The sequence below is a fragment of the Salvia splendens genome, chromosome 21, assembly GCF_004379255.2.
Source record: "Salvia splendens isolate huo1 chromosome 21, SspV2, whole genome shotgun sequence".
Lineage (NCBI taxonomy): Eukaryota > Viridiplantae > Streptophyta > Magnoliopsida > Lamiales > Lamiaceae > Salvia > Salvia splendens.
In genome coordinates this window covers 8,220,808-8,364,986 of record NC_056052.1, presented here as the reverse complement: position 1 = coordinate 8,364,986, position 144,179 = coordinate 8,220,808, and the positions used below count along the sequence as shown (strand labels likewise).

The following is a 144,179-nucleotide window of genomic DNA, read 5'->3' as shown; positions in this document are numbered from 1 at the left end:
TAGAGTCTAGGTTAGAATAGAGTCAGTCAGGGGTGTAACCAGGCTAGAATTTGACTTATTTCTTTATGTTTGTTCTTCACGCTTGAGGACAAGCATGTGGTAAGTGTGAGCAGTTTGATAAGTCGTATTCTAGGCCTTGGTTACTGGTCAGTATAACGTGCATAATTAGAATATATCTGCAAAATAGTTGATAAAGTGTGCAGGGAAAGTGTTCTAGTCAGTATGGAAATGCTTGGACAACTCAGGTGAAAAGGGCATCAGAATGTTGCTATACTGGCCAGTATGTATGCCAAAAAGGCTCGAGGTAAAGAAAAAGGATTGCTGGGAAGATCAGCCACAAGTAAGGGCAAAAGGGTAATTTCGCGAAGAGAGTCTACCCTAAAAATCAAGGGCAAGCCTCCCTATAAAAGGAAGCCACTTAGAGAGAGAAAGGATCATCAACTTTAGGAAAAACACTCTTAGTTAGAGTAGTTCTCTCTCGGCAGATCAGTCCTTCAGCCTAGTCTTTCATATTCTCGTTCCTCGCCACAACCATGGTCACCTGAAGTTCCAGAAGTCCGCCGGAGATTCGCCTTCCACCGTTCCAGCCAGTTTATTCCGTAGTCGTAGCAGTTTCATCGACCGGAGTGGCAAAACAATCTTTATTCGCTTTCTTAGTTAACCTTTACTTGTTTTCTTTCGTTGGATCTGCTGCATTTTCAGTACTTATCATCCTTTGAAGTGTTTTGTTGAGATCCAAACGTTTTATGCAATGAAATTATTTTTATGCATCTCTTTCTGTTCAAATCTGTTTCATTCTGCCTAGGTAGCTTAGATCTAGTTGTTGCAGTAATTTCTAAGTGTTGGAAGCATGATTTCATTTGGAGTTGTTCGATCTGTGATTTGTTAGGTGTTGTTAAAGCAAGGATGTATCCTACTGATCAGGTATGGAAGTCCCTGCTAATCCTGAACCTGGTATCAATAATCCTCAACCCACTTCTACTGGCTAGTATAGTGGACGTAAGGGTCGAATCCCACAGAGATGAATGCTCTTTGGGAATTGTGGTGATATTCTGGAAAGGTTTGGTTAGCTACCACACTTTGGGTTGAGACTTATCTAGGCTGGAATTTAAGGTGGTACTCTACTGACTAGGAGGTGGGAAAGGTGTTGGACAGGCGGCTGTGTACGTGGAAAGTGGGGAACATGGTTTTCAGGAAGTATATGGAAAGTACTAGTTTACTATAAAAGGTTAAACAGAATATCAGAGGAAAAAGAGGTAGTTAGGTGACTAGGCCTACAGGTCTGAAAAGTAATAGCTGAAAAGTAAGGAAAAGTAAAGGACAAAAGCAAAAAGTAACTAAAAAGTAAATGTGGTCCCAAATTTGGATGTGGACATTGTCTTCTCCAACAAGTCTGAACACAAATCAAACAACTCAGGTTCCATGAACGAGAAATGCAGATTAACAACTTCACAAAAACAGATCTACAATCTAAACTCCAAATCAAAAGATTAAACTAACGAAACTGAAATTACGCTTACTGGGTAACATGCAAGGTGGCAGAATAACGTAAACCTGGATTTCACACTAAGACACTTCTGGAAAATAAATCTAAACAGACACTGAACTAACAAATCACAGATCGAACAACTCCAAATGAAATCATGCTTCCAACACTTAGAAATTACTGCAACAACTAGATCTAAGCTACCTAGGCAGAATGAAACAGATTTGAACAGAAAGAGATGCATAAAAACAACTTCATTGCATAAAACGTTTGGATCTCAACAAAACACTTCAAAGGATGATAAGTACTGAAAATGCAGCAGATCCAACGAAAGAAAAAAAGTAAAGGTTAACTAAGAAAGCGAATAAAGATTGTTTTGCCACTCCGGTCGATGAAACTGCTACGACTACGGAATAAACTGGCTGGAACGGTGTAAGGCGAATCTCCGGCGGACTTCTGGAACTTCAGGTGACCATGGTTGTGGCGAGGAACGAGAATATGAAAGACTAGGCTGAAGGACTGATCTGCCGAGAGAGAAATACTCTAACTAAGAGTGTTTTTCCTAAAGTTGATGATCCTTTCTCTCTCTAAGTGGCTTCCTTTTATAGGGAGGCTTGTCCTTGATTTTTAGGGTAGACTCTCTTCGCGAAATAACCCTTTTGCCCTTACTTGTGGCTGATCTTCCCAGCAATCCTTCTTCTCCTTCTCAAGCCTTTTTGTCATGCATACTGGCCAGTATAGCAACATTTTGATGCCCTTTTCACCTGAGTTGTCCGAGCCTTTCCATACTGACTAGAACACTTTCCCTGCACACTTTAGCAACTGTTTTGCAGAAATATTCCAATTATGCACGTTATACTGACCAGAAACCAAGGCCTAGAATACGACTTATCAGCATGTTAAACTGAAGAAATCGGTGTAAAGGTTCATTCTTAATCACAGAAAATTGTACAGAGATTACATCCTTTATATAGGCTACATTCACACATATATGGTAAACCTAATTTACATTAATTGGTACCTCTATCTATGGAAACATATCTTGCATATCAATTATGTATCAATTATGCCTTATTCTCTTGGTTTCTTTCCTACACTCCCCCTCAAGTTAAGTAACGGGATTCCCGATACTCAACTTGCCTAGTACTTCTCGGAATGACTTTGAGTTTACCGTCTTTGTCAGAATATCAGCCAATTGGTCTTCGGACTTGACATATGGCATTTCCACCACCTTAGCTTCAATATTTTCCTTGATGAAGTGTTTATATACTTCCACATGTTTGGTTCGATCATGTTGAACCGGATTTTTGGATATACTGATTGTTGCCTTGTTATCACAGAACAACCTGCATGGTTGGGTAGGGCGAAGATCCAACTCTGTCATAAGCTTTCTTAACCATGGTATCTCTGTCAACCCACTCTTGATTCCTCGGAATTATGCCTCTGCACTCGATAGTGCTACCACTTTCTGTTTCTTACTTCTCCACGTCACAAGATTTCCTCCCACAAAAGTAAAATACCCGGCAGTCGACTTTCTATCATTTGGATTGTCGGCCCAATCCGCATCAGTGAAACCATGAACTTCCATGTGGCCATGTTTTTCAAACATAAGTCTGTGTTCAGCTGTCCATTTTAAGTATCGAACTATCCGCAACACTGCCTCCCAATGTTCTTCTTGAGGTGCATGCATGAACTGGCTTACTACTCCCACTGCATAGGCAATGTCCGGCCTTGTGTGGGACAGATAGATCAGTTTCCCTACTAACCTTCGATATCTCCCCCATATCGGTTTGTCTTCCTCCTTCCTTCAATTGTAGCCCATGACTTTGAATTATTGGGGTGCCTGCTGGCTTACAATCTATCATTCCAACTTCAGCCAATAGGTCTAGTATGTACTTCCTCTGATTTATAAATATCCCTTTCTTTGAGCATAGTACCTCTATTCCCAGAAAATACTTGAGAAGTCCCAATTCTTTCATCTCGAATTCTCTGAACAAGTTCTTTCTCAACTCGTTGATTTCCTCTTCATCATCTCCTGTAATGATCATGTCATCTACATATATAATAAGGCACGTGATCTTGCCATCTTTCTTCTTGAGAAACAAAGTGTGATCTGAGTTACTCTGCGTGTACCCATATTTTTTCATAACTTCTATGAACCTTCCGAACCACGCTCGTGGGGACTGTTTCAACCCGTAGAGTGTCTTCTTCAACTGACAGACTTCGCCATCTTGGAACTCTTCTGTGAATCCAGGGGAAGGCTCCATAAAGACAGGTTTTGGCAACTCTCCATGGAGGGAGGCATTAGTCACATCAAACTGATGGAGAGGCCAATCCTTGTTTGCGGTAATGGAAAACAGTACTCTTACCGTGTTAATCTTGGCTACTGGGGAGAAGGTTTTAGCATAATTCACGCCATACGTCTGAGTATATCCTTTTGCTACGAGTCGAGCCTTATATCTCTCTATTGAGCCATCTGGCCTTCTTTTGATCGTGAAGACCCATCTGCACCCCACAGTCTTTACTCCTTCAGGACGTTTGTTTTTCACCCACGTGTTATTCTTCATCAAAGCCTTCATTTCAGTCAACATAGCTTCCCTCCAGTGTTTATGCTTCATTGCCTCTTCGGCCGACTGTGGAGTCTCTTCCTCCTCATATAACGCAGCTGCAAATGCTCTTGCCATTTTTGTCAAATTTCCCTGTACGAAGTTTGCCACCCCATATCGACTTTTCTTTACTATCTTCTCTGGAGAGTACTAATTCGGCGGTATCCCCCTTGTACTCCGATGTGGAAGTATATATCGTCCAGTGTCTCCATCAATGCCATTTTCCTCCTCCACTGATTTTGTATCAACATGGTCATTGGAAATAGGAATAGAAGAGGTATCTGAGTCGGGAATTACCTCAGATATCATCGGAGGAGAACTTTGGGTTAGCGGTTGAGATGGCTCTTGTGGTCAGACTTGCTCGGCGGTAGTGACAACTGGTTCTGTTGGATCCTCAATCGAAGAGCTTGACAATGGCACAACCCAACTTAGATAGTCAATAGTACTACCTGGATCACTCCCCCCTGACTAGCAAGGTGGGTTTGGCAAAAGAACTCGGTTTCCAAAAAATTGCATTTCATGGTGGTGATAACTTTTTTGGTGTGGGGATCAAAACATCGACACCCTTTCTGGTTTCGCCCATACCCTACGAAGACACATTTAGTTGCGCACGGGGATAATTTGGTCTGTTCGTGTTTTGGGACATGGACGTAAACAGTACAACCGAAGGCTTTTGGTGAGAGGTTTAGGTAGTCGGGAATTTTGGCGGTTCTGGACAAGGTGTCAAGAGGGTTTTCCTGCGAAGGATCTTAGTAGGGAGATGGTTCATGAGGAAGATAGAAGTGGCAACTGCTTCTGGCCAAAAAGAGTTTGGGACTTTGGATTCAATCATCAAGGCTCGGGTCATTTCTAGGATCGTTCTATTTTTCCGTTCGGCTACCCCATTTTGTTCGGGTGTATATGGGCAAGAAGTCTGGTGGATGGCACCCTTTTCCTTGCAGAATTGGGTGACGGCATGGTTCACGAATTCCCTCCCATTATCAGATCTAAGGATTTTAATGGTGGTGTGGAACTGTGTTTGGATAAGTTTGAGGAAGGAGACAAATTTATCAAATACTTCAGATTTATGTTTCAAGAAATAAACTCATGTCATCCTAGTGCAATCATCAACAAAAATCACAAAATACCGAAAACCATTTCCCCCACAATTGGAGCCGGACCCCATACATCAGAATGTACTAAAAAAACATGGAATTCATTCGAGTATTTGTGGGTTTAAAAGATTGTCTGTGGCTCTTGGCCAAAACACAAGTTTCACAATAAAAATCAGCAGGAATAGAAAGGTTCGGATAAAGAAGTTTAAAATAACCAGGGGAAGGGTGCCCTAGTCTTCGGTGCCAAAGCCAAGTTTCTTGTTTCGTGGACCCGTGAGCCAGCATCGCACTACCATGTTGAGCTATCTCATCCACGTAATAGAGTCCTTGCTTCTCAGTGCCACGCCCAAGAATCCTCCTCGTCTGAATATCCTGCAAGATGCAAAAATCAGGGTGCATTAGTAGCGTGCAGTTCAATTCCTTGGTGACATGGCTAATAGACATCAGCCTTTGAGACAAGGTAGGAACATATAAGCAGTTTGTAAGACGAATAGTTGGAGATATCACAATAGTTCCAAATCCTACAACTGTAATCAGTTCCCCATTGGCAGTTCTAATATAGAATGAATCAATGTCACGACTTAGATCAATAAAATCATTTTTTTTGGAGTCATTGTATCTGTTGTCCCACAATAAAAAACCAATCCCTTTGTATGTGTATCAGCCATTTTTTCAACATGAAATGCAGCGAAAATATTCTATAAAGGTGAAAAGGGATTTTTTGACACATAGTCACATGTATTGGGGTGCATTCGAAATTTCTGGGAGTTTTTGGGGTTAGTTTTATATTTCAGTAAGTCTGGGGGGTGATATTTAAAGTGGTGGGGTTTATTTTCTAATATGGCAAACTTTTGGGGATTAAAGAATGATATTGAAGAGTTATTAGGGTTTGGTTTAAAACCAAACCCTTTACCTCCTTGATTCGCCGACACCGCCGCTCCACTCCCAGTTCGTTCGGCAAGGTTTCCGGCGCCTCGTACGCTGCCGCCACCGTATTGGCCCTTTTGGCGGTTCCCTGTGACACCACTGGTGGTTTCCCTCTGATTCCCGACATCCGTCTGTCGGTGTTGTCCCTCTCTGCTTACTCCAGCGGCAAATTTGGCCTGAGCCGGCGCTGCCCTCGCCTTTTGCCTTTCCTCCCACCACTCCGGATACCCCAATCGTTTGAAACAAGTTTCCCATGTGTGTTTTTGTTTTCCACAGTGGGAGCACCATAGTTTGGAGGTGTCGGGACGGTGGTTCCTCGGTCGGCCGGTGGCTGAGGTGGCTGCGGGGCGTTGTGGTGGCCCGCTTCAGTCTGTGCGGTGTGGTGGCCCGTTCCGATGCAGCGATCGGTTGCTCTGTGCAGCCAATCCATGGCCGATTTCCCCATATGATGATTCGGTTTTTTCGCCGTCGGCATCTATGGTGGGTGTGGCGGATGTTGGTGGCATGATTCGACGTCGAGCCGCCTCCGTCTTCACCCACCCGTAGGCTGCCTCTACTAATGGGTTCCTTCAGGATTTCTCGTCTTATTGAATCGTATTCCTGATTCAATCCAGTCAGGAACTTGATCAAACGTTTCTCGTTTGAATGTACCCTGTATTGGTCAATTCCTTTGTCGCAGCATGTTACGGGTTGCTTCTGGCAACGATCGATGTTGATCCACAATCCATGGATCCTCCGGTAATATGTTTCTAAGTCCAAGTTCCCATGTTTGATTGCAATTACCTTTTCTTCCAAATCATATATGAGATACTTATCTGCCTTGTTTTCGTATGTCACGGCGAGGCTATCCCACAACGCCTTTGATGTTTGGTGGTGCGCAAAATCGGAGTTGATGTCGTTTTCGATGTTATCCACGATCCAAGAGAACACTATAAGATCGTTTTCCTCCCATTCCTCAAAGCCTTTGCTCCTTGGGCTTGGAGGTTCGTTCTGGATGTAAGAGTAGGCTCCCCGGCCTCCTATCTTCACTTTGCTGTTTCTCAAGGTCTTTGCTTCATCGGTATTAGGTTTAACTTCTTCCTCTGTATCTGATGTATTTGACATATCATTGGTTGTAGGGTTCGATTTCTGGGTTTGATTTTGGCCGAAAAAAGGGTCGAGAATTGGTATTTGGCTGTGATGAAAACAATTCTGAGCCTAGGATCAAAAAATCTGCTCTGGTGCCATGAAGAAATAGGTGTAAAGGTTCATTCTTATTCACAGAAAAATGTACAGAGATTACATCCTTTATATAGGCTACATTCACACATATATGGTAAATCTAATTTATATTAATTGGTACCTCTATCTATGGAAACATATCTTGCATATCAATTATGTATCAATTACGCCTTATTCTCTTGATTTCTTTCCTACATAAACTATAAAAATAAAGATGATATTTCGTCACTAGAGACAACTGATCCAAAATATCAACAACACTAAATAAAATTTGCCCTAAAACTTCAATCTAAACCAAAAAACACTATTTCCCCTATTAAATGTCTCATACTCCTATTTCCTTATTTACCATTCTAATAAATATTTCATTTCACTTTTATTATTTTTAGTAAGACATCAATATATTCCACCTACTCATTTTACTCACAGGTATCCATTAAAAAAAATTAGTTTTACCATTTTAGGCTGTCTATCAAAATTAGAGTAATTCTAAATATGGAAAATTTTAAACAATATTTTAATCACACATCATTTTATAATATGGAGTCCACAATCCACTAACACTATTTTCACCACATATTTCCCATCTCTCACTCTTAATTACCAATCGCACATTAAAATTCATGTCATTTACAACTTTATCTATTTTTTTGGAAGCATGTAGCACTGTTCATGCTCCATTAACTTTTTCCATACACTTTTCTTTACAAAACAAACCATTTCTTAAAATCCGCACCAATCAAATACTACATCCGTCCCTTAAAGTTGGTTTCATTTTTCCATTTCCGTCCGTCCCCCAAAGTGTGTCTCATTTCACTTTTTACCATTTTTGGTAGTGGACCCCATATTCCACTAACTCATTCACACTCACATTTTATTATAAAACTAATATATAAAAGTAGGACCCACATGCCACCAACTTTTTCAACTCACTTTCTATTACATTTATTAAAACCCGTGCCAGGTCAAATGGTGATGAATTTTAGGGGACGGAGGGAGTATTAAAGTAATAAATAAAAGACTTAGTAATCATTCTCCATCAATATACATTGTAATCGATGGATTGGGTTTTAAACAAAATAAAAGAAATGGCACGAGACAAGAGTACATTTTTTGGCATCACATGAATATAGAATCTACATGTAAATTACAGTAAAAGTCGAGGTTGTTTTCTCCGAGACTAAAATTGTCTATAGCTGTCGTCTTTACTCGCAAAATCCTTCCAAATCCGAGTCACCAATATCAATTCATCATACCCCAAAAATTTTCATTTCAAGAAACTACCTCAAAAAAAAAATGTCAAGTTTTTAGCATTATAAATAGCATCAAATGATCCATTTCCAACCACCACCAATTTCAAAATGACATCTTCACACAAGTTTGTGATCCCGGTTCGTGGAGCAATCAAGCGACGAATCTTCACTATTATTCGTTTACAGCTATACTCACGTAAATATGTTATTCGTTTATGGTAGTTTCCGTTCTCTCTTTCTTTTTACCTAATGAATGTATAATGTTATTTGTTGTGATGAACTTTGTACGGACTACACCGAACCCTTCTAGGCATCTTTATGTATTGTAGTATCTGTTTTATTTGAAATATTAATGATACTATTCTAGTTACTAATTATCAATTGAATGTTTTCATAGCAATTAGAACTGACAAATACACGACCGATCACATGCCCCATTGCATAGACGAATGATCGAGACTAAATTATTTCAAGTTTTTATGGAGTTGAAACATTAAAGAATACGAGTGACTTCATCACCTACTTCTTTTATTTATAGAATTTAAATTTACACGAGGTGTATACATAAACAGTTTTAATTTCTGAATGGTGTTCTTTTTAAAGCTTCAGTGTATCACATTTAATTACACATACAATCACTCGCATCTATTTAACATAACACGTGTCCCAAATTATTATGGCTAATTAAACTTAAAAATATAAAGATCATATATTAGATTGGCTGAGAAATATAGAGGATGGCCCATCCAAAACGAACTATGTACTTTATAGCTAAATTATCAAAGGGAGTGAATTTCTAGAGAAACGCATATAGCTGACGCATCTCTCATAAAACAAAAATGTTAAGTTGCACAAGTAGTTAAAGGTTCACTTTAAGATCTTTTCGTGCATCATTTCGTGCGCCCATTCGGTGGTTGCACGAAAAGATCTTAAATTGTACATATAACCACTTGCACAGCTTAGCGTTTTTGTTTTTGTTTTTCCTATACAATTTCCCCCTATTTTGGGCCATGTAGTTTGGACAATTAAGTAAAGTCCCTAGGATTTAGGAGACGCCAAATATCAAAGAAAAAAAGATAAAATTGGCTCACCATCACGCGACACATTGCCGATCATGTGTGCTCAACAACTTCACTCAGCCTTATAAGTAGCAAGAGCATAACACAAAACACTATAATCCTATTAATTTCCTTTCATTCTTTACATGTACTCCCGCCGTTTCACAGTAGTAGAGTCATTTCATTTTCTACACTCGTTTTGAAAAAATGATACTCCCTCCGTCCCACAAATACAGATATCAAACACGACTTTCTACCACACGAGAAATAATTATAGACCGTCTACCTCATACTCAGCCTCATATACTATTAGGAAAAACATGGTTTTTTGGATTTTGATTACTTACTAAGATACAAATACATAAACAAATAATTAAAAACAAAGAAACAAATAAGTAATGAAAAGGTCAGATAAATAAGGGAAGCCTATGTTCATCAGACTCAAGCTTTACTAGAATTTATAGTCCTCAAGTTCAATATCAAGTTAATAACTTCATTTACTAATCTTGATAATTATTCCTATCTTGTATCGACACTCATGTCACAAATATTCTATTAAGTATTGACACATAATATATAAACCAATTAATGATGCACAAAAATCAAAGTAACAACAAATTAGTTAAATGTAAACTAAGAAATACTTATATTAAAACGAGTTATGAATATTAAATAATAAAAATAAGTATAGAGTCAATTACTTTAATTCTCTAAGATTTTATGAATTATCTATCCATAGACAGATCAACCAAACAAATAATAGCAAAATAAAACACATTCAGTTCAACAAAAACTAGATAAAACCCAAAAAAATTAACATTGCTCTACTTGATTTCCCTTAAATTCCTTGTCCATTGCCTCCTTCTCCAAAAGATGAAATAAAACCCTAATCTAAGTGTATCAAAACCTAGACAAAGAAGAAATTATTGTATAACTATTTCTAAGTTAATGTAGGCTTCTTTATAGTGTGGAGAAGACTTTATCAATATTTAAATGAAATTATTTATATTCTAATATTATAAGCTCAAATAATAAATATAAGTTCAAAATTATAAGTATATAAAATTGATACGTAACAAAAATTAAAATATTTTGAAAATAAATAAATTGTACTATGAAATAATACGATTAAATAAATTTATTTTGTTAGGAATATGTAGTGTCACAACCCAAAACTTTAGGGACTAATATGACAGTTCACTCCAAATATTATAAACCGTGACACAATAAAAATTCTACAAAATTGCTACGAAGTCATATTGTTATAAACAAAATCTCATATTAAGTGCATAAATGATAAAACAAATTTTCTTTTTTTTTTCAACTGAATTTACAAATATTTGTTGAATTATGCTACAATCAATTTGAACTTATATTAACTGCACTAATCCCAAATGATAATTATATATGAAAATTAATTTTTTTAATTTTAATCAATTTTAGTTATACTACTCCACTTCTTAATTCTAATAACATGATCTATCATAATTAAAGACATACATTAATAACGAAAATTTTAAGCAGCAACAATTAATTAATCTTCCCATAATTTGATAAATGAATTTTAGTTATTAACTAAAATTTTGATGTTAATGAATTCTTGATTTATATACATGTAATCATAATGTTTAAACATCTTATAAACGTTATTAATGAAAAATATAATTTTAATAGTTTTTTAAAGAAGTTTCAATATTAAAACTATCATGTCATATTTTGATATAATCAATTAATTATATATATTCAGATATAATATTATAATATAATTTTATATTTAAATATGCTATTTATTGATTTTTGTACTGTTCCATTATATAGTGGTGTATATGTATTGATTAGTGTATACATTGTAGTATTATGTCACTGTATACTTACTAATCAAGAAATAAATTCATAAAATGTTGATTTTTTAAAAATTATTTATTCATTTTATAGATAAAAATGGACAGATCGAATTTTGATTTTTAAACAACTTATACAATTAAAGAGCCCTTAATTTTTACCAATTCTATATTACTCTCACCCTAATTTTTTTTGATTGATCTTATTTCAAAATCAATTAATTCTCAATTCAATTATACAATTGTGATTTTCCATTGGGTTTTATAATTGGAGAATTAAGTTGAGTTTATATTTAATTTAATAATCATAAAATATTATATTTTAGAGCAAATTGCCTATAAAGTCATGAACTTTCAAAATAGTTAGGTTTTTCCTGTGAACTTAAAATATTGCATGAAAAGTCATGAACTTTACCGGACTGTGTAAATTTCCCATCCGACCCGATCCGATAGATTTCCGACACAAACTTATCCTATGTGGCACGCCAGAGGCGTGATTTGGCAAATCACAAATTTAGGGTTCAATTTGAATTGTTGAATTAATGCTACTTTTATGCTGAATTCGATTTGTATGTTTTCATTTGTGCTACTTGTATGTTTATGATAAGTCTAGGGTCAAAGATTGCAAAGATAGAAGAGAAACAATCAGAACTAGTTGAGTTTTGCCAAGTCACGCCTCCGGCGCGACACGCAGGATAAGTAATTGTGTCTGAAATTTATCGGGTCGGGTCGGGTCGGGTCGGGTCGGGTCGGATGGTAAATTTACACAGTCCTATAAGGCTCAGGACTTTTCATGCAACATTTAAAGTATACGCGAAAATCAAACTATTTTGAAAATTTATGACTTTACAGACAATTTGCCCTATATTTTATATATCATTGAATGATACTCCCTCTGTCCGCGAACATGAGTCTTGTGTTTTCATTTTAGTCCGTTCGCGAATAGGAGCCTGGGTTCATGTTTACTATAAATGGTAATAAGGTCTCACATTCCACTAACTTTGCATTCTACTCACATTTCATTTAAAACAAATATATACAATTGAGAATCATATTCCAATAACTTTTTCCACCCACTTTTCTTAATATTTCTTAAAACTCATGTCGCCAATAAATGAGACTCCTAATGGCGGATAGAAGGAGTATCATTCAATGTTAAATAATTGGATGTTTTAATTGATTTTATATTAAATTGATTATTTTAATTGACCTTAAATTCATTTGAAAAAGTAAAAACCTTAAATGTATTGTTAAATAACTTCTTTATTATGATATTAATATATTATGGAGTTTTGTAATAACTAAAATTTTAAAAAATACTCTCAAGATGATATAATATAATATAAATATAAATAAATTAGTAAAAGAATTGAGTAACAAATAACTCTAAAAAAGAATGGAATAAAATAATTAATGCTAATACTCTCTCCGTTACGAGGTAGATGTCACACTTAAGTGATGATACAAGATTTTAAAAGATGTTTATTTTGTGTTAAGTAGAGAGAAAATATAAGTTTATATATTAATATGAGAGATATTAACTTTTACTGAAAAAGAAAATATGACATCTTTTGTGAACCAAATAAAAAAAGAAAGTGTGACATATATTCTGGACAGACAGGAGCGGACACAGAAAATAATGTTGATAAGGGGCATGCTATCCAAATTTTGTTTATCAGTATACTTTTGGATGACTTAGAGGATTGGCAGGGGCTTTAAACCCGTACCGATCAAATATGAAATATATATTGGGGACTAGAGGAAGTACTATATTAATCAACATACTTTTCCTAATTAATTAAGTACGTGATTTGTTTAATATATATCCTATTATAGAACTAATCTTAATCTCACTAGAACTTTTTTGTAAGAGATATGTACAACATAGATCTATGATGCTACAAAATAGTTTCGATTAAGATGCATCTATAAATACGCATTATACACAAATATCATATCTTAGATCGAAACACACCAACTCATATTTCTTCTCCTTCTCCAACCTAAGCATTCACAATTAAATCTTCACAAATCTCATCTCCATCAAAGCTTTCCTTCTTAAAAAAAATGTCAAACAAAAACCTAAAGATAGCAATGTACCCATGGTTTGCAATGGGACATCTCACAACATTCCTTCACATCTCCAACAAACTCGCCCAAAAAGGCCACCAAATCTTCTTCATTCTCCCTCCCAAAACTCAATCCAATCTCATCCAATTCAATCTCCACCCTCACCTCATCACATTCATCCCCATCACCATTCCTCACGTCGAAGGCCTCCCTCCGGGGACCGAGACCACAGCCGACGTCATCTTCCCAATGCAATCTCTCCTCCGCCACGCCATGGACCTCACCGAGCCCGCCATCAAGGCCCTCCTCCTCCATATCCAGTCCGAAATCATCTTCTTCGACTACTCTCACTGGCTTCCGGCGCTGGCCCGGAGCTTGGGCATCAAGTCGGTGCACTACTGCACCATCAGCCCCGCCGCCGTGGCTTACCTCTTCCGGCAGGAGCCTAACGCCGAGGGTTTCACCCGGCCGCCGCCCGGGTTCCCTCCCTCATCCGCGATCCGGCTCCACCCGGCCGAGGCGCGCGCTGTGGATGCCATCAACAACATGGCGGAGTTTGGAAGCCCGATGAAGTACGTGGAGCGAGTGATCATGGCGTCGGAGGAGTGCGATGCCATGGGGTTCAAATCTTGTAGAGAAATGGACGAAATGTATCATGATTTTCTTGAGAAGAGATTTAAAAAACCGGTTCTTTTAGCCGGTCCGGTTTTGCCCGAACCGCCCAATTTGGGTTTGGAGGACCGGTGGGTCAAATGGTTGGACCGGTTTGGGCCGAAATCCGTGATTTATTGTGCTTTTGGGAGTGAGGCTAGGTTGAAACCGGAGTTATTTCAGGAGTTGTTACTGGGATTCGAACAGACAGGCCTTCCATTTTTGGCAGCCCTGAAGCCGCCGATGGGAGCCGAGACAGTGGAGGAGGTGCTTCCCGAGGATTTTACGACTAGGACGGAAAATAGAGGAGTTGTGGAGGGTGGTTGGGTTCAACAACAGTTGATCCTGTCTCATCCCGCAGTGGGGTGCTTCGTTACACACTGCGGGTGGGGGTCGATCTCCGAGGCTTTGGTGAATGATTGTCAACTAGTGCTAATGCCGAATGTCGGCGATCAATGGATCAATGCAAGGTTGATGGGAGGAGATTTGAGAGTTGGGGTGGAGGTGGAGAAGGGAGATGAAGATGGATTGTTTACTAAAGATGGTGTGGTGAAGGCAATCAAGTTGGTGATGGATGAGGAGAGTGAGATTGGAAGGGAAATAAGGGCAAATCATGGTAAGTGGAGAGAATTCATGCTAAGGAAAGGGCTTGAGGATTCTTACATTGATGAATTTGATCATAAATTGCACAACCTTTTTGAATAGTTACATACCAAGTCATGGTAAACATTTCTATAAGATCCGTGTGTATTTCCTCCAACCAATTGACTTGGTCCAACCAAAGAATGTGGCTAGGGAGAGAAGCATATATATGTAGGTTTATTGCCATGCTATGTATGTTTATCGTTTATCTATCTATATATCCAAGTTTGTAATCTATATTTCCTATTGTTAGGTCTATATTTTAAAAGTCAATTAAGTTGTTTTCATTTTTTAGTACTATTATGAGTCTTTATACCACTTCAATTAGTTGAGTTTTCGGCTATTGATTATATTTTCATCATTTTTATCATATGATTGGCATGCGTCTCTTCCTTATTTGTTTCTCTTATAATTAAATTATTGTTGAGCATGCATATATCCTTAGATGTTTATCATATAATTCTCTATCCAATAATAATCGTCTCATTTTTACCACTTTTATTCGTCCACCAATATAAGTCATATTTGTTTATTTAAAACTTTTGGTAATGAACTCCACATTCTCACAACTTTATTTCACTAATATGTTATTATAAAATTAATACTCCCTCCGTCCTGCTTAAGATGTCACGATTTCCTTTTTAGTTTGTCCCAACTAAGATGACACATTTAATTTGTTGGAAACTTTCTCTCTCCAATTAATACATTCAACCAATTTTTCTCACTCCTATTAAAATATTCATCTTTCTTTCTCTCTCTATTTTAATACTTACACCCACCATTCCTCTCTCTAATTAAACACTTTAACCAATAACTATTAAAATCCCGTGCCGGCTAAGAAATGTGTCATCTTTACCGGGATGGAGGGAGTATATAAAAGTAGACTCAGCTTCAACGATCTTTTTTCATTCACTTTCCGTTACATTTCTTAAATCCGTACATCGTCAAACTATGTTTAGTATTGCACTACTAAAAACACGCCATTTAGTGACAAAAATATCTATTACTAACCATCGAATTTCCGACATTAGACAGTGTTTGGTGACAAATTACCGTGAAAAAGAAGCCGTAATTAAAAGCTTGTCAGTAAAAAAATTTAGTAACTGATTTGTCCGCCACTAAAATTAACGACAATATCTCTAACAGAATATGTCATAACAAAACTTATCGGGTTCTACATTCGGATGTCTGAATTAGTGACAAACTCGGCCGCCACTAAAACTATGTTCCCTAGTTTCATATTAGTGACAGAATAGTCTGTCACTAATTAGTCGTAGACGCATCTCAATCACTAAATTTGCGTTGATGTTTACATATTAGTGACTCACTATCCATTACTAATACTCCCTCCGTCTCTCTGTAGTAGAGACGTTTCTTTTCGGTACGTAATTTAAGAATAATTGTTTTAACTCAGTTAAGTAAAAAGAGAATAAAGTAGAAAGGAAAAAGGTAGAGAGATGAAGAGAGAATATAGTAAGAGAGACTAAAGTACTTTTTGCCAAAAAAGGAAATGACTCAGTTAGGGTTCAATTACAGTGGGACAACCCAAAAAGAAATACGAACCAACTACAGAGGGACGGTGATACGGTGACAACCACAGCACCGCCTGCCGCACAGCCGGCAGACGAGGCAGAGCCGCAGCAGCCTGAAGATGAGCCAAGAACAGAGGAGACGACGGTGGATTTTGCGACAGCGAAGGAGGAGGAAATGCCAACGGAGGCACCTACGCTCAGCAGTCGGCCTCGGAGGCAGCCGAAGCCGGTGATCCGATACGGCGACTTCGTCTCACGTTGAAAAGGCGGAAGAGAAGTTGTTATTTTTGTTATTTTCTTTCCTTAGTTATTAGACTTGATTTTTGGTTATTTTAATTAGTTATGGATGGATTTAATTATTTTTTGAGTCGAGCCCAATAAGCTCCTTTCCGGGTTTTCTTGTTGATTCTTTCCCGGATCGCAAAAGAGAGTCGAATTATTTAGGGTCCTTAGAATATAAAAAGGAGTTGTGTTATGAATTGAAAATAAAGTAATAACATATTTTCCCAATTTTATCATCTTCTTTACTTTTCCGCAAAACCCTAGTTTGGAGCTGATCTCGGGGAAAGCCCGGGACGTCTGATTTTATCCCTCCGTCGTCGACCACTCGTCGTCGCCGGAATCTTGTTAAGGGAGTGCACCCTTAACAATTGGTGCTTCCATTGTTGAACTCATGTCAGATTGTCAATCGTTCGGAGGGCGTACGGAACCCATGTGTTCCTTGCCGGCGGTATCGGACTCGGTGCTTTCGCCGACCGTCGAGTCGCCCCCTGGACCCGATTAAGACCATGTTGGAACATCTGGTGGGCATCATGGCTCGGTTCGATGCGGCCGGAGCCGGAACCACCCTATACTCGCTCCGGTCAACGACCGATGGAGGTCGCCTTGCCCCATGTCCCTCCGTTCTCGGCGATCAGCGTCGCTACGCCGCCAATCACGTCATCGACGACAACGCCATTTTTAGGGCTTCATGAAGGGTTTCGTCAAAACCTTAATGGGCCGTCGGGCTCGATGAATGCAGGTACTGCTCACCGCCCGATGCTGCTGGAGCAGCGATCTTCGTGGGACTTGCCTCCCACGTCGACGGGACCGCCAGCGTGGGATACCTGGGGTTCTCGCTTCGGCAAGCAGATCGCGCATGGGGGGAGATCTCCGACCTTGCCGATCGCGGACAAACCACTGGGCCTGATGATGAAGCCTTCACGGTTCGACGGATCGAACGTGGTGAGTTGGATTTCGAGGGTTCAGTTTTACTTCGATCACTTTATGTTGCCCGAAGATCACCGCCTACACTATGCGGTCCTGTTATTTGATCCTCCGGTGGCGGAGTGGGTTTTTAACTATCGTGAAGGAAACCCGACGACGAGGTGTAGTGAATTTTTGGAGGATGTTCGCCGCCGCTTTGATCCCAAGTGCTTCGTTGATTATTTCGGGCTGATAGCCAATTTATGCCAAACTGGATCGTTGGCGGATTACAACTCCGAGTTCGAAAGCATGTTGAATAGAGTTCGAGGGGTTCCCGAAAGCAGGCTAGTGAATTTGTATGTCGAGGGTTTACTGCAACCGGTTCGCAATCAAGTCAAGTTTAAGTACCCCCCTTCGGTGGCAACCGCTATAGCTTTGGCGGTGGAGTTCGAGGCAGCGATTGAGAAGCACCCGGTCCAACAGATGTTCCAAAGGCGGCAATGGCAGCCTCGGGAGGCGCACCTGCAACTGGGACCCGACAGCGCCCAACTAGCCCCGCCGCAGTAGGTGAATACCCAACCTGCCCGCACAGGTCCTCCGAGAGGCGGGGACTATGCTGGTATCCCCGTGATTCGGTTGACCGCAGCCGAAAAGACGGATTGCACGAGAAAGGGCATTTGCTGATATTGCCCGGAGAAGTGGATACCCGGCCACGTGTGTAACAAGACGTTTTTGGGTTATATGGGAGTCGATAAGGATGAGCCGGGTTCAGGGTTCAGGGCCCTGAACTCGGTGACAGTGCCAGACCACTTTCCCATTCCTACGACGGACGAATTATTTGATGAACTTGGAGCAGCACGGGTCTTCACAAAGTTGGACCTCCAGGATATCATCAGATTCGCATGCACTCGGCGGATGTGTTCAAGACGGCGTTTCGGACACACGACGAGCATTTTGAATTCCTAGTGATGTCGTTCGGATTAACAAATGCGCCCTCGGCATTTCATGCGGCAGTGAATGACATCTTCTGCCCCCTACTCCACTAGTCAGTCATTGTATTCTTTGACGACATTCTGATTTACAGTCCATCCATGGAGAGCCACACGATTCATTTGCAAGAGGTGCTCTCTATCCTTGTCGCGCATAGTTTCTTTGTGAAATTATCGAAATGCACCTTCTGTTTCTCCACTGTGGATTATTTGGGACATCTTATAGAGGATGGGCAGCTGCGAGCGGACCCAAGAAAAATCGAGGCAATGGTGGTCTGGCTAGTTCCCGCTACGCTCAAACAGTTACGTGGATTTTTGGGGCTCATAGGGTATTATAGGCCCTTCATCGCGGGCTATGCTTCCATCGCGGCCCCGTTAACAGAACTGCTCAGAAAGGATGCGTTTACCTGGTCCCCAAAGGCAGAGGAGAGCTTTTTCGCGCTAAAGGCGGCGATGACATCAGCTCCAATATTACGATTGCCAGATTTCTCTAAGACATTCTACCTTGAGACCGACGTATCGGATTTTGGTGTGGGAGCAGTTTTACTTCAAGACGGCCATCCTATAACTTTCTTTAGCAAGAAACTTGGCCCTAGACGTCGTGTGACGTCGACATATCATAAAGAACTGTATGCGATTGTGGAGGCGGTGCAGAAGTGGAGACAGTACTTACTGGGTCGGGAATTTGTGATCAGAAGTGACCAGAAGAGCCTCAAGGAGTTACTGCAACAGGTGATCCAGACTCCTGACCAGCAATTGTATGTCCGCAAGCTGATAGGATACAAGTTCCGTATTGAGTACAAGACCGACGCGTGAAATAAGGCGGGGGATGCACTGTCTCGCCGTGATATGGAGGTGGATGAGTCAGAGGCAGATGAGCGGGTCCTGACCACCGTGAGTCACCCTATCCCGGATATTATGCATATTTTGCGCGAGGAGAATCGCACTGTGGGGGAGTTGTTGGAATTGCACATCACCATAAAGAAGGGGACTGCGGATCATCACTTTTCGGTGGCGGATGGCATGCTTTACTTTGGCAGACGCATTGTAGTAGCGCAAGCATCAGCGGCTAAGGAGGCGCTCCTTTATGAACACCACAGCACGCCGTTGGCAGGTCACCCGGGAGTTGAGCGTACCTTTAGAAGGTTGGTGGCTGCCTTCTTTTGGCGGCACATGCGCAGGGATGTGAAACGCTTCGTTGAGGCTTGTTTTGAATGTCAGACCACAAAGTACTCGACTCAGAAACTGGTTGTCGAAATATGCACATTTCGCCCCGCTTCCGGCCAGGTTCGATGCGTGGCGGGTGGCAAACCTTTTTATTGATACCGTGGTGAAACACCATGGGTTTCCAAAGACATTGGTTTCAGACAGGGATCCTCTGTTTTTGAATGAGGTGTGGGAGCACATGTTGAAGTTAAGTGGCACTAAACAGCATTTCACAACTGCCTACCACCCCCAATCGGACGGCCAGACGGAGGTGCGGAACCGGGGTCTCGAACAGTACTTAAGGGCGTTTGTCGCTGATATACCGGCGAAATGGGCAAATTTTTTTACCATGGGCAGAGTTGGCCCTGAATTGTTTCCGCCACGAGGGGTTGGGTACTTCACCGTTTCATGCGTTGTACGGTCGAGAACCACCTGCTTTCATAGCAGTGTCGCCGTTGGCTGCGATGCCGCCAGATGTGGCCCGCGACATACACAGCGAGGGAAATTGATTGTGGCTTTGAGGCGTAATTTAGAGAAAGCCCAAAATCGGATGCGTACTTCGGCAGACCACCACCGACGATACTTGGAGTTTGAGGTGGGAGATCGGGTGCTTTTAAAGTTGCAACTGTACCGCCAGCACTCGGTCGCTCGCCCGGTCTCGGCGAAGCTCGCTCGTCATTTTTATGGCCCCTTTGAGGTCCTTGAACGCATTGGGCAGGTTGCTTATAGATTGAAATTACCGGAGGGGAGTCGGATTCACGATGTGTTCCATGTAAGCTTATTACGGCCGTTTGTGGAAGGTTCTCGGAGGGAGACGTCGGATTTTCCGGTAGTATTTGCTAGGGGACATCCCATTGCTCAGCCGACGAAGCTGCTGGGGCAGAGGCTGATTTAGAGCGACGGCACGGCCCAGGAGGAAGGCCAATTGCAATGGAGTGATGATGGAGGTGCAGCCCCCACTTGGGAGCCTATGTCCTTGATCGAGAAGCATTTTCCGGATCTCCTTGTGGACAAGGAGCTACTTAACGGGGGGAGTTGATACGGTGACAACCATAGCACCGCCTGCCACATAGCCGGCAGACGAGGCAGAGCCGCAGCAGCCTGAAGATGTGCCAAGAACAGAGGAGACGGCGGTGGATTTCGCGACAGCGGATGAGGAAATTCCAACGGAGGCACCTACGCTCAGCAGTCGGCCTCGGAGGCAGCCGAAGCCGGTGATCTGATACGGCGACTTCGTCTCATGTTGAAAAGGCGGAAGAGAAGTTGTTATTTTGTTATTTTCTTTCCTTAGTTATTAGACTTAATTTTCGGTTATTTTAATTAGTTATGGACGGATTTTATTACTCTCTCCGTCCCCTAATAGGAGTCGCTCTTTGACCGGGCACGGGTTTTAAGAAATGTAGAGAAAAGTTGGTTGAAAAAGTTAGTGGAATGTGGGACCCATATTTTTATATTAGTTTTATAATAAAATGTGAGTGGAGTGAGTTAGTGGAATGTGGCATTTATGGTAAAAATGAAGAGTGACTCTTAATGGGGGACGGCCCAAAATGGAAATTAGCGACTCTTATTCGGGGACGGAGGGAGTATTTTTTTAGTCGAGCCCAATAAGCTCCTTTCCGGGTTTTCGTGTTGATTCTTTCCCGGATCGCAAAAGAGAGTCGAATCATCTAGGGTCCTTAGAATATAAAAGGCAGTTGTGTTATGAATTGAAAATCAAGAAATAACACATTTTCCCAATTTTATCGTCTTCTTTACTTTTCCGCAAAACCCTAGTTTGGAGCTGATCTCGGGGAAAGCCCGGGACGTCCGATTTTATCCCTCCGTCGTCGACCGCTCGTCGTCGCCAGAATCTTGTTAAGGGAGTGCACCCTTAACAGACGGAGGGAGGATATCATTTGGACAACCCAAAATGAAGGATAATTCTCTGTGACTAATTCCGTCGATAAACCGCACTTTTTTGCAGTGTTGGTGGACTGGGAGATTATATTGTTCTTGAGCATTTGGGATACGTTAAATAAGTAAATCTCAGTCTATCACCTTCAACACCACGTTTTAAGGTCTCGGTTGTCAATTCTTGATTTAACTATCAAACCCTTCAGATCCCAAGGCTCCCCGAGTCACAACGATTCCCGACACCTCAACAGAATCCCTCCACCCCGCTGCAATCCCAACACACGATGTCTTTACCTCCTTTTGTCAACACTAATGCCCTCAATTTGACGAAATGAAACTTGAATGAAGAACATCACTAAAATAAATCAACTCAAAATCAGAGTATGTGAAATTTAATTTAGAATGTTACTTACACTCTATAGTGTAATCAATAGCATTTTGAAAATGAAAAAGTAAAACTGTATACACATCTGCCCACATAAATATTTCCTCGCTCTTTCCTATATTACTTACACTTTTCTTTCGACTAGTCCCAAACTATTTACATCATTTTGATTTTAAATAAGAATTAAGATATTTTATTATTATATTAAAGTTAGTAAGGTGTCCCTTATTAATTGATCTCTCGTTAATGCTAATTTAATTACTTAAAAATCAATCCCAAATTTAGATGTAAAAATGTGAATAAGTGGAGGATTATTCTGATTTCATTATGTCCAAGATAAATGTCAGCTACTTTGCAAATCACCAGGTCCTAACTTAAGTTTTGGAATGTTTTCTTCACTAGGTGTAACTTCCTTTATATTCCCCGTCCCACAAGAATATGCACTCTTTCCTTTTTGGTCCGTTCCACAAGAATATGCATTTTCCAAAGTTTGTAAACTCATTTCTCCACTAACAATACTTTAATTACTTTTTATTTCTACTTTTCTATTAATTTACCAATTGTGCATTAAATTTTTGGTCAACTAAAAATGCATATTCCTGTGGGACTGTGGGAGTTGTAAAATTTGAAGAAAGCTTCGTTCTTTCATCCCGGAAGTATATTCTTTACATGCATCTTTTGGTTAACTAAATCGCATAGTGAATAAAATAACCATTTTTCAGTTCAACATATTTCCTTTTTTCTTCTTCTTCTTTTATGCATTTCCTTCTACGTATTCCTTTTATTTGTTGCAAGTGTTAAGAAAGCATTATCTCTTGTGGTTAATTATATTGTGTGAATTAGAACTTTTGCATAGGCGTGGATATGGGTGCTGCAAATATAGTTTTGAGAGTGTTAAAAAGTATCGAAGAGAGAGGTTTTTTCTTATTTACTCAACTAATACAAAGAATGATTTACATGCCTTTGTATAGGCTAGATCAAATGTCTTATAACACATCAATTCATATTAATCTCTTGATCCTTGTTTAAAATTTCCGAGATTTCTATTCAGCACTACCCCCAAGTTAAGTGATGGGATCTCCGATACTTAACTTGTCCAATACTCCACAGAATGACTTCGAGTTTACTACTTTTGTCAAAATGTCAGTCAACTAGTCTTTGGACTTAACTAAAGGCAACTCCACAATCTTTCCCTCTTCTCTTTTATGAAATGTCGAACTATCTCCACATGCTTGGTTCGGTCATATAAGCTAATAGCAGCTTTATTATCACAAAACAACCTACATGTTTTTGATGATGGAAGATCCAGTTCCGTCATCAACTTTCTCAGCCATAATGTTCTAGTCAGACCACTCTTGATTCCACAAAATTATGCTTCGGCATTAGAGAGTGCAACATCCTTATGCTTCTTGTTTCTCCAAGTTACAAGGTTACCTCCTATGCAGGTAAAGTATCCGGCCGTGGATTCCCTATCATTCTTATTTTCGACATCATGAACTAGCTCACTATTTCCACAACATACGCTATGTCTGGTATGGTGTGGGAGAGGTAGATGAGCTTTTCAACTAGTCGTTGGTATTTCCCCCCTTTCGGCAGGCTTTCATCCTTCGACTATTTGTAACCCATGGTTTTGTACTATGGGTGTATCTACAACTAAAGGTTTACTCAACCATTCCAGCTTCGGCGACTAGATCAAGTACATACTTCCTCTGATTTATAAAAATCCTGTGTTATGATATGAGTACTTCTATTCCTATGAAGTATTTGAGCAGTCCCTATGTCCTTATTTTGAAATTTTAAAACAAATGTTTTTTAAACCCCTTATTATAGTCAAATTGAGATTGATTATATTAAGCCGTACACATGATATGATATATTTTGATCTCATTTGAACATTTTCTTGTAACATTCTGTACAACATTGATGTATGATGTTACAAGCTAATTTTTATGAAGATGCACATGTACATACATATTATACACAAAGCAAATATCATAGCATAGATCTAAACGCACGTGTCAAACGTTATAGCATGAAGCTTCTTCCAACATAGGAGGAAACCTCGGAAAACTCATCTTTCTTCTTCTTCTCAAGCCTAAATCTACACAAATCTCATATCCATCAAAAGCTTCCCATCCTAAAAGAAAAGAAGCAAAAACAAAAAACAAAAAAATGTTCACCAAAAAGCTTAAGATCGCAATGTACCCATGGTTTGCCATGGGACATCTTACAACATTCCTTCACATCTCCAACAAACTTGCCCAAAAAGGCCACCAAATCTTCTTCATTCTCCCTCCCAAAACTCAATCCAATCTCATCCAATTCAATCTCCACCCCGACCTCATCAAATTCATCCCCGTCACCGTTCCTCACGTCGAAGGCCTCCCTCTGGGGACCGAGACCACAGCCGACGTCATCTTCCCCATGTACTCTCTCCTCCGCCACGCCATGGACCTCACTGAGCCCTCTGTCAAGGCCCTCCTCCTCGAGATCCAGCCCGACCTCGTCTTCTTCGACTTCACCCACTGGCTGCCGATGTTGGCCCGAAGCTTGGGCATCAAGTCGGTGCTCTACTGCATCATTAGCCCCGCCGCCGTGGCTTACCTTTTCCGCCAGGAACCCACCGCGGAGGGTTTCACCCGGCCTCCGTAGGGGTTCCCTCCCTCGTCGGCGATAAGGCTCCACCTGGACGAGGCGCGCACCGTGGACGCCATCAACAACATGGCGGAGTTCAAAAGCCCGATGAAGTTTGTCGAGTGCGTGATCATGGCGGCGGAGGAGTGCGACGCCATGGGGTTCAAATCTTGTAGAGAAATGGAGGAACTGCATCATGATTTTGTTGAGAAGAGATTTAAAAAACCGGTTCTTTTAGCCTGGCCGGTTTTGCCTGAACCGCCCACTTTGGGTTTGGAGGACCGGTGGGTCAAATGGTTAAACCGGTGCGGGCCGAAATCCGTGATTTACTGTGCTTTTGGGAGTGAGGCTAGGTTGAAGCTAGAGCTATTTCACGAGTTGTTGTTGGGATTTGAACTGACAGGTCTTCCGTTTTTGGCGGCATTGAAGCCGCCGATTGGGGCCAAGACGGTGGAGGAGGCGCTTCCCGAGGGTTTTACGAATAGGACGGAAAATAGAGGAGTTGTGGAGGGTGGTTGGGTTCAACAACAGTTGATCCTATCTCATCCCTCGGTGGGGTGCTTCGTTACACACTGCGGGTGGGGGTCGATCTCGGAGGCTTTGGTGAATGAGTGTCAACTAGTGCTAATGCCTCATGTCGGCGATCAGTTGATCAATGCAAGGTTTATGGGAGGAGATTTGAGAGTTGGGGTGGAGGTGGAGAAGGGAGATGAAGATGGATTGTTTACTAGAGATGGTGTGGTGAAGGCAATGAAGGTGGTGATGGATGGGGAGAGTCAGATTGGAAGGGAAATTAGGGCAAATCATAGTAAATGGAGAGAATTCATGTTATGGAAAGGCTTGAGGATTCTTACATTGATGAATTTGATCAAAAGTTGCATCAACTTTTGGAGTAGTTATATATCAAGTTATGGAAAAACATTTCTAACATTTGTTTTTTCTGTCAATGATAAATTTTCATTTACTTAGTGTTTGTGTAACTGTTATGAATCACTAATCTTATTTATTAGTTTATTTTAGGTGTATACAATGAGAGAAATAAAACCATTAAAATCAATATTAAAAATAAAAATAAAAAATTCTACCTTCCGGTATGGCATCGCGAGCGGTCGCGCTTCTCCTAGCGCCCGTCGCGGCGCCCCTTACACGGCCCCAGACCCATCGCCACTCCTCCCCTGCCCAACACCGCCACCTACAAAGGGGGAGATGCACGCTGCGCCTCTCCGGAATACCGTGGCTCCGTCAAATTGTAACACCCCCTACCCAACCAACCGTCGACCGAATAGGAGATGCCACCGGTGGGCACCATTGAGTATGATAATTAAAATTTTATTCTTTTCTGGATCTTTTAAAAACCAAATAATTGAACCATTAATATTTACCATCAAAACAGAAGTCATTTAATATTAAATTCAGTGTTCACATATCATAACTAACAACTCAAAGATCGATACCACTAAAAAGTTCAATGACCCGCCAAGAATGCAGCGCCACCACAAACATGAAGGAACATTAACTGCTACTCTCCAAAGCCGGCCAATAGCACACCCTAAACTTTAGCCATAATTCTCTAAAAACAATAATCACATTATTATACTATTTAAGTCTTCCATTGCCTAATTTAATTACTGACCATTTACATTATTATTATATACTCCATATACTTCAGTATGATATTTATCTTGCCAAATTCTTATTACAATCTGACATCATAAAAGGTTTAGCTGCCACTGGCGCTGTTGGTTTGCACGATCTCGTGCCACTGCTACTTCCACAAAAATTGGTTGAATCTTTGTCTGACCAACGACTCACGACTTTTCTTCATTTCAACTGTTTCTAAACTTTAAGCGCAAGCTTGCATACATCCTCATAACTGAAAACTGTTGGAATTGAACAACGTCATGGATTTTAGAGCGAAGCACACCAAAATAGCGAGCGATGGTTTGTTCATCTTCTTCCTCAACATCACAACGTATTCGTAGACAACCAAAATCATTAGTAAAATCCTCCACAGATAGATCCTCCTGCTTACAGACATGGTAATCAATAAGCGCATCCTGTCGATAGTGTGTAAAAAGAAATTTCCCCCGTAATATCTTTTTTCATTTTTTCCTAAGATTGGATTTTTGCTTTTCTTACCCTCACTGTTTGTCTCTTAACATGTTCCCACCAAATTGAAGCATGTTCAATTTGATAGCAACCAACTTGACCTTGTTGTTGTCACTAATGTTCTTGATATCGAAAACACGTTCTACACTATTTAACCAATCAATGAACTCATCTGGAAGAGCCTTACCCTCAAATTTTAAAATCTCAACTGCATGCCGATATCAAGTGTTGGGTCAGCCCCATAGTACCCATTTTCGCATTCCTCCTTCTCACGAGCAAAAGGGTTATTGTCGCGATCATTGTCATGACTGGAAAGATCTGAATCCAAATTTGCTTCGGTTCACGTTGCGCCTGTCGTCGCCGGAGGTCACAAAACTTCTGTCTCAGATCTTCAATCTGGATGTCGCGCAGTTCACGTTGCCGTGCAACGTCTTCGTGTTGGGGATCTCCACGTCCTCCACCACCACCGCCAACACGAGCACCACCACATCCACAGCCACGCCTACGTTCAGCCATTGATAATCAACCTGGATCGTGATACCAAATGATGCAAAAACATATAGAGAATGACTGAACTGGTAAAAAAGAACTCAACGAATTGAAAACTTAAGAGTACAAAAAATCAATGTAATATTATTATTTAAAGTAAGCATAATTAATTTAACAATGAGACATTTATATAAGCAAAGGGAAATCCTAAACTTATGAAATATAAAACTTAAAGGAAATAACTAAAAGGAAATAAATAAATATATAAACCCTAATTTGGTAGAAGGAAAAACAAATACTCCCTCCGTCCATAAAATATTGTCCAAGTTTGACTTGGCACGGGTTTTAAGAAATGTGAAGAAAATTGAGTTGAAAAAGTTAGTGGAATGAGGATCCCACATTTATATATTGGTTTTATAATAGAATATAAGAATAAAGAGTTAGTGGAAAGTGGGGTTTATTTATCAAAAATAAAAAGAAAAAAAATAAAGTGGGCAACTTTTCATGGACATACCAAAATGGCAAAACTAGACAACATTTCAGTGACGAAAGGATTAATATTTTTTAATCTACTAGTTCTACTAACTAGGAAATAAATAAAAACCAAAAATAACTTGCTTAACCTCCAAGTCATGCTGGAACTGCATCAGAATATCTTCCGACACGCATTACCAACGATTGTCAACAATTGTGTCGTCTTCACGAAGTAGTACACACCTTTCCCAGGATGCTCAGCAGCGTTGACTAAATGCATTGGCAATGAAAGAATTTCCCCACGACATGGAGAGGTGCGTACATTAGTTGGCACAATGGCACCCACCAGACAATTGTGCTAGAGACGGTTACCGACTACTGTCTATGGATTTGATATGCATTTTTTCGGGATCCCGGATCGAACGACAATCTCAATGTCCTCAACCAATCTGTTAAGGACTTAATTCCTTAACGGTGATCGGCGGTTGTCTGCTCGGCGATCAAGAGATTTTCCGGCGTCCTGAGATAGGATCAGCGGTGGTTCTAGGTTCTTGCTATGCGCGGAACTCCTCCGTCGGGCAGCGGTTAAACTAGGGTTGAGAGAATAATTCACAATTTTGTGGGCAAATAATATTTCATTCATGTGCTTTTCAAGTTTATGAACATAGCCCTATTTATAGACTAAGGACCCTAGGGTTGGTTCGACTCCTAACCTAGTTCATCTGGGAAAGAACCAACAAAGAAAACCTGAAACGGAGCTTATAATTAGGCTCGACTCTTTACAGGAATTACATAATCAAAATAAACTAATATCCAAAAATAAGGAATAAATAGAAAGAAAGAAATTCTCCTAACACTACTTGGGAACGTAGTCGCCCAACAAGTCTAGCGGGCGACGGTTTCTCTTCGGCTTTGTCGTCGCGATCGACGGCTGCTTCTCCTTCACCGGAATCGCCGGCGTCTCCGCCGTCCCCGCGTCGTCCTGGGCTGTCTCCATCACCGGTTGTTGTGGCTGCTGTGGCTCCTGTACGGGGACCGTATCACAATCTCCCATCTTCAATCAAGTTTTAGAAGGTAAAGCCTTGGCCCCAAAGACCCCATCAGGTTCTTTTTGCACAAAGGCAATAGGCTGCTCGGAAAGATATTGAAAGAGCGTTTGGGGTTCTATAAGCATGGTTCGCGTATCAAAGCGACGAGTCATTCTTGGTTTGAGCTAAACCTCACCTATATCATTGTATGCTTGTATTGTCACGCATGACATGATGACGAAGGTCCGGCTGAGTAAAAATTGATGTGAAGCTTATTAATTAGTTTTTGCACTATTTTTGATGTTTTAATATTTAAAAAATATATATTTTTTGGCACAATTAGTTTTAACGTTTTGGCACGAAAACAATATTCACTGCCGGAAATATGATCTGGAAGACACATATTCATGTTTTAAAAATCAATTTTGTTTATAAACTTTGCCAAAAGGTCATATTACACAATTTAATTCGTTTAAACACTAGCATCTGTTTATAATGTTATAAGAAGACTACTAAAATAATGTGCGAGAATTGGCCTAGTGTAAAATAATAATGTCTAAGGTCAGACATTTCAAGTTAATTTAAGTCCACTTTGATGCATGTGGCTTTATTCTTTTGCTTATAGTAGTACTTTTATTAGTATAATATGCCTTGAATCTATATAGATTATATTTTCTAATTGGGATAGAATTATGTTTCCTAATTAGGATATAATCTCATGTGTGTCTATTTATATGGGAGTAGAGCACATAATTTTGTGATTTGAAATCTAATCTGAAATCTGTAGCCATAATCTGAAAACAATCAGAATATAATCTGTTCTCCGTTTCTGCTCGTGGACGTAGCCAACGCAACGTTGGTGAACCACGTAAATTTGTGTCTTCTTTACGTTTCTGTTTACCTCGATTTACACAATTACTCTATTCTGTCACAACAAACTAGTATTAGAGCGATCTTTGCTGAAGCAGCAAGGATTGTGGGCGCCGCTAATTGCAAAAGGAAAGGCAAAAAAGGCAGACGAGAAGGATGACGAATGGGTAACCATAGATGAAAAGGCTCACTCGACAATCATGTTGTGCCTGTCTGACGATGTTATCATCGAAGTCGTTGATCAGTAAACTGTAGTTGCCCTCTGGACGAAGTTGGAGAGTTTATACATGGCAAAGTCTCTAACCAATAAGTTGCTCCTGAAGCAACATATGTTCCGATTACGCATGCAGGAAGGTACGCCCCTTCGGGATCATCTGGAAAATTTGAACAAAATTTTGCTGGATTTGCGTAATGTTGAAGTTAAAGTAGAAGATGAGGATGTTGCTTTAATTCCGCTAGTTTCTTTGCCTGAGTTGTATGAGAATTTCGTTGAGTTATTTATGACTGGGAAAGAAACTCTGTCTCTGGAAGATGTTCGATCTGCTCTCCACATCAGAGAAGATCGGCAACAGGCAACTAGTCCAGCCACAGAAAGTCAGGCGTCGGGATTATCTGCTACGGGTACGGGTCAGAAGAAATCTGGAAAGAAGAAGTGGAAATCAAAAGGGGGATCGAAAGGTTTCCAACCCGGCGACATCTGCACATATTGTAAAGAACCAAGGCACTGGAAGTATGATTGTCCAAAGAAGAAAAAGAAAGGGGATGCCAATGGTTCAGCAACTGTGGCAGAAGCTGATGACTCAGATTCTGAAGTAAGCCTGGCGCTAGTTGCAGATGACCAGCCACACAGCAACGATGTGTGGATTTTTGACTCAGGAGCATCGTACCATCTGTGTCCGCACACAGATTATTTCACCACTTATGAGCAGATAGATGGAGGCAATATTACCATGGCCAACAGTGTTGTCTGCAAGGTGGTTGGCATTGGCTCTATCAGAATAAGGACGCATGATGGGGTGTTTTGCACCTTGAACAATGTCACGCATGTTCCACAGATGAAGTAATGGATTCAGCTTCAAAGGTTCAGGTGAAGTAATGCATATTATGAAAGGTTCGAAGGTGGTTCTGACAGCTTTGAAACGGGGTACCTTGTATATTCTGAAAGGTTCCATCGTGACAGGCTCTACTGATACTGCATCATCCGAGATGTCGGCCGAGTGTATGACAAAGCTATGGCATATGAGGCTTGGTCACATGGGGAACGAGGGATGCAAATTCTGTCCAAGCGTGATTTTCTCTCTGGGCATAAAGTGAAGAATCTGGATTTCTGCGAACACTGTGTTTTTGGGAAGCTTCATCGCAACAAGTTCCCAAAGAAGGTTGTTCATCGGACCAAGGGGACGCTCGACTACATTCACATGGATTGTTGCATCACGTGCTGAATCTATTGGAGGTCACAAGTATTTTGTGTCGATGATTGATGACTACTCGAGGATGACTTGGGTGTTCATGATGAAGTATAAAGGTGACGGTTTCAAGAAGTTCAACCAGTGGAAAACCTTGGTGGAAAATCAGACAGGGAAGAAAATCAAGCGACTGAGAACTGATAATGATTTGAAATCCAATATGAAATCTTTAGTCATAATCCGTAAAACAATCTGAATGTAATTTGTTCTCTGTTTCCTGCCCGTGGACGTAGCCAACAATGTTGGTGAACCACGTAAATCTGTATTTTCTTTACGTTTCTGTTTACCTCGATTTACACAATTACTCTATTTTGTCACAACTTTTTTCATCCTAGAATAGATGTCAAATTTAAAAATGTAAAAAAAAATTAGAAGATATTTTTGGTATTTTAATGATAAGAAAAATATACTGCATTTAAAAATATTTATATGAAATAGAAAAACGTTATTGGAGTAGTAATGAAGAGAGATAAAGTATAATTGAATATATTAATACTGATTTACTTTTCCAAAAAAGGAAACGTGATACTACCTCTGTGTCATGCTATTCGCATTTATTTTTCGGCGTGTCCCAAACTACTTGCATTATTTCTATTTTAAGTAAGAATAAGGATATTTAGTTAATATTAGAGTTGATTAAATGTTCCCTTATTACATGTAAAATGCTAATTTAATTACATTGATTAGTCAATTCTTAGTTTATGCCGAAAAAGAGAACTGTGAATAGTATGAAGCAGAAAGGGAGTATCGTTTTGGAGAAAAAAAATTGTAACATCTACGTTGTGTGTTGCAACGGTCGGATGGAGTATAAAAATTTAATGTTAAATATAGTACGGTGCGTAAGTTAATAGTACTAATAACTATTCATAAATGGTTTTTGTTCTGTCAATATAAAAAAATAAGTAACTTTTGTAATCATGTCTAGAGACTAAAAGATAACAACCATGATTAGTTAATGCGATTATTATTATAAACTCATGGAAATTTTCGTGGCCTGCATAAATAAATGAATTATGGAAATATAATTTATTTTCAAGAAATAAATCCAATTTAAAATATGTCCTTTATTTCCCTTTATTTCTTAATCGTTTAGATGTGCTCTTCTGGTACTAATGGAGCCAAAAAACGGTAATTAAATAGGAGTAGTATATTCATTATCTGTAATTGTCAAAAGTGTCACACATCCACCTAATATGATCGCTTTCCACAACAATTCAATAAAGTCGTCTAATTATTTCAATTCACATTTTAAAAGATTATCTTACGCTCAACTTGCATTATTATTGCTAGACCATGAACCCCAACTTTGGATTATTTAATCTGTCAATCGATTGATAGACAAAAAATTTAGTCTTATAACTTAAAATTAAGACTTATCTAAAATGCTATTCATCAAAAAGCAGTTTGTTTCTTTACTTTCAAAAATTAGTTTGTTTGTTTCTTTGCTTTACAAACACAGTCTTCCTCAACTTGTTAGTCCCTAAGAGCGCGTTTGGTTGTTAGGTTTTGGTCAGATTATTATTTTTAACTGCAATATACATAATGTTTGGTTAATATATCTTTCTTTTCTATGGCCCGTGTTTAAAGTGCTAGGCCCGCACTATTCATTTAATATTCGACGTGGTAGAATCGCGATTTTTTTGGGTGTTTTGATCTGCGTGCCGGATTAACACCCCTTTTTCCCCAATTGCCCATTCTCATTATTGCAATTCGAATTTGGTCAAGCAACTCAAGGTGCGAAACCTCTTCCACACACGGGAAGAAAGTGGTTGTCCTCTTCACCCGGCGCCGGAAGTTTATGCACAAGGGCTCGATTTAGCCTGCGCAAGGTAATTTCGTTCTCTAACATTTGCTTTGTGCAGATTTGTCGCTGTTTATGTTGGATCTAACCCCAATTGCATAGCCTCATAATTTTATTTCGAATTTGGTGACGCAGCACAAAGCTAAAGCCGCCTCTCAAGGATCTCGCTTAGCAGAAGATATTGGTTGTCCTCAGTACTCGTCGGTGGAATTTCATTCGAAGGGAATCGATTTAGATCGCTGAAGGTAATGTCGTCCTTTTGCAACCATATTATGCAAATCTGCATACGTTTCAGTTTGATTTTTATGAGTAATCGTTTGGATCTAGTTTTTAAAAAGTATCAAGTGCTTCTATGTGTCTCCTTTTAGTGTGAATCCCTTTATACTTTGCGAATAGTACTTTTGATTTCTGTTGATGAGCTTTTCAATTAGTCTATGTGTTCTCTCGGTACAAATGTGTCGAATACTCCATGGGCTTTTTTGCAGAGTTTGTTGTAATGGGTAGACAATTAAATTGGTAATTTCTTGTTTGTGACCATCAATATGATTATAGCTGTTCAGATCTACTGTACGTGTGGTGTGACGATAATTTCTTTGGTTATTCCAATGTCTTATTCTGAAACTTTTGTTGGTGCAGTAGCTTGATCCTGCTGCTAGTATTACCATATGTGGTAATGGCTCGTCCATTTCGTTTTTCCAAAGTCGTGTACCTCATGGTAGAAGAGATAGTGCATCTCTTACATATGCACACGCTTATCCTGTTGCACGTATATCTGAAAGAATTGCACGTTGCGGCCGGTGTAATAGGCAGAATCTAATTAGGTATTCGCATAAGATAGGATGCCCCAACAAGTAAGACATATGAATAGACTCACAAAAATTAGTGACATAGATTGTTTCGTGAACTTACGCATGGATAGTAACACATTTGGTCGTTTATGTATCCTGTTAAGAGACGTTGGTGGGCTGCGAGATGGAAGATATGTATTACTAGAGGAACAAGTAGCTATTTTTCTAAGTATCTTAGCTCACCACAAGAAAATTCGTCCTTCTGGTTTTGATTTTAAGCGGTCCGAGGAAACAATATCGCATTACGTCCATCTTGTGCTGAAGGCAATTCTTAGACTTCATACCATTCTCCTGCCACAACCCGATCCTGTAACGAACACTTAAGTTGATCATCGGTGAAAACATTTTAAGGTAAAGAACTCTATGACCCAATACACCTAACATTTTAAGGAAATGAACTGCGTGTTGAATTTTTATAAATATATATGATCCGTTGTAGGGTTGTATTGGCGCTTTGGATGGGACATACATAAATGTCCTTGTCAGTAAAGTGGAGAAGCCACGCTATCGATCTCGGAAGGGGCAAATATCCACAAACACTCTGGCGGCATGCGTCTGAAACATGAGATTCTTGTATTTTCTACTCGGGTGGGAGGGTTCCGACGGCGATTCTCGAGTGCTAAGGGATGCCGTCAGTAGAGACAGGGGATTGAGGGTGCCCAGAGGTTTAAACACACCATTGTCTTTGACACTTGTCGGTTTTTTCAAAATTGATTCTTCTTTCTTTATAAGTACATCACCATCCTGACCGATTGTGGTATTTTTAGGAAATTACTTTCTAAGCGATAATGGATATGGAAATTATGAAGGATTCCTGACGCCGTTCAAAAATGTCTGTTACCATTTGAAGGAATGGGGCGTCGATACCCAAAGAACCCAAAATGCTCGTGAATTGTTTAACTTAAGACATAATAAAGCTCGTAACATTATCGAGCAAGCTTTTGCAGTTCTTAAAATGAGATGGGGCATTCTGCGAAGTGCTAGTTTCTATCCGATCAAGATCCAAATCCGGATGATAATGGCTTGCTTCTTACTCCACAATTTTATTCGTGGTGAGATGACCAACGACCCAATAGAACAGGAAATTGCAAGTGACATACAGATTGGCATTGTAGATGATGTTGATGGTGAAATTGAATATGTTGATCAAGTAGAGACAACAACTGTTTGGACTCAAAAGAGGGAAGATTTGGCTAACTCAATGTGGAACAATGTGTGTATTGCCATGTAGTTTAGATATAAAATGTGCTATAAAATTTGCTTTCTTTTTGATCTGTATTGTTCTAATTAAGTCAGGTTTAACACACTCTGATCTTTTATCCGTTGTTTGTAATTTACAACCTCCTAATGTCGACGACAACAACCGATAGTGACATGATACCCGAGTGTGTTTGTGGTCGAGGCAAGATGAAGTTGTTACGTGCTGGGAAAGATGCCAAACACTGCGGTAGGTTGTTTTACAAGTGTCCGACTGATGCAAACCAATCAGGGTCTTTCTTGTGGTGTGACGAATATCATAGTAGGATTGGTGATGGCACGCAACCCGACTACGTCTTGAACCAAACGTACCGCCCTACAAAGACAGTGCGCAACATAGATGATGAGAAGAATAAAATGAGAGCTAACAGTGGACACGTTTGTGGAGTTTGTGGCCGATGCCAAGCTGAAATTAGAATGAACTTTGTGTTGGTTTCATGGGTTTGGTATTGTAATTGTTGGGGGTTGTTTTAGGGAAACTATTCTAGTTTGCACTTGGACTTATATTTAAATTTGAATTGTAGGATGCCCTCACTGCATGAACTTATTGACGGTGGTTTATATATTTAACCTATTTAACTATTTTGCAATACATATCAATGTTGTGGTGTTGTTTATGCATTTCTTGCCAAGGTTGTTGTTTTGCCTTTGATCGTAGAATATTTCAACTGAATTTTTATAGCATATAGCTTTGTTTATGCAGTATTCCATTGATTGAGTTCAATGGTAGTGGGTAAAGCATTGAATGTGAACTCCTTTTGGGTCAATATTTTTGCCTAGCATTGGAGAGATTTGAGGTCATTATGTTTACTTGGCAATTGAAGAAAGTGGATTGGACATGAACCAACCCAACATAGGCGACATTACTCATTAGCTAGAGGAATGGTAGGTGAAAATTTTAATTAGTGTATCCCTTATATATCACACCATCAATGAACATCAATGCATTCATGAAACTACCCTCTGCATTTGGCGCACCTCAATTTAATTGGGTGGTTGCATGTCAAAAATTTTAAATATTTGTACTTGTGTATCTCCAACAAGCAGCAACTTATATATACGGCCAGCATGTATACTCCAGACCATTCACCAGCCAAAATTTGCTTTCAACTCCTCTCTTTCGAAAAAAATGTCAGACAACATACCCAACCAAAGCACACTCCTCTACGCGTCAATCTGACGCACGAGATGGACTCAGTCCTGCTCGGTACAATGAAAAGGTTGAAACTTGCTGCAGGTTGCGGGGGCTCTGTTTTCCCCAGCCACTTCATAACCGAGGCAAAGATCGCGATCGAAAAGCAGCTTGGTCTTGTATTTGAGTGGTATGACATTGTGGATAGTCTGCATTTTCTGGAGAAGTGATATAATACTTTTAATAAGATCGTAGCGTTGGAGGGGACCTACTAGAACGCGGCGACGAACATCGTAATTGTTGCTGCCCCCAATTAGCCGCAAGTGCTTGAGGTAAGTACATCACTACATATTTCGACATATGTTTTAAGGTGTTTTGTTCTCATGTATCCTTTGGTTTTGTTGAAGCGAAAGTCACTTCTCGGAGCTTATAACCGACGTGGCGATCCCTCATATAATCAACTCAACGAGCTGTTCGGACTGAAAGCCGTCAAAGAGGAACAAGAGAACACGATGATCGTGCTGAGTGACTCTCAAACTCAAGAACTGGTGCACGCTGGGAAAGAAATGACGGCCCCCCGGATGTTGTTGTTGGAAATATTGTAGCCTTTTACACGGGCAAACTCTTGCTATTACAAAAGAGCCAAAAACTAGAAGGTAAATAAAACAAAGTAAATACAATAAAAGGAACAAGATACAAACTATAGTCTTCTTTAAGTCGAGTCGAGGTATCCCTCTCTCCGCAAGACGAGATACGCCCCGGCTAGTGCTCACGGATTGGCGCAACGTCCCCAAAGATGAAACAACTTTCCTCCTACCGAGTTGAAGCACCTCAAACTCGTAGGCTCCGACAAACTTGAATTGGAGGCGAGAATCGAGTAATGCAATGCTCATAATGATGCGAACTAGAATGCTTGAGAGCTAGAGAGAAGAGAGAATGATTTGTTGGTGTCTATTCCATCTCTCAAATCCACCCATATTTATAGGATATGAGTGACCATATGAGAGGTCTTGGCATTAAGGAACCTCATAAACATTTTGGAGGTTACCCTAGAAGTGAAAAGCCAAAAGACTTAGAAAATGAAAAGCTTAAAGCTCTTCAAATTTATCATGTTTTCAACAATTCCCCACATTGGTTAGAGTGCTGCAAGCTCAAACCAACACCAGACACAAATGCATGTATGCAGACTCTTTGCTCAGTTCTCGAGAAACGATACTGTATTTGGAGAGGTAACTTGTGATTTTGAACCTTCCATAGTCAACACTATCGGACATACCGGTGGGCTAGTGGACGCGATGCCTTGAACTATTCCTCCTTGGTGTATGCCTAGTCAATAGCATCAACACAATATTGTCTTAACTCCATCAGTTCTCACGTTTGTGTCCGTTTCAGCCGTGGAACACTTCTTTGGAATTCATAAGTGACTCACACACACGAAGCGGCCTCACTTCTCACTTACATAGGTGATTCTTTCATGAGTATCCTGCCATATTGCATCGACTTGAGATTTCAAGAATCATTAAAAGTCAAAAGACTTAACCTCTTACCACGTGCAAGTTACAACACTCAATGCTTTCTAAAGAATGAGCGAAGATTAAAATCTTCTGAGTGTTACAGCTAGATTTGTATAGCTTCGTTTTCCCATTGAACCAATCCCATGGGATCTCCAATCGTATGGTTGGGTTACCACTATACTCATCTTTTAAGATGTGGTTTTCAGTCCCATTCCTTTTAGCAATTTATGCATTTGATCACGGTTTAAACCTTTTGTTAACAGATCCGCTAAGTTATCCACTGACTTTACATAGTCAACTGAGATAATGCCATTTGTGATCAACTGCCTTACGGTATTATGTCACCGATGAATATGTCGAGACTTACCATTATAAAAGCCACTTTGTGCTCTACCAATAGCTGCTTTGCTATCACAATGTATCAATATTGCGGGCACTGGCTTCTTCCAACATAGAATACATTCTAGGAAATTTCTGAGCCACTCAGCTTCTTCCCCTGCTTTATTCAATGCGATAAACTCAGATTCCATGGTGGAACAAGCAATACATGTCTGTTTCGTTGATTTCCACGAGACAGCACCACCCCCCACAATGAACACATACCCACTTGTCGAAAATGAGTCTTTTGAATCAGAGATCCAATTTGCATCACCGTACCCTTCAAGTACTTGGGGATATCTTGTGTAATGCAACCCAAAGTTAATAGTACACTTCAAGCATCTCAAAACTCTACACAGAGCTTTCAAATGTTCCTTGCTTGGGTTGCTCGTAAATCGGCTCAACTTGTTTGCAGGACAAGCAAGATCAGGTCGAGTACAGTTCGTGATAAACATCAAACTTCCTATGACCTTTGCATACTCTTCTTGAGCAACAGAATCACACATATTCTCGCTCAAATGGACATTGAACTCCAAAGTAGTCTTTGCTGGCTTACAATCAAACGAGTTGAATTTCTTAAGCATTTTCTCAACATAATGAGATTGCGTTAAGACAATTCCCTCATTAGTCCTCAATATTTTGATTCCGAGAATCACATCAGCTAGACCCATATATTTCATATCGAAATTTCTTTTCAACATGTTTTTAGTCTCGTTAATAATGGCACTGTTGCTGCCCATTATCAACATATCATCAACATACAAACACACAATAACAAACTCGGTATCTGTGTTCTTAATGTAAACACACTTATCACACTCATTAATAGTGAATCTAATGTTGTCAAATTTCAAATGCCATTGTAACGGTGCTTCCTTTAACCCATATAATGACTTTACCAGTTTGCATACTTTACGCTCTTGTCCAGGCACAACAAACCCTTCGGGTTGTTTCATATATATTTCTTCTTCCAGATCACCATTCAGAAATGCAGTTTTCACATCCATTTGGTGAATCTCAAGATTGTGCAAAGTAGCAATCGCAAGAAGCACCCGAATGGAAGTGATTCTCGTAACATGTGAGTAGGTATAAAAAAAAGTCATACCCTTCTTTTTGCTTAAAGTCTTGGATAACTAGGCGAGCTTTGTACTTATCTATAGTACCATCGGGCTTATATTTCCTTTTGAGAATCCACTTGCACCCTAAAGCCGTACAGCCTTCAGGCAAGTCTACTAACACCCAAGTGTTATTTCTCGTGATGGATTCAATTTTACTATTGATAGCTTCTTGTCACCACGCTGCGTCTAGGACAGACAAAGCTTCAGCCAATGACTTTGGTTCACCATCCAACATGAAAGTTATGAAGTCTGGACCAAAAGTCTTAGCAATTTTAATTCTTTTACCACGTCTTGGTTCTATATCCTCAGGACTTGACCTCGTCCTTTTTGGAGAATTAGAAAGTGGCTTCATCCACCATTCTATCACTAGAACGATCATCTTGCTTCTTGCAAGGGTACACATTCTCAAAGAATAAAGCATTTCTTGACTCAATTATTGTTCCTTCAGCCACGCCAGGCACAACTGACCTATGGACTAGGAAACGATATGCGCTACTATTAAGTGCATGGCCAATAAAGATGCAATCGACTGTTTTATGGCCTATTGCAACTTGTTTCGGAGGAGGCACTTCTACCTTCGCTAAACACCCCCACACTTTGAGGTATGTATATGAAGGTTTCTTTCCCTTCCACAATTCATAAGGAGTCACATCCCTATTTTTTAGTGGAATTTTGTTCAGGATATGATTCGTTGTTAACACAACCTCCCCCACATGTTCTGGGATAAACCAGAATTAATCAACAGAGCATTCATCATCTCTTAAAGTATTTGATTTTTTCGTTCAGCAACTCCATTTGACTGGGGAGAATATGGAGCCGTTGTTTGGTGAATTATACCACTTGCATGACATAATTTTGCAAACGGGGCTACATACTCACCACCTCTATCACTTCGAACACACTTAATTCGACAATTAAGTTTATTTTCGGCTTCATTTTTGAAGTCTTTAAACACTCCAATTGCCTCATCTTTACTTCTTAATAAGTAAAAGGTAACAATACCTTGTGCAATCATCTATAAATGTGATGAAGTACTTTTTATCACCTCTAGTTTGCACAAATTTTAAATCACATACGTCTGTATGAATTAATTTTAGAGGTTTTGTGCTCCGTTCTACCGAGCGAAACGGTAGCTTGGTCATTTTTGCTTCAACACAGACTTCACATTTCTTTTGTTAGTTAAACTCGTGATCTTTTAGTAAATCAAGATTCACTAATCTTTTTATAGCATTTAGATTTACATGTCCCAATCTATTATGCCATAAATCAGAGCTTTCAAGCAAATAAGAGGATGTGTCATCTTCCTTATTGCTTATTCCTTTTCCACGGTGAATAACCATAACATTCAGCTCAAAAAGCCCATTCACTAGGTGACCTTCACCTATGAACTTTTCATACTTCGTCAATATAACCTTTTCACACTCAAATTCTAGTGAAAATCCATGATTTACTAGAAGTGAGCCTGACACCAAATTATTTCGGATGTCTGGGACATACAGCACATCCTTAAGGGTAAAAACCTTTCCTGATCCTAATTTTAGGAACACTTTACCCACACCAACCACCTTAGAAGAGGCTTGGTTTCCCATGCATACTTTTCTACCTCCAACAGATTTGTAAGTAGAAAAAACGCTTCTCTCGGAGCACACATGACATGTGGCACCTGTATCAACAAACCATTCATTTGGATTATTACCATGGTCCACGTCGGAGACCATTGCGACCACCTCGTGATCTTTGTTGTTTATAACAACACGTTCAAATAATTTGCACAATATTGTCTCCTAATTACTACTGCCAATTCTAAATTGGTCTTGCTTGTCAGATGACAAATGATAAACACCATTTTAAGAGAATAGATCTCAAGGAATTAACCACTCCATAGCGCATCGACATGATTTCAGCAAGAGTACACTATCTCGTCTTGCGATTGTTGGAAATATTATAGCCTTTTACACGGGCAAACTCTTGCTATTACAAAAGAGCCAAAAACTAGAAGGTAAATAAAACAAAGTAAATACAATAAAAGGAACAAGATGCAAACTATAGTCTTCTTTAAGTCGAGTCGAGGTATGCCTCTCTCCGCAAGACAAGATACGCCCCGGCTAGTGCTCACGGATTGGCGCAACGTCCCCAAAGATGAAATGACTTTCCTCCTACCGAGTTGAAGCACCTCAAACTCGTAGGCTCCGGCAAACTTGAATTGGAGGCGAGAACCGAGCAATGCAATGCTCCTAATGATGCGAACTAGAATGCTTGAGAGCTAGAGAGAAGAGAGAATGATTTGTTGGTGTCTATTCCATCTCTCAAATCCACACCTATTTATAGGATAGGAGTGATCATATGATAGGTCTTGGCATTAAGGAACCTCATAAACATTTTGGAGATTACCCTAGAAGTGAAAAGCCAAAAGACTTAGAAATGAAAAGCTTAAAGCTCTTCAAATTTCTCACGTTTTCAACAGTTGACTATGGAGAGGTGAGTAGCAACCAGCCCTTCTCATTTGCCAGGCGCAAACTCATGTTCGACGAAGGCAGCCCTCTGGACCAGGAATCGACCAACAAGAAGGCTGTCTGCTACTACGGGGTAGATGCTAACGGAAAGTTGGAAAGGAAGGTCGAGGAAGAAAGTTCTCGTGTTTTGCCTCGGCCGTTGCCACCAAACAGTCCCACGTTGGCCTACTCATGTGCATCGAACAGTCCAATGATGTATTGAAGGGTGCTAGGGAAGCCCCACATATAAATGGGTTAACAAGTGCATGGCCTCGTTTGGAAAGGCACCTCTATATTTGCTAGTGTCTTCATTATCGGATTTTAATATCCACTATATTATTTTGCCAATATTTTTAGCTAATCTCGAAGGCAGAGGTTGCATACGAAGAACAATTTTCGTTGTATCATAAGGCTATTTTTGCGGCTATTATAATTAATGAATTTAAGCTATTATGCATTATCACCATTGATGGAGTTGCATTGCAGTATCTGCACATCATCATATTGAGCTACTAATATTGGTTCAAATCATATATAAATATTTTAGTGGTTGATAGGTGTATATGCTCCAAACTTTTATAGCTAATGGGGAAAAGAATTTATAAAGACCCATGCTGTAATTTGCAATGGTTTACATCAATGGACGACCATACTTGCACTCGGAGAGACACTATGAAGAGAAATAAGGAGTATATGGACTGGTTAACTCATGAATCATTGCATCATTCCCATTCAAGCTGTTGTTCGATACTGCAGTAAAGCATATCATTCACAAAAATTAAAGGGAGACCAAATAAGAAAACACAAGGTACAGAAGTTAGATAGTCATAATTCAACACGGACGATTAGTTTTAAGAGGTCTTAGCGTAGATCTTAATTACATTACCAAAACATCATCCTAAAACAGCCACACAAAAACTAACAGTACGGTTTGAGCTACAAAACGGTTATCTTACTACATTACCAGTTAATATAGGCTGAAATTGTCCAAAAGAGCATAATATTCATAAGACAAAAAAAGGCGGTGATGTAAAGCCAGCTAGATGCGACCCTCTTTCTCCAGGACACGCTTCGCATATCCGGCCTTCGAAGCATCAGGGAGTCCTGTGAAGATCTCTAGTCGGGAGTTCTCCTTACCAATGATGTCGCACAGATCATACATTTCATTCTCGGTCAGCTCTGGTATGTTGCCAAAATGACGAAAGATCTCCGCCCTTGCTTTACCAAAATCTATCTCGTACCCAATGCGTAATGCCAAAGTCTCCAAATGAGCGTTGGTGTCCTCATGTAGCTTTCCGAGTAGCTCAACTATGTCGTTATCATTCTCCCGGACTTTGTGTTTGCGCTTGTTTTTTAGAGGAGCGTGACCGCTTGCATTAGCTATCGCTCCACTGCTTGCAGTAGCGTTCACCCCACTCTGCGTGCTGCTGTCATCAACACCAGTATTCGCAAACATGGCCTGCATCTGCTCGTCTTCACCTAGAAAATCTTCGAAGCTAGAATGATAATCACTACTGTCACCTGTAACAGGCGCATCTGGCGAACTATTCGCCGCCGCATCAGGAACCCATTCATCATGTCCACCAGTTGCCATGTCCTAGCCGAAGATAACCTCCAGTCCTCCCAGTAAGGCCAGGACTTCGTGCGCATGCCGCGAGCACCGCTGTCTTGCTGCGTGGGAAGATACAAGTATGTTCAAGGTCAGGACCAATGCTAATGAGACTATCATAAGTTACTATTGTTCAACAGCTAGTTAAACATAACAACCTTAACGATTTGATCCCACTGGCCATCTTCGCAATCGATCTTAAAATCTCAATGTACATTGAAACCGACACCACTACGGTCGAGAATTTTGGCCAGTAAGTTGTAGCTTTTCTTGACCGTCGTTATCTTAGACTGAATATGCGGATTGGGTTTCAAGTCAGTTCTAGGAAACTCTTTTTGCAGCCATTCTTCAACCTTGCCCAAGTAACCTCCTCGGAACCCATTATTTGATTTCCACCCACGGGCCACCAAATCCTTCATGGCAACCATGAGGACAGCCTCTTCACGGTCAGACCAAGAACGACGGGGAATAACAGCTCTGCGATCGTTCCCCCTTCGGTATTGGCTACTCCCTGGGACAAATTAAGGAATGTAGGGCATAAAGTAAAAGAAATGTGTAAGTATGTAGACGAGACCAGACTATGGACATGAATATGTTCATGAAATCCCAAACCTTGTGTGTTCTGGCTATCATTTCCGGAGGGTACAAATATTCGAGGATCGAACATAGCTTCGAAGAATAAACGAGCAAGAGTCACATTCAAACTAACTCAGTAAACATAGTTTAACAAATAGAACATACCAAGACATTTGCAGCAGCGTTCGCCAAACAAAGTAAACAGAACATCAATTGCAAGAAATTTAGCCGAAAATGTCAATCTTCAAACCAACATTTTACATTGAAATTACAGTGGCATGCGCACAGCATAACCACTATGTTGTTCTCGTCAACAAAAAAATAGGGAACAAGGAGTGCATAACGGAATGGAAAACCGAGACTCACAACCTAAAATCAGGTGTAAATCAGGGAATGAGCGAACCACTTTCTAACTATCTAACCTGGATGGGATTTAGATCTTCTCTCTGGGAGGAATTTTGCAGTCGTCGCTGATGGGGTGAGATTGCTCCGAAAAAACACCGCGCGAATGTCTAATTTCTGAGAGGGATTCGCGGTTTTATGACTATGCAAAACTGAAATTCCACTGCAACCCTAGGGGCAAAAAAGGCAGCACAACATTACACTCCGTATGACTACGGTCAACCAAACGATAGGATTGGCCTTTTTGTTTAATTTGGCCTCTATTCAACCAAACAGCCAATGGTAACGACATGCACAGATTATACACCGAAGGTAACCAGGTTTATAAACTTTACCCACCTTAATAACCAAACGACCCCTAAGGAATCTCGGTGGATTGAGATTAAGTGAAATGGCTGTCTATGGAGCTTTAGTTTCTGTATTGAATATTATAGATCAAATTCAGATTCATCCACGCCCTCCTATTTCCATCCACCAAAAACAGCTTGAATCTCTCACTCAAGCAGTTACATCTCTACAAAATTTTCTTGAAAGCTATTCTCCCCACGGTGGCTACACCGAAGAAGAAGATATTTGGGAGAGTCGCATTGCTGAAGCAGCTTATGATGCTGAAGACGTGATCGAGTCGTATATCGTTGATCAAATTCGTCTTCGATCGAGATGTGATGTAGAAACCTTTAGCTCTATTCAATTCTATCAAGGTCTTGTTTAATTTCCAAAAACAATAGTAATAGTTATCCTTATATATGAATTCATGATTTTAGTTTTCTAGTAATCATCAACTTATATAGATATTTCCCCATCAATTTGTAATCATGTTGAAGTGATAATTTCTTTTCAACAGGTCTGCAAAAGGTGATAGAAAACATGAATTTGATCAGGATTGAGATTAAAGAGAAGGTGGTAGTCCAAGATCAACCTCACATCATAAAGTCTATGAGCACTACTGCTGCGGTAGGCTCGTCTAGATCCACTTCCACGGCTCACAATTTTCCCATGATTGGTTTTGATGATGTCTTGTTGCAAATGCTGGACAAGATCACTAGAGGAGAACCCGATCTCCTAATTCTTCCGATTGTTGGAATGGGTGGGATAGTGATAGGAATAGGGTTAAAGCTAGGAGACATTTGAGTAAAGATGATTTAGAATTACAGTTGCACCAATATTTGATAGGAAGTAGGTATTTTATTGTGATGGATGATATGTGGAATATTGAGGCTTGGGATCAAGTTAGGAGATTCTTCCCGGATAACAAAGATGGGAGTAGAATATTAGTGACTACAAGACTATCAAACTAGGCATCTCTATTCAACTATTCAATTGGTCTTGATATGAAATTTTTGGATGATTATGCTAGTTGGAACCTATTTTCCAAAATTGTGTTTGGGGATGAAAGTTGCCCTCGTGAGTTGGAGAATATTGGAAAGAAGATTGTGAAAGGTTGTAGAGGACTTCCACTGTCAGTTAATGTAAGAATATTTATATTCTTATGTGACCTATGTATTTATTGGTTTAAAATTAAAGTTCAAGTTCATGATATTAAAAGTTAAAAGGGATTCTAATATTAAAGATGGCACCGTGATGGATCGGTTTCGATTAAAGAATTAGAATCGGGTGTATTGATAACCCTCCTCTCTTACCTCTAATTATTATATATACATTGATATATAAATTGAACGGGTATATATGTATACAAAATGAAAGTGTATACATATAAACTGATTTTTATATGTAAATATGTATGTTGACGTGCATGTACCAAAGTGACATTAATTGTGGCAATTATTTGCACATTAAAATAATGTTTATGGTATATACATGTATATGGACGTGCATGTGTGTAAAGTGAGGAAGCAGTTGTAATCAGTTTTTCTGATAAACTAATCAGTTTTTTCTTATGTAGTATGTATACCCAAAGGCAACATGCTTATTTGATATATGTATGATTTGATTAATTATTAAAGAAATTTTTTTAGCATCGTTGAAAGTATGTGTATTTTAAGTATTGCCCAAAGGTTACTTGAATGCATGTTATTTAAAGTATTACAGTTATCTGAATCGGTGTTTAAAGTTCAAAGCACTAATTGTAAGCATGTATAAATGTTGCAGCTTCATCTAATATATATGCATCTGCAAACTCCGTCGTAAAGTTCAATGGGCAGAACTATGGTGAATGGTCAGAACAGATCCGGTTTTCACTGGGTGTTATGTCACTTGACCATGCCATACTTACGGAAGATGAGCCTGCAGCCATTAAGGAAGAAAGCTCTGAAACGGATAAGTCTCGATATGAGACTTGGGAGCGCTCTAACAGGCTAAGTCTCAATCTTATGAGGATGACGATGGCAGAAAGTTTCAAGCCATCTATGCCTAAGACAGAGAGTGCAAGGGAATTTATTGAAAAGATAAAGGAGTGTTCACAATCGGAATTGGCCGACAAGTCAATTGTGGGGAGCCTAATGAGTGAGCTCACTACAAGAAAGTTTGACTGGTCTAAGCCGATTCACGATCATGTAACACACATGTCAAACTTGGCAGCAAGGCTCACGACCTTAGGAATGGAGGTTCATGAACAGTTCTTGGTTCAATTCATCATAAACTCTCTTCCTATTGAATTTGGCCAGTTCCAGGTGAATTATAACACCATAAAAGATAAATGGGACCTTAAAGAACTAAAGGCCATGTTAGTTCAAGAGGAAGGGAGACTAAAGAAGATGGGTGACCAAGTTGTGAATCTAATGGGTCATGGAGGAGCAAGCACCAGTAAGGTAAAGGCAAGTAAAAAGGACAAACGTAAAGAGTCTTCTTTTCCTAAAGGCCCCGAAAAGAAGATCCAAAAGTAAAGGAAGTGTTTCTTCTGTAGAGAACCGGGACACTTCAAGAAGGATTGTCCAAAAAGGAAGGCATGGTTCGATAAGAAAGGTAAACATAATAGTTTCGTTTGCTTTGAGTCAAATCTTATTGAAGTGCCTAATAATACTTGGTGGTTAGATTCTGGTGCTACTACTCATGTGTCTCACATTGAACAGGGATTCAGTACGATCCAACCTATAAAAGGAAGTGAACAATACTTGTTCATGGGGAACAGGATGAAGGCACAAATTAAAGGCGTCGGGACCTATAGACTGATCTTGGACACGGGATGTCATATAGATCTTAAGGAATGTCTCTATGTACCAGATTGTGCTAGAAATCTTGTATCTGTTAGTAGGTTGGATAGATTAGGATTTAAAATCAAGTTTGTAAATAGTGTATTTACATTGTACTAAAATGATTACTTCTATGGAAGTGGTACTTTGTTTGATTCACTCTACAGTTTCAATCTTGATGCAAAGTTTTCTGAATCATTGTTTAATGTTGAAAGTAGAGGCATAAAACGTAGTGTGTCAAGTGAAAATTCGGCTTTCTTGTGTCATCAAAGACTAGGTCACATATCCAAAGAAAGGATGATGAGGTTGGTAAAGAATGATATTCTTCCTCAATTGGATTTTAGTGATCTAGATATGTGTATAGATTGCATAAAGGGGAAGCAAACTAAACACATAGTAAAGAAACAAGCCACAAGAAGTTCTCAACTTCTTGAATTAATTCATACTGATATTTGTGGTCCGTTTGATGCACCTTCGTGGGATGGTAGAAATTATTTTATCACTTTTATTGATGATTTGTCACGGTATGGTTACATATATCTATTACGTGAAAAGGCTGAATCCGTGAATGTCTTAAAGATATTCATAGATGAAGTAGAAAGGCAATTAGATAGAAAAGTTAAAGTGGTGAGATCAGATAGAGATGGTGAATTCTACGGAAAATTTAATGAATCTGGACAATGTCCGGGTCCATTTGCAAAGTACCTCGAAAGCAAGGGCATTTGTGCACAATATACAATGCCCGGTACTCCGCAACAGAATGGTGTAGCGGAAAGGCGGAATCGTACTCTTTTGGATATGGTTAGATGCATGTTAAGTGGGTGTAATTTACCTCTTTCGTTGTGGATTTATGCATTAAAAACTGCAACGTATATGCTTAATCGGGTTCCTAGTAAGGCAGTTCCAAAGACACCTTTCGAACTGTGGACGGGAAGGAAACCGAGTTTAAGGCATTTACGTATTTCGGGATGCCCCGCAGAAGTAAAGTTGTATAATCCGCATGAAAAGAAGCTGGATTTAAAGACGGTCAGTGGATATTTCATTGGCTATCCAGATAAGTCGAAAGGATATACATTCTATTGTCCTAACCATAGTACGAGGATAGTTGAGACGGGTAATGCTAGGTTCATTGAAATTAGTGGGAGTGATGAACCTCGTAAAGTGGACATTAATGAAGTTCAAGAAAAGGTTGTTCATCCACCTTTTGTTGCACCTAAGATTGTTGTTCCTATTGAACAACATGAAGTGCATAACCTACCTATTGAGATTGAAGATGAACCAGTCATAATTAGAGAACGGAATGATGAACCAATAGAACCTTTAAGACGATCAGTAAGGGAACGACGATCGGTCATATCGGATGACTATGTGGTATATTCCGTTGAAAGTGAATGTGACTTGAGCATTGATAAAGATCCTATCTCATTCCAACAAGTCATGGCAAGTGACAATTCTGAAAATTGGTTATATGCAACAAAGGATGAGATGAAATCCATGAGAGATAACAATGTTTGGGACTTAGTAGAATTGCCTACGGGTTTTAAAGCCATTGGTTGTAAATGGATCTTTAAAACAAAACGTGATTCGAAAGGTAACATTGAAAGGTACAAGGCTCGCCTTGTTGCCAAAGGATTCACTCAAAAGGATGGCATTGACTACAAAGAAACCTTCTCTCTAGTTTCAAAGAAGGATTCTTTAAGAGTTGTATTGGCTTTGGTGGCTCATTATGACTTGGAGCTTCACCAAATGGATGTAAAGACGGCCTTTCTTAATGGAGTACTAGAAGAAGAGGTATACATGAAACAACCCGAAGGATTCATGATAGAAGGGCAAGAAGGCTTAGTATGTAAGTTGAGAAAGTCAATATATGGACTCAAACAAGCTTCCAGACAATGGTATATAAAGTTTAATGATATCATTGTTTCATATGGCTTTGTAGAGATCATCGTTGATAGATGTATCTACATTAAAATCAGTGGGAGCAAGTTTATCATATTAGTCCTATATGTTGATGATATTTTGCTAGCCGCAAATGACATGGGTTTACTACATGATGTAAAGAAGTTACTACATGATGTAAAGAAGTATCTCTCTTTAAACTTTGAAATGAAGGATATGGGTGAGGCATCTTATGTGATCGGAATAGAGATATTCCGGGATAGATCACAAGGATTGTTAAGTCTGTCTCAGAAAGGCTATATCAATAAAGTTTTAGAGAGATATAGAATGGATAAATGCTCCGCAGGAATTGCTCCAATTCAGAAGGGAGACAAGTTTAGCTTAATGCAATGTCCGAAAAATGAATTGGAGCGTAAGAAAATGGAAAAGATTCCCTATGCATCAGTAGTTGGGAGTTTGAACTATGTTCAAACATGTACACGACCAGATATCACCTTCGCGGTTGGTATGTTGGGTCGTTATCAAAGTAATCCCGGTATGGACCACTGGAAGGCTGCAAAGAAGGTTCTCAGGTACTTGCAAGGCACCAAAGAACACATGCTTACCTATAGGAGATCCGATCATCTAGAGGTGGTTGGATATTCAGATTCAGATTATGCCGGATACGTTGATACAAGAAAATCGACGTTTGGATACTTGTTCCTTTTAGCCGATGGAGCAATATCATGGAAAAGTGGAAAGCAGTCTGTCATTGCTACTTCTACTATGGAGGCAGAGTTTGTGGCATGCTTTGAAGCCACAGTTCATGGATTGTGGCTGCGGAACTTTGTTTCGGGACTTGGAATTGTCGACACCATAGCCAAGCCGCTGAAAATTTATTGTGATAATTCCGCAGCTGTCTTCTTCTCAAAGAACGATAAGTACTCGAAGGGTGCTAAGCACATGGAGTTGAAATACTTATCGGTTAAAGAAGAAATGCAGAAACAAATGGTGTATTTTGAGCACATAAGAACGGATATGATGGTAGCGGATCCGTTAACTAAAGGACTACCACCCAGTATGTTTATTGGCCATGTAGAGCGTATGGGTATTATAGACAAAGCCTTGCTATTTTAGTTGTGGACTCATGTATTGTGTAAACACTCTTGTGAATTCAATAAAAGTTGTGTTTCTGCTTGTTTATATGTTATCATTAAAGTTGTATACAGTATGGATGTTTAGATAACATATGTTGTATTGAGAATTAAAGTATATCTCAATGAAAGGTTTATTCATATAAAGTTAGAATTGATTTGTGATACATGGAAGGAATCATGTCGACTAAATGAGTGTGTGACCGCCATGATCCAATTGAATCTAACTTTATAGGTATTTAAAGGATATATGAACTTGATATAAAAGTGCGCATTATAGTTATTAAATCATAAAGATGATACAAAGGTCAAGTGGGAGAATGTAAGAATATTTATATTCTTATGTGGCCTATGTATTTATTGGTTTAAAATTAAAGTTCAAGTTCATGATATTAAAAGTTAAAAGGGATTCTAATATTAAAGACAGCACCGTGATGGATCGGTTTCGATTAAAGAATTAGAATCGGGTGTATTGATAACCCTCCTCTCTTACCTCTAATTATTATATATACATTGATATATAAATTGAACGGGTATATATGTATAAAAAATGAAAGTGTATACATATAAACTGATTTTTATATGTAAATATGTATGTTGACGTGCATGTACCAAAGTGACATTAATTGTGGCAATTATTTGCACATTAAAATAATGTTTATGGTATATACATGTATATGGACGTGCATGTGTGTAAAGTGAGGAAGCAGTTGTAATCAGTTTTTTCTGATAAACTGATTCGCAATTACTGAACCGACGTATCCAATGTATTATTGACTAAATTGAAAAGGCCCGTCAGTTTTGTTTCTTCACGAAGAGTCATGTTAATGCCTATATAAAGAGATGGTTGTACATGAATTAAAGACACAATTACAGAATATTTATGCACATAAAAGTCAACGACATACATACTATATATTCAAAGTTGCTCTTGATTCCTTATCCATTAAAGGGATCAAATAGAAGGCTTGAGGTCAGGGAGAGGATAAACATCAATAGCAGCTTAAGGGGAAACATCAAATAGTGGATCCAACCCTACATCAAATTAATAAGCATGGACGGAGGTTGGTGATTCTATCCCCACTTTATAGTATAAATGTTATGGTTGAATTAATTCAAATCTAGAATTAGATTTCATTATCGAAATCATTAAAGTTGAGATATGGCTAACAAGTTAATGTAATAGTGGGACTCTTGTCCAAGTCTGAAAAAAACGAAGAAAATTGGGGATTTATTGAAAAAAAATATAAGTTCAATTGTGAATTTGGATGATAATCAGAAATGCTTGCAAGTATTACACATGAGTTGTAATAATCTACCGGTTCACTTAAAGCCATGTTTTCTTTATATGGGAAGATATGGTGAAGATGAAGACATTGTGATCTCTGGTTTAATCCAATTGTCAGTTGCTGAGGGATTAGTAAAACTAATTAATGGAAAATGTTTGGAAGATGTAGCAAAAGAGTATATATATGAACCTATTGATACAAATCTCCTTATAGTTGGAATACACAACTATTCATTGAAAATGCATGATCTAGTGAGGGATTTATGTTTAAGAGAAGCTCAAAAATTGAAATTCTTATGTGTGTTGGAAGAGCACGGCATTCCACAAGACATACAATCTCAACGCCGTATCATAGGTAGGTTAAGAGAAGAGAAACATCCAACTCAACTCCTTCAATCCTTGGAATTTGCATCCCTTCTCCGGTCTTTAACCCTTGGCCCATTCGTTACAAAGAAACATCCAACGAGTTTATTGTATAATTTTAGATTGTTGAGGGTAGATTATGTAGAGCAAGATTATGAGGAGATTCTCCCTTGGCTAGTGAACTTGCGGTTTCTTGATGTGTATGTTGTTGATGAGCATCTATTACCTTCTTCGATCTATTTTCTCTGGAATTTACGGAGACTGCTTTTACACAACGTGGGTAAGGATTATGTTTGCGAGATTTGGAAAATGCCTCAACTTAGGCACCGATTTAAGAGAAGGGACACTTGATGGTGCGTATTGTCTTCCTGATACTTCTTTCAGTGACGAAGAGGATATGGTGTTGGAAAACCTTCGGACACTTTCTCACGTGAAGAATCTCAAGTTTGGTGAAGTAGTGCTTAAAAGAATCCCCAATATCAAAACATTGAAGTTATACTATAAAACAAAAGTAGATACCTAGGGAGAACACTCCTCCTCCTCTGACGAAGAGTCCTCTGAAGCAGAAGACTCCTCCTCCTCCGAAGAAGAAGACTTCTCTGAAGGAGGAGGAGGAGATACCTCAGAGGAAGAAGAAGAAGAAGAAGAAGAAGAAGACTCCTCCGAAGGAGGAGGAGGAGGAGGTGCCTCAGAAGAAGAAGAAGATGATGATGATAACCCTCTCAGCTATGTTTGTTGCCTCCACAAACGTGAATATCTTGAGCAATTCCATAAAAGAACAGTAGAAATGTCGGGAGAAGACTCCTCGGAAGAAGAAGACGCCTCAGAAGAAGAAGCCTCAAGAGGAGAAGAAGATTAATACCGTCTTAATAATGTTGGTTGCCTCCACAATCTCGAAGATCTTCAGCTGTGGCGTTCCTCACAAAACACTAGTATAATACGACATGTCAGTTTCCCACGTTCCCTCAAGAAATTGACGTTAAGAAATACCTATCTTCATTGGGAAGACATGAAGACAAAGATAGGTTCATTGCCCGTTCTTTAAGTTCTCAAGTTGAAAAAGAATTCCTTCATTGGCTCTAAGTGGGAAACATTTGAAGAGCAATTCTTGAATCTCAAGTTGTTGTTGATTAAGGATTGTGATGTAGAGCGGTGGATCACACACGACGCCCACTTTCCTCACCTTGAGCACCTTCATCTTTGTGCATGGGAGACATCTCCACACTTCAGACAATTATGTTGGAAGATTGTAGTGATGCAGTGATGGATTCAGCTCAAAAAATTAAGGACGAACAACAAGAATGCGGAAATGAAGACCTTCAAATCTCTGTTGCCTGAAGAATTTGTCAGTTAACAGCTTAGCCTTCTTTCTTTCTCTTAATAATTACTCTATTTATTAGACTTTTATAAACATTATTGGTAGTCCACATTCCTCACTTCAAAAATTTTACTCCCTTTGTTTCAGCTAAGATGACATATTTTTCTTTTTAGTTTGCCTCAATCAAGATAACACATTTTATTTTTGATAATTTTCTCTATCCAATTACTATAACCAACCACTTTTTTTCTTTATCCTATTAAATTTTTAATTCTCTTTTTCTCTCCATTTTAATGCTTACACTCACTCTTTTTTCTCTCCAATTAACCACATTAATCATCAACTCCTTAATCCCGTGACGAATAAAAAGTGTATCATCTTAGCCGGGACGGAGGGGTGTATCTCTAAAAAATGAACGTAAAGTACCCTCAAAATTATGTTATTACTTTTTACATAATGGGTGGTGAACTACTTTTCGTTGGTTCTACTACTTTGGATTGGTATGAAATATGGTACTAAGATTTTAAAAATACCACCGGAGGTCCAAATATCGCCAGAATTACTTTTTTACATTTTGAATATTTTTTTTACGAAACTACCTACAAGCCACTAAAGGGCAATTCAGTCAATTACCGATGAGATGCTATTAATGCAACTTTTGATGTGATTTCACATTATGTTAATGTTTTTTTTTTAATTTCTTGAACTTACATTATTTCTTGCACAAAAATAATTTTATTAAGATGAATGTTTGTGTCTAGTTCATTGTAGGAGTGATTCTCATGTTCAAGAATAAGAGCATCCGCAGCGGTGGCGAAAGACGCCACCGCCGTCCGCGCCGTTGGCAAGGCGTAGGACCGCCGCCGCTGCAGCCGCGCCGCTGGCACGGCGCTGCTCGATGTATCGAGCACGTCCGTGCCAGCGGACGCACACGTGGCGCGCTCTCATTCGTCAACGGCATAGCCGTTGTGTTTAAACTTTTTTTTATTTTTTATTTTTAAAAATCGGTATTTAATTATAAATAATGCTAAAAAATTAAAAAAAAATATTTTCCAAATCCCAAAAATATGGCCGTTTTTTCCCGTTTTTTCTGAATTTTTTTGATTTTTTTTATTTTTTTTTTCCCCAAAATCATCTATAAATACACACATTCATCATCCATTTATCACATCAAATCATCTCTCATTCATCTCTCATTCATAATTCTCATACAAACTATCAACACATTCATCACCCACTCAAAATCTCAAATGGATTTCACCCATATTATGGCGGAAGCGGAACGCGAAGCGGAAGCGGAACGCGAAGAACATTCATCATCCATTTCGGCGTTGCTGGATCCAACAACGACTTGAATGTGCTATATTCGTCACCACTCTTCAATGATGTGATGAATGGTGTAGCACCGGCGATCGACTTCACCATCAACGGAAATATATACCGCATGGGTTACTATCTCGCCGATGGTATCTACCCAAGGTGGTCGACGTTCGTGAAGACGCTCCACAACCCGCACGACCCGAGACGGGTTCTTTTTGCGCAGCGTCAAGAGTCAGCGCGGAAAGATGTCGAAAGAGCCTTCGGGGTCCTTCAAGCTCGATTCAACATTGTGAAGGCCCCGGCTCGGCTGTGGTACGTGAATAATATCGCCGACATCATGTTCACGTGTATTATATTACACAACATGATTATAGCCGACGAAGGGCCGAGGGCGGCTAGCTTCTACGACGAGGACGAAGCCGGAAGCTCAACAGCGAGGTCTCCCCTACGCCGAGGCGAGCATACGACGGTTGGCCAGAGGATCGAGACAAGACACACAATGCGCGATACTCGAATCCACAATCAACTACAAGAAGACCTAATCAACCACATGTGGGCGAAATTCGGCAACGAGTAGTGTCATTTTTAATTTTTAGGATTTTAATTATGTAATTTTTAATTTTTAGGATTTTAATTATGTAATTTTTACTTTTTAGGATTTTAATTATGCAATGTTTAATTTTATTTGTCATTTGTAATATTTATTGTGGGTTTTAAATGAATTTTAATATTATGGAAATGTTTTTGTGTAATTGAATTTTATATTAATTGTGCTCGTCCTTGCGGAAGAGCACAGTTGTGGGTGTTGTGCTCTTGCCAGAGAGCAGGCATGAATAGTACCGCCCGGGCCCACAACCGTGCCGCTGGCAAGAGCACGGTTGTGGATGCTCTAAACAACCGAACACTCAATATCAGACCTACTACGAGCAAAGTTCTGAGACAACTAATGATATTGTTTTTGGAGCCGTACTCGAGCAAGACAAAAGGAGAAAAACTGCGCGCCGTGATCAAGCCCCTAGACCATGGTATTACTCACTCTGTTATCAAAACATTCAGTCTTGATGCATGCATGCAGATCTAATCAATCATACTTTACTCTTTCTTTTTCTCTCTTACTAAACTTAATAAATATCATTCAAATATCATTTTCTTAATTCCTGTAAAAAACTCAATCAACTGTGGTGAAATGGAGGAAATAGTAGATTAGTAGTTGTTACAATTAATAATCCATTCAGCATTAATGGCAAGCTAAAATGAATGACATAAATAAAAATCTTAAGCTTCAATTTTCCCAATCCCTTTCCTGATTAAGAGAATTTAGCTTTTTCGTTTTTGAATTGTAGTGAATATGATACTTATGCAAACTTCTTGCAAGGAAATTCAGTATAAATAGTTAACTACTAATATTCACAATGATTAAATGAGTAAAATGAATTATGTCACAGCAATGCTTCAAAATTCAAATCACATTTCCTATCCTAATTCCAAAAACTGAAAAGAAAACAGCACATTTTTGGTAACAATTTCAAAAACCAAGCTATTGCTGCTGCTGATGTTCATCAATGAACTTCACCGTGATCACATTCACATCCTCCAATCTCATGACCACAAGCTTGACATTAGGGCCATCCCTGCATTTCCCCAAGCATTTTCACCCTGAGACTGCTTCTTCACTCCCCACAACTCTCATGAACTCCTCCAGCAGCGCCCCGGCCCCCGATTTCTTGCACTTCCCTTCCCGGCCCCGGAGCAGCATCAGTTATGAACGACGAGTGTGGAGCGGTTGGTATGATCAGGAACATCTCCTCTCCACACTCGCTGTCGCTAGATTCAGATGAATCACTAGATGATGACATTTCGCAATTGCTACTGCTTTCACTCTTGCTTTCTCTTCTGCCTTCGCCTTACGCAGTTGCTCCAGCAGAAGCTGTGTTGCTTTCTGCAATCAGAGACAGAACATTTCTTAAAATTGGCATCCAATTTAGTTATCAATCATATATAGTAGTTCGATTTATTGATTATATAAACCTAATATGATTGAAAAACTTGATGAAATTAAAAGTGATCAAAAGCCTCAATGTGATTGAAGACCTTGATAAGGAAAATCATTGACATGAATGAGGTGAAATTGAAAATTTTCTCCAATTCAATTGCGTAATCATATTGATATAAGCAATTCATACCGTGATCATGTTTCCGTTGATATGATCAAGCAGTTTCAATCGCTTAAGCAATTTCAATTGCTTCTTCTTCACCTACTTCTCCTTACCACTCTCATCCGCCTCCACCTCCGCATCCTCCTCCGTGGAGGCGGCGGAATCAAAGCTAGACTTATAATTCCAGAAGAATTCACGAGTTCCTCCGTCGAAGACGAAGCAGCGGCGACGTTTGGAAAGCGAATTGGCTGCTGGAGAGCCATAGCGGTGGCGGCAAGATAGGTAAAAACGAGGAGAATTTAAGAAGCGGCTGGAGATTAGTAATGGCGAATAATTTGGAGCCACGTGCTTGAATTCCACCAGAGCTCGAGGTGAATTCTACGCATGCTGGCGGGTTCTGATTGGCTGTCTGGTGATGTATGCTTTAATTAGCCACGTGCTTTTGATGAATACACATGGTACCGACTAGGGGTTTCTCACACGCGGCACAGATTTTCCATGTCAACGACGAAATTTCTTTTGTGATGGTATATGCAGTGGCACATCCGGACCACGAATATGGAATGGGCAAATTTAATATTGTTAATAAATACCTCATCCGTCCACAAAAAAATAGACAAGACAGTCAATGACAGACCTAGAAATTGAAATTATGGGATCGAATACACAATAAGAAATAGTAATAAATACTCCACCCGTCCACGAATAGGAGTCTCATGTCTTTCAGATACGAATTTTAAGAAATACTACTAAAAAAATAAGTGGAAAAAAATTAGTAGAATATGAGTCACACTTGTATATACTAGTATTAACACCCGTACTATGCACGGGACATAAGAGTTTCAAATAATGAATACAAAATATAATAAATATATAGAAAATAATAATTCAAAGCAACGTGAAGATTTAAAAAATAAAAATGTACTTATCTTGTTTTACTCTAAATGAAGAATTTACTACTTCCTAATGAATGAAACATTTATGCAATTTTAATTATAATCTAAGTGGACTAAAAACAAAAAAGTTAATGACAAAAAGAAGATGTGTGACTAATGATAAAAAAGTATGAGTTAATTAGATACAAATAAAGAAAATATGTGTGAGTAAAAATATTTATTGAAGTGCTATGCAATTCAATAATCCAAATAAAAGGTAAATTAATATATAAATTTAATAGCTTAATTTAAAAAAATATATTTTGAAAAATATATATGGAATACTAACATATACACATTAAATTTATGAATAATTTAAATTATAAAATTTAAAACTTCCTGTAGAAGTAAAGTTAGAAAATTGGTATTATACAATAATCACATTTTAATTGACTATTTATTTCTTCCGTTTAATTTCACATCATAGCATAACTTGATATACATCGCAAAAGACTAAATGAATTTTTATATTGGAAAGAATAAATATCTTACTTATAGGTATAAAAAGGAAATTATCACTTAAAATAACAATAATATTTTATGCATCTTGTTTGTTCGGAATAATGTTACAATTTACACTACTTTTTTTTTATATTAAGAAGTTATACAAACTTTATAAGTTAGATTTAATTTTAAATACTCCCTCCGTCCCAGATTAAGAGTCACTTTTGCCATAAAAGTCCATCCCAGTTTAAGAGTCACATTTAGAATTTTCCATATTTGGACATACAATTTTACCCCATTCTTCATCAAAATTACATAAAAATGCCATTATCTACAATAAAATAAACCAAACCAAAAATCTCACTTTTAATTAATTAAAAGGGACCCACCTTCAACCAACTAACTTCATTTATTACAAACTCCGCCATCTCACTTAATTTATTACACACTACAACTCTTTCTTAAAACCCGAGCCCTAACTATAAGTGACTCCTAAACCTAATTTCATCTTATCCATTGTTTAATATAAGCTTAGTACTAATGCTTAATTAATTAGAGGTGATTTAAAATATAAGAATTAAAAACTTTAATTGAGTAAATATAGGATGAAAAATGTAAACATTACATATTTGTGTTGTCATGTAGCTTGTGAATTAATTAGGAGAAAAAGTATTGCAATAAAGATTTAATCTCAATTTTAATCTAAATAAATGAAAGGCCGACTAAACTCTCTAGCACAATTTCAATTTTAACCCAAATATAAGGCTAATTTATATATAAATTTAATAACTTAATTAAAAAAAATTAATGGTAGTGCACTATTTAAATGTGTTTTAAAACATCTTCAAGAAGCCAGCATTTTATTGGACCATTATTTGTCTAATTATTTTTGCCTTCAAAAATTATTTTTTCAAAAGAGTGAACTACATAAATGGTACATGATCTTTCACTTTCGCGCATAAATGGTACCAGATATTTATTTTATATCGTTTTTAGTACCTATAAATCACATTTTTAGTACCTGATGCGATCACCCCAAAATACCATCTAAACAAATTCATTTTTCCATTTGTGTCATAAAGGATATTTTTGGCATTGACAAAACCAGTATCAAATGTGATATTATAATATCTTCTCTCATTCTCATCACTCTTTATACTATTATTATTAATCAATATTATTATTATTTTAATATCATTTAAATATACTTAATCATAATTATAGTTATAATTATATTTAATTATTATAATAATATTATTGTTATAATAGTAAAAACTAGAAGTAATTAATAAATAATAATTATTATTTTATATTAAATTAATAACTAATCGATATAGTCATAATCAAAATTTAAAATTGTGAATTGTATTCATAATGATAAAGAGTTCAATATTTTTAGTTAGGTGTTTTAACCCTAAAATGAGTATAAATAATTTAATTAAAAATATTTAATTGATTTAAGTACTTTAAATAATTAATTTAATCAGGTGTTTTGTTATTGATTTATATTATGCATGCAATATAAAACACTAAAAAGAAAGAAAAAAAGAAGAGAAAAGAAAAAGAGGAAACATAAACTAAGGAGAAAGAAGAAAGGAAGATAAAATACTAAAAAGAAAGAAGAAAATGAAGAAAAAAGAAAGATAATAAACTAAAGAAGAAAAAAGAAATAAGAAAGGAAGAAAAAAAATTCACATATTTGGTTCTATTTAATTGAAATTTCTAAAAATATCTCACATAACAAAAAAATCACATATTGGTACCTAAGGTTATTTTTGTCATGGGTACAAAAAAGATACTCCATAAAATAAAGATCATGTACTATTTGTGTGCGAAAGTGAAAGATCAGGTACCATTTATGTAGTTTACTCTTTTCAAAAAGAACACTCCATCTTTCTATTTTCCCTCCAAAATGGACATCAATGTCTTTCACCCTACTTGCACTTTAGATTAGATAGATTAGTTTTAAATGATACTCCCCCCCGTCTATGAAAAATAGAACATATTTGTCATTTTTGGTTGTCCACAAAAAATAGAGCGTATTTAAAAAAGGAAAGTTTTCAACAACTTCTCTCTTACTTTTTTCCCTTCTCTCTTACTAATAATATTGACCTCAGTACCTCATATTCCACTAACACTACTTCTCTCTTACTTTTTTTCCTCTCTCTTACTTTTTCCCCTCTCTCTTACTAATAATATAGACCCCACATTCTACTTAACACTACTTCTCTCTTACTTTACCAATTCCACATTAAAACCCGTGTTATTCAAAATTATTTATAATTTAAATATTTTTAAACTAATCTTATTGATGTTTATCAATAATTATGAAAAAAAATCAATAAATGAAATAAAAATATAAAAAAAATCATCATTAATAAAACGAAAATTATAAATATAATTACTTGTAATTAATCTATAACAATTTTAACTATCATGACATTTAAGGTCAAGGAGTAGGCCAAATTAACCCATTTTATAACAAAATTAGAATTAAAACGACGTCTTCTCCATCTATTCTTTTCACCGGAGCTGAGCCCTCCCTCTTCCTCTCCATCTCTCTCATCTATTCTTTCAACTGTTATTATCTATATCTATCTCTTTTATTTCCGGTAAAGGGCGAAGAACTGTGGTGGAAATCTGTCGCTTGGTGTTAAGGTGGAGCTCCGTACGTAGGGTCGAAGGTGGAGTTGCGCCGCATCTCGGAGGTCCATCAATGGAGTTTCCGGCAGCTCTCGGCGGACGATGGTGGGGTCGGTCGACCCCACTCGACCCCAACTGGGTCGGTCATTGAAGACTGTGAATGACACTTCTTTTGATGTATAATTGGTAAAGTAAGAGGGACATAGAAAAAGTAAGAGAAGGGGGAAGGTAGTGAAATGAGTGTTAGTGGATTGTGTGATCCACATTTAGAATGATGTGTATGGTTAATATTGGTTGAAAACTTTCTTTTTTGAACATACGTTTTTTTTGGACGGACCAAAATGACAAAACTTATCTATTTTTCATGGACGAATGGAGTATAATTTAATATTATTTTATTAATATACTCCCTCCGTTCTATGGTAGTGGAAGTATTTTTTTACGGCACGAAGATTAAGAAAAATGATGTTAAGTGAGTTAAGTAAATGAAAAATAAAGTAGAAAATTAAAAAGGTAGAAAAATGAAAAGTGAATATAGTAAGAGAGAGTAAAGTAAGTGATAAGAACTGTGTTGACTTTTACTAAAAAAAAAAAGAAAATGACTCATCTACTATAGAACATACCAAAATAACAAAATGGCTCCACTACTATGGAAAGGAGGGAGTAATAAATAATACTCACTTCGTCCACGAATATGAGTCTCATTTCTATCCGGCACGGGTTTTAAAGAATGTTAAGAAAAGTGGGTGGAATAAAGTTAGTGGAATAGGGGTCTCGCTTGTATATATTAGTTGTAAATGATATGTGAGTGGAATGAGTTAGTTGAATATGAGGTCTCTTTACCATTTATGGTAATTATGAACCGAGGCTCCTATTCGTGGACAGACCAAAATGGAAAAACGAGACTCATATTCGTGGACAGAGGGAGTAATATATTTGTATTTAAGTAGCATTGGCTTCATCCTTCGTTAACAAAATATAAACATGAATTAACCTGCAAATATGTACTTATTATTCATCTAAAAATATAAAACCATTTTAAATATTATATACATTAAAAATCATTGTATATATTATTTACAAAAGTGATACTCCTTTCGTCCCACAATAATTGTCACTTTTTTCCATTTCGGTCCGTCCCACAATAATTGTCACACTTAATTTTTTACCATAAATGGTAAGTAGGTCACATATTCCACTAACTCACTTCACTCACATATTTTTAAAAACCAATATAAAAAAGTTGGTCTCACATTCCACTAACTTTTCCAACCAACTTTTCTTTACATTTCTTAAAATTTGTGCCCATAATAAGAGTGACAATTATTGTGGTACGGAGGAAGTATAAGTAAAGCGGTAAATATATAGATTTTTGTTTATTTTGTTACGTAGAATAAAATGCAATACAGATCACGAATTATAAGTATTAACAGTGATTTTAACTAAAAATAAATATTAAAAAATAATATTTGCAAATTAATACTCCATCCGTCCCTCTGTAGCTGAGTCGTATTCTTTTTTGGGTTGTCCAACTGTAGCTGAGTCGTTTCCTTTTTTGGCAAAAAGTAACAGCTTTTCTTCTCTCTTACTTTCTTCTCTCTTCATCTATCTACTTTTTCCTTTCCTACTTTATTATTTATTTACTTAACTCATTTAACACAACTTTTCTTAAATCTCGTGCCAAAAAGAAACGTCTCTGCTACAAAGGGACGGAGCCCGGAGGGAGTATAAGTTTTTAATTCATAAAGTAATTAAAGGTTTTATTTTTATAATAACAAGAAATATTAATTGATAAAATAAAAAAGTAAAGAATTGAAAAAAATATGTTCTTGTTGAGGGTTGAACGCTAGACATCTTTATTAAAACCTAATAACTAAACTATTGGACTACTTTTTATATGAAATTTATTGAAAACAAATATATTGCTACATTCCACGAAGGGGCGGATATACTATTTTCGACTTGATGCAAGAGAAAATTTAGGCCATCTAGTCGCCCCCTCCTGCCCCGCTAGATCAGCCATTGGGTATATGCATATTGTACTATAATACTCCATCCTTCCCACCATAAGCAATTCATTTTTCTTTTTGGGATGTCCCACCATAAGTAATTCATTTTCCTTTTAAGTAAAAAATATCTCTTTTACTTTATTTTCTCAACTACTCCTTTCGTCCATATATGATCAATTTTCCATTTAAGGTTGTCTCACTATAAGTGCTTGATCTAGGAGAAAATCGGGTTTGTAGGGTACTTTACGTTTAAAATAACGTAAATGTACTCATTTTGTTATCTCTTCCATACATGGGAAAAACGCCACCCACATTGGCGTGTTTATTAAAGAAGACGCCACCCGCATTGGCGGCTTACAATTTAGAACTGCATGACGTCGTATTGTATTGAAATACTGTGTTTGTTAAAACACGCCAAGTTGGTTGGCGTGTTATTGTAAAAAACGCCTTCACCACCGGCGTGTTTCAATTTAGAGAGATATTCTACACTGGCGTGGGATAAGTGAAACACGCCTTCCGTGCTGGCGTTGTTCTTTAGACACGCCAACGGTATCGGCGTGTTATTCTCCGGTTCCAAAGCAGATCAAAGCAGATTCCAGCGAATTGAGGTAGAAAAGATCAGGGCCAGGGCCGGGATCGGATGTTACCTTCTTCACCGAGCTCACAAACTTGGACAAGCCCCTCCTCCTCTGTTTCCTCCGCAGTTTCTTGAATTTCCGGCAGCCGAAAAACATCGCGGCCGCGCAGAGCGCCGAGGTAACGCCGACTAATGCAAGCACCGCAGTCATAACTCTCTTCCCTCTTCCTCTGATACGAGTATATCTACAAGATATTCTCATATCTTTATTATTTTATATATTATTGATTTAGCATATCTTTCCTATTTCTTGATCACTAAGTTAGGTTATTAGAGAGTATTATAAATAGGAGCTTTTGTTATCTTTTGAATCATTCATTGAAGAAATACAATTTATCCTTTTTATTGTCTTTTATTTATCAAAAACTCTAGTTGAACGATAGTTGGTTGCTCGACGGGAGGATCCCGCGAACGAACCATCATCTTCTCCGCGATCTCACAGTTATCTCTCGATATGAGTTTACTCGTATCATCTGGTGCTTTCATTGAGAGGTCATCCTCCGTATTTCCGCCATCATGTCATATACTTACACTGACTACGTCCATCGCCAGTTCAATAGACCGTTCCTCTCGCCACTGCCCATGCCGAGCCCCACATCTTGTTGGTACCTTCAGAGCCAGAACGTGCAAGTCGGATACTCCTATCCAGACTCGCCATTGTTATATCCGCAACCACCCGATCAACCAGATTGGCAATGTTTCCCAACGACCAACGATGTCAGCCATATGGAGCCTCTCAACATGCCACGTGATCCAGTGACGCCGGAGTCTGAACCGAACCTAACCCTTCTCCAGCGACCTCGCGCTGCCGGGACCGATACGAGTACCCTCGTATCATCTCGTCAAACCTTAATTGACCGAGAACCCTAGGCTGCTCGATGGGAGGATCCCGCAAACGAACCTAACCCTTCTCCGGCGACCTCGCGCTGCCGGGACCGATACGAGTACCCTCGTATCATCTGGTGCTTTCATTGAGAGGTCATCCTCCGTATTTCCGCCATCATGTCATACACCTACACTGACTACGTCCATCGCCAGTTCAATAGACCGTTCCTCTCGCCACTACCCATGCCGAGCCCCACATCTTGTTGGTACCTCCAGAGCCAGAACGTGCAATTCGGATACTCCTATCCAGACTCACCATTGTTATATCCGCAACCACCCGATCAACCAGATTGGCAATGTTTCCCAACGACCAACGATGTCGGCCATATGGAGCCTCTCAACATGCCACGTGATCCAGTGACGCCGGAGTCTGAACCGAACCTAATGGTGGCTGCCTTGGCTTCACAGCTCGAGCGTTTGACTGCTACTATCAAGCAATTGACGTCTCGGATGGATGCAAACAAACGCTGCCTGGGCGATCCACACGCCGCGACACGACCTCCACCAGACCCTACAGCCAGTGTCATGTACACGGAGCCGGTATCGTGTCCCCTACCACAGATGACCGCCGCCGCCCCAGCTGATCTCCATCACGATCCATCTAGAAGCTCGCTGCCTGTTGTCGTTGCTATCCCGCCTCCACCAGCCACAATATCTCTGTCGTGCGACTCCAATTTCGGGTATGACTCAATGGAATTAATTGTCGTTGACAATGATAAAGAGGAAAAAAATGTTATTCATTCTAGTGTTGATGTTAGTGGACCAATTTATGGTAGTAAAGATGGCATAGATGATCCATGTAATGTTGTTTTTACTTGCCGAGAACCTATACATGTGGTGGAGCATAACAGGTTGGATATTACAATGTTGAGCAACAAGATTGATTCTTTTTTGTTGAAAGAGGACGAAGATGGTTCCATTGAGGATATGAAGAAGGCAATTGCCTGTGTATATGTGGTTTGGCATGTTGGTGATGTTACAAGTATTAATCATCGATCAACTTTCTTCGACGCCGATGCCCAGTTGATTCCTCCGCAAAATGACACTCTATGCTTGAGCATTCATGGACTCATTGATACAGGGAGACGCTCAACTATTCGGTGTATGTTTGACCCAGGAGGATTCCTCGACACTCATCGTTGCTTCATGGTGCCCACCTTGAGGACAAGGTGGATTTCAACCGTGGGGGAGTTGATACGATTATTATTATTATTATTATTATTATTATTTAGTTAGTTAATTATGGATTTGCATATATTTTTCATATCTTTTATCTTGCTCATTAAGTTTGTATCCACTATTATAAATAGTGGACATTGTTAGTCATTTTGAGGAATTCAAGAAATATCAAATCAATTTATCTTTTATCGTTCTTTTATCTTTTCGTACTTTATTTTTCCGCAAGTTCATCTCGTCAAACCTTAATTGACCGAGAACCCTAGGCTGCTCGACGGGAGGATCCCGCGAACAAACCTAACCCTTCTCCGGCGACCTCGCGCTGCCGGGACCGATACAACCTCCAGAGTCAGAACGTGCAATTTGGATATTCCTATCCAGACTCGTCATTGTTATATCCGCAACCTCCCTATCAACCGGATTGGCAATGTCTCCCAACGACCAACGATGTCGGCCATATGGAGCCTCTCAACATGCCACGTGATCTAGTGACGCCGGAATCTGAACCGAACCTAACGGTGGCTGCCTTGGCTTCACAGCTCGAGCGTTTGACTGCTACTATCAAGCAATTGACGTCTCGGATGGACCAATTTATGGTAGTAAAGATGGCATAGATGATCCATGTAATGTTGTTTTTACTTGCCAAGAACCTATACATGTGGTGGAGCATAACAGGTTGGATATTACAATGTTGAGCAACAAGATTGATTCTTTTTTGTTGAAAGAGGACGAAGATGGTTCCATTGAGGATATGAAGAAGGTAATTGCCTGTGTATATGCTATTTGGCATGTTGGTAATGTTACAAGTATTAATCATCGATCAACTTTCCTCGACGCTGATGCGCGGTTGATTCCTCTGTGCAATGACGTGCAATGTTTGGGCATGCATGGATGCGTTGACAAGCTCCCTAGTCACACGCACTATCTTCGGGCGAGGCATAAATCCAGTCAGCTAATGGATGACTTCTCAAATCTCGGCGGTACAAGAAGCATGGGAATAATATTGAAGTTGGCAAGAGTACTTGTATCCCTTCTTACAAATGTTGTTCACCAACGAATTCATGGAGGATGTTCTCATGAGGGGAAGGAAGGAGAGAAGTATTTTGTTGATGTTTTGCTTGATGTACCGGGAAATGAGATAGTTCGTGGGCGTATGTATACATTTGATCCAGGTGGGGATACCTCGCCAAAGCTTTTGTTCACCACACTCTTCGTTTTGTCGTGGTTTCCACCTTGAGGGCAAGGTGAATTTTAACCGTGGGGGAGTTGATACAAGTATATCTACAAGATATTCTCATATCTTTATTATTTTATATATTATTGATTTAGCATATCTTTCCTATTTCTTGATCACTAAGTTAGGTTATTAGAGAGTATTATAAATAGGAGTTTTTGTTATCTTTTGAATCATTCATTGAATAAATACAATTTATCCTTTTTATTGTCTTTTATTTATCAAAAACTCTAGTTGAACGATAGTTGGTTGCTCGACGGGAGGATCCCGCGAACAAACCATCATCTTCTCCGCGATCTCACAGTTATCTCTCGATACGAGTTTACTCGTATCATCCTCGCTCCCCCTTCTGCACCTTGTGCGCCTGCGGGAGCGGGTGGCGGTGGCGCAGAGACGAGTGCGCGCTCTGCACCACCGGAGAAGGAGCTGGAGTGGCAATACCGAGGCCTGGAGCCGGCGCCGGAGAGGCAGAGAAATGAGAAAAGTCACCGTTTCTTTTTGACTTGAGCCCAAGCAAGACTCTGAATTTCTCGAACAAAATGAGCCTTTTAGAGTCTTGATTAGCAAAGCTTTTGTTGACGCCATGATTGGTGTAATCGATTGAGATGAGGGTGTGGAAAGAGATGAGGAAGAAAACAATGATGATGAAAATCACGTGGAGAAGATGCCCCATTTTTCACTTTTTCTTGAGAGAAAACTGTGCACAACTTTTGATAAAAATGTAGTGATTGAAATGAAGTAGGAGAGGAGGTTAGTTTGTGGTGGAGACGCCAACTCCATAGGCGTCTATTTGGTTCAAGCCAAACACGCCGACTGAGTAGGCGTGTTTGTGGTTAAGACGCCAACTCCATATGCGTCTTTATGTATAAACACGCCAACTCCATAGGCGTCTTTAGGTATAAACACGCCTACATTTGTGGGGTTTTTTGGAATAAAACACGCAGACGGCTATGGCGTGTTTTAGTAACACGCCAACCCCGCCGGCGTTTTTTCACGTACCTATACTTACATTAAATACGACGACATACGGTTCTAAATTGTAAGCCGCCAATGCGGGAGGCGTCTTCTTAAATAAACACGCCAATGTGGGTGGCGTTTTTTCCATTTATGGAAGAGATAACAAAATGGGTACATTTACGTTATTTTAAACGTAAAGTACCCTATAAACCCGATTTTCTCATTGATCTAGTAGTACTTTTTTGGCAAAAGCAACACCTTTTCCATCTCTTACTTTATTTACCTTCTCTTACTTTATTCTCTCTACATCTCTTTTACTTTTTCTTCTCTTATACATTATTCTTTTCACTTAATTCAATAAATATCATTTTCTTAGAAACTGTGCCCAAAAGAAACTCCTCGCTTATAATGGGATGGTGGAGTACTTTATTCTTTTCACTCCTCTACTTTTCCCTCTCTCATACTTTACTCTTTCAACTTTTATTCTTTAAATATCAGTTCTTTAAATCGTAGGATGGATGAAATATAATATTCCTTCAGTCTCAACGAAGATGACCCATTTTCTTATTTAACTTGTCTCAACTAAGATGACTCATTACAAAAAAATACATATCATTATCTCTATTTTATTCTCTCTTATTTATTCTTTCCACTTAACACATAAAATAAATTACGTAAAATCATGTGTTGCCCAAGAAATTGGTCATCTTTCTTGGAACAGAGGAAGTAAGATAAAAAAACTTCTTGAGGTCCTTGACTCATACATTTTGTTTTATTAGGTCTTTATAGAAATTTTTTGGTTCATTAGGTCCTTGAATATATGTGATTGAGTATTTTTTGGCACGAGATTTAAGAAAATTATATTTATCAAGTTAAGTGGAGAGAATAAACTATGAGAGAGGATAAAGTAAGAAAAATAAAGAGAGAGTAAAATATGATATAGAATAAATAAGAATGATTAGATGTTTTGTTTTTAGTAAAAAATGAAAATCAACCCCTTATAGTGGGAAAAGTTAGGCCTGCTTATTCGGCCGGTTCGGGTTCTAACCGGACCAATTGACCGGTTAACCGATTTTAAATTTTCATAATCCTAGAAGTAGAACCGGAACCAGAACCTTAAATTTTCATAAACCTAGAACCGGAACCGGCCGGTTAAGAACCGGTCGATTTCGGTTCCGAACTAGAATCGATGTGTAATTTTAATCCGATATTATTTATCATTTTAAATAGTTCAATAGTAAAAAAATAATAATCCAACATCTAAAAATATAAAAACAATACCTTAAAATTCAAATAAATACAAACCAACAATACAATAATATTCATATATGGATAAGAGTGATGCCAAGTGAAGTAGGTTGGACTAGTTTATGTTAGCAATTTTTTTATAAAAAAAATAGGAGTTCTAAACTTTAGCAAATTTATTTTAAAACTGAATTTCATTTTCGTTTTTTTGGCTAAACAAATATTCAATGGATTTCCAATACTAATTGATCTTATTGTAACTTTTTGGTTTATAACGGAACAATTAATAAATTATTGACAAACAGGTTAAAATCGTATGTTAAATAAATTGTTACATAAATTTGTAATAAAGTTAAATTTCTATCATATGAAATGATATTGTATTTGTATAAGTTCTTTGGAAATTAAAAACAAACATATGGTGTCCTACTCATTGTAGTTAGTTCATAAAAAATGGATTGGAGAAATAATTGTAGATTCAAAGTATCACGGTTTAAACATTTTGAATACTTCATAAAACAGAGCTCGCAAATCTAACACTGTTTAAATCTAAAAATCACTCAATGTTTCAAATTATTTTACTTTAATTCAAAATTCATTTAATTAAATAGATTTATTAGTATATTAAATTATAAAAAATAAAATAGAATTATAATCTGATTCCCGGTTAGGAACCGGAACCGATTTTATTTTAAAAGTTGGAACAAGTACCGGAACCGATACCGGTTTTTTCGGTTAACCGAGAACCGGAGAACCGTTTAAGCACCCATAGGAAAAGTAAAAAAGAGAAATCAATCAATTATACTGGACGGATGGAGTATATCTATACAATATATAAAGGGGGTGTTTTGGGAATATTCACAAGATTGCCATTATGAAAATTTTGTAATATTAATGAAAAAAATACGGTTGGGTCATGGGGAGTCTTTGCCTCTTCACTCTCTTTTGTAACTCCCATTCCATTACCATAATTTTGGGAATATTCAATAACCTAATTAATTATAGTATTAATATTAGGTAAGTTATTGTGTAGTGGGCGAGCCCATATTACACGTTCTTTTAGTTAAACTTAACATTATTATCTATACAATATAGAAGAAACTGCCAAACCTATGGTGGATAAGGGTTTAAGGGCCATGCCAGGATTATAATTCCAGGAACAACCCCATGTTTTGAGTGTACCATTTGGCTATTCCCACCACAAATAAAATTCCCTTTATGCACTTTAGCAGAAACTCCAAGGAATGCTGCTCATTGTATTGAATATGCCCATTTGATCAAATGGAATGAGGTAAGCATATAACTTAATGTTTGTCTATATTTTCCTGCTGGAGTGGTGCCTTTGCATATACGTTTTTTATCAGGATAATATTTTATCAGGTCCATGGTTGCAAAAGCTTTGATCCAGATAATCCTCAAGACATGCAATGGGTTTATTCGGAGGTAATAAACAGTAGGGCAGTCTATCTTTCAATTGAACAAATTGGAATTTTTGTTTGTTTTCTTATTTTTCGATTTATCTGTATCTCAATAGGCTATCAAGAGGGCCGGAATTCCTGGTGTTACATATTCTTTGCCTCTTCACCTCTTTTGTAACTCCCATTCCATTACCATAATTTTGTGGTTTACGGTATATTAATTTTATGACCTCCCATGTCTTTGTTTTATAGCTATAAAAGACATAGAGTTGTAGATGAATTAGACACCTATAAAATCATACTCGATTTTTGGAGCTTTATCAAGTTTATCAGTGCCTAGCGGGTTTGAGATGCTTCAACACACTAGGTGGAAGTCGTTTTATATTTGTGAACAATACATCAATCAGAGAGCACTAGATGTAGCGTAATTTTTCATGTTGATAGAGAGTTGACTTGACTTATAGTTCGATTTGTCTTAATTGCATTATGGTATTTTTCATTTCATTTATTGTTCATTTTTTTACTATTATAGTAATAGTTAAAATACCATTTGTGCATGGTTCGAAAATTTTATCTCAATATTTTATCAGTATGAGGGCTGACATGTGTGATTAAGTGGAGTGAGTGGGAGGTTTTACTATGTCACGTGTAATTAAGTGGAGTGAGTGGGAGATGTTAACTAAAATTGATTCTAATTTTGTTTAATTAATTTAAAATTAAAAATTAATATTTTAAAATATATTAATCTGTGCATATCACAGGCTTGATACTAGTTTTTTTTTAAAGAATAGTTACGTGAAATTGAATGTTTTAAGATAATATTTAGGTGGGTGAAAATGGGCAATAAAATCAATAAAAATTGTATACGTACTTGTTCAATTCTCTCCCGTTTAATTATATAGCGACCAAAATATCCTTATTATTAGCAAAAATAATAGTTTCTCTTATTAATTGGAACACACATTTTGAAAATATGTAATCAAGATTAGATTTATCACCCGCATCCGCAACGCGTCTCGTTAATGTCTCCAACTTGTCTCGGAGAGACGAGACTGCAGCGAGACGGCGTTGCAGGGATACGTCTCGGTCTCGTCTTGGCGGGTGTCTCGTCCCGGAGGGACGGTTGGCGGGACAGCTCGCTACGCGCCAGCGCTAGGCGTGACGCCCACTAGCCGGCCCGCGAGTGGGGGTCGTTACGCTGACGCAATAAATCATTTTTTTTAAGATTCGATTTTAATTAAAAAAATAAATTTATAACGGTAATGTTACCGTTTTTTACTGTTCAACGGTATTTTTTTATTTTTTATTTTTCTTTCTTTTTTTACTCTATAAATACTCCTCTTTCATCCTCATTATACACACAAACACACATCTATTCTTCTCAAATCATCTCTCTTTCCTCTCCAATTTTCATCTCACCTCTCCAATTTCCATCTCTAAATGTCCGGCGACGGAAACGAGGGCGGCTCCGGCGGATATGACTTGAACACGTTTGGCGACTGAGGGGGCATGTACAATGTCTTGGGTGCTGTCGGTTCCGGTTCGTCGACGCCGGGTACCCAAGGCTCGTCGACGCCGACGACATACCAACCACCCTATTTTGATGTGGATGCATACTCTCGTCCCTCCGCCCCGAGGTATGGGCAATCGCAGGGATTATCTAAATTAGGGAGGATTTTCCAAATGAACCCAATCTGGAAGGAGGACGAGGCGGTGGAAGCTCCAGGGGTCGCGCATTCGATGTCGTGGAGGAAGATGAGGAGGCGGCCGAGGAGGAGGATATCTGTCGTCATCCATACAACCGCAAGGACACGATGACTCTGTTCAACGCTTGGGTCAGCGTCTCGTACGATCCCATCGTCGGGAATCAACAAACCCGCAAGTGTTTTTGGAAAAAGGTCACCGACGCCTACAATGAGAACAAGCCATCTCGGTCCCGCCGCTGCACCATGAAGATGCTCCGCAGTCATTTTGACCGAGTCGACAGAGATGTCAAAAAATTTTGTGGCATCTACAAGAATGAAGCGACTCAATACCAAAGCAGAGCCAAGTGGAGTCGACATTATGAGAGCGGCTATGCGAGTCTTTTTTTACGACAACGGCAAAGAATTCAAACATGTCGATGTTTGGGAGGTCGTCAAAGACGTTGAAATGTGGGCCGGCGGTGTCCAGCCCAGCACGGGCTCGAGCTCGAAACGCACGAAGCACACGGCGGGTGGCCAATGCTCGTCTAGTGAGGGCGGGTCAGGCAACGCCTCACAAGAGGTTGAGGGCACGACCACCGATGCAGGGGGCTCCTATCGTGGGCATCGTCGGCCGCAGGGTAGCAAGGAGGCAAAGGCAGCTAGAGGGATGAGGGGTCGAGGCGAATCAAGCCAGGCGGGCTCGGTCTCGGGCTCGAACACCCTATTGTCCATGTACTTGACAGCCACGATGGCTGACACTTTCTGCATGACGCCTCCCCAATATCAAGCCCATCTTGCCGGAATTGAGTATATGACAAGACAAATTGGTATTCCGCCTCCAGGTAGCTTGAGTGCACCGCCACCGCCTTCGGGGGATGATTCGCCGGGGGAGTAGTTCCACTCAATTTCTATAAAATTGTATTTTAAATTATGTAATTTTTATTTTTTTTAGGATTTTAATTATGTGTTTTTTTGTTTTTTTAAATTTTAAGTTGTAATTTTATTTTATTTAATGAAGTGTGTTTTTATTAATTGAATTTGTTGAAAATAAAAATAAAAAATAAAATTGAATGAATAGTTAAGGGATGAGATGGTTAAGAGATGAAGGGTTGCATGTGTTGTCTCTTAGTTAAGAGATGGGATGAAAAGTACAGTGGGGTTCATGAATAGTAAAGAGATGAAACGGTTAAGAGACGGATAAGAGACAACATTGCGGATGACCTAATTCTACTCATTCCAGTTTTGATTCGAATGCATCCCGAATTCAAATTCTTAGTTAATAGCTTATTGTTTTGTGAATTTAATAGTAGTACAGTATATCGTAAAGTTCTATAAGCCCCATTCTTCAACTGATATTAATTTACAAAACAATCAATTATTTACGACTTAGAATTTACAAAATAGAGAATTCAACATAGAGAATTCAACATGACTATTTTGTGAATTAAAATATCGTAAAGTTCTGTGAATTAATATTGGATCACAAAATCCTATATAAATGGTGAATTGCACGTAAATTCTTTAATATTAAATCATTAAGTGATATGGAATTCTCGCAATTATATGGTAGAGAATGAAGGATTCAAATAGTATTTTATAAAATCACAAAGTTATATTGAATTCTAGTGATTTATGTTGGAATGATTTAAGTAATCGAACCCGGATCGTTAAACGGGTAGGGTAACTGGACCGCCAACGGAATTCCTGAAAATGTGGAGGGAAACAACAATCAAAACAACCAAAAAAATGCATACATTCATTCTTCCCAGATTTCAACAACAAAAATTCACCACCACACTTGTTCAGCTCATGAACAACAACAACAAATTCAACGCAAATGACATGTAATTTGCGGCAATTCCCCCAAAATTAAATTGTAAATCCAATCGCGACGATTTTAGGGTTAGACAAATGGGATCGTACAGGGCGGATGAGGATTACGATTATCTTTTCAAGGTGGTGCTGATCGGCGATTCCGGCGTCGGAAAATCGAATCTCTTGTCCCGATTCACGAAGAATGAGTTCAGCCAGCAGTCCAAATCCACGATCGGCGTCGAATTCGCCACGCGATCTATTCACGTCGATGATAAGGTTGTTAAGGCCCAGATTTGGGATACCGCCGGCCAGGAGAGGTGATCAAAAAAATTAGCTTCGATTTTGTGATTTCCGTTATTAGATGAAATATGTGGAATTAATTAATGCTTGTTTTTTTGGAGATCTGTTTTTTTTTACCATTATGTTTCGATTTAGCTGACTAATCGATATTACCGTGTTAATCCTTTTATTTTTTCTGTGTATGGTAGAGATCATGGATCATTGTGATGTTGTTAGATGGAATTTGGGAATTGATTAGAGGGGATGTTTTTTGGGTGATTATGATCTGTGAAATTTCTGTTTCAAACTCAACTCCAAATGAAGTTCTGTTAAATCTATGAACTTAGTTATATTTCCATACATCAATTTTTGAAGGTTGGTTAATAATGATACGATGTAGGCCATAATTTACATGAATTGGCTTGAGGTGATTCCATATCTTGAACAATAATTGAATAATTGAGTCTTGGTGTTTCCTAAATTGGTGTTTTTCCTAAATCTTTTAAACATCGATCGAGTGCAGGTACCGTGCTATCACTAGTGCGTACTACAGAGGCGCAGTTGGGGCTCTGCTCGTGTACGATGTGACACGCAATGTGACCTTTGAGAACGTGGACAGATGGCTGAAGGAGCTCCGAGGGCACACGGACTCAAACATCGTGGTGATGTTAGTAGGAAACAAGGCAGATCTCCGACACCTACGTGCCATCTCCACGGAGAAGGCCAAGGCCTTTGCAGAGAAGGAGCACACATTCTTCATGGAGACTTCGGCCCTGGAAGCCTTGAACGTCGAGAGTGCCTTCACGGAGGTGCTCACAAATATCTACCACGTCGTGTGCAAGAAGGCCCTCGACATAGGGGATGACCCCTCGGCCCTGCCAAAGGGCCAAACCATCAACATCGGGAACAAGGATGACGTGTCTGCTGTCAAGAACAGCGGCTGCTGCTCGGGCTAGTCATGACCGAGAGCCGTTAGGTATTGTTTTTGGTCAATCTAGGGAGATGTATAGTAACTGCAAAACCTTTCAATTATTTAGTTGTTTGGTTGTGTGAACAAAAATGGGATTAGATTCTTCATTTCTTGATTGCAAAAATGGAAGAAGAAAATATTGGTTAATTTTAGTTTTCTTGATTGATTCATTCACTGTGGTATATTTGATCAGCTTAAATTGACAATCTTAGTTGGTTGCATTGTTTGATTGGATTCTTGTAGCGCAATAGTTGCAATTATTTGAATTAATATTTAATCATGTTAATTAATCTAAAACGAAACCTTGCCTATTTTAAATTAATCTTTTATCCTTAACCATAATATTTAAAAAATAATCCTACATAAAATGAAATTTAGTTACAAGATAAAATTCAAAAGAAGATAGAGTAATGTTTAACTAGAAACTGTGGCTGGCATCAATAGAATTGATGAAGAGTACTGTTTGAAGGAGGCAGTGTAGTCATCATATCACAGAAGAACTCAGCTTTGGCATTTTTTCTTTGCAACAGACAAATTTAACACACTCTTATATTCGACTATACATTCTTTGTAGTAAGGCTGCAACAGATTTTATTCAAACCAGTATTCAAATTTTGTTTGCACATACCTGCAAAATTTAATGCATTTCATTCGAATCCAATCTTCATAGTGAACTTTCTACTATTACTGTTTAATATTATAAATTTGTGTGTTCTAATAAAAAATACTTATAATATCATTACTTTATTTATTTTTATATAAAGTTCACTAATATTATGTACTACTAGTATATACTCCCTCTGTCACGTGCTACTCGCACTTTTCTGTTTCGGTCCGTGTCGAACTACTTCCACTATTTATATTTTAAGTAAAAACTAGAGTAGTTTATTAAGATATTAGAGTTAATCAAGTGTTACTCTATTAAGTGTTTCCTTATTAAATTGAAAATACTTATTTAATTACACTAATTAGTCAATCTTTATTTTACTGCCTAAAATGAAAAGTGCGAGTAGCATGGGATGGAGGGAGTAATAATTTATCAACATATATATAACATCTTAGTCCTAAAAACTCTTCAATATTGTGACATGTGTATTATTTTTACATGTATATATTCACCTAAAACTTAGTTCCACGGGTTAACTTAGAATGCATGATTATGCAAGAAAATGTTCCAATTATAAAGCTAGTGAACAGGAGTTCAACAAGACATACAACATAGATTTGCCACAAAAATATAAACAATACTCAACTACAAAGACAAAAAAACAACTCTCTACAAATCTTAAAATAGGTATCCCAATAGAGCCAAAATACTAGTAAAACAAAACAAAACCACCAAAGAAATCAAGAAAAAATAACAGATACATGCACCAATGGTTCAAATCTAAGAACAAAAAATTATATATGACTACTTTCAATGATGGTCGTATGCACATTAAAATTTAATAAATTTACATAGAAATTGGATCATCCTAACTCCTAGTATCAGATAAATTAATAAATGATGAGAAAGAGAGCACAGATAAAAAAGGAACAAAAACGACAGCAATAACTATTTTACAGAGGAAAACAGATGCTGCTGTTGTTCTTGTGACTGAAATATTGATTTTTCCATTTCTTTTTGGGTCAAGTTGCATCTTACTTCAAATGAAGTAGATGTAAATGTTTAATAAAAAATCGAAAGAAGTAGCTAAGCTAGCTAGATATTTAAGATAAATTGAATCAATTCCTTAATGATTGGTGTCTCACCTTAAATCCCATTAAATTAATTCCTTAATGATTGGTGCCATTTCACTGACACTAGATCTCAATAATAATATCCTTCAACACATTATTGACATCGAAATTAATTTAATATAACAACTTAACAAAACATAATTGAAATTACTGAAATTTGTATTCATGTCATCGGTTCTAAAACTGATAACAAAAATAAAAATATCAACTCATGATAGGGAATTTGTGTTAAATTCTCTAAATTCTGTCCCACATCGACTTGGTAAAGATCTCATCTAATCTATATAAGTGTGGATAACCCTCCCCCTTATGAGGCCTTTTAAGGGGTGAGTGGCCCATTTCTAATAATTTGCAAAACTAAATCGAATTTTAGATTGGGAGACACATTATATTCACAAAAACTAATTAAAGACCCTTTTCTTGGACATCTTATATGCCATCTATTTGTTTGTATCAATTAACAATGTTGAAGCTTAACCAATTTGAGGTTCCATACACAATTGGCACGAGCTAGGGAGTAACTAACGCTAACACAAAATTAAGAAAACTATAATTTACTATACATCCAACCAAAAATAATTAATAAAAACATACTCAATTTAAGAAAGATTTTACCATACATCCACCATCGATTTTGCATCATGAGAAAGTGGCCATAAAGGAACCACAGAGCCTAATTAATGTTCGGAATTAAATTAAAAAAGAAAAAAACCCCTCATCTGTTACAAAATGTGACAGTCAACTAGTAGTTCCCTCCTTTTCAATTCCTCAACATTCTTCTAAATCTGTGGAAAATAATTCAAATTAATGCTCTTCCAACACATTGTATAATGAAAAAAAAAATGAACTGAGGGCAAAATATATCCAAAAAACAAACACCCAAGAAAAATAAGCTAATTAGAGACTTTTAACAATATTCCAATCACTTTTTTTTCCATCTCTCTTATTTTACCAATCGTGCATTAAAATTCGTGTCGTTCAAAATAATCTCTATTTTTATAGGACGAAGGGGTAAAATATAAAACACGATTATTAGTAGATGAATCGAGAGGAATGAAAATGTACCAAATCAATGGTCCTGTGGTCTGGAGGCGGCGCAGGTGACCGGAGGAGGTAGTAGAAACCACCATGCTGGAGGGGCTGCCGGGTCACGCCCCATTCGTCTGTAGGAACCGGCTGCCCCAAGGCTTGTATCAAAACGACATTGTTTCCAAATGTTTCCCTAACATTAAAGGGTACTCCTGTTGCAACATCAAAACAGACATCGTTGATAAAAACCATGGATTTGGGGGGCGTCGGTTCCACTAAACCTGGGCCACAAGATGAGGAATCGACGTCAGTTGTTTTTGTTGTACTGACAATTGTCATAATGCACGAGTTGTGAGATATTGTCATAATGCACGAGTTGTGAGGGACAATTGGCATGAATCATGGAATAAATTCGAAAATATTTTGTTTTTATTTCCTAGATTTGATTAGAGAATTCTATTTATTCTACCAAATGTAGCATCCTAAGATACACTAAAGTTGGTTCATGCTCGCTACTGTTGATCCATTCCATATTGAGAACGTGGAAGTTGGAAGAATATATAGATACTTTACAATCTTAATTAGTTTGGGGTCTTTTAGAAACGACTGAAATGAACTCTGTGATATCAAACTAATGTATAGTTTACAATCCTAGGTAATTTGATTATATAGAAATGACTAGCATGTCTATTTAGTCAACTCAAAACTCCATTTATTATCATTGGTTTCAACAAATGTAGCATTCACTCACAAAAGCTGGTCCATGCCTAATAAAAACCCTATTCCTAAACCCAAAGTTACAATTAGTATAAGAAAACAAACATATAGATCAAAATTACCTTGAGAAATTGGGTATGGAGCACTGAGATCCTCAACGGCATAGCCAAGTTTCGACTTCTGATGGTCGTCTTTCCTCGTACGGCCATGGCCCACCGGCATTAGACCATCGAGCAAAGCATCGGAGCAATCCCCAACCTTTGGAGACAAATCAGGAAAGCAAATTCCGTGAGCCGAACTCTCCTGCCCGGAAAACAGCAACGGCTCGGGTCCAAACTGGCTCGGGCCGGGCAGAAACGGCTGATTCACCGACGCGGTCGGAGAATTGAGCAGATCAATGAAAGTAGAGGAGGTGAGAGGTAAGGGCTTCTCGCTTGAATTGCAGCAGCTAGGAGCGGACTTATCAGACGACGACGACGAGAGGCAAGGGCGGGGCGTGGCGGTTTGGAGGTGGCGGAGCTTGTGCTTGCTCCTCGATTTCCGGTTTTGGAACCAATAGAAGACGTTAGCGTCGCCTACGTTGCCGAATTCTTGGAGCTGAGCCCTAATTCGCCTGATCTCGTCTCGGGGTGGATTCACCGTGCCCGAGTTGAAGATCCCTTCGAGGATCCGGATTTGCTCCGGCCTAGGGTTCCACCGCGGTTTTGGGTCGGGGCTTCTTTCCTCGTCTGTTGGACACAATTTTCAAATTGAAGTTTGTCAATGAATGAAAGTTTTTTTTCTTGACCTAATTTTAACTTGACCTAATTTTTTAGTAAAAGTGTGTACCTTGTGTGTAGGGATTTCCTGTTAGGTGATGATGATCATGGTGGGATTGATTAGGGCTGGAGTTGGAAGTGGGCTTGGATTTGAACAAGCTAGGCCAGTGTCTGTTTGAAGAAGACATGATGATTGTATTGATAGATGCCACCAATATTTTTCACTCTTTTGCATTTGAACGTAGAAACATTTCTACTCTTTTGCACAACTCAACTTCACTCACAATGAGAGAGAGAGAGAGGGTTTTGATGAGTTTGTGTAAACATTTTTTTGATTTATATTTGTGTGCAATTTCCAAAGGGAGGGGCTTCGACTTAGGGTTTTTTTGGGAAATAAAAAATAAGTAAGAGATGAGATAACATAAAATAAATATTATTGTAATGTGAAGAGGTTGTTGCAAGGAATAAATGGTGGGGTTGAGATTCAAGAAGGTGGCACGTAGGGTTCCAGGGAAGCGGTGAGGATAGAGACGAACACCCATTTCTATTACTTTTCTACTTTTATTTTTAGATTCACCTTTGATTAAGGATGGACAAGTCTCACTCGACTATTTTATTCTACTTTTTTTTGTTAGATTTACTTTTAATTAAGGATGGACAAGTCCCACTTGACCACACCGATTAGAATGTTTTTTCTACTTTTATATGTTTGCGAAGAATTTACCTACATTTAGGTTGTATAGACAAATCTATCCTTAATGGTGAATACATCTTCGAAAAAAAGAAGCAATTAAGGTAGATTAGATTAATTCGAAATTAAATATGATGAATTCGTTTCCTTTGTTGTCAAACTTTAACTTTCAATGGTTCTTGGTATTGAAAGAATTAATGACGCCTTCTGACTCCTGAAAAAATGCATTATTTAAGGCAAATTTAGTTGTGAAAAGTTGGAAGGCCTTTGTACATTTGACTAGAAACATAGGATAAATATTATTGTCTCAAATAATTGAATCCAAAATTAATCATGCGCATTAGTTATTGTGTTTATTGCTAATGAAAATGAAATACAACTCATTTAAAAATGTTTTCAAGTAAGATTCGAATCATCTTAGGTATGTACATGGGGCATTTTTTGGCAAATAAGCCTAAATTAAATGCCACATTACCGTGGATTTGAATAAGAGACCTTTGGTCTCAGTCATTAACCACTTTACTATTAGCTACATTTGATATGGTTCATGTGTGACTAATTGAATGATGATTATTTTGTTGGAATAAAGTGAATGATGATCTATATTTTTGACAACCCGTAGAAATAGAATCCTTTCATGTCGCACTCTGTTAATTAAATTCAATAAATTCCCAACTTAAAAATAGAACTAATGTACTTTGTAATATCTCAAATAAACGATAATCAACTTCCATATCTATGTCAGCTTTTCGTTTTCTGCAGCTTCTGTTTTTACCAATTTGTCTGCAACAAATATGTTGCATATGGGTTTGGTCAAAGGCTTTTGACAGTTGTTAAATTTATAACATGAGTTAATTTTTCACAAGGACAATTTAATTCACGCTTTTCCTATTTTCATTTACGTACAATACTAAAATTTATGGAATGAGGTTCAATATTTGGATTCATTTGTTCATTATTTGAGTCTTAATCTAGGTATCAATTTGTTTTTTATATAAATTTGTTTCTACTTAATTTAAAATTTTATATTTAAATTAAATTTTATGGAGTACTATTTATTAAGAGTTTATTGCATCAAATTAAGCTATACAGTACTTTTCTATAATACCTTTGTTAATTAAAATGATTACTAGAGTTTGATAAATATAAAAATAGAAAATAAGTATATAATTTTTTAATAATAAAGTAGCTCCTCCATTTCTCGCGGAATTTTTTGACACTAAGTTTAAGAAATTGATATTTATTATGTTAAGTAAATAGATAAAAAAAAACTAAGAGAGGGATAAAAATAGAGAGAATAGAGTTGAAGTGAATAAAGTATAAAGAATAAAGTAAGAAAGAGTAAAATAAGAATGAGAAAAAGTGTTTATTATTAGTACTATATATGAAAATGACTAAACTATGAGGAACTTTTGAAAATGAAAAAAAATGACTCATGACTAAACTACGAGAAAATTTCGAAAATGAAAAAAATTACTCAACAATGATGGAATTGAGAGTATCAGTTATGACCTGTTATACTAGTATAATATATTTTGTTTTCATAATAAACATGATTGATGTAATTAATTAGTGGGTGAGACGTGGGACATTGAAATTCACTCGAGATCTTGCACTAACATTTACTAAGATTGAAATTTGGTAGAAATAGTTATATTAATTCAGAGTCATAGTCTCAGTCCACGCTGACCTCAAAAATTTTTGTCTTCAAAGAATATTTAATCTATTTTATAAATTAAAGTGTCTATACTCTATAGATAAGGTCATCATAACAGTTAATTACTTTTCGTCGTACCTCTATTCATATTTTCGTATGTTTCACGGTGTTTTAGCATCACACCACTCCCTTTAATTTCAAATATTTATTTTTTTAATCATCAATTAACTTAAATAATTAAAAATAATATAATAAATAACAACATTACTCAATAAAAATCATTAAAATTATAAAATGAAATCTGTTGATATTTATAGAGTTTGAATTTTTGAATACATGTAAAAAAAAGGGTGATTAAATTATCTAGAATATACATTAATTATACACCAAAGATTACATAATTTAAATTACTATTTTTTTATTATTGCAGAAGCTACTTTAATGAAACACTAGTAGTAATAATTAATATGCATCCTGTTAAGAAACTTTACTATTGTGCTTACATAGTTACATTACATAGTAATGCGTATATATACAAAGCCAAATAAAAGCTTACTATGTGTAGAAACCAATGTTTTAAAAACCGGACCGGTCGGCGAACCGGCAAAACTAGTGGTTCATGGTTCAACCGGTCCAACCGGTTCAATCACTGGTCGAACCATTTTACTGTTGCAAATACATATAATTAAGTATACAATATACAAAATATATTAAATTTACATATAATTAATAATATATAAAAAATATTAACTTTATATTTTAGTTGTAACATAAATATTAAAATTTAGTAGTAAATGAATAAATTTCATAAATATTTTTGTTGGTAAATAAAAATAAATATATGATTCATTAGTTATTGTAGATAAAAAAATTTAATATTTTATATATAAATAGATAAATTTGATTGTAACTAAAAAAAGTGTATTGAACAAAATAATATTATACTATTAAGTAATAATTAAACATGAATAATTAGTTATTTTATGTAAAAATATTAATATCAATGGTTAGTGTATATAAATTAAATATATAGTACAAGAAAAATAATAATATTAAGTAATAATAAATTATATTTACATATAAAACATATTAAATTTATGTGTAATTACAAACTCATATATTGTAAAAATCTAGTGATTATTAAAACATAATTAAAAAATATATTATAATTAACAATTTCCTAAAATAATAAAAAATCAAAATAAATTATTATTTTATGTGGATTAAAAATATCATTTTTAGTGTATAAGAATAATTAATGTTCATATTACTTTAAAATTGTCATATGGTGGAGTGGTAAAAGTGTTGGTACATAGAGAAGAGGTCATGGGTTCAAGTCTTGCCAACATTAAATTTTGAAAAAGTATTTTGTTAAGTAAAAAACCGGTTTGACCGGGCGGAAAGTGGTTTCCGGTTCACGGTTTGACCGTCCGGTTTCGCGGTCAGTAGCGATTTAACATGTTGGCGGTTTCTAGGGGTGGACCGGATTGCTTGCCGGTTCGCAGTTGGACCGGTCAAACCGGCCGGTCCGGTCCGATTTTTAAAACAATGGTAGAAACAGATTCTTTGTAAAATATAGATAAATATCGTTTATAAAATGCAATAGTTATACAATGAGTTTTGCGCGAAATGCGCCAACAGCCTTCACTAATGCAAACGTGCTCTTAATAAATGCTATAAATGGGTCTAATTTAATGCAATAATTTTCTCCTATTTCTATATTCTTTTATTTTACTGTGCTTTTCTTTTTCCTTAATTTCGCCAAAAATTAGTAATCCACATTTACACTTGCTCCTTCCGACTATAGAATAAAGATTCCAGTGATCCAAATATATTGTCATATAATATGTCTAGCCAATTATAATTGCATAAATATTCTCTCTTCTTCGTGACCATTGAATTTTTACTCATCCGTGACTTACTTCAAGCACGGAGAGATGTAAATTTGAATCTATGTACTAACATACACTTGCCGACTTTTCTATACCTTCTCATATTCTATGTGGAATATAAAGCTTGTAGATTCGACTTTAAATAATCAACTCCATTAATCAATTTGTATGATTTGCATGCCATATAGCTAGAATTTGAAATTTGTGTCATGATCCGCAAAACACCGTCACATCCTTTATTACACATTTACACTAGTTAGTAATATATATTAATTCTTGGGAATTGAGGTTTTCATTTTTATTATAAGAATTATTAACATCACTGCAGATGTGATCAGACATATATTCATATACTAAGTAGCCTCCCCAATTTATTTATTGTAGGCACAAACTCATTTCCATTTAGAATTTTAGACTTCAAATATGTATATATGTTTGGTACCTCTGCCATGAAAATGGGAGTTAACAATTAGGTTGACTATAAACGGCATATTTTCTACAAACTTTAAACTATGATTAAGACCGTTACATTTCAAGATTTGATGTCAACGGATGTCAATAACGACAACAAAAAATGTCAAAACAACGTCAATCAGTTGATAATGTTGACGTTGTGTTGACATATCATGTTAACGTTAGTTGTCATCTATTGACATCAAATCTAGAAATCTGGCGGTTCAGATCATAATTTAGAGTTTGTACAATATATAGAGTTTGAATTTAATTACATCCCTACAAAAGGATTGATAAAGTATCCATATCTTTCTAACGTCACAAAATACAAGAATACAGATCATATGCTATTTATTTGTTTATTTGAATAAACGGTAACATAAATGTTTTAAACTGGCTTATCTTTCACCATTTTTTCAAATCTCCATAGCTTTCTAGGTAATTAATTAAGAGCCAAAATGTAGAAAATAAGAAACAAGAGAGTGTGAAGAAAGGGTGAAAGATAATAGCAAATAATATTAAGTTTTTGAGAAATTAATCTTGAATATATCAAAGGAATATGCATCCTCTCCATTGGTAAAGCTTTTTCTTCATTTTTGGAGGTCGCAGAACAACTTTTATTGCAGTATCAAACACGGCTTTCACATTCTGAAATTTAAATGCAAAAATATTTAAAATTTTATAATTAGCTAACCAACATAATAATAATAAGAATTAAGAAAATACTAATAATTTTACCTGTTGAGTTTTAGCACTACATTCAATATACGCCACAGCTCCAATAATCTTTCTCAGTTCTTCACCCTGCCCCACAGTAAAAAAAAAACCATGATATATTATTCACTAATTACTACTACTAATATTACTATTTTAAGCCAAAAATATTCTTTCAATATGAAAAAATATAGGAGAAGTATACATAAAAACCATACCTGCTCTCTTGTAATAGCTACTGCACCAGGATGATCAATAACATATTGTTTATCTTCTCTCAAATCTGCTTATGTAAATGAATAAAATCGTGAGTAATTCTGTCTATTAGTTGATCAAATTGATGAAGGACTAATCGTTTTTATTTGAACCTTACCCGATTTAGTTCCCACAAGAACTATTGGTATGTTCCGGGTGTAATGCCTTAGCTCGGGAACCCACTGCCATATTCACAAAAGATCATCCCGTGACAATATATCTTGGCCCGTATCCACAATGCTAAGAATATTACATTGTATTTCATTATGATTATCCATCTCATCTCTGCCACTGTAACTAATTTAAATCTAGACAAACTGCATTTTCGCTTATCGCATAATTTATCTCATTGCTATCTTGTCTAACAAACCGAACTTCATAACCATTGTGTATGAGTGCACGAATGAATTAAATAAAATAGGAGATATATATGATATTGAAGGAAGTGGAAACCTTCTTGTATATATTCTCGTAGCTGGCTTTGCTGGTTATAGAAAACGCTAGAAGAAACACATCAGCTCCTCTGTAACTTAGAGGCCTCAACCGATTATAATCTTCTTGCCCTAAGAATGAAATTAATTTCATAAATTATTACACCCGTAAAAATTAAATATGGGTGTAAATACTATATATATAGAGTTGTGATTTAATGAGAACCACATTATAATGACAACTGAGAACCATATTAGTTCGGTAATTTATTAATATCAGTTGACATCAAAGAATATATTAATTGCTGACTTTTAATAACACAAAACCTTATTTTTATTCATAAAGCAGCGAACTGATATTGAGTGTTTTGTGATGCCAACTGATATTAATGAATCAGCGAATTAATATGATCAATAGTCATTTTAATGTGGGTCTTAGAGGAATAGAACCCTAAGAATGTATTAAAATGAATTTGAATTACCAGCTGTGTCCCAGAGGCCTAGGTTAACTGTGCTCCCATCAACGATCACGTTAGCGCTAAAATTGTCGAAAACAGTTGGGACATAATCCTGCATAAGATCAAATATTTGATCCCAAATTACAATTATGATCATATGTTACACAAATGCGTAAAAATTTCATGTCGAAAATAAAATGAAATTCCAAAGTAATTTAATATCGTACCGTAGGGAAGGTATTGCTGGTGTAGGAAATGAGCATGCACGTTTTTCCCACGGCGCCATCTCCCACAGTCACGCACTTGATAAACCTAGCTGCACTCATCTTCTTTGTTAGAACTTATTTCTTTCACTAACCTAATTTTGATACTGCAATATATAGGCGTATTGATTTGATGTAAGAAATTCAGGGGCCAAATCTATAATTGTTGAGAATTTTGGAATTATTTAGCAACCTTGACAATGATAGGTGCATGACTTTTTGTTATCTTAAAATTGAAGGATATAAATGTTGTAGGAAAGTAGGTGTAGTGGTGACGGTTTGTTGGTTAAGTGTTGGAGAAGAAATGAAAAATTATGACCAGTTGCTTGATTTATAGCTAATGTACTATGATTATTGGGTTGTTAATGATTTAGGAAATTGGTGAAAGTTGGACTTTTAACTGTTTTGTTTTTTTGGCTGTCTGATTTAAGGAAATGATGATCTTGAAGTTTCATATCAAAATTAGGATGGTGTTCGTGCCACATTATAGTTTTTATGGTATATGTGGTGGTTAGAATTATATTGTAAAAATGGGCAATATTACACCAACTTGGCTACCAATTGTCACTATACATAGTGCTACTACTACTATTGGTATATAGATTAATTAGTCTTTATTAAACGCAGCATTGGCGGCAAAAAAATCCTTCACAAAATGCTACTCTTTCCACCCAATGAAAATAGAGACTTTGGATGATGATACGAATTTTAATGTAAAATTAGTAAAACAGAAGAGATGTAGAAAGAAAAATTGATTGAGTATTATTAGTGGAAAAACTTACCAAAAATAGAAATGGACTATTTTTGTGAGACTGACCAAAATAGAAAAGAAAGACTATTTTTATGGACGGAAAAAAGTAGTAGAACATGACAGTCCCATTGAAAGATTTAACCTTCATACAATAAAAAAGTCCCAAAACACATTCAACATCAAGTTCACCTCTCTTAGCTCTTACCCATCCCATCAACAAAAACATTATGCTTGGTCATCTTAGCATACAAGTGACATATTCCTAAACCCAGTAATATATACCGAAAGGAATTATATGCTCATCCATACTTGGAGTAATCATGAAGGGGTTATAAAAATATGCAAATTTAGGCTTATCATTGAAAGACCCAAGCACATAATTAATTTCTCATATCAACGAAGTCACAATCAATGGGATTGATCATCAAAGTTAATGGAAAATCTGAAACATAAGAGCTCATATCCTTCACTCCCAATTTCAACAATTCATGCTTAACGTGACATGTTCATTAAAAACAACTTCTTAATAGATATTGCCAATCAATACATCGAGTCTAGTGCAACAAGTTTCAAACGCATGCTTGATCAGACATTTTGTTAGAAATGTAATCATAGGAAAGAGTTAGAACACTTAAACAATTGGCAAGGACTGTCTCAACTTTCTCTTGATTCCACCGACGCAAGAAGACGAAAGATTAATGTTAGGTGTTTTTCAAAAAGCCTTGTACCATTTCTGAACTTCAACTTTTGTAGAGACTTCCATGTTGACATTCGTGTGCACTTCTTCCTTTTCAACTTTACGATGCACAACATTTCTTTGGTCAACAATTATAGCTCTCTCTCTCTCTGATCGGCATGCTCACATGCCTCGTGCCCATATGCTTCACACATGAGTCGTTGGATACTTCTTGAACTAGCTCGAGTCACATTCCTTGAAAGAGAACCATCCGGTAACAACTCTCGAGGCATCTTTGAGGAATAAGTAGCTAGGATTGGATCAACTTATGGACCTTTTGGTAGAAGGATAAAGTTTCCTAGAATCTTAGTTGGACCATAGTAGTTACATAAATTAAACCTAGAATCATTTGTGCTCATATCCTTCATTCCCAATTCAAACATTCATATGCTCAACACACAAGACATATTCGATGTGGTCCAAACAAGTTCTTGTTGAAAACGTGATAAATTTGAAAAGGCTGGGCCTTTGGCCTTTCTTCTCCAAATGCATTATGTGATGCCTTAATGCCACGACTCTTCATGTAGGCTCACATATCCTATAAATAGATGGAGTTTTGGGAGATGAGAACACACAACCAACAATCATTCTCTCTCTCTAGCTCAAGCATTCTAGTTCGCATCTTAGGAGCATCGCATTGCCCGGTTCTCGCCTCCAATTTAAGTTCGCCGGAGCCTACGAGTTTGAGGTGCTTCAACTCGATAGGAGGAAAGTCGTTTCATCTTTGGGGACATTACGCCAATCCGTGAGCACTAGCCGAGGCGTATTTCGTCTTGCGGAGAGAGGGTCACCTCGACTCGACTTGAAGAAGAATATAGTTTGCACCTTGTTCCTTTTATTGTATTTACTTTGTTTCATTTACCTTCCAGTTTTTGTGTTCTTTGTAATAGCAAGGGTTGCCCGTGTAAAGGCTGCAATATTTCCAACAATCGCAAGACGAAATAGTGTACTCTTGTTGAAATTATGTCGACCGATGCTGGAGGAAACATGAAATTCAAAGCTGGAATAAAGCAATGAACGGTCGCAATGTCGATGCGTTATGGAGTGGTTAATTCCTTGAGATCTATTCTCTTGAGAATGATGTTTATCGTTTGTCATTTGACAACAAGACCAATTTAGATTTGGTAGTAGTAATTGGGATGCATGGGTTGATGAATATACCAATGCACATTTGGTTCAATATAATTGTGTACTTATTGTTGGAAACAATACTGTACAAATTATTTGAACGCGTTGTTATAAATAACAAAGATCACGAGGTGATCCCAGTGGTCTCCGACGTGGACCATGGTAATAACCCAAATGAATAGTTTGTTGATACGGGTGCCACATGTCATGTGTGCTCCGAGAGAAGCGTTTTTTCTACTTACAAATCTGTTGGAGGTAGAAAAGTACGTATGGGAAACCAAGCCTCTTCCGAGGTGGTTGGTGTGGGTAATGTGTTCCTAAAATTAGGATCCGGAAAGGTTCTTACCCTCAAGGATGTGCTGCATATCCCAGACATCCGAAATAATTTGGTGTCAGGCTCACATCTAGTAAATCATGGATTTTCACTAGAATTTGAGTGTGAAAAGGTTATATTGACCAAGTATGAAAAGTTCATAGGTGAAGGTCACCTAGTGAATGGGCTTTTTGAGCTGAATGTTACGGTCATTCACCGTGGAAAAGGATTAAGAAATAAGGAAGATGACACATCCTCTTATTTGCTTGAGTGCTCTGATTTATGGCATAAAAGATTGGGACATGTAAATCTAAATGCTATAAAAAAGATTAGTAAATCTTAATTTACTAAAAGTAGATAAGTTTAACTCACAAGAAAAATGTGAAGTCTGTGTTGAAGCAAAAATGACCAAGCTACCGTTTCGCTCGGTAGAACGAAGCACAAAACCTCTAGAGTTAATCCATACAGACGTATGTGATTTAAAATTTGTGCAAACTAGAGGTGGTAAAAAGTACTTCATCACATTTATAGATGATTGCACAAGGTATTGTTACCTTTACTTGTTAAGAAGTAAAGATGAGGCAATTGAAGCGTTTAAAGACTTCAAAAATGAAGCCGAAAATCAACTTAATTGTCGAATTAAGTGTGTTCGAAGTGATAGAGGCGGTGAGTATGTAGCCCCGTTTGCAGAATTATGTCATGCAAGTGGTATAATTCACCAAACAACGGCTCCATATTCTCCCCAGTCAAATGGAGTTGCTGAACGAAAAAATCGAACACTTAAAGAGATGATGAATGCTCTGTTGATTAATTCTGGTTTATCCCAGAACATGTGGGGGGAGGCTGTGTTAACAGCGAATCATATCCTGAACAAAATTCCACTAAAAAATAGGGATGTGACTCCTTATGAGTTGTGGAAAGGGAAGAAACCTTCATATTCATACCTCAAAGTGTGGGGGTGTTTACCGAAGGTAGAAGTGCCACCTCCGAAACAAGTTGCAATATGCCCTAAAACAGTCTATTGCATCTTTATTGGCCATGCACTTAATAGTAGTGCCTATCGTTTCCTAGTCCATATGTCAGTTGTGCCTGGCGTGGCTGAAGGAACAACGATTGAGTCAAGGAATGCTATATTCTTTGAGAATGTTTACCCTTGCAAGAGGCAAGATGATCGTTCTAGTGAAAGAATGATGGATGTATCCACTAGTTCTAATCATCCAAAAAGGACGAGGTCAAGTCCTGAGGATGTTGAACCAAGACGTGGTAAAAGAGTTAAAGTTGCTAAAACATTTGGTCCCGACTTCCTAACTTTTATGTTGGATGACGAACCAAAGTCATTGGCGGAAGCTCTGTCTGGCCCAGACGCGGCTTGGTGGCAAGAAGCTATCAACAATGAAATTGAATCCATCATGAGAAATAACACTTGGGTGTTAGTAGACTTGCCTGAAGGCTGTAAGCCTTAAGGGTGCAAGTGGATTCTGAAAAGGAAATATAAGCCCGATGGTACTATAGATAAGTACAAAGCTCGCCTAGTGGTCCAAGGCTTTAAGCAGAAAGAAGGGTATGACTTTTTTTATACATATTCACCTATTATGAGAATCACTTCCATTCGGGTGCTTCTAGCGATTGCTGCTTTGCACAATCTTGAGATTCACCAAATGGATGTGAAAACTGCATTTCTGAATGGTGATCTGGAAGAAGAAATACATATGGAACAACCCGAAGGGTTTGTTGTGTCTGGGCAAGAGCGTAAAGTATGCAAACTGGTAAAGTCATTATATGGGTTGAAGCAAGCACTATTACAATGGCATTTGAAATTTGACAACGTGATGTTGGCAAATGGATTCACTATCAATGAGTGTGATAAGTGTGTTTACATTAAGAACACATATAACGGGTTTGTTATTGTGTGTCTGTATGTTGATGATATGTTGATAATGGGCAGCCATAGTGCCATTATTAACGAGACAAAAAACATGTTGAAAAGAAATTTCGATATGAAAGATATGGGTCCAGCTGATGTGATTCTCAGGATCAAAATATTGAGGACTAATGAGGGAATTGTCTTAACGCAATCTCATTATGTTGAGAAAATGCTTAAGAAATTCAACTCGTTTGATTGCAAGCCAGCAAAGACTCCTTTGGAGCTCAATGTCCATCTGAGCAAGAATATGGGTGATTCTGTTGCTCAAGAAGAGTATGCAAAGGTCATAGGAAGTTTGATGTTTATCACAAACTGTACTCGACTTGATCTTGCTTGTCCTGTAAACAAGTTGAGCCGATTTACGAGTAACCCGAGTAAGGAACATTGGAAAGCTCTGTGTGGAGTTTTGAGATACTTGAAGTATACTATTAACTTTGGGTTGCATTACACAAGATACCCCCAAGTACTTGAAGGGTACTATGATACAAATTGGATCTCTGATTCAAAAGACTCATTTTCGATAAGTGGGTATGTGTTCACTGTGGGGGGTGGTGTTGTTTCATGGAAATCAACGAAACAGACGTGTATTGCTCGTTCCACCATGGAATCTGAGTTTATCGCTTTGGATAAAGCAGGGGAAGAAGCCGAGTGGCTCAGAAATTTCCTAGAATGTATTCCATGTTGGAAGAAGCCAGTGCCAGCAGTATTGATACACTGTGATAGCAAAGCAGCTATAGGTAGAGCACAAAGTGGCTTTTATAATGGTAAGTCTCGACATATTCGTCGGCGACATAATACCGTAAGGCAGTTGATCACAAGTGGCATTATCTCAGTTGACTATGTAAAGTCAGTGGATAACTTAGCGGATCCGTTAACAAAAGGTTTAAACCGTGATCAAATGCATAAATTGCTAAAAGGAATGGGACTGGAAACCACATTTTAAAAGATGAGTATAGTGGTAACCCAACCATACGATTGGAGATCCCATGAGATTGGTTCAATGGGAAAACGAAGCTATACAAATCTAGCTGTAACACTCAGAAGATTTTAATCTTCGCCCATTCTTTAGAAAGCATTGAGTGTTGTAACATGCACGTGGTAAGAGGTTAAGTCTTTTGACTTTTAATGATTCTTGAAATCTCAAGGAGATGCAGTATGGCAGGATACTCATGAAAGAATCACCTATGTAAGTGAAAAGTGAGGCCGCTTCGTGTGTGTGAGTCACTTATGAATTCCAAAGAGGTGTTCCACAGCCGAAACGGACACAAACATGAGAACTAATGGAGTTGACACAATATTGTGTTGATGCTATTGACTAGGCATACACCAAGGAGGAATAGTTCAAGGCATCGCGTCCACTAGCCTGCCGGTATGTCCGATAATGTTAACTATGGAAGGTTCAAAATCACAAGTTATCTCTCCAAATACAGTATCGTTTCTCGAGAACTGAGCAAAGAGTCTGCATATATGCATTTGTGTCTGGTGTTGGTTTGAGCTTGCAGCGCTCTAACCAATGTGGGGGATTGTTGAAAACGTGATAAATTTGGAAAGGCTAGGCCTTTGGCATTTCTTCTCCAAATGCATTATGTGATGCCTTAATGCCATGACTCTTCATGTAGGCTCACATATCCTATAAATAGATGGAGTTTTGGGAGATGAGAACACATAACCAACAATCATTCTCTCTTCTCTCTAGCTCAAGCATTCTAGTTCGCATCTTAGGAGCATCGCATTGCTCGGTTCTCGCCTCCAATTCAAGTTCGCCGGAGCCTACGAGTTTGAGGTGCTTCAACTCGATAGGAGGAAAGTCGTTTCATCTTTGGGGATATTACGTCAATCCGTGAGCACTAGCCGGGGCGTATTTCGTCTTGCGGAGAGAGGGTCACCTCGACTCGACTTGAAGAAGAATATAGTTTGCATCTTGTTCCTTTTATTGTATTTACTTTGTTTCATTTACCTTCCAGTTTTTGTGTTCTTTGTAATAGCAATGGTTGTCCGTGTAAAGACTGCAATATTTCCAACAGTTCTAAATAGACATTACCAAGCAATATATCAAGCGCATACTTGATCAAACATTTGATAGAAATAGAATCATGGGAAAAAGGTAGAACACTAAACCTTTGGAAAAGAGTGTCTCAACTTGCCCCTTGATATCATTGTACCATGTCTAGTAGGAGCGCTCTTAACCCAAATTCGGTTTGATATTCATGCTTTCGAGTAGGGAAGATTAAGCGTAAGTCCACCTACGCTTATGCCTCTGATTCCCTTCATCACAAACTCATGAACACAAGAAGACAAATTAAACGTTAGTGTTGGTGAGATAAAAGGTGTCTTTCAAATGAAGGGTCAAGACTCAAGAGTAACTCTTGTCAAACTCTGTTCCTGAACCTGAAGAAGCGTGGGGATCATAAAACTTGTCTAATCATATATATTAGCAATATGATCAATACATGTGCCATTACATTACATAAGAAATCGAGAAGCTAAAAAAATCGTATATAAAAATTGTCCATTGTACCATTATTTTGTTTGTGCTCAATGTTTAGATTAGTTAACGTTAACATAGTAAATTAAAACTAAACGAAAATTAGTAAATAAGATACTTAGGCAGGAATATCATCATCTTTATTATATAATCAATGATCAAATAGAAACTGAAAATATGCTAGATTAAAACTAGAAAAAAAGATTTGATAAAAAAAAATGGAAAGTGAAGCGACTAAAAATGGCGCCTATTTTGGAGCGCCTTTGGTGCTCTAGAATGACGTTTAGGCGACAATTTAGTGTACCAACTTAAACACTTTAAATACTTCATATCAAACACACTAAATCACTAAAAAAACCAAAATTCACAATAAATCTACTCATTTTTTAATTATAAAAAATAATATAAATCCACAACAATGTGGTCTCCCTGCAAAATGCATGGTCTTTTAATTCTCGCCGTTCTTTATTTTCCGACGATGTTTCTGGCCGCCGGTAAAGGAAAACTGCACCGGCCGTTCAATAATACCGTTTCGGCGGTTTTCGTATTCGGTGATTCGACAGTTGATGTGGGCAACAACAACAACCTTATGACCATTTTGAAGAGCGATTTCCGGCCTTACGGAATAGATTTACCCAACAAAAAGCCGACGGGGAGATTTAGCAACGGCCGCCTCGTCACTGATTTTATAGGCAAGTTTTATTTTTGTAGTGTGCATGACATTTGTAAATAAATCTTTTTTAATTATTTGTACTTGTTTGAGAAAAATATCAGCTGCGTATGCTGGGATCAAAGAGTTTGTGCCGGCGTATTCGGATCTGCAGCTCTCGATCGAGGACCTAATGACGGGTGTCTCGTTCGCCTCCGGCGCCTCTGGATTCGACGAGAAAACCCCTAGCTCGTTTGTAAGTAGTGTACTACCTCTATCGCGAAAAATAGTTTGATTTTGCCATTTCTACAAAATTACTCCACTTTCAATTTTTGAGAACTTTTTCACCATTATATACCCTACTAATAAGATGAATCTCACTTTCTACTAACACTACTCCAACTACTTTTCTAATTTTTTTTCTTGATTTATCAATTTTGTATAAATATTTTTAGTGGATTGAGAGGGTATGATTTAATCAATCAAAAACATTTTTTTAAAATTTTGTGGAATATTAAATATAAAATTATTCTTATTCTGATGTAACTTTTAGTTATTTACATTTTCAATAATATTTAGGAATTTAATGACAAATTTCCATTAGTTTAGGTATAAATATTTTTATTGTGTGTGTGCAAAAATGTTGAATGAGTAGAAGAGATAGTATTGATATAGGAATATCCATATTCATATGAACATAGCTTATATTTGCATACACCTTTTTATCTACATTATTCAGTTGCGATGATTACTTGTTATTAAAGGCAATGACTAATTTTATCTCTTGTTCAAATGCGTTTTTCTCAAAAGCTCAGCCCATATAAATGTATCTTGGCTCACCTCCTTCTCACCTACCCCTTTGTCTAATTTAATCCTAGACAAATCCTATTGTGTTTTCATCCATATTATCTCTATGTTTTTTTTATCTAACGTACGAACCGAATACCACTTGTATCGACAACGACATTGTAGAGTTGAACGTGTGTTTATTAATTTTGCAGGGTGTGATCACTATGAAAAAACAAGTAGAAAATTTGAGAGAGTACACAACCAAGATTGCAAAGAAGATAGGAAAAAAGAAAACCAAAACTTTGATTGAAAAATCAGTATCTATAGTGAGCGCCGGATCTAATGACATATTTATTGGTTTGTATTCATCCATGTTTAGAACGGATGAAAGCGTCGAACTTTTCTTCAACAAAATGGTAGAACATATAACAAAAATTGTTTTTACATCAATTTTCCTAATTCTAGTCTAATCTTGGATTTTTGTGTTGAATCTTTTGCATGAAGGATCTAAGGGGGTGAGGAATGTGGCGGTGGTGGGGTTGTCGCAAGTCGGATGCGCGCCAGCCGTCGTCACTCTAAACCCCGGTGATGGTGGCATGTTCGAACGCAAGTGCAACGACTCTATGTCGGCAGGCCCGGTCCTGAGTTTTTATTGGCCCGGGGCGGAACTAAAAGAGGGGCCCCATAGCATGTGGGCTCTTGTTTCTTGCTTGGACCTGGCCCAGTAGCATGTATATACTCATGTATGTATTTGGATTTTGGAGGCCCCAACGTTTTGGGGGCCCGGGGCGGGGGCACTGCTCGACCCCCCCAGGGCCGGGCCTGTCGGCCGATGCCATGAAATTCAATAACAAGTTCGTGAAAGCAATCGAAGAAATTAAATCGGACAAATTCAAATCTTTTATGTCACCCATGGTTGAAATGGTCAAGGACCCTCGCAAGTATGGTGAGTATGATTAATTAATTAATTAGCATGTTAAATTTTTTACTTAATTAGCACAACTTTTACAAGTAACATATAAATTGATTACTTTTAATATCACAAAATCCCTACTGATAATTAAGACATATTGACTCGGAAACTTCTGTGATGTCAATTGATACGGTTCTCAATTCTCATTTTAATGACAGTTCTTAATGGAATAAGACTCTAGAGTAATACATGCATACCTTTGCAAAAGATAGTATCTAAGAGGGTGTTCGGTTTGCAAGATTGTATCTGAGATTAAATATGTAAATGTATTATAATTGTGCAGGATTCGAGAATATCGATAGGGGTTGTTGCGGAAGAAGTGGATTATTGGAAATGACATTGTTGTGCAATCCGGCGAGTTATATTTGCCCTGACCGATCGAAATAATGTTGATACCATTTTTACCTTCTTGCGGAATAAAATATTTGCTGAGCTTTTTATTGGTGTAAATTATTTTCATTTGTGTTAGCGGTGCAATGCACAGACTCATTTTAGTTTCTTCACACGGATTTTACATTGTCAATTAATCAACTGAAATAAAAAATATATATTATTACATGAACTTTTAAACTTTGAAAATGTAAATAAATCAATTTAAAATTAAAATATATGTTGGTTAAAATGTTTTTTTCTCTACACTAAAGAGGGCAATCGCACTTTAACAACATATATAGATCAATATTAAAACACCATCAATATGAAATAACTAATGCCAAAATTATAGTGTTCAAAATGCTAAAATCATGACAATAGAAAAATAAAATGATGAACCACACGACAAATAAATAAAATTTAGATATACTATTTTTATTATTTTTAATTTTTAAGAAAAATATAATGTGCAAAAGGTATGTAGATAACAAGTAGTAATACACCTTGCTTTTAAAAAAAATTATTAATATATACATTGATATATATTTAGCTAGTATCATGAACATGCTTTTTATAGCAATTATTATCATTATTATTATTGTTGTTGTTGTTGTTAATATTAAATATCATGAATATATATCTAAAATTATATAATTATATATAAGTAATAATAGTGATTGTAATTTTAAATTTTATATTTCAATTCACGAAATACTATAATAAAATTAAGTTAATTATACCCCGAGTCCCAAGTGATTCAAGAGTGATGGGGTGCGTACTAAACAAGCCCGACAGCAATGACGGCCCATCAGCCCAAAGCCCAAGGAAGAGTATGAGTTCGGCATTACCAAAGAGTTCGGCCTCAGCCTACAGCTCGGTAAAAGCCGACCAATCAAGCTCTGCGAGTTCGGCATTACCAAAGAGTTCGGCCTCAGCCTACAGCTCGGTAAAAGCCAACCAAGCTCTGCTCTCAGGTCGGCATCAAGCTCTACTCTCAGATCGGCAACCAAAGCAGTTCGGTCTCAGTTTTCGACCGAACAAGGAGTTAGTGGACCCATGCAGGATTTCCACAACTTCCAACACACCCACTACCACGTGGCGTCAACTCAGGCCACGATCTTAGGCCATGACCTACACGACCTCCACGACCTAGAGTGATGATGTAAGCCACGATCTTAGTTCAATGTATAAATAGAACTTAGATCTGATAGAAAGGGGTTAGAAGCTCTCTAGAGAAAAATACCATATAGCAAGTCTGTGTTGTAAGCTGTAATTCCAGATCAAGCAATACAAACCTGCCCCCATTTCTCCCCGTGGACGTAGATTTACCTCAGTAAATCGAACCACGTAAAATTCTCTGTGTCGTGATCTGTATTTTCCTGCATTCACTAACATCAACAATTCGCGGACTCATCACTGGCGCCGTCTGTGGGAAACAGAGAACCAAATTTGTGATAAAGCGAATTTTTGACCATTTTTTCAACCCAAAAAATGCATACCAGATCGCAGAGTACCCGTATTCCTGCCCGTGAGAACCAGGAGGAAGCCAATCCACCCCATAGGTCTGGAAAACAGCCTAGGGATAAATCCACCACCAGTTCTCATGGCGGAGGAACAAGCCGCTCCAAAAGCCGTCACACCGAGTCTTCCCAGCAGCCCGATTTGAACGAGGCTGTCAAGCTGTTTTTGGCTGAAAAGCAGGAGGAATTCTTAACCTTCCTGCAGAGAAGCCAAAAGCAGCCGGAGGCGAAAACGGCGGATTCTCCCTCTCCCTCCATACGAGACAGTCACTACCGCAGTAGTGTCATGTCTTCCAGAAGAAAGAATCCTCGGTACCGGAATCACAGGAGAACTCCATCTCCTCCATACCGAAGAAATGTCGGGTTCGCCATGTACGGAGCATTGAGGACTCCGTTCTCGGACGATATTACCCGAACTTCCCTACCACAGAACTACCGAACTCCGTCGATAACCTATGACGGACTCGTGGATCCTCATGATTTCTTGGGACGCTATCAATATAACATGGCGAACCAGGGTCTCAACGAGGTCCACATGTGCAAGCTGTTTCCCGAACTGCTTATCGGGAACGCAAGAAGGTGGTTCGATAGCCTCCCCCAAGGCAGCATTAGATCCTACCGAGATCTAATGGATGCTTTCCACAGGAGGTTCTTTCAGAAAGCGGAAGCCCGGATTACTTCGGCTCAGCTGCTTTCTATACGTCAAGGTCGCGACGAAAAGATCAGCGACTTCCTGACGAGATTCCATAAGGAATGCCTACAAGTAGATAATCTCAATGATCTACTTGTCATTTCGGCATTCCAAAATGGAATCCTGCCCGGAGCTCTCTACAGAAAGCTTGTGGAATGCAGTCCGCAAACAGCTCAAGAGATGTGGGACATTGCGGACAAGTTTTCTCGTGCCGATGAGGCAGACCGTCGAAAACGGTCTTTAGACAGCTCATCTAGAGAAGACAAAAAGAAGCCCGATCATAGCGATCAGAGGCTTCCTCGCCGAACACCTTCCCCACCAAAGGAGAGATAGCGGTCATCCGAGGTGATCGAAAAAAGAGCAAGTGTGTTCGCAGATTGCGCTTAAAAGTGCCGAGCAATCAGTTCGGCACCATCAAGCATAGCAATCACAGCAGCCGGAGTCAGAGGCAGGCGGAATGACCGAAGTCACACCGGAGCCGAACTCGATGGTGTACGGCACTGAAGCCGTGATTCCGGTTTAGATTGGCATACCCAGTCCCCGAACTCAATTTCTCCTCAGAAATGAATAGTGACGGACTGAGAGCCGAACTAGATCTTGCCGAAGAAAGAAGAGAATTGGCCTGCATAAAAGCAGCCAAGTACAAGGAGCAAGTAGCCCGGTATTATAACCAAAGGGTGAAGAAGCTGCAATTTCAAGTGGGAGATCTCGTCTTGAGAAACAACGAAGTAAGCCGAGCAGAAAAGCTGGGCGAACTCGAACCCACATGGGAAGGTCCATATCGAGTGTCAGAAGTCCTCGGCAAAGGGTCTTACAAATTGACTCACGTGTCAAGAGCACAAGTACCCCGAACATGGTACGTTTCCAACCTCAAAAAGTTCCATTTGTAAGAGACAGTCCGGTCAATGTGCTTTCTTTGGTTTGCTTGGTCTTTATTTGTCTCTGTGCGTTTTGTCTGTGTGTTTTGTCTGTTTCGGTGCGTGTCGTCTCTTACAAATGTTACTGAGGTATCTTGTTCTTCGAAGGCTGATCCCCTTCTTAGAACATATATAAGCCAACGATTGTGAGTCAAAGCTTCTACAGAAGATACAAGACCACAATTCAGCTTAAACAAGCAGTTCGTCTGAAACGAGCTGCAACAAGCCAACGATTGTGAGTCAAAGCTTCTACAGAAGATACAAGACCACAATTCAGCTTAAACAAGCAGTTCGTCTGAAACGAGCTGCAATAAGCCAACGATTGTGAAGTCCAAGCTTCTAAAGAGGATACAAGACCACAATTCGGCTTAAAAATCAAGCACTTCGTCTGAAACGAACTGCAACGAAAGTCCGATTCTCGCGATAAAACTTGCCTGAATTAGGACAAGGGAAAGTCCGATCCACGCGATAAACCTCGCCGAATTAGGACGACCAAGTTCGGTCAAAGAAGTTTACCTCATAAGACCGAGGACGACCATGTCTAGTCAAAGAGGTTTACTGCATAAGACCACTTCGGTTAACTGGGAAAGTCCGATCCACGCGATAAAACTCGCCGAATTAGGACAAGGGAAAGTTCAATCCCGGCGACAAAAATCGCCAAATTAGAACACAAGACGAGTCCGGTCAAAGATGTTTATTTCATCAGACCAAAGACGAGTCCGGTCAAAGATGTTTATTTCATCAGACCAAAGACGAGTCCGGTCAAAGATGTTTATTTCATCAGACCAAAGACGAGTCCGGTCAAAGATGTTTATTTCATCAGACCAAAGACGAGTCCGGTCAAAGATGTTTATTTCATCAGACCAAAGACGAGTCCGGTCAAAGATATTTATTTCATCAGACCAAAGACGAGTCCGGTCAAAGATGTTTATTTCATCAGACCAAAGACGAGTCCGGTCAAAGATGTTTATTTCATCAGACCAAAGACGAGTCCGGTCAAAGATGTTTATTTCATCAGACCAAAGACGAGTCCGGTCAAAGATATTTATTTCATCAGACCAAAGACGAGTCCGGTCAAAGATGTTTATTTCATCAGACCAAAGACGAGTCCGGTCAAAGATGTTTATTTCATCAGACCAAAGACAAGTCCGGTCAAAGAAGTCTACTTCATAAGACCGAGGACAAGTACGATGAAATTTTTTCGCTAAGCTGTAAATACACAGTGTTAGAAGCGAAAACAAAAACAAAATTTCATTTTCAAATCTTGTTCGGCACACAACTCCGCTACCCTACAAGATGGCGTTACGCTATTACAAAGGACTATTCTACTGTCCAGGGTTGCTAAAGTTGAGCCATCTATTCACAAAATCCTCGTGAAGCTGAGTTCGGGCGTTCCAGGCAGCTGCAGAATAAGCAGGTCGACGAGATGCTCTAATCGACCTGCCACCTCTTCTCTGAGCCCGGGAAGCCCTAGCACCTCGGCGGCGAAGAGTCTCTTCACGAAGCATTTGCCGATCTTGCTCACTCATAACCACAGCTCCTCTGCGAACTTCAGTCCGTCCTCGACTTGACGTCTCCGGTTGTCCCTGAGTTCGTTGCTGACTTGGAGTAGGGTTTTGAGCAAGTGAATCAGAGGTTTGAGCTGGAGTACTAGCATCTGTTGGCGGGAAATGCCGGAGGAATCTCTCAATTGAGGGACGCCGGGCAAGAACTATGTCGTACCGAGAGGCCCAGCGCCGCAATGATGTCACGACTTGTTGGCAAGCCGAGCTCTCCAGCGCATTGTTCCTCCGGAGTACATTATATTCCTCCCACAGTTCGTCAACTCGACTCTGAACATCTGATATGGTCATTCCCCCGCGCACACGGATGTAATCCTCGTACGCAGTCCTCTCAGCAATGGTCGTATTCAGCTCGGCCTCCAGATCATTCTTATCGGACTCTAAGTCCTTATTATCGGCATCCAGCTTCACTAAACGAGCCAGAAGCTCGTCATTCTTCGTCTGATCGGCTATAGCTCTTTTCTCAGCTTCGTCTAAAGCCGAAGAGTACAGCCGTTTCCAGTGAAGTATCTCCATCTCCTTGAGTACAAAGCAGCTATATTAGTTCGGCAGCTGTACCGAGCAGATAGTAAAAAACAACAGGAATAAAGGCGAGTACGAAAAGCTATACGAAGACAAGTGTAGAGAATTTTTCATTCACAAGGAAAATTTTTTACACTAAGAGGGCTTCAAGGCCACCGTACAAGGAAGAAACTAGACTAAGAGAAGGGAGACGAAATCATACTCCGCCAGCTTCGTCTCCGGCTCCTTGGTCTGGTTCAGCTTCTTTCTCCTGAGCTACCTCAGCCTCGGCCTCGCATCCTGCCGGCCTCGCCTCCGCCTCCTGATCGGCTTCCTTCTCCGGATGCCCGGCCCGCTCGACTTCGGCCTCCAGCTCCAGCGGCTCGGCCTCACCCTCTCCGTTGTAAGTCGAAGCGGGTGAAACGGGTCCCACGGAGGCAAAGATAGCCTCCAGGTTCTCGTCCCGATCAGCTCGACAACTCCGGACTCGGTCTGCAGAAAGCAGGACCGAGGATGAAGCGAGCTCCTCAAGGAGCGGCAGATTCTGAAGCCGAGCTGCTATCTCTCGGCTGTACAGAGGCAGCACGACGTCGGCCCCCTGCTCGCCCTTATCGGCAATTAGCCTTACCAGACTACCGACAAAAGCCGAGAACTGGCTGCTCAAAAAGAGTTTCTCCGTGTAAACACGGAGAGCCTCCCCCTGGGCAACCACGGCGGCAGCATCACTCCGTTTCGTCTGCTCTCGCTGGATGACGAGCTGGTTTTTGGCAAACTGAGCTTCATCCTGGGCCGAAATCCTAGCAGCTCTGGCTTTCTCAAAGTTTGCCTCGGCCTGCTCGGCCCGGTGACAAGCAGCCGCCAATTTCCTCTGCATCTCAGCATAGTCGTTGGACGCTTTGGAGAGTTCGACGGCGACGAGCTTGGAGAGCATATCGTTCCTCTGAAAATGGATAAGGAAAAAAGTCAACAGAGGGCACCAAAAATACAGGACAGAAGCCAAGCCAAAGAATCAAGAAGACAATTCACCTCGGCGAAGTCCGTGGGCCATAAAAATGGCTCACAGATATGCTCCGAAGGAGGCGCCAAGACCACGTCTTTCTCTGGCGCTCTCGGGGGCTTCTGGGTCTTCCCCTTCCTACTTGCCGAAGTCGACTCCGGCTTCTTTGGACCCGAAGAGGTCTTTTGCCTCTTCGGATTCTTCTCGGCATCAGGCGCCGAGCTGGTAGCCTTCTCTTTCTCCGGCTCCTCAAGCCCGGAGGACTTTCGGATAGCCTTATTCAGCATGTACACTGCCAAAAAGCAAGAAAGCAAGGTTAGTTTTCGCCGCTAAAGCAGTAAAGCATAAAAGAGAAATCCTCACCCTCGGCCTCTTCGTCCGAAGACGAGATATTGAACACGAGGTCGCCCTTGACGAGCTCAGTTTCCGAATACTGTTTCCTAATCATAGGAATCTTATTGAGCTCGCCCTCGAGCTCGGCCAACGGTTCTAACCGAGGATGGGGAATCACGGACTTCGGCCTTCTCCAAGGAAAGCCCGGAGCCGAAGTCCTATTATAAAAAAAGAAACGGTTTTGCCATTTCGGCCACTTGGTTTTGCAGAAGGCCCTAAAAGGCTGTAAGGGGATCAAGTAAAACCAAGATCCCTTCCTTTTAAACTGGAAAAAATTAAGGATTGCCCTCAGAGACAGATCCTTATTTAGCCTACGCAGTTCGGCAGCAAAAGCCGATAAGTGCCTCCAAGAGTTCGGAGTCACCTGACCTAAAGGGAGTTGAAAAAAATCAAGAAGCTCTACAAAAGGTGGGGGAAGAGGGAAACGAAGCCCGCATTCTAAGCAGGCTTCGTAAACGGTGGCATAACCCTCCGGCGGGTCGTTAGCCCTATGATCATCGTCGGGAACCACCGCCTTCCCCCCGGGAAGAAGATATTTTTCGTGTAGAGATATCACGGTGTCCTTACTCAAGACGCTGTGAAAGTACTCTACGGTCTTCTCCCCGGATTCTTTCCGGCTAGGAGACCCCTTATCCCCTTTCCTACCGCTACCCGACTCCGAAGAAGAAGAAGACATTTTTCTTACTTTTTGAAGGTGAAGAAAGTCTGAAGAAGTTCTTGAAAGCGGAGAGAGAATTTTCGCAAAGGAGATAGAGTGCAGAAGAAGCAGTCGCAAAAGTGCTTCAATGATGAAGAAGGGAGGTATTTATCAGATTCGGCGAAGATTTCAAAATCGTCGCACCGTTTCGAATCCCACCTTTTCAGGATTCAACGGCCGGATTTTACTGTCGCATTTAATGCAGCCACATGCAAGGCACGTCCCCTGACGTCAGCCTCCCCCGTACCTTTATCCAGAATGCCGAAGTGACTCGCTTCGCCGAAGTGATTCACTTCGTCTTTCGGGGGGGGGTAGTGATGGGGTGCGTACTAAACAAGCCCGACAGCAATGACGGCCCATCAGCCCAAAGCCCAAGGAAGAGTATGAGTTCGGCATTACCAAAGAGTTCGGCCTCAGCCTACAGCTCGGTAAAAGCCGACCAATCAAGCTCTGCGAGTTCGGCATTACCAAAGAGTTCGGCCTCAGCCTACAGCTCGGTAAAAGCCAACCAAGCTCTGCTCTCAGGTCGGCATCAAGCTCTACTCTCAGATCGGCAACCAAAGCAGTTCGGTCTCAGTTTTCGACCGAACAAGGAGTTAGTGGACCCATGCAGGATTTCCACAACTTCCAACACACCCACTACCACGTGGCGTCAACTCAGGCCACGATCTTAGGCCATGACCTACACGACCTCCACGACCTAGAGTGATGATGTAAGCCACGATCTTAGTTCAATGTATAAATAGAACTTAGATCTGATAGAAAGGGGTTAGAAGCTCTCTAGAGAAAAATACCATATAGCAAGTCTGTGTTGTAAGCTGTAATTCCAGATCAAGCAATACAAACCTGCCCCCATTTCTCCCCGTGGACGTAGATTTACCTCAGTAAATCGAACCACGTAAAATTCTCTGTGTCGTGATCTGTATTTTCCTGCATTCACTAACATCAACAATTCGCGGACTCATCAAAGAGCATAATAAAAAACAAACAATTGGGAATGACTTGAATGTGATTAATGAGTTTCTAGATAGATCATGATGATATTCTTTCGAATTCAGAGACCTAAAAAGGGTAAATTCCATTTTCCATACATCTAACTTAATTTGAAGTTCACTCTAATATATAAACACCAGTTTTATACTACATTGGTCCCAATGAATATGAAACACTTGGTTTTCGACACGGGATTTTATGTAGAAACTTAGCAGCCGTTCAATAGATGTTAGTTTACATTGTTTTAATCTGAATCTGATACCCAATCATACTTCATTTCAAAAAAATGTAATAAGAAAGCAATTTACTACCATGTTTATTTCTTCCTTTGAAGGTCTACACAAGTTTGTTCATGGAACACATTGTGTTCTTCCCCTTGGCCACCCCAAAACATGGATAGTCGGTATCTGGAGATCCTGCATATTGTACTCTGCAACAGAGTTAAGTGAGTTAGAAAGAGATTTGAGTGTCTGCATATGAGATGAGAACGATAACATTAAACGCTCCATTTCGTCTGCTGGCAATGGGGAGTTGAGCATGGAAGGCCTTATAGGATATAGGATATAGGATATAGGATAGAAAAGTTCACTTCGTACACTTCCAAACTTCGTAAAACGATACTAACGTTAAATTCGTGATGTACCTTTTCCTATAAAATATAATAACCCATTTGGTTACGAGAAATAAAATAAAAGCCGATGATATGGACCTAGGATATGTGTAGTGTCGAATCGGGAGATTTAATTCTTGGAATCAATTAATCAAGAGATTAATTTGTTAAATAAATCCAAGGCTTTATTTGGATCAAATAATGCAAACTCTCTTACTTAAATTAGAGCATCCACAACCGTGCTCTTGCCAGCGGCACGGTTGTGGGCCCGGACGGTACTATTCATGCCTGCTCTCTGGCAAGAGCACAACACCCACAACTGTGCTCTTCCGCAAGGACGAGCACAATTAATATAAAATTCAATTAAACAATAACATTTCCATAATATTAAAATCCATTTAAAAACCATAATAAATATTACAAATTACAAATAAAATTAAAAAATACATAATTAAAATCCTAAAAATTAAAAATTACATAATTAAACTCCTTAAATAAAAAATTACATAATTAAAATCATAAAAATTAAAAATTACATAATTAAACTCCTAATAAGACTACGCATCCGGCGGGATCAACCCCAATTGTTTTTGGAGACCTTTTATCATGGTCTCGTGTGTTTCAAGTTGCGTGGGGGTCATAGATGACCTATCGGCCATATTGAGTTGGCTTAAGAGCATCCACAGCGAGTTGTTCGAAGGTGGAGGTGGCACATAGGGAGCGGGAGCGGCTTCGGGAGTCGAGCCGCGACGACGGTTGGCCGCCGCCTTCTTCCTTCCTTGGGGGCGGCGTTGGGAACCGCTCTGTCCGGCGTCGGGGCTACCCAAGTTAGCTCCGGCGAGTTGGCTAGCCACTTCTTCCGAGCCGGAGTCGGATAGGGCTACCGACCTTGATCGTTTGGAGGAGTCGCTAGAGGAGGATGTTATGCCTCCCTTATACTTCGGGTGCGTCCGCGTCTCCTGCCAAACGTTAAGATATTTGAACGACTTACCGTTCATGGATTGGTAGGTGCTCAGCGCGGCGGTGATGATGTCGACCTCGCTTCGGCCGCTCCCGGCATTCCGGGACTCCTGGATGAAATAGCCGTTGAACTTGCCAATTTCTTCGTTGGCTCGGCCGATGCAGTTGCGCACCATACTCTCGTTGCGCTCGATCGTTCCGGGCGGCCGGTTTGCATTGTACCGGCTAGAGACGCGCCACCAAAAGTGATCGCCGGATTGGTTCGTTCCAACCACCGCATCTTCGGAGATTTCCAAGTACGCCTTGAACAATCTTTCCATCTCCGCCGGTGAGTACGGTGTGCGGACACCGGCGCGAGATGGAGGAATCGGCATTTGGGAAGGGGCGCGATGCCTAGGCTCCGATGTCCACCCGTAGCGCCCTTCGGAGGCACCTTGGTCGTCGATTGGGTATGGACGATAGCCACCCGGAACGGCCGAATCTTGGGTTTGAGGAGGGGCCGAATATTCCGTTTCCGGACTAGGAAACGGTTGTGAACCGAACCATTCGGGGTTCCAACCGTGGGAGCCCGAAGGGTTATCGTCTTGGCCGGACATAGTGATGTTGTAGGGTATGAGAGAATGAAGATGAAAATGGATATGAGAGAATGGAGATGAGAATGGATATTGGAGAATGATGATGAGAGTTGTGTAGTTTGATGTGAATTTTTGGGGTGAAATTGGGGGTATTTATAGATGAAAGTGTGTATTTTTGTGGTAAAAAAAATGAAAAAAAAATTAAAAAGGTGTAAAAAACGGTTATAAACGGATATATTTTTTTGGGGAAGTGAATTTTTTTTTATTATCGGTTTTTTTAATAAAAAACCGATTTTAAAAAAAAAATAAAAAAAGTTTAAACACAACGGCTATGCCGTTGACGAATGGGAGCGCGACACGTGTGCGTCCGCTGGCACGGACGTGCTCGATACATCGAGCAGCGCCGTGCCAGCGGCGCGGCTGCAGCGGCGGCGGTCCTTCGCCTTGCCAACGGCGCGGACGGCGGTGGCGACTTTCGCCACCGCTGCGGATGTTCAAGTCGCCACCGCCGCGGATGCTCTTAATCCAAAAAGTTTAATCCTATACAATTAATTAAATTTATACTTAACATTTAATTAATTTTTATCCAAATATTAATTAAATATAATCCAATATCTTAATTCTTTCAAGCCTAAGAATTAAATTGGAGGACATGGGCTCACATATTAATCATGGGCCAACTCTTATTAGTCTACTTTTAAATAAAAAAGGTCCATTTGAGGAAAGTCCCTCTCTCTCCCTCATTCAGCGGTTTCTCTCTTCCCTCCTCTTCTCCTCTCCCATCGGACTTTTGCCGACCACCGAGCCGTCGCCGGATCTCAACGGTGCGAAGACTCCAGCGTATCCCTGCTGATTTTTTTTGTTTTTTTTAAATCCTGCTTGTGATTACTAATTTTGCAATTGGTGTGATCATCTGTTCAAACCCTATCCTATTCTGTGAAATTCCATATATATATTTGCAATGTTGATTACCTCGGTTCAATTACGTGAATTAGCAAACTGAATTTTCGGAATTTAATTTTGTTTTGCTTAGTTGTTGCCGAACTGAAATTTCCCCCAAAAAATCAAGTATTGGTTTACATAAAACGAGGCTGCAATAGTATATCAAGTTGAAATTTTGTTTTGATTGATTGTGGAAAGACCTAAAAAAGCAAAAAAATTTGGTGTAGGGCATGGATCCAGAGGCAGCAAGAACTGCACGGGATTCTCTGGACTTAGCATTTCACATGTCTAACATCCTCGAAACTGGTTTGGACCGCCACACGCTTTCGATTCTGATCGCTCTTTGTCAAATGGGTATAAACCCTGAATCTTTGGCAGCCGTGGTTAAGGAGCTTTGTAGAGAATCAACGGCTCCATAACGAGGTATTGTTGAATTAGTTTTGTTATGTGTTCATGCTTTGCTATATTCTGTATGATTAGGCCATCCACTACGCTGTCTCTATACCGTCCCTTAAACCGTCCCTTAACTACTATTTGACCACTATTTGAGGGCCCCACTGTCCTTTTTTCCTCCATCCCTTAACTAAGGGACGGAACCTGCAACGCTCCGTCCTTTAACCGTCCCTTATTCCGTCCCTTAATTACTATTCATTCAATTTCATTTTTTATTTTTTTTTCCAACCCAATTCAATTTAAACGAACACAATTCATTAAAATTAAAACAACATTACAACATAAAATAAAAATACAACGTAAAATTTAAAAAAAAAACATAATTAAAATCTTTAAAAAATAAAAATGACATAATTTAAAATACAATTTTATATGGACATCCTTGAATGTTTTATATTTCACTTTCGATTTGGGACAAAATCATTCTTGGATGTCTCTATAAAAGAGAAACAACCAAGAATGATTTTGTCCCACATCGAAAGTGAAACATAAAACATTCAAGGATGTCTCTATAAAAGAAGAACAACCAAGAATGACTTTATCCCACATCGAAAGTGAAACATAAAGCATTCAAGGTTGTCTCTATAAAAGAGAAGCAACCAAGAATGACTTTGTCCCACATCGAAAGTGGAACATAAAACATTCAAGGTTATCTCTATAAAAGGGAAGCAATCAAGAATGACTTTGTCCCACATCGAAAGTGGAACATAAAACATTCAAGGTTGTCTCTATAAAAGGGAAGCAACCAAGAATAACTTTGTCCCACATCGAAAGTGGAACATAAAACATTCAAGGTTGTCTCTATAAAAGAGAAGCAACCAAGAATGAGTTTCATGAATTCGCAAGCCCATCAAATATATGTGGGCTATTACGAATTTCTTGTATTTAATTATTTGTAAAAATTGTTTTTAAATATAAAAACAATTTTTATAAATAAAAAGTATTTTTTTTTAAATTCGATTTTTTTAAAAAAATTGATTTATTGCGTCATCCGTGACGACGCCCACTCACGGGCCAGCGAGTGGGCGTCACGCATGCATCGGGGGCGCGCCACGTCGCCCGGGCGCGTGACAGGCCGGCGCGTCCCTTGTCTCGCGGATACGGGCTACGGGACGGGCTGGGGACGGGCTACGGGACGGGACGAACGTTGCAACGCGTCCCGCAGCGGAACCGTCCCTCCGGGATGGAACGCGAGCCGCGCGCGGGACGCGTAGTGGATGCTCTTATGTTAGGAATGTGGTTATAATCTCAGTACAGGTTACTATTTGTTTATATTTACTTATATGCTTGGCATGAATTGTGAAAATGAGCAATGTTCAAATATGTTTTTTAGTTTCGAATCACACATTCAACGCTACGTAACTTTAAGTTCTGTAGATTACTTCTTAATAATGTTTAGGATTCTTTAGTTATCTTTAGTTGAGAGCATATGATATTTAGAGGTTACAGCCGTGGTAGATTCTTTTATTGAAAATAATACTAGCTCTGGTTTTACACATTTGGCATACATTATTGTAGTCTTGATGATATAAGAAGCTATTCATTGTCAAGTTATTTCGTAAACCATTTTTGTGCCTTACTCAAGAAACAAGAGTTAGTAAATCCTCAAGTACATGAACCACACTTGATAACGTGCTACCCCACCATCACCGCCATTCATTACTTCGGTTGTTGATATTTGTTAGTTTCTAAGAAGATAAGGAGGAATACACAAGCTTTGATAAACTCAAGTCTTATCCTGGTCACTTTAAAGATGATAAAGTGAGGATGGATGTTCAATAATTTTGTAGTGCCTAGATTTTCTTCATTCATTTATGGTTCAAAAGTAAATCAAAGTTATGCTTAAGACTATCTCAATAAAATATAAAAAAACTTAATTTAAAATTCTGAATTACTAAATTAAAACAATACTACACTAAAACATAGTTAAAAATCCTACGGTAACAATTTGCTTGCTAGTTGTAGAAGCAGTTCTTCATGTTGTTTCCTTGTTGCATTGCTCATCCTCATCGTCGACATATCTGACACAAGCATAAAGGAGTATTCCTTAATTAACATTGTGTCTCCAATGTTGTCAATTGTATCGAATTAATGGACGAGAAGAGAGTCTGGGTCAAATTCAGTGCTCGTCGTCGCCAGAATTTTCCTCTCCCTCTTAGCAACTTTATTCCTCACGTGACTGCTCTCCATCGTTGGGTAAAAGTGCGTACTCTCTTCTATCGTGACATTCAGATAGATAGAATCAGCCCTTCCGCTCGTAGAGATTGGCCAAAGGAGGAGAATTTGCTTCTCTTTAGGCTCAGAAACCGGCGGAAAAGTGGTTCTGGACAATTGCCCACACTTCGTCATACTTGAAATGCTTTCGTTCCGCAGTTTAAAGAGCATGCATTACCTATTGTTAAATATCATCTCAACCATGGCTGTTGGGTCATAAATACATCTCACATCCCCTGTGTTACTTTTACATATGTTGAAGAACTTTTTCCAGTAAACAAGATCCACAGTTTTTCATAGTGAAAAATAAATTTATATAACTATAGTTGTGACGTGACGTGTGTAAAACTTAACCAGTTTTGATAGAGGCAGCCTTGTTATAGTAGTTCTTGTTGCTGCTAAATTTTCTAGAAAGTAAGTCCAGTTTACTTGACGATTAGTACTGTAGTAGTAATTTCATGTGTCTAATATACCTTCTGTTTCTTGTCCCGAACGGCAGGGCAGTAAACATGCGACACGCTAATTCTATGAAGAAGAAGATGTCTAGGAAGCAAAGGTTACTCTACTGCATTTTCCCTAACCAAGGGTTTGAGTATTGATGTGTAGTAGTAAGAATGATGAAGCAGATTTTTGTGCTACATTCGTTCCCTATTGTTTCAGATTGCAACTATTGTCCAAAATTTACTTCGTAATCTGATTATCTGAGTATTAAACTGCTATAAAACATTAATTAGTATAGAATGGATTCAATTTGAGTAGGTTGTCCACATGATAGGTATAAACTAATGTGGAGATGCGTACTCTGTTATTCAAGTGCACATGGATAAAATTCCAATCTGAATTCGTCAAGACTCGAGAAGATACAACTGTACTCCCTCCTTCGTTCACGATGAATTGAACCCTTTTGACTTGTCACGGGTTTTAAACAATATATTGAAAGTGTGTTTAAAAAATTAGTGGAATGTGGATTATATATTAGTTTTATACTACCTCCATCCCACAACAAGTATCAAATTTTGCTATTTCGGTCCGTTTCACAATAAGAGTCACATTTCATTTTTATATATAAGTGTGACTCATAATCCACTAACTTATTCAGCTCACTTTTCTTTACATTTCTTGAACTCGTGACCACATTAAATGTGACATTTAATGTGGAACGGAGGTAGTAATACCTAAAATGTAAGTATGATAAGTTAGTGGAATGTGAGGTCTATTACAAAAAGTAGTAAAAAGTAGTTAATTAATTGTGGATAAACAAAAAAAGAAAATTGGTGTCAATAAATCATGGACGGAGGGAGTAGCATTTAGGGTGTAGGGTTACATGCCATATGTAAGTATTATTCGCAAGCACTAATATCATTCAATGCACATTTAGCATTATTTGTGTTGTTTTATACATTTAATTTGTTCTAAATATGTTAACATTTTTTAATCGTACATGTTTCATAAAAGTAAAAGTTAGGATCTAAATATTAATTTTATTATATTTAATTTCTGTTCACACGGTAAAAGCTCTAAAAATAAAATATAGTAGTTGATTACTTCTACAAAAGTAGCAATTACCCTTCTGTCCCAACGAAGATGATCCCTTCCTTGGATGACATGAGATTTTATGCAGGGAGAGATGGAGATGTTTTCATTTTTAATAATATACCATTTTGGATAGGACAAACTAAAATGAAAAGTGTGTAATCTTCAGTACAATGAAGAGAGTATATTCTAAATTAAAATTAATTAAAACTAAAATTGTCAATTGATCACAAAAGGTTTAATTTCTATTAAAATTACTAAATAGATAAACAATTTATTGCGATGACATGATTAATATAGTACTCTCTCTGTCTCATAGTAGATGTCACACTTGTAAATTGGCACGGGATTTTAGGAGGTATTATTTTGTGTGTTAAATGGAGAGAGAAAATAGTATATTTATATTAATGTGAGAGAGAGCTTTTTCTAAAAAATGAAATATGACATCTTTTGTAGGACAAACTAAAAAGGAAAGTGTGACATCTACTATGGGACGGATGGAGTATGAAAACTAACAAGTGTTACTGAATAAAATAGAATATTTTATTAATACTTACATATTCCCTTCACCCGCAAAATATTATCCAAGTTTGACTCGATACGGGTTTTAAGAAATGTAAAAAAAATTGAATGAAAAAGGTTAGTAGAATGTAGGTCCTACATTTATATTTAGTTTTATAATAAAATGGTAGTGATAAATGTACATAATTGTGCGTACATAATCGATTTTTTTTAACATTTTACATTGAAAATCGATTTATAAACATTGGTTGATTTAAAATAAATTTCATACTAATCATTTTGCAACACATAGAAAAAAGTTGAAATTTTAACTTAAATATTTTTTTATTTAAGAAAAAAAATATTTTCTTACTAAATATTGTATAATTAATTCGAGTCAAGCTCGAAATCATATTACAATTTGACATAAAATTCTCATATCACTTCTTTCTTATCAATACATATAATACAATAAATAACAAAACTAATTTTTAATTAAATTCAATTAAATTTAAAATTTTAAGGATATTATGTACATGTACAATTTATGTATAGTTTCCGTAACTGAATCGCTATATAAGTTTTGCTCTTTAGTTTTTACTCCCTCCGTCCGTGAAATGTTGTCCAATTTTGTCATTTTTGTCCGTCCGCGATATGTTGTCCACTTTGCTTTCCTTTCATACCTCACTTTCCACTAACTTATTATACTCACATTTTATTATGGGTGGTGATAAATGTACATAATTGTATTTACCAAAATATCTAACGTACTTAATAAAACATTTCTTATAATAGATACATCACTCTCTCTACTATTTTTCTCTACTTAACTCAGAAAACAACACTACATAAAATACTTCCTCCGTCCATAAAAAGTAGTCTCATTTATGGACGACAGTTTTGATGAGAAATTGATAATGTAGGAAAGGAGAAGAAAAATTGGGTAAAATAAGAGAGATATTAAGAAAGAGGGTTAAAATATGGGAAAGAGGAGAAAGAGTGAATAAAGTATGCAGAGAAAATTTTCATTTTTAGAAATGAGACTATTTTTTTAACATCCCGAAATAGCAAAATAACACTATTTTTCGTGGACGGAAAGAGTATATGTGTACATACATGGTCCTATAGTACTACAAACTAAATTTGAACCATTAAATTTTTCAGATCTGGTGTCAATATATGACAAATAACATAAACAAAAATGTTAACATAATGTCTACAGGTTGACAATGCATTGAAATTTTTTGATGACAGATCATTTTAGTTTGCAGTTTGTAGTGAAAATGCACTTTGCAATTGATTACAACTCTATGTGCATATATACTCCCACCGTCTTTTTAAAATAGAAATTTTTGAAACATCATAAATTTTAATACATAATTGGTAAAGTAAGAGAAATATTAAAAAAAATTGATAGTGAAGAATGAGTCTCTTCTCATAGACGAAAAAATTTCCTAATATGTGAGATTGAGGGAGTATAAAAAATCTAAATACATTACTATTTTGATCTATTACCAAAAGTGTAAATGTTCAAGTTGTGAAATTAGTTTGGGTGTTAATCTACTTACTATTAAATAAATATTGGTTGGACATATCATAAGTCGAAATGCCATCTTGTTTTAACTTCTGAAATTCTAAGAATTGTTGCTAAAATTGATATTCTTAATTTTTTAAATTTCTTTTTATTGGTTGGGGCACCTTAAAATAAAGAGTGAACTGTCTTATTAGTCCCTAACATTTTGGATTGTGACATCATAGACCCCTAAAAATAAAAATAGATCTAGAGGACCCTACGTTCAATATAATCAGAAATGATGTTTTTTCAGACTAAAACACCCTCAGGTCTTATAGAGGCATTTTTGTAACTCCATTATATTGCTGACATATAATTCTGCCACATTTATGTCAACAACTTATTATGTAATTTCCAAATAAGTTCTGGTACTTCATACTTAATTAAAATTTCGTCATTATTTACCTTTCTATTTTTTATAATATACAGATTTATCATTATATGCATTAATTCATATGAAAATAATAAAATGAGACTCTTTCTTTTTTTCTTATAAAACTTACTTTTTAGTAATTTTCCGTGTTTCTATGTCCCCTAATTTTTCTTTATTTTTTTACCTTGATTTACGGATTAATTTTATTTATTATGAAAACATCCTAATTTTACGGTATTAATTTTTAAATTTACATTCTTTTAATTTTAAATACTATTATTAATAAAAAAATCAAGAACTAAATAGTTAATATCATATGCTTGAATATTTTCAAAATATTACTTATGTTTCAATTTAATAATGAATGGTAAGAAACTATGCAAAAATTTATATCTAAAGATTATGTTAAAAATTTCAGTTTTAAGCTAAATTAAAATTTTCAATAAAATATCAATTATAAAAATCGTATTACTCTAATTAGAGTAACAAATTAGTTCGATGATATATAATGAAATAATATTTTAAATGTCAGTGTTTTCGAAAATAATTACTATATCATTTAATTAAATGTGAAATATTTTTTATTCTGTGTATTATTGATTCAGATTTTATTGCATAAATAACTTCACTTTTCCATAAATTTTGTTGTATCTCAATGTATTTCCTTCATGATAAAACTAGTTGTTACCACTAACTAGAAATAGAGGGATATGAGAAGTTTTTTTCTGTATAAATAACGACAAAACTTTAATCACGTATGAAGTTTCATAACTTATTAAGAAATCACATAAAATGTTGCTGACAGAAATGTGACAGAATTCATATGTCAGCGAATTTAGGGATTGCCAAAAATGCCCTTCAAGCCATTTGGGCATTTTCGTCCGAAAAGTGACTAAAAACACTGCATTCGTGATTATATTAAACATTAAAGTCATCTGCCGTTATTTTTTTTGTTAAGGGTTAGTGGTGTCACAATCCAAAAGGTTATGGACTAAAGAGACATCTCACTCTAAAATAAAACTAGCAAAATATGGTAACTTTTGTATGATAATTAAGCTCTATAAACTTGGTTATACAGTGGGTTTTTGAAGTTTGAGCTGGATTAACTAGGTGATTTCTATCAAAATGCTAGTAGGTGGGATACATATTTATTTATTTATGTACGTCATATAACTTCCACCAGCCATATCAGGCGGACAAGTAGCTTTCTTTGAGATGTAAATTATTACCGTCGTCCCGCAATAAGAGTCCACTTTTACTATTTTAGTCCATCACATAACAAGAGTCCACTTTTATTTTTACTATAAATCAGTAGTATGACTCGCATTTCATTAACTCATTCCACTCACATTCATTGTGAAACTAATAAATAAAAGTGAGACCCTTAATCCAATGACTTTTTTAACTCATTTTTCTCTACATTTCTTAAAACCCGTGCTGAGTCAAATGTGGACTCCTATTGTGGGACGGGGGTAGTATTTCGTTAAAATTTATGCAATTTATAACCTTATTTCGATTTTTCATCTCTTGTTATATACTCCATAGTAAATTGTACAGTATATTGTGGTTTGATGCCTCTATACTCTTCTTGATGTCACTTACTATTAATTAGTTGTCAACATATCCTATTCACGTCACTTACTATTAATTAGTTGTCAACATACCCTATTCACGTAAGACATATATTACTATAACTCTAGTTTTTTTATTTATGTGATTTAATGAATCATATCAAATGTACGTTGTTTGCACACTACTTTACTCTAGCACCCGTGCCTGATTTTCATTTGATGCACAAGTGGTTAATAATCAAATAGAAATCCAAGTCAATCGAATATCGTTAAGCATGATTAGGTGTAAAAATGGATTATATAATTACACCGCAACTTGGTAATAAATATTCTCATTTGCCCAGCTCAACTATACAAAGATGAAATTAAAATTAAAAATAGAAGTAGGCAGGCTAGTTTGGCTTCGTCATGTAAACTTTAAATGGAAGAATTAGATCATATTTTTGAAGCAAACTCATTCTACATATGAAGTTATATATTGTTTAATATTTTAATTACATAGAACACGTTACTTTCGTCACCACGCATACATATATTAGTAATGTAAACTACGCAATCAAATAAAAACACAATAGAAATCTTTTTTCATGTGCTATGCCATATTTCTCGGTTCATTTTTTTTCTTATCTATCTGTAAATTTGACCCTAAAAATGTGAGAATTGGACACGTTGTTGTGCTGAGGAATTCTTCTACACGAGTATTTCGGAAACAATTGAATAATATTTAAAAAGTTGCGTATTTAAGCCCGAAGTTTGGTTCTCAATTTAAAGTTTAAACCCTTATTAGTATTGACTATGTTATAAAACTAAATAATACTATAATAATAAACTTGCCATTGCAAAACAAGTGACGTCATATTTATTATATTTTATTACTGTGACTTTAAAATGATTGTTTGGTAAAATTATGTAGGTTTGCTTAATTAACTATGTGGATTGTATTTAAAGTTATATTGATTATATTTTATGATTATGATGATCGTAATATAACATATAAGGATTGTTTAACAACGTATGCAGATTGACTTGTTTAATTATGCAGATTGTTATTTAAAATTATTTACTTAGGGCATCCGCAATGGCCTTCCATCGTCCGCATCCATTGCGGGTGCGCGCCATAGGGCGCGGACGATAGTCGCGCCCTATACTTCGGTCGCGGAGGATAGCGCGGACGATGGCCATCGTCAGCCCCATTGCGGCTGTCGCGGACGATGGCCATCGTCCGCCCCATTGTGGAGGTCGCGGACGATGGCACGCGGTTTCGTTTTTTTATATAAATACCGTTCATTTGTAACATTTCATTTCACTCGATTTCATTTTCGAAACTTACATTTACATAATTACTACGAAATGGATTCAAGCCCCAATAGTCCTACGTTTAGCGCAGGGGCGCATTGGCCGGGTACAGAACCCGGCGATTATCGTTCGTTCGACACCAACACCCATTACGATCCCGATTTTAGTACGGAATCGTATGGGTTGTCTGACATGGAGCCGTCTCCGCACCGCCCAACCGCAGCGGTCGATCCCGACCCCGCCGCGACCGATTCCACCCCAGCCAGAAAGAAGCGGAACCGGCAGCGGGCGCAGAAGTTGCTGCCTCCCGGTGATTGCGATGAGTACGCCCCTGGCCGTACGAACTACAACGACGACAAAACTCTCACTTTGGCCCGGTGTTGGGTAGATATATCGGAAGATCCGATATTCGCGAACAACCAGCGACAGATCGCGTACTGGGAACGCATCGCAGACCTCTACAATTCGGTCAAGCCGCCGACCGCGTACAAGCGCAAGCGTGAGCAACTCCGCAAGCACTGGGATCAAGTCAAGAAGCAAGTGAACTTGTACGCAGCGGAGTTCGAGAAGTTCACGCTGTCACAGGGGAGCGGCGAGAGCTTGAGCGACGTGCGCGCTAAAGCGCTGTTGTCGTGCCGGTCGATGTACGGCGACTTCAAGCACGAGGCCATCTGAGCGCTCTTGAGGGACAAGCAGAAGTTCCAAGGTGGAATTCTGCACACTGGTGCGCCGAAGAGGACGAAGACCACTGAAGCTGGTGATTACACGAGCAGCGGCAGCGGCAATCACCCGGTTGACCTCAACCGGACGTACGTGGATGAAGGGAGTTCCGGCACACCGGTGTCCGTCCGGCGTCCTCCCGGCGTCAAGGCTGCGAAGGCCAAGGGGAAGGCGACCGCGACCTCATCGTCGACCGCTGCAACCCAAGCTCCGGTCCCGGTAGAGCTCCCGACCCAGACGGCCACCGCGTTTGAGTCGTTAGCAACAGCGTCGATGGCAAGGACGATGTTGCAGATGCACAAGGCCCTCAAAAAGTGTACCGACCCAGACGAAGCCGAATATCTCCGGGCGTTACTCGATGAGCTGCGTCGGAAGTTGGGAATTGGTCCGACTTAGTTTTTTTTTTTATTAGTTCAATGATGTAACTTTTTTTTATTAAAACTTCGCCGTTTGTTATTTAGATCGTTTTTTATTTACTCGTTACTTGTTATTTGAAAACAGTTAAATTAATTAAACAAAACAATAAAATGATGATGTGGCGCGCCATAGGGCGCACCTTAGGGCGCCCCAGTGCTGGTGGGGAGGTAGGAGGATAAAACTGGTGACGTGGCGCACCTAAGGACGCCCCATTGCTAATGCTCTTATGCAATATTCCGCAAGCACTGCAAATGTGCTCGGACAAAGGTGACACTCCCACTTTTTCTGCTAGCTTTAGTTTATTAATTTCTTTTTATAGAGAGCTAAAGTTTTGTGATTGTGTTTATTACACAATGTAATTAATTCAACTAGTTAGTTTTCGTATAATAACACTTTATTCAGTACATATCTCGGGAATTCATCAACTTTAACAAACAAAGAGACAATTTAAAGTAACAATATTAGTCATTTTTATAAACTACTACCAAACATACCATAAATATAGGGTCATGAAAATCCGTACCTTCAAATATATCAAAGTTGTTTTTATTTTGTTTTGATGTACCTTTTGTATTCTTTTTATGGTTAATTGTCTATAAACTTATGAAGTAATTAGTCAAATTCTGATTTGTCTGGCACCTTTCAAAATTTGAATTTTAAAATTTGAATGATAAAGTATGAAGTTCCAAAAATTTCTTAACTATCCCATGATATTTTGGTGGCAAATTCAATGATAAGTTGATGCACACATTTAAATTTTACTGTTATCAAGAAATAGTGGTGTAAGGGTATCCGCAACGAGTGCCTTCACGGTGACGGTGCCGGGTTCCGTGTCTGCGGAACGAAACCGCGGAGACACGCGTTATAGCCGTCCGTGTCGTCGCCATGTCGTGCCCATATCGTGCTGCGAGTCGTAGCCGCGAGACGCGGCACGACACGTCTCGCCACGCGCCGAGGCGACGTGGCGAGCTCCCAGCGCATGCGTGACGCCCACTCGCCGGCCCGCGAGTGGGCGTCGTCACGTGCTGACGCAGTAATTCATTTTTTTAAAATATATTTTTAAAAAAATATTTTTATTTATAAAAATTGATTTTTATATTTAAAAATAATTTTTACAAATAAATAAATACAAGATATTCGTAATAGTCCATATATATTTGATGGGCTTGCGAATTTATGAAACTCATTCTTGGTTGTTTCTCTTTGATAGAGATATCCTTGAATGTTTTATGTTCCACTTTCGATGTGGGACAAACTCATTCTTGATTGTTTCTCTTTTATAAAGACATCCTTGAATGTTTTATGTTCCACTTTCGATGTGGGACAAACTCTTGGTTGTTTCTCTTTTATAGAAACATCCTTGAATGTTTTATGTTCCACTTTCGATGTGGGACAAACTCACTCTTGGTTGTTTCTCTTTTATAGAGACAACCTTGAATGTTTTATATTCCACTTTCGACGTGGGACAAACTCACTCTTGGCTGTTTCTCTTTTATAGAGACATCCTTGAATGTTTTATGTTCCACTTTCGATGTAGGATTTTAATTATGTCTTTTTCTATTTTTTTAAATTATGTCATTTTTATTTTTTTAGGATTTTAATTATGTCTTTTTCTATTTTTTTGAATTTTAAGTTGTAATGTTATTTTAATTTTAATGAAGTGTGTTTGTTTTAATTGAATTGGGTTGGAAATAAAAATATAAAATGAAATTGAATGAATAGTAATTTAAGGAACGGTTAAGAAACGGATAAGGAACGGAGGGTTGCAGGTTCCGTTCCTTAGTTAATGAATGGAGTTAAAAAGTATAGTGGGACCCGCAAATAGTAGTTTAAGGAACGGTTAAGGAACGATGGGGAACAGCGTAGTGGATGCTCTAAATATATATTAATCTTCTGCCATTTCCTATATTCCTATTTTTGGGAAGAGAACAAAAGGCTACTTAGAGCATCCATAATAGGGCGGATATCCCAGCGGACTAGCATTAGGACTAGCCAAAAACACCTCCTGCGACGTCACTAGGACATCCAACTGCACTGTCACATCACTAGGACATCCCACTGCCCAATAGTGGACAAGCACCAGGACTAGCACCAGGACATCCCAACAAACAAAATCACAAATTCACAAATACGGAACTAAAATTTTGACACGAATACGGGGAAATGCAAGGGCGCTTGTATCAGGTGATTTATCTCCGCGGATGTATAGGCCCGCAACTCTTCTTTAATTCGCTGGCCTACGTCATCAGCATCCCCACCACTACCACCTGCATCAGCCATTTCGGGATTTAGAAAAAAAGAAGAGAAACTTGTTAATACAAGTAGTGCAAATGAAAATGAAGTGCAACGAGCCGTATATATAGAGTTCTGAAAAAAAAATAAAAAAAATCGCTAGTTCGTCCGCTCATCCGTCGGGAGCCCACAATAGCGAACTAGGGGACGGACTAGCGCGTTATCCGACGGACAAGAGGTTGTCCGTCGGGCTCGTCCGTCACTCGCTAGCCTGTCGCAGTAGTGGACTAGCGCGACGGACGATCTCTTTCCCACAAAAATATGGACATTTCTATCAAAACTTATACCACCATTAAATTACTAATAATAATTTAGGTCTCACTATCCACTAACACTACTTTAACTAATCATTTTCCTCCTCTATCTTATTTTACCAATTTCATCTTAATTCTCATGTCATATTATATGTCATATTTTTATGGGACGGAGGAAATATATAATAATAGCTTTTACACTCCAGTATCACACAAATATAAAATATAATTAATAGAACCATATAAAATATAAAATATAAAACATAATTAATAGAACCATATATTGTATACATAGGAGTAGGATATTTTGTATCTCTAAACTTTGAGGGGCTTATGGACATACTGTATCCTACGAAGTTCCCAAATAAGTTTATTTTCTTTTTTCTAAGCTTAATTATTACTCCTTCCGTGATAACGTCTCTTTATCATGTATTTCAGTTTTTAATTTTGTTCGTACCTTATTAATTATCCAATTCATTTTTAATACTTTTGGAAGTGAAATATTAACTCATTTTAATTGTATTTTATTATATATTATTATATAATACTCTTTCCGTCACATTTAAGATGACACATTTTTTTTTTTAGTTTGTCTCAAATAAGATGACATATTTCTATATTTGAAACTTTCTCTCCAATTAATATACTCAACGATTTTTTCTCACTTCTATTAAAATATTCATTTTTCTTTTGCTCCCTATTTTAATATTTACACCTACTTTTTCTCTCAACGGTTAAACGCATTAACCAATAGCTCTTAAAATTCCGTGTTGACTAAGAAATGTGTACAGAGGGAGAGGGAGTAATATAAAATAACAACTAAAATCAACTCACACGCATAAACAACACACATAAAAGCCCCACGGCCCACACATGCAGCTCCATCCAAACCCCCCAAATCCCAAATCCATACATCAAAACCTAATTTTCACATCAATTTTCCCTCCAAAACCCAACCGCTACGATGACACGATTTGTCGTCGTTTCGTCTCTGCTCCTCCTCGCAATCAGCCACCTAGCCCACAGCCGCTCGATCGCCGATGACCGGAGCTCCGTCTCCGACATCGACGGCGACGGCGGCAAGTTTCTGCAGTGGGCGCCTCTTTCGGCCGCCACGGTGACGTGCGAGCCGGTGTACGGATTCCTGCCATGCTCCACCAATGGTTGGGGATTGCTGTTCATGATCGTCGTGTACAATATTTTGCTGTCGATCGGAGGGAGCTACGTCGCCGCTGGGTCGAACCTGTGGCTGCAGATCATCGGGCCGGGCGTCGTCGGCGGCAGCGTGTTTCAGTTCCTCGGCACGATTCCGCAGCTCGTTATGATGCTTTGTAAGTATACATATTTTCATGCTTTATTTAATTTCATAGAGTTTGACTTACTTAATTCTGAAATGAAATTCGATAATTGGTCTAGCTAGGTATAACGTGTTAATTAATTACTGAGTGGGTTTTACTATTTACATTTGAATCGAAATTCAAAATTATATTTTGACTTATCAAACCCTAGTCATATTTGAAAAACCGTCTACATATTCATATAAGTATAACAGTGGGAATGAATAGAGGTTTTAGGTCGTTTTGCTTTTGCATAAGGTTGTGGAAGTAATAAAATTGTTAAGATTCAAATTAGACTAATGTCCAAAATTGATCTCGTACATTGCAAAAACTATTTGCTTATACATATTAAATGTGTTACTTTCTGGTCATATACTGCTCCCTTCATTCCATAGTAATAGAATCATTTTGCCATTTTAGTACGTTCCATAGTAATGGAGTCATTTCCATTTTTAGTAAACGTCAACACATTTCTTTCCACTTACTTTTCCCTCTCTCATACTTTATTATGTTTTTATTTAATACATTACACACTTTTTTCTTAATCTGCGTGCCGGAAAGAAATGCTTTCACTACTATGGAACGAAGGGAATATATATTTTGGTCTGTTAATTTAACTCTTTAATCAGGTTAAAATGTGATTGACCGTTAAATATTGATCAAAACATATTGTTTAAGGAAAAAAACTAACACATTGAATGTATAGGATCAAAAAGTTTTTTTAGACAAATATACCATACCAATTTAGGACTTTAGTCTTCAAATTATGTTTAAGTCACGAAATTCCCACCACCGGAGTTCTTTTTATAAACATTATGTATATTGTTTTAGTTTCTCTATAAAAAAAATACTAGTGTAATACTTTAGTCACTTTTGGGGTTCAAATTATTTTGAAGACTTGATTTGTTGCATCAAAGACCGGATTATTAATCACACGATTAGTTATCATACCTTAATAATTAATATTATTTGAGATCCCATTAAATGATAGGTGTGGCTAATCATGTTTTTAAGTAGCTTGCTCATGTTTAAAAATAAAAGAAATTATAGTATATTCTCTTTGATACTTGCTGAATATACCAATTGATAATCCCTAGTAATATTCTCACCATGTTTTGTGCAACTAAAAGTCGTCGTTGAAATATCACGAAACGTGATATTACAACTGTAAATAAAGTTTTGTCTTTATTTATGCGTGGGAGTGGGATACAGATAAAAAGCCAAGATACAACAATATTTTGATGAAGCAAATAATAATATTTTAACAAAATCTTAGGAAGCAACGATGCAGTATGGAATAAAATAATCACTAGATTATCCCAGTAAATAACTGTTCATATATTTAGAATTATTTTTTTTCGTGTGACACAACTTGTTGATTAAGATTAAGGAAAGGAAACAATAAAAAATGATTGCATGCACATGGATCAATATCTGTTAATCGCCACATGAGAGAACAGTTCGATGTAATAATAAACAAATATAGATGTCCTATTTCGTTATATTAGTCGTGCGGGTAGGTGTCGATAAAACAAAGACTTAAATATGGAAAAATTCTATGTTTATTAATATCAAGTTACTGTTTTCATAGTTATCAAGTTACTATTTTCATAGTGGGTCGATAAATATAAAGTAACGCTACCCAGTCAACTTTTTTGTTTTTTAATTTTTGTAATTGAAGTTTTTTAATGGTCGAACTGTATTGTATTGCATTGAATTAGATTTGGAGAAAATTAAATGTTCCATGACCGAGCCGAGTTTTAAAAAATTGTTTTACTTTATAAAGTAGATTAAAAAAATTAGTAAAATATGAATTCTACTTTTATATACTATTAAGTTTTAAAATAAAATGTGATTGGAATGAGTTAATGGAATATATGGTCCACTTACTAAATATAGTTAAAGTGAAATGAGACATTTATTGTCTGACCGACAAAAAATTGAGATATTTAATGGAGGACGAAGGGAGTATATATTTAAGTCGGATTAATATATAATGTTCCCTCTGCCCATGATTAAATATGTCATATTTGACCGGCACAAATTTTGAGAAATGTTTGACTTTATAAATTAAAGTGGTAGATTTTTTTAGTGGAATATGAATTCTACTTTTATATATTGATTTTATAAAAATATGTGAGTTAAATGAGTTAGTGGAATATATGGTCGATTTAACAAATATAGTAAAAGTGAAATGAAATATTTATTGACGGACGGAAAAAAGAAAAAAGAAAAAAGAAAAAATGAGACATTTAATGGCGAATGGAGAGAGTATAAAATATAAAATCAGGCTAACAGATTTTTTGGCTTCAAAATCATGTACATAATTTCACCCATACCCAAACCCAAACCCAAACCAATAGAACAATTGAGAAAATTATCAAAGTTGTGATATAATTAACTATATTCAGAAGTTGCGTTATCAACCACATTTATTCGTACGTACAAAATCATCTGCTTGCTTTCTTATAAAATCCTGTGTGTTTTAATCAAGTACCAATACTTACGAGTACCACGGAAGAGGCTCAAGCACGGGTGACATCTGGAATGGGGATGGTGCTTGGAGGAGTAGCTATCCTTCTCACATTGATATGGGGCCTTACCGTCGTGCTCGGAAGTTCCGATCCGGCTGACGATGCTGGAATCGATACTTCCGAACCTGAAACTGCCACAGGTGCTGGAAATTTCCCTCTCTCCTGAACACTAAAAAATCACAGTTTCGATCTAACCTGTGGCCGTTGGTTCTCATGTAGCCGGCTCTAGTATCACTACAGACGTTGAAACGAGCTGGACGGCCAGGCTGGTGTTGGTAGCTTCGGTGCCATATCTTATCCTTGAGCTTCAAAATGCTATCACCTCGTCGTCGGTGAAAAAAGTCTTCATTCTTATCGCTCTCATTATCACGGTTGCTTTGCTCTTTGGTTACATTTTGTTTCAGGTATATATAAACAAGATCTCCCTCCAACAGCATGATGATATGTTCAAGCTCAAAACATATGCACACACATATACCTCAAGAATACCAGGATTTTGAATGTAGATAAGCCAAATCTAGTGTTTTGAGATATCAAATCAATGAAAAATATCTCAGGTGAAGCCTAAAACACCCTGCATTCACCCTAATTATGGTTTAATTCAATCTAAACGGATATTCTTTCGTTCCCAATTCATCCGTTAAGTGATTGGGGCGTTTCTAATCATTTCTAAAGCGGGGACGAGGGTCCTAAAGAGGTTACGAGCCACAGATTAATCTCATACTTAGCAATGCAACATCAAACAATGTTATGTTATTATGTTATTTCACAACATCCTTGCCCATTTTTGTATATTCGTGCAGTCGTTCCAGCCGTGGATACAAAACAGACATTTCGAGTTTATGGTAGACAAATATGCAAAGGATAAGCTACTGACACTTTTAACAACAAATGGCAAGCCCAGTATTGTGAAGATACAAAGGTAAGTTTATGCATATATTGCATAAATTTTTGTCGTTTATTGGTCGCGACAGTTCACTAATCCACACATATACTAAACAGGTTGTTCAACAAAATTGGTAAGGACAACACTACATTAGTAACACCAGCAGAAATCAGAGTCTTGGTCTTAGGAGTAAAGATGGACGACGACGACATCAGCACAAACCTTGTTTTGGACGAAATCGAAACATATTTTGACACCACCGGTGATGGAGGTATCAGCCAGGAAGAGTTCGTAACGGGCATGACCAAATTGGCTCTAACCCTTTTAGATCAGACTCCATCACAGATAGCAACATCGGGACAGGTATCCGGATCATCAGAAAGCATGTCAAGGTATCGAAATCTATAGATATATATTCATGCAATTATATGAATTCAAAATTTGCAGATAACCAGTCCGGAGCAGGAAGCGCTGTTAGGTAGAATCACGAGCACGAGCCGAGCAGCCAGCACTTCTTGGTCAATTTACATCAGAGCAACTTTATCCTTGGCATTTGGAATAGCAATCGCGTGCACCCTTTCACAGCCATTGACGAAGTCAATCACGGAGTTCGCCACAGCAGCGAACGTGTCATCCTTCTGGGTTTCGTATTTGGTTCTTCCTCTCGCTCTCAACTATAACACTATCCTCCAAACAATTACTTCGGCCTCACAGAAGTCGCAGAAGACCAACTCGTTGATGCTGTCTTCGGTACATATATACATTCTTCTTATATTATGCAGCTTTAACTCTAGACGACTGAGATCTCTCTTTTCTTTGAACAGCTATATTCTGGTGTGTTCATGGGCAATATTATCGGTTTGCTTCCATTCCTCGTGCCGGTATACTTCCGCGACTTGTCATCAGATGTCACGGCAGAGCTTCACCTGGTTCTGTTGATATGCCTCGTCATGGGCGGATTCACTAGCTTCAACACCACGTTTCCACGCTGGACGGGCTATGTAGCACTAATTCTATACCCGATTTCTCTAGGGACTGTCTACGTTATCACCTCTATTCAGTCTTAAATTCCCAATATGTTATCAAATATCACTCTATAGCAATTCATTTGGTGTGAATTTTCAAGAAAGTGTAAGCAATCATCTCTGTAATTTCTTTTGTTTAATAGTACACTATAATCTAAATATTCACTAGTAAGCACCTATTCCAAGCATTTTGTGGGAGAAGACACTAAATCCTTTCATATATTCCAATAATCCAATAAATGAAAGAAAATTGAAGTTAACAGAAGTCTTCAATATAGGATATTTATCCTTTCAGAGCTGGATAGTCTAGAAATCATAGAATCACAAACGATACAAGATATACATGATATATAGACACGTACACCATTACCTTCATCGGTTGCATATACTCCAGAATGGAGGCCGGCGCTCTTCAAAAGACGGTGGCCGTTGGTAAACAACAGATGCAACCTTGATCAAAATTCCAGCAGTCAGAGCCCATATTACATACATCTCATTATCGATTTGATGATCAAAGAAATGACGCAAATATTTGTGACCCTTCCAGTCTTGCTCCTCTTGTCTCCGATTCTCATCCTGCAGCGTGCCATCAAGCACTTCAATTGCTTAAATTCACAGTTCAAACATGAGTCATGACTGAAAAACAAAACCGAGAGCAGCTAAATGAGCCAACCTTGAGAAACATTTCCAGCGGAGCATCGAATACAGACTCCACTTCAGCTGCATTGAGGGTAGGTTCGAAGGCCGTCTTATCCCACATCACCCCTATCACTGGAACTACAGCAATATTTATCTGAAAAACTCAAGACCTGATCTTTAGTTCTTGAGAATACTACAGATTTTGAATAAAGTATACACACTAAGTCTATTTTTATAAACATATAGACCAAACAATATAGAGTTTGCATTTTATCACTATCCTTTGATATAATAAAATGCAAACTCTATATTTGTAAAAAATCCAAACTATGGTCTGGACCGATAGATTTCAAGATTTGATATCAACAGAGGCAAATAACGTCAACAGAAAATGTCAACAAAATGTCAACATTGTCAACCGATTGACATTGTATTGACATTTTTTGTCATCTGTTGACCTCAAATGTTGAAATCTAACGATCTAGATCATAGTCTGGATCTCAAATGTTGAAATCTAACTATCCAGCTCACAGTTTGGAGATTGTACAATATATAGAGTTGCATTTTATCACTAACTATATATATACATTAACATTGAGAAAAATAAAGAAATTACCCTAGTGTGAAAAGGTTCAAGAACCGCTACAATTTCCACCATAGAAGGATCCAATCCAATTTCCTCATGAGCCTCCCTCAACGCCGTAGCAACATCATCACTGTCATGTTCATCCCTTTTCCCTCCGGGCAAAGCAACTTCACCTAAACAATAGGATTCCCCCAAAATTATCATTATTAAAAAATATCATATCTACCAAATTAGTAAATCTCCAATCTACAAAAAAATGCAGCGGTTTACCGGAATGGGATGATAATTTTGAAGATCTCCTAGTGAGAATCACGCGAAGATAACCGTTTTCATCTTCAAACAAACAAATCAAAACTGCAGCTCTATTGCGCTCGATGGGTCCAGGTGCAAATTGAGATTCATGAGCTCTTGAATTACCGAGAGTGACGTTGGCATCAGGATTTTGATTGCGATTTTCGTGGCGGATGCGTTTAGCTAATTCGAGAAGCTTTTCTGATCTTCCCGAACCGTCAAGCGGCATCGTAGGAGTCGGTTTGGAAAACGAGAACGGAGATCTAGCTCCACCTCCAAAACACCGATCTATTTTCTACTCCACGCTTAGAGCATCTCCAGTAAGACTGGGCGTCAAATAGCCCTCACATAGCCTTCACACTGCCACATCATCAGCACTACAATTCTCCTGCCACATCAGCTTGCCACATCAACTGGACATCAAATAGCCCTCACATAGCCTTCACACTACATATCCACATCACTAATAACAATTATATAATTTAATTTACAATCGTATCAACATACGGAATTTAATTTACGAGACAAATACATTTAAATTGAATAATACTATTAAAATTTCAAAAAGTACAATAATTTAAAAAAAATACATTTAAAAAAATTACATTTAAAAAAATTACATAAATTTACATAAAAACTAACGCATTGCAATCCTCCGCGCCCACAACTCTTCAACTAAATCCTTTGGAGTCGAATAAAATGACGTTCAAAGCGCGTATATATAGTGTTTTCAAAAGAAAAAAAAATAAAAAATAAAATCTGACGCCGGTTTGACGCCGATCCGGGACCCACAATGGCGCCATGAGGATCGGCGTCGGAACCGGCGTCATCGCGCGAATCGGCATGGCCACGCCGATTTTTACGCCGATTTCGCCGACGCCGGTTCCAATGGTTCGGCGTCAGAATCGGCGTCGCGATTTTGACGCCGGCATTGGAGATGCTCTTACAACCAAATAAAATAACCCCACCTTCACTTATTAAAATTGCTCGGATTTATAAAATTATTTTATTTTGTAATGAGCGTGGAGTAGGAAATGAATTGGTTTTTGAAGTGTGATACTGTAATTTAATTAAAATTAATATAAAGATTAAGATGACACATTTTTAATAATTGTTAGATTAATGTGTTTAATTTTGAGAAAAAATTGTAGGTATAAGTATTAAACAAAGAGAGCTTAATCTTTAATTGGAAAAAGAAAAAATGGTTGAATGTATTAATTGGATTAAGAAAATTTTTAAAAATAAAAATGTGACTATGGAATAAATTAAAAAAGAAAAGTATGGCATCATTACGGAGAAAGGAGTATTTTGTTACTGCTCAACTTCAGGGCTCTATTGGCTAGACTTTGCTTGAAATATCAGAAAAATGCATATCGTTTGTGGAGGATACTCTTTAATATCACAACTAACGAGGAATAAAAATTATAATAAAAATAAATAAATCAATTATACTTCCTCCGTCCCTTAAATATTGTCACAGTTTGATCATACACGAGTTTTAAGAAATATAATGGAAATTGGGTTGAAAAAGTTGGTAGGATATGAGTCATACTTTTAAAAGTATTAGTTTTAATAAAATGTGAATGATAATAAGTTAGTGGAAGGTGGGGTCCACTATCAAATGTGGTAAAAAGTGAAATGTGACAAATTTTGTAGGACGGACGAAAATAGAAAAATGTGACAAAATTTCAAGGATGGAGAGAGTATAAGTCTTTCAGAGGAAAACCTTATTTTCAGATTACCGTGTTATCCTGAAATACAAAACGACTCACTTCTAGCCAAGGGTGGAGCCAGGGTTTGACGAGAGGAGGGGCAAAAATATATTTATAAACAAATTTTATTGTAAAGGGTATTTAAAAAAAATTAAAATAAATTTTTAAATTTAAAGAAAAATGCCATGGATATAGATTTTGAAGGAGGGGCAAATGCCCCACCAATTCACTTCATGCAGATCCGCCCATGCTTCTAGTATGTAGAAGCACACTAAACAAGATTCTAATAATTGCTAGTCGTAAAGCCAGAGACCTTGGTCGGCGAGAGGCCACAAGTCGAGCCATGGCAAGAGGTCACATGTCGAGCCATCAATTGCAATAAATTTTATTTATAAATATTTAAAAATAATAACTATTTCAATTTTGGGTCGTTCCTTAAAAATAGAAACTTGACCCAATAATCCACTAACTCTACTTTCACGATTTTTTCTCTTCATCTCTATTACTTTACTCATTTTTCTTTTCCTCTCTCTTACTTTACCAATTTTTCTCACATACTTTACCAATTGTGCATTAAAACTCGTGTCATTTCAAATGTTTCTATTTTTTTAATACGAAGGAAGTACTTAATTACTTTTTCTTTCTACTTTTCTTTTACTTTACCAATTATGCATTAAAACTCATGTTCAACACAAAATGCATATTCTTGTGAGACGGAAGAAGTATTAGATTTCATTTTCATTTTTTTTCTTAAATTATTTTAAGAAAATGTTGTAGATTGGCTCAAAACATATTTGTGGGTAGTTAGTTGGTGTAGCTGCTCCTCCAACAAATAATCAATTATCTAACTGTATATAATCCTCCGTCTAATTATAAATGAAATATTTTTCTTTTTGAATTGACCCATTAAAAATGAAACGTTTTCTAAAATAGAAATAACATCATCTTTACTTTTTCAACTCTCTTACTACATTCTCTCCTCAATAACATAAAACAACACTCTAAAATTTCATGCCAAAAATTAAATGTTTCATTTCTATTGAGACAATTAAAATATATATATACACTCCATACATCCCAAACTAGTAGCTATAATACATTAGTATTTCATATTGGATTATCACAACTACCTCTTTCATTTCTTTTTCAAATTCACTCTTCTTATTTTACTTTAAACATTGATTTCTTAAATCACATGCCAATTTATTTTCTACTATATATTTGATTTATTCCTTTAGCAGATATTTTCTTGTGAAATATATTTCCTAGTGTGACCATAATTAGGGCTCTTTATTTTATTTATAAATAGAGGTGCTCCCTCGTTGTATAAATCGTCGTCAAAATTATATAGTGAAATTTCTGGTTTGACATCACCCACACTTAAATATACTTGTATCGAATTGGATATTATGTTCGATCTCTTTTATATCTGTGATTGACGACATTATTATTAAGACCGTTCAATATTTAAAATCAAGAATCGAAACTTTTAACTTTTGGAAGGATGGTACCCTCAAAAGACGATATATACATGTACATGTAATTTTCCCAAAATCTAAAGCATACTGAAAATTACCACCCCTTTCCCCAAAAAGAATCACTTTATGAATGATCGATCTCTCTCTCAAAATAAAGTAATGTATGTGGAAGCAAACATTTGTACTTGTGAAGAGATGATTAAAATGAGAAAGAGCAGATGTGCAGGAAAGTGAAATATGTGAATTCCCCACCAAAAAAGTCCCCACATTTTCTTCTTCTTTTATTATATGCTTCCCACTCATCTTCACACATTGTCTCCTAACAAACATCATTTACCTCAATGTACTATGTAGTTCATCTCTCTCTCTCTCAACATGCACTCATCATTTTAAACAAGTAAATCTCACATTTTAATGTTCTTTTCCTATTGTTGGAATCGTGCTTGGTCAAACGACTTTGACTAATAACAAGTATTACAAGACATTTAATTTTATGAAATTAAATGCAATAGCGTCGATCTAAGTTCCGAGTAGATGCCCGTAGCATATTCATTTTCTCAAATCCGATTCCCGGTGAGTGAGAAATAATATATTAAAGTAAGTCACAATAAAGCTAGAAATGAGTTATTAGAAAAAACTAAGGGATTAATTAACTAAGTGTTAATTATCCCACATCGGGGATGATAAACTTCTTAGATGAAGTATTTAATAAGAAGAATTATTATGGGTAATAATTATCGTGGAATAAGATGGGTGACAGAGCCTACACGCGTGCGCCGCCGCCGCCTGTCCGTGAGCCGCGCACCGTGACCCGTGTGCCTTGTGCCTTGTGCCTTGGCAATTGGTCTTTGGGTGGTCTTTGAGCTGTTCTTTGGAGCTGGTCGTTGAGCGTGGTTCAAGCCCCGCTTGTTCCTTTTAGACCACCTCAAACTCCACGCTATCCCCGACGGATCCCGACTCATGGTGGTCCCGGTCCACGCCATGTCCCCGCTGGACCCCGACGCATAACAGGAGACAAAAAGTCCCCGCTGGACCCCGACGCATAACGGGAGACAAAAGGTCCCCGATGGACCCCGACGGTCCATGGTGTATCCGTCGTGTAGTGTGTTCAGATGCATCGTGTCTCTTCAGCTCCCAACGGCTAGTGCACCAGTTAGTAACCCCCGGCGGTTATGGTCAATGGCCTTGATGACAGACATTATGTTTGTTGAGTCCAGCAACCCCTCCAGGTGGACTTGGCCTATAGATAGGCATGCATCCATTGCATTCAAAATACAACAAACTCAAGCATTCTTGCATACACACTCTCTCCCTCTATGTATAATCTTCCCGTCGAAGCTCTGCCCCCGCCTTACTCCCTTTCGCCGGAGCTCTGCTGTTAGCGGTGCTGCTACTTCAGAGACAAAGTTGTTTTATCTTTGGGGACGACACGCCAAACCGAGAGAACTATCGGGGCGTATCTCGTCTTGCGGAAAGAGGACTCCTCAAGTCTACTTACATCTTTACGGTTTATTGTTTCGAATTCTTCTTTGTAATTTCAATTCAGTTTATTTCCGTTTAATTTCTCCATTCTTCGTTGGGTTGTATTACGTCCGGTTAGTGTATCTTTGTATCACAGTCAATCTACAACCAACAATCGCAAGACGAGATATACTTACCGTTGAAGAAGTAGTTTGGACTTTAAATTGAATATAAAACTTTCAAAACTAATACCTTAGCATGGAGATGGATCCCGTTGCTACGTTTGCCGTCGCCGCTTTTCCAGACTCCAACACCGACGTGCCCACTGTTCCCCGCTAGGTCCCCGTCGGGTCCCCGCCATGACCACGACTCCCGTCGAGTCCACATCATTACCTATGACTACCCATAACGCCATGAGCAATTACTAACCCGTTTGGGTTGACCGGTGCATCCACCTTTGGTGGCTTTGATTATTCCACATTAATTGGTTCCATGGGATCCTTGATAGGATCGAGTGTTGGACCTTTTGAGGTCAACACGGGTGTTGGGGCCTTCGGGACCAACACGAAGAATGATGGTTCCACTTTTTATGGTTGCACAAGATCATCCAATGGATCGTGTGTTGAGTCCTTTGGGATCAACACGAGTGTTAGGGCCTTCGGGGCCAACACGCAAATTGACGGTTCCACTATTAGTGGTTCCTTGAGATCCTCTAACGGATCAAGTGTTGAGGCCTTCGGGATCAACACGTGTGTTGGGACCTTAGAGGCCAACACGAGAACTGGGGGTTCCATTTTTAGTGGCTCCGTAGAATCCTCTAATGGATTGAGTGGCCGGGTCGGCGTGTCCCATTGGTCCCAAAGGACGTCTCCCGTTCGTCAGGAGACATGACGGACACTCGACTCCCATCCGTGGCATGGGAAATGTCGGGAGACATTTCTCACCCGTCCGTGCCTTCAAAACGTCAGGAGACATGGGGAGACATTTCACTCCCGTTAGTGCCTTAGAATATTTCAGGAGACGTATGACACACATCTGTGCCGTGGGAAATGTCGGGAGCAAATTTTGTACCCGTCGGTCTCCTGTTCGTCGAGAGACATGGGCTCCCATCCGTGCCTTAGGAAATGTCAATAGACGTTTGCACCCTTACATCATATGTGAGATGTCGGGAGAAATTTTGCAAACGTCCGTTTCTTAGGAGATACCGGGAGAAAATTTTGCACCCGTCGGTCTCCCGTTCGTCGGGAGACATTGGGAGACATTTGGCTCCCGTTCGTGCCTTATCAAATGTCGGGAGACATTTGGTGTTGGAATCGTGCTTGGTCAAACGACTTTGACTAATAAAAAATGTTACAAAACATTTAGCTTTGTGAAATTAAATGTAATAGCGACGATCTACGTTCCGAGTAGATAACCGTAGTATATTCATTTTCTCAAATCCGATTCCCGGTGAGTGAAAAATAATATATTAACGTTAGTCACAATAAAGCTAAAAATGAGCTATGGGAAAACTAAGGGATTAATTAACTAAGTGTTAATTATCCCACATCCGGGATGATAAACTTCTTTGATGAAGTAATTAATAAGATGAATTATTATGTGTAATAATTATTGTGGAACAAGACGGGTGACAGAGCCCACACGCGCGCGCCGCGCACCGTGCGCCGGGCGTCGGAGGTCGGGTGCCTTGTGTCTTGTGATGTTATTTGGAGCTGGTCGTTGAGCGTGGTTCAAGCCACGCTTGTTCTTTTTAGACCACCCCAAACTCCACGCTATCCCCGACGGGTCTGGTCCACGTCATGTTCCCGCTGGACCCCGACGCATAACAGGAGACAAAAGGTCCCCGCTGGACCCCGACGCATAACGGGAGGCAAAAGGTCCCCGCTGGACCCCGACGGTCCATGGTGTATCCCGTCGTGTAGCATGTCCAGGTGCGTCGTGTCTCTTCAGCTCTCAATGGCTAGTGCACCAGTCAATAACCCCCGGCGGTTACAGTCAAACCATCATGGCACACATAATGACTGTTGACTCCATCAATGCCCCTGCGGGTGGACTTGGCCTACAAATAAGCATGCATCCATTGTATTCTATATAGAACATACACAAGTAATTTTGCATACACGCTCTATCCCTCTCTGCATAATCTTCTCATCGAAGCTCTGCCCTCTCCTTACTCCCGTTCGCCGGAGCTCTGCTGCTAGCGGTGCTGCTACTTTAGAGACGAATCCGTTTTATCTTTGGGGACGACACGCCAAATCGAGAGCACTATTGGGGCGTATCTCGTCTTGCGGAAAGAGGACTCCTCGACTCGGCTTACAAATTATATCTACGGCTTATAGTTTCTAATTTGTTATTTCAATTCAGTTTATTTCCGTTTAGTTTATACGTTTTTCATTGGGTTGTATTACACCCGATTAGTGTATCTTTGTATCACAGTCATTTTTCAACCAACAATCGCAAGACGAGATATACTAACCGTTGACAAAGGAGTTTGAACTTTAAATTGAATCTAAAACTTTCGAAACTAATACCTTAGCATGGAAATAGATCTCGTTGCTACGTTCGTCGTCGCCACTTTCCCCGACTCCAACACCGACGTGCCCACTGTTCCCCGCTGGCTCCCGGTCGGGTCCCTGCCATGACCATGACTCCTGTAGAGTCCACATCATTACCTATGACTACCCATAACGCCATAAGAAATTACTAACCCGTTTGGGGTAATTGGTGCATCCACCTTTGGTGGTACCGATGGTTCCACATTATGTGGTTCCATGGGATCCTTGATAGGATCGATTGTTGGACCTTTCGAGGTCAACACGGGTGTTGGGGCTTTCGGGACCAACACGAAGAATGATGGCTCCACTTTTTGTGGTTCCGCGAGATCCTCCAATGGATCGTGTGTTGAGTCCTTTGGGATCAACACGAGTGTTGGGGCCATCGGGGCCAACACACAAATTGACGGTTCCACTGTTAGTGGTTCCTTGAGATCCTCTAACGGATCAAGTGCTGAGGCCTTCGGGATCAACACGCGTGTTGGGACCTTAGGGGCCAACACGAGAACTGGGGTTCCACATTTAGTGGCTCCATAGAATCCTCTAATGGATTGAGTGGTCGGGTCCAACACGAGAGTTGATGCCTTTGGGATCAACACGAATGACTCCAATTTGGGGGAGAGACCTCGTGAATGGGAATGGTCGGTAAATCCTACGGGACGTCTCCCGTCGTTCCCATGGATAGGGTCGTTGGGCGTGTCCCATTGGTCTCAAGGGACGTCTCCCGTTCATCGGGAGACATGGGAGACGTTTTGCTCCCGTTCGTGCCTTAAAAAATGTTCGAAGACATTTGGCACACATTGGTCCCAAGGGACGTCTCCCGTTCATCGGGAGACACGACGGACATTCGACTCCCGTCCGTGGCATGGGAAATGTGGGGAGAAATTTCTCACCCGTTCGTGCCTTCAAAACGTCGGGAGACATTTCGCTCCCGTTAGTGCCTTAGAATATGTCGGGAGACATATGGCACACATCTGTGCCATGGGAAATGTCGGGAGCAAATTTTGCACCCGTTGGTCTCCTGTTCGTCGGGAGACATGGGCTCCCATCCGTGCCTTGGGAAATGTCAGTAGACATTTTGCACCTTTACATCCCATGTGAGATATCGGGAGAAATTTTGCACACGTCTGTCTCTTAGGAGATGTCGGGAGCAAAATTTTCACCCGTCGGTCTCCGGTTCGTTGGGAGACATGGGGAGACATTTGGCTCCCGTTCAGATGGCGGGAGAAAGATGAAGCCACCAACCAAGAAGCTTGGTGGAGCCAAATTTATCAAACATGCCAAGGCAACATAGCCGCCGTGGTAACTGAAGAAGTCAACCACGTCGAGAACAAAGGTGGTTGGTATATCGATACGGGCGTCACTGCCCATGTGTGTGCCGATAGAAGTAAGTTCTACACTTACAAGACTGTTGAGGAGAGGAAGCTCAACATGGGGAACCAAGCCTCGTCCAAATGTGTCGACTTTGGAGATGTGGTCCTCAAGATGACGTCCGACGTGACAATCACTCTAAGAAAATGCTACATGTCCCGGACATACGCAGGAACATAGTTTCTAGATCAATACTTATAAATAGGGGTTTAAACTTGTATTTGAGTCTGATAAGTTCTTTGTGTATAAGTTTGGAAAACCCATCGAAAAATGTTATGTAACCGAGGGTTCTTTTTAAATTAAGTGTATCGACTATTCGCCGCGTTGAAAAGCCATTGGCTAATAATGAAAATGCAAATACTTCCTCCTATATGTGGCATTATAGATTAGGACATGTGAATCCTAATGCTATATAAGTTTAGTAAACTTGGATTTACTAAAGACAAAAGAAGTCAATACCCAAAACAAATGTGAGACTTGTCTCGAGGCGAAAATGACTAGATTATCATTTCATTTTATTGAATGAAACACGAAACCCCTTGAAAATTCACATTGATGTATGTGATTTAAATTTCGTGCAAACTAGAAGTGGTATAAAATACTTTATCACGTTCATAGATGATTGCACAAGATGTTGCTATCTTTATTTTTAAGAAGTAAAGATGAAGCAATTGAAGTGTTCAAAAATTATAAGAACGAAGTCGGGAATCAACTTGGATTGTAAATCAAAATGATTCAAAGTGATAGAGGAGGCGAATACGTAGCCCCGTTTGACGAATTATGCCACACAAGTGGTATAATTCTTCAAACGGTTACACCATATTCACCACAATCTATTGGTGCTACAGAACGCAAGAAACTGAACTTTTAAAGAGATGATAAATGTGTTAGTGAGGGATGCCCCAGAACATGTGGGGGAAAGTTGTTTTGACAACCAACTACATCCTAAACAAAATCCAACTCAAAAGCAAGGATTTCACTCCTTATGAGTTGTAGAAGGGAATGAAGTCATCCTACAAATACCTCAAAGTATGGGGGTGTTTGGAAAAAGATATGGTTCATCCGCTCAAAGAAGTTACAATCATTCCTAAAACGGTTGATTGCATCTTTATTGGGTATGCACTTAATAGTAGTGCATATCGATTTGTTGTCCACAAGTCTGAAATACCGACTGCGACCGTAGGAACAACAATCGAGTCAAGAAATGTTGTATTTCTTGAAAATATATTTCCTCGCAAAGACAAGGAATATATTGCACCCAATTCTGAGACGAGAATTGAGGATGAAACCACTAGTTCTAAATCAGTGGATGAAGAGCCAGAATCGCGCAAGCGAACAAGGCCTGATCCAAACGATGCGGTACTAAGACGTGGTAGCAAGGTCATAACACCAAAGACATTTTGTCCTGACTATATTGCACTTATGTTGGATGAAGAATCAACATCGATAAAAGTAGCCTTTGCTGGCCCAGACGGGTTGCATTGGAGAGAAGCTGTTCAAAGTGAAATTGATTCAATTTTGCTAAACCACATGTGGATGTTGGTTGATCGACCTGAAGGGGCTAAACTTTTAGGATGCAGATGAGTCCTTAAAAGCAAGTTTAAGACCGCTGAAATAGTTGATAAGTATAAATGGTGATTTAAGACGAAATCTATATGGAATAACCTAAAGGTTTTGTAGTATCTGGACAAGAGAGAAAGATTTGCAAACTGGTTAAGTCCCTCTATGGATTGAAACAAGCGTCGTTGCAATGACACTTGAAATTTGATAACGTGATGTTATCAAATGAATTTAAAATCAACGAATGTGACAAATGTGTCTACATTAAGAACACTGATAATGGATATGTTATAGTGTGTGTCTACATTGATGATTTGTTAATCATGGGTATTAACACCTAAGTGATTAACTATACGAAAATCATATTAAAGAGAAACTTTGACATGAAGGATATGGGTCTAGCCGATGTGATTTTTGGAATGAAAAATTCTAATTCAAAGGAATCATCTTGACACAATCTCATTATGTTGAGAAAGTACTAAAGAGATTCAACGCCTATGATGGCATGTCGGCTGAGACACCTATAGAGCTCAATGTTCATTTGAGCAAGAATAAGGGCGAGCCTGTTGCACAAGAAGATTATGCACAGGTCATTGGGTGCATTATGTATTTGACTAATTGCACTAGACTTGACATTGTTTGCGTAGTGAACAAGTTGAGTCGTTACACGAGCAACTCCAGCAAGGAGCATTGGAAAGCTCTTGTAAGAGTTTTGAGGTTCTTGAAATATACTCAAAATCATGGGCTATAATTCTCGATATACCCCCCGGTACTTGAAGGGTACTGTGATGCGAACTGAATATCCGATAACAAAGACTCACTTTGAACAAGTGGATATGTCTTTACTATTGGGGGGTACTGTCTCGTGGAAATCCATGAAACAGACATGTATAGCCCGATCAACCATGGAATCGAAATTCATAGCTTTAGATAAAGCTAGTGAGGAAGCCGAGTGGCTTAAGAAATTCCTTGATGATATTCTATAGTGGTCTAAGCCGGTGCCTCCAGTGTTGATTCATTGTGATAGCTAAGCTGTTATAGGAAGGGCAAATAATGACTTTTACAATGGTAAGTCTCAACATACTAGTCGACGACATAATACCATGAGACATTTGATCACAACAGATGTGATTACATTTGACTATGTGAAGTCATTGGGTAATCTAGCGGATCCGCTAACCATATGGTTAAATCGTGATCAAATGAATAAATTGTTAGAGTGAATGGGTTTAAAATCCACAAACTAAAGAATTGTCATATTGGTAACCCAACCATGATGACTGGAGATCCCAAGAACTTGGTTCAATGGGAAAACTAAGCTATGAGAGTTTGTGTGAAACACTCATCTATATCTATTCTCTAGAGAGCAATAGAGTGTTGAAAAACTTGCCTAGTGGTGAGGTTAAGTCTATGACTTTTAATGATCCCTAATGGATCTCGTTGAGATGAAGTTCTCAAGGAGACCAAGTATGGCAAGATACTTAACGAGGAATCACCTATGTAAGTGTGAAGTGTGGCCGCTTCAAACAATACACTTATGAATCCAAAGTGGTGTCCAAGGCCTGAAATGGACACAAAATGTGAGAACGGATGAGGTTGAGGTGTTTAAGTGTTAACATCATTGTCTCGGTGCACGCCGTGGAGGAATAGTTTAAAGCAACGCACTACTAGTCCGCCTATGTATCCGATGGTGTTGACTATGGATGGTTCAAAGCCAAAAACTACCTATTCTTATGCTTACATACCTCTTGAGGGTTGAACTTGTGTCTGCATACATTTGCATTTGGCAATTTCCACTCATGTGCGGGATTGTTGGAATCGTGCTTCATCAAATGACTTTGACTAATAATAAATGTTACAAGACATTTAATTTTGTGAAATTAAATGCAATAGAAACGATCTACGTTCCGAATAGATGACCGTAGTATATTCATTTTCTCAAATCCGATTCCCGGTGAATGAGAAATAATACATTAAAGTTGGTCACAATAAAGCAAAAAATGAGCTATGGGGAAAACTAAGAGATTAATTAACTAAGTATTAGTTATCTTGTCACCCATCGGGGAACAAGATGGGTGACAGAGCCCACAAGCCCGCACAAGCGGGCGCCGCTCCCGCCTGCCCGCGAGCCGTGCATCGTGACCCGTGTCCCGGGCGCCGGGTGTCGGGTGCCTTGTGCCTTGGATCTTGGATCTTTGCAATTGGTCATTGGGTGGTCTTTGTGCTGTTCTTTGGAGCTGGTTGTTGGGCGTGGTTAATGCCCCACTTGTTCTTTTTAGACCACCCCAAACGGGTCTGGTCCACGTCATGTTCCCGCTGGACCCCGATGCATAACGGGAGACAAAAGGTCCCCGCTGGACCCTGACGCATAACGGGAGATAAAAGGTCCCCGCTGGACCCCGACGGTCCATGGTGTATCCCGTCGTGTAGCATGTCCAGGTGCGTTGTGTCTCTTCAGCTCCCAACGGCTAGTGCACCAGTCAATAACCCCCGGCGGTTACAGTCAAACCATCATGGCACACATAATGGCTGTTGACTCCATCAATGCCCCTACGGGTGGACTTGCCTATAAATAGGCATGCATCCATTGCATTCAAAATACAAAAAACTCAAGCATTCTTGCATACATGCTCTCTCCCTCTCTGCATAATCTTCCCGTCGAAGCTGTGCCCCCGTCTTACTCCCGTTCGCCGGAGCTCTGCTGCTAGCGGTGTTGCTACTTCAGAGACGAAGCCGTTTTATCTTTGGGGACGACACGCCAAACCTAGAGCACTACCGGGGCGTATCTCGTCTTGCGGAAAGAGGACTCCTCGACTCGGCTTACAAATTATATCTACGGTTTATAGTTTCTAATTTGTTATTTCAATTCAGTTTATTTCCTTTTAGTTTATCCGTTTTTCATTGGGTTGTATATTGTTATTTCAATTCAGTTTATTTCCGTTTAGTTTATCCGTTTTTCATTGGGTTGTATTACGCCCGGTTAGTGTATCTTTGTATCACGTCGGTCCCTTAGAAAATATCGGAAGACGTTTGACACTCGTCCGTGTCTTGAAAAAATGTCGGGAGACATTTGGCATCCGCCCATTCCATGGGAGATGTCGGGAGAAATTTGGCACCCGTCCAGATGTCGGGAGAAAGATTAAACCACCAACCAAGAAGCTTGGTGGAGCCAACTATATCAAACATGCCAAAGGCAACATAGCCACCATGTTAACTGAAGAAGTCAACCAAGTCGAGAACAAATGTGGTTGGTATATCGGCACGGGCTTCACTGCCCATGTGTGTGCCGATAGAAATAAGTTCTACACTTACAAGACTGTTGAGGGGAGGAAGGTCAACATGGGAGACCAATCCTCGTCCAAATGTGTCGACTTTGGAGATGTGGTCCTCAAGATGACGTCCGACGTGAAAATCACTCTAAGAAAGTGCTACATGTCCCGGATATACGCAAGAACATAATTTTTGGATCAATACTTGTATATAGGGGTTTAAACTTGTATTTTAGTCAAATAAGTTCTTTGTGTATAATTTTGAAAACCCATCGAAAAATGTTAGGTAACCAAGGGTTCTCTTTAAACTAAGTATATCGGCTATTCGCCACGTTTAAACTAATGGAAATGCTACTACTTTCTCCTATTTGATTGAGTGTTCAAATTGGTGGCTCTATAGATTATGACATGTAAATCCTAATGTTATAAAACGTTTAGTAAACTTGGATTTACTAAAGACAAAATAAGTCAATACCCAAAACAAATGTGAGATTTGTCTTAATGCGAAAATGACTAAATTATTGTTTCATTCTATTGAACGAAACGTGAAACCCCTTGAAAATTCACATTGTTGTATGTGATTTAAAATTCTTGCAAACTAGAACTGGTATAACGTACTTTATCACGTTCATAGATGATTGCACAAGAAGTTGCTATCTTTATCTTTTAAGAAGTAAAGATGAAGCAATTGAAGTGTTCAAAAATTATAAGAACGAAGTCGAGAATCAACTTGGATTGTAAATCAAAATGATTCGAAGTGATAGAGGAGGCCAATACGTAGCCCTGTTTGGGGAATTATGCAACACAAGTGGTATAATTCATCAAACGAATGCTCCATATTCACCAGAATCTAATCGTGTTGCAGAACACAAGAATCGACTCTTAATGAGATGATGAATGCGTTACTGATTAGTTCAGGGATGCCCCAGAACATGTGGGGGAAACTGTTTTGACAGCCAATTACATCCTAAACAAAATCTCACTCAAAAGTAAGGATGTTACTCCTTATGAGTTGTGGAAGAGAAGGAAGTCATCCTACAAATACCTCAAAGTGTGGGAGTGTTTGGCAAAGGTGATGGTTCCTCCGCCCAAAGAAGTTACAATCGGTCCTAAAACGGTTGACTGCATCTTTATTAGGTATGCACTTAATAGTAGTGCGTATCGATTTGTTGTCCACAAGTCTGAAATACCGACTCTGACCGTGGGAACAACAATCGAGTCAAGAAATGATGTATTTCTTGAAAATATATTTCCTCACAAAGATAAGGAATATATTGCACCCAATTCTGAGATGAGAATTGAGGATGAAACCACTAGTTCTGAATCAGCGGATGAAGAGCCAGAATCGCACAAGCGAACAAGGCTCGATCCAAACGATACAATACTGAGACGTGGTAGTAGGGTAAGTACACCAAAGACATTTGGTCCTGACTATATTGCATTTATGTTGGACGAAGATCTAACATCGATAAAAGTAACCTTTGCTGGCCTAGATGGGCTACATTAAAGAGAAACTGTTTATAGCAAGATTGATTCAATTTTGCTAAACCACACTTGGGTGTTGGTTGATGTACCCGAAGGTGCTAAACCTTTAGGATTCAAATTACTCCTTAAAAGCAAGTTTAAGGCTGTTGGAACAGTTGATAAGTATAAATGGTGACTTAAGATGAAATCTATATGGAACAACCTGAAGGTTTTGTAGTACCTGGATAAGAGAGAAAGGTTTGCAAACTAGTTAAGTCTCTCTATGGATTGAAACGAGCATCGTTGCTTGGAATTTGATAGTGTGATGTTATCAAATGAATTTAAAATCAACGAACGTGACAAATGTGTCTACATTAAAAACACTGATAATGGATACGTTATAGTGTGTCTCTATGTGGATGATATGTTAATTATGGGTAGTAACACCCAAGTGATTAACGACACGAAAGCCATGTTAAAGAGAAACTTCGACATGAAAGATATGGGTCTAGCCGATGTGGTTTTTTTTGGAATGAAGATTCTAAGAAAATTTGAAGGAATCATCTTGACACAAACTCATTATGTTGAGAAAGTACTGAAGAGATTCAACGCATATAATGGCATGTTGGCTAAGACGCCTATAGAGCTCAATGTTCACTTGAGCAAGAACAAGGGTGAGCCCGTTGCACAAGAAGATTATGCACGAGTCATTGGATGCATTATGTATCTTACTAATTGCACTCGATCTGATATTGCTTGCACCGTGAACAAGTTGAGTCGTTATACGAGCAATCCAGGCAAAGAGCATTGGAAAGTTCTTGTAACAGTTTTGAGGTATCTCAAGTATACTCAAAATCATGGGCTACACTTTTCGAGATACCCCCTGGTACTTGAAGGGTACTGCGATGCAAACTAGATATCCGATAACAAAGACTGACTTTCGACAAGTGGATATGTCTTTACCATTGGGGGTGGTGTTGTCTCGTGGAAATCCACGAAACAGACATGTATAGCCCGATCCACCATGGAATCAGAATTCATAGCTTTAGATAAAGCTACGGAAGAAGCCGAATGGCTTAAAAACTTC

General features: G+C 38.4%; 8 protein-coding genes, 1 long non-coding RNA gene and 1 pseudogene across 13 annotated transcripts; 6 read left to right on the top strand and 4 right to left on the bottom strand.

The window, feature by feature from the left end:
* Positions 1 to 13,553: 13,553 nt before the first annotated feature.
* Positions 13,554 to 14,912, top strand: LOC121784160 (cyanidin 3-O-galactoside 2''-O-xylosyltransferase FGGT1-like). The gene has a single exon (XM_042182337.1). The coding sequence runs from the start codon at positions 13,554 to 13,556 to the stop codon at positions 14,910 to 14,912; it is 1,359 nt and encodes a 452-aa protein (XP_042038271.1).
* Positions 14,913 to 24,190: 9,278 nt separating this feature from the next.
* Positions 24,191 to 25,569, top strand: LOC121784622 (annotated as a pseudogene).
* Positions 25,570 to 32,490: 6,921 nt separating this feature from the next.
* Positions 32,491 to 36,797, top strand: LOC121784651. Of its 4 annotated transcripts, none has more exons than XR_006046753.1 (6): positions 32,491 to 32,938; positions 33,046 to 34,109; positions 34,198 to 34,423; positions 34,526 to 35,900; positions 36,253 to 36,479; positions 36,555 to 36,797. It is a non-coding gene; the product is annotated as an uncharacterized LOC121784651 (long non-coding RNA). The 4 variants fall into 4 exon arrangements; XR_006046754.1 differs by having other exon boundaries at positions 34,198 to 34,971; positions 35,129 to 35,900; XR_006046752.1 differs by having other exon boundaries at positions 32,493 to 32,938; positions 33,046 to 33,155; positions 33,547 to 34,109; positions 34,198 to 35,900; positions 36,555 to 36,796.
* Positions 36,798 to 42,494: 5,697 nt separating this feature from the next.
* LOC121784650 lies at positions 42,495 to 44,333 on the bottom strand. Of its 2 annotated transcripts, XM_042182843.1 has the most exons (4): positions 44,257 to 44,333; positions 43,871 to 43,927; positions 43,417 to 43,769; positions 42,495 to 43,320 (listed from the first exon to the last, which is right to left on the bottom strand). In XM_042182843.1, exon 4 carries the CDS (start codon positions 43,241 to 43,243, stop codon positions 42,689 to 42,691), a length of 555 nt encoding a protein of 184 aa, XP_042038777.1. In that variant the 5' UTR covers positions 43,244 to 43,320; positions 43,417 to 43,769; positions 43,871 to 43,927; positions 44,257 to 44,333; the 3' UTR covers positions 42,495 to 42,688. The 2 variants fall into 2 exon arrangements, with proteins under 2 accessions (XP_042038777.1, XP_042038778.1); XM_042182844.1 differs by lacking the exon at positions 43,871 to 43,927.
* Positions 44,334 to 73,890: 29,557 nt separating this feature from the next.
* LOC121783606 (ras-related protein RABA1f-like) lies at positions 73,891 to 75,283 on the top strand. Its single transcript, XM_042181732.1, has 2 exons — positions 73,891 to 74,262; positions 74,748 to 75,283. Exons 1-2 carry the CDS (start codon positions 74,042 to 74,044, stop codon positions 75,178 to 75,180), a joined length of 654 nt encoding a protein of 217 aa, XP_042037666.1. The 5' UTR covers positions 73,891 to 74,041; the 3' UTR covers positions 75,181 to 75,283.
* A 1,828-nt stretch (positions 75,284 to 77,111) lies between these two features.
* Positions 77,112 to 79,626, bottom strand: LOC121784159 (WUSCHEL-related homeobox 9-like). Its single transcript, XM_042182336.1, has 4 exons — positions 79,509 to 79,626; positions 78,803 to 79,408; positions 78,000 to 78,175; positions 77,112 to 77,117 (listed from the first exon to the last, which is right to left on the bottom strand). Exons 1-4 carry the CDS (start codon positions 79,624 to 79,626, stop codon positions 77,112 to 77,114), a joined length of 906 nt encoding a protein of 301 aa, XP_042038270.1.
* A 4,771-nt stretch (positions 79,627 to 84,397) lies between these two features.
* On the bottom strand, positions 84,398 to 86,357 carry LOC121785126 (rac-like GTP-binding protein RAC13). Its single transcript, XM_042183495.1, has 7 exons — positions 86,217 to 86,357; positions 86,014 to 86,101; positions 85,554 to 85,663; positions 85,219 to 85,282; positions 85,064 to 85,128; positions 84,870 to 84,935; positions 84,398 to 84,779 (listed from the first exon to the last, which is right to left on the bottom strand). The coding sequence occupies exons 1-7, from the start codon at positions 86,313 to 86,315 to the stop codon at positions 84,681 to 84,683; spliced, it is 591 nt and encodes a 196-aa protein (XP_042039429.1). The 5' UTR covers positions 86,316 to 86,357; the 3' UTR covers positions 84,398 to 84,680.
* Positions 86,358 to 94,067: 7,710 nt separating this feature from the next.
* Positions 94,068 to 95,755, top strand: LOC121784158 (GDSL esterase/lipase At5g45960-like). Its single transcript, XM_042182335.1, has 4 exons — positions 94,068 to 94,281; positions 94,364 to 94,494; positions 95,240 to 95,384; positions 95,532 to 95,755. The coding sequence occupies exons 1-4, from the start codon at positions 94,068 to 94,070 to the stop codon at positions 95,753 to 95,755; spliced, it is 714 nt and encodes a 237-aa protein (XP_042038269.1).
* A 25,997-nt stretch (positions 95,756 to 121,752) lies between these two features.
* Positions 121,753 to 126,888, top strand: LOC121783517 (sodium/calcium exchanger NCL2-like). Its single transcript, XM_042181609.1, has 7 exons — positions 121,753 to 122,258; positions 124,759 to 124,938; positions 125,018 to 125,202; positions 125,602 to 125,720; positions 125,801 to 126,047; positions 126,132 to 126,434; positions 126,509 to 126,888. Exons 1-7 carry the CDS (start codon positions 121,892 to 121,894, stop codon positions 126,749 to 126,751), a joined length of 1,644 nt encoding a protein of 547 aa, XP_042037543.1. The 5' UTR covers positions 121,753 to 121,891; the 3' UTR covers positions 126,752 to 126,888.
* Positions 126,889 to 126,897: 9 nt separating this feature from the next.
* LOC121783518 (nudix hydrolase 22, chloroplastic-like) lies at positions 126,898 to 128,524 on the bottom strand. Its single transcript, XM_042181610.1, has 4 exons — positions 128,205 to 128,524; positions 127,965 to 128,107; positions 127,383 to 127,502; positions 126,898 to 127,285 (listed from the first exon to the last, which is right to left on the bottom strand). The coding sequence occupies exons 1-4, from the start codon at positions 128,452 to 128,454 to the stop codon at positions 127,082 to 127,084; spliced, it is 717 nt and encodes a 238-aa protein (XP_042037544.1). The 5' UTR covers positions 128,455 to 128,524; the 3' UTR covers positions 126,898 to 127,081.
* Positions 128,525 to 144,179: the final 15,655 nt, after the last annotated feature.

Coding starts and splice junctions, on each gene's coding strand:
- LOC121784160 (XM_042182337.1), top strand. CDS start 13,554: ATGTCAAACAAAAACCTAAAGATAGCAATGTACCCATGGTTTGCAATG.
- LOC121784650 (XM_042182843.1), bottom strand. CDS start 43,243: ATGGCAACTGGTGGACATGATGAATGGGTTCCTGATGCGGCGGCGAAT.
- LOC121783606 (XM_042181732.1), top strand. CDS start 74,042: ATGGGATCGTACAGGGCGGATGAGGATTACGATTATCTTTTCAAGGTG. Junction 74,263..74,747: donor GATACCGCCGGCCAGGAGAG/GTGATCAAAAAA, acceptor GATCGAGTGCAG/GTACCGTGCTATCACTAGTG.
- LOC121784159 (XM_042182336.1), bottom strand. CDS start 79,626: ATGTCTTCTTCAAACAGACACTGGCCTAGCTTGTTCAAATCCAAGCCC. Junction 79,409..79,508: donor AGGAAATCCCTACACACAAG/GTACACACTTTT, acceptor TGTGTCCAACAG/ACGAGGAAAGAAGCCCCGAC. Junction 78,176..78,802: donor TCCATACCCAATTTCTCAAG/GTAATTTTGATC, acceptor ATGTTGCAACAG/GAGTACCCTTTAATGTTAGG.
- LOC121785126 (XM_042183495.1), bottom strand. CDS start 86,315: ATGAGTGCAGCTAGGTTTATCAAGTGCGTGACTGTGGGAGATGGCGCC. Junction 85,283..85,553: donor ACGAGAATATATACAAGAAG/GTTTCCACTTCC, acceptor TGAATATGGCAG/TGGGTTCCCGAGCTAAGGCA. Junction 84,780..84,869: donor GTAGTGCTAAAACTCAACAG/GTAAAATTATTA, acceptor TTTAAATTTCAG/AATGTGAAAGCCGTGTTTGA.
- LOC121784158 (XM_042182335.1), top strand. CDS start 94,068: ATGTTTCTGGCCGCCGGTAAAGGAAAACTGCACCGGCCGTTCAATAAT. Junction 94,495..95,239: donor AGAAAACCCCTAGCTCGTTT/GTAAGTAGTGTA, acceptor TTAATTTTGCAG/GGTGTGATCACTATGAAAAA. Junction 95,385..95,531: donor ATCTAATGACATATTTATTG/GTTTGTATTCAT, acceptor TTTTGCATGAAG/GATCTAAGGGGGTGAGGAAT.
- LOC121783517 (XM_042181609.1), top strand. CDS start 121,892: ATGACACGATTTGTCGTCGTTTCGTCTCTGCTCCTCCTCGCAATCAGC. Junction 124,939..125,017: donor CGAACCTGAAACTGCCACAG/GTGCTGGAAATT, acceptor GTTCTCATGTAG/CCGGCTCTAGTATCACTACA. Junction 125,203..125,601: donor TTGGTTACATTTTGTTTCAG/GTATATATAAAC, acceptor ATATTCGTGCAG/TCGTTCCAGCCGTGGATACA.
- LOC121783518 (XM_042181610.1), bottom strand. CDS start 128,454: ATGCCGCTTGACGGTTCGGGAAGATCAGAAAAGCTTCTCGAATTAGCT. Junction 128,108..128,204: donor AAAATTATCATCCCATTCCG/GTAAACCGCTGC, acceptor CCTATTGTTTAG/GTGAAGTTGCTTTGCCCGGA. Junction 127,503..127,964: donor TTGAACCTTTTCACACTAGG/GTAATTTCTTTA, acceptor TGAGTTTTTCAG/ATAAATATTGCTGTAGTTCC.